Below are 133,749 nucleotides of genomic sequence, written 5' to 3'. Positions count from 1 at the left end.
TTGAGCTTACCTCGTGCCAGGCTTTTAGTTTCTACAGACACACATGGGCCCTCATTTATCAATCGAGTGTAAAATCTGCCACAGATTCGAGTGCAGGTTTCGTAGTACACCCCCCTCTCTCACACACACACACACACACACACACACACACACACACACACACACACACACACACACACACACACACACACACACACACACACACACACACACACACACACACACACACACACACACACACACACACACACACACACACACACACACACACACGCAACTTGCAAGCCCAACTAACTGGTGTCTTGTTAAATAAATAAAGAACGAACACCTGCATGAATTAAATAAAGTTGTAGGCCTACCCTGTCTGTTTCCCTCTCACCTCGCTTGCCTTGCTGTCATGTCCACGCATGCACGCACCTACATGACACATCGACATCGCATCGCCATGAATGGAATTAGTTTGTAGGCTGGCCTATATTAGTTTTACCCATTCGTGCGCAGTGCACGGCGAAGGCTGCACACTGCTGTGATATTAAAGTCCTGTGGGTGACTCAGTAGTCAGTGATGCCTGCATGAGAGATAGGCTATCATGTCGTCAAAGCAGTCATAATCAACGTTTATGTAGTGATTTGATCATTGATGAACGAATCATAAACATATGGAAGAAGGCTTGCCACTTGCATGTGTGCTGGTACAGTATGTGTTGGCGACGCACGCGGTCCCGTCCTCCCGACCCCCGAAAATGATCTCGCTTTTATCTGAACTGTCAAAGCACTTTTTTTTTTTAATTGTGCAATTTTAATTACTTGTAAAGTTGGAATCTCTCTTTTTTTTTACATACACATACCGTTTTATATTAACATTTATGAGTGAAAACTTATGTTTAGATGCCTGTGACAGCGTGTCAGCAGTTCAGACAATGCTGCTCCGCTTGTGTAGGCCTAGGACAGAAAAACAGCCAAGGACAAAGCGTACGACAGCTCCCGACCAGACGCGACTTTTTGTCCTACTCAAGTTCAATTTCAAGCTTTGCCGGAAATGGTAAATGTCGAAAATTTCGGTAATTTTGGCGTGCACCCATATTTTGGCGTACGCACGGTTGATAAATGAGGGCCATAGGAGCCGGTGGAGGAGTTGGTCCCTAAATAATTCGACACGGTCAAATTAAGTTAATAAAAACTTCATCGGACAAAGAAAAGTCCAGGGTAGACCGAAAGCTTTCTTACTATGATCTGCTGTGGTCAGTGACATGGGAGACTGAGGATATCATTACAAGAGACAGTACATTTTAAGCACAAACTCAATACAAAGACTGTTAACTGTGAGTGGACGTCCCAATTAAGCATTACACTTGTTTACAACAGGGTCCACATTGTTCAATTCATCAAAACATTTAGAGACATACAAATAGACACTTCTATGTAGCTAAAGAACAGAACAGGAATTCATCATATAGGAAGCAAAAAGGGAAAAGATACATATACAGTGAGGGGAAATGGGACGGGGGGGGGATTTAGATTTTACAGAGGCCAGTTTCGAATTGCAGCCATCCGTAGGTGCCCTTTGAGAGCGGTTTTGAAGGAGTCAAGGGATTCACATGTCTTAATGACTGTTGGTAGGGCGTTCCACATTTTGGTGGCATAGGAGCGAAAATAATTTAGTCCCTTGTTTGTGCCGAATCTGGGTTGTACATGGTTTGTTGCACTCCCTCTGGTGTTGTGGGTGTGGACTTCGTTTACATTAAGGAAGTATTTAGACAGGTACATGGGTATCTTGGTGGTGTATCGAATCTTGTGGACCAGACCCATTGCAAGATGCTGTACTCTGTCGTCGACCCTAAGCCATCCCAGCCTGTCAAAGTGGGCAGGGGTGAGGTGGGTTCGGGGGGTGAGGCCAAGTAGGAGCCTGACCAGTTTGTTTTGGGAGGTCTGTAGCCTTGTTTTAAGGGCCTTTGAGGTGCTGTGGTACCAAGAGGTGGATGCATAGTCAAATAAACCTTGTACGAGGGCTCCTGTTAAGGTCTTCAAGGTGTTTTTGCTGACCAGTGAGGAGATCCTGTAAAGGAATCTTGTTCTTTGATTGACTTTTTTGATTACGTTGGTGGCCATTTTATCACCGGAAAGATTGGCCTCCAGGATGGAACCTAGGTAGGTAATTTGATCTTTTCGTGTGATAATATTGTCACCCACTCTAACCAAGAAGCCATCTGCCTTGCTGAGATTACTATTTGATCCGAAGAGGATGGATTCAGTTTTTCCCAGGTGTAAGGATAGTTTGTTATCAGCGAGCCAGGTGCAGATTATACCGAGTTCAGAGCTGAGGGTCTTTTCAACCTGCAGTTTGTTCCTGTCCGAGACCAGCAGTGCTGAGTCATCTGCGAACAGGAACAAGTTGCAGTCACAAGCTGAAGTCATGTCGTTAACATATATTAGGAACAGTAAAGGCCCTAGTATGCTTCCTTGTGGGACGCCACAGCTCACTGGGAGGGGAGGGGACAGTGTTCCGTTCACCTCCACCATCTGTTCTCTCCCCTCCAGGTAGGATTGCATCCAGCTCACTGATGTGCTATCAAAACCAATAGCTTTAAGCTTGTTAACCAGTATGGAGTGGTTCACGGTGTCAAAAGCCTTTTGGAGGTCCAGCATGACCATGCCGCAGTATTTTCCAGCGTCCACCTCGTGTTTGATGTGGTCGCTCAAATAGAGGAGGCATGTGTCAGTGGAGTGGGATGTTCTGAAACCAGATTGGAACTCGTACAGCAATTTATTAGTGGCAAGATACTTTTCAACCTGTTCATAGACTATTTTTTCCATCACTTTCGAGATGGAGCTTTAATAGAATAGAAATAGGGCGGTAGTTGCCGGGTTCTAATTTACTCCCTTTTTTGTACAAGGTTACTTTGGCCAGTTTAAAATCTTGGGGGACCTGTCCCTGTTTGATGGAGAAAGTACTCTAATCTAATGTCTACTCTGCTCTGTGCTCTGCTCACACTGTTTCCAGACCTGAGCAGACAGGCGTGGCCGTTTTCCACTGTCTGCCAGCAACTCTACATCTGACCTCAAAACCCTTAGATCGCCATATATGGAGCTGACCTGTTCCGACCAGTGTTGGGCAATATTACCCAACACTGAGAGTAATATCTTTACTTTACTTATTACTCCTTAGAAATTACTTATTACTTGGAATCAAGAGTAATACTGTTACATATTACTTTAAATTACTTTTCAACCGGGCCCCTTCCACCCGCAAAAAGAACACAATTTAGCCAGCTCCTTTTACAACTGAATCCAATTCATTGGAATAGGTCTCCAATATAAAACCAAAATAGTCAACAGTCTCTCATCAGCCTTTTTATGCTGCATATTCCACATTTGGGATTCAACATCAACAATCTGAACTGCACACACATGGCTGCAGCATCTCGACTCAAAACGGACAGTATATATTAATATTAGTATACATAAATAACAAACAATAAAATTATAAAATTACTCACGTCCGATTTCAAGGAAAAAGAGGGCGCTGCTGTTCCTTTAATTGCCGATGGGTTACTTCTCAGATTGGGCAACCGCTCCGGACCATGATGGATCTAAATTAGGTCGAGTCAACTGTTCATGAGAGACGGGTTAACCTCTCGTCTACAACAATACACCCAGCGACGAGCCATTTCTTCAGATAGTCTCCATTTAATGTCCTGGCAGATCAAATCCAGTCTGTTTTGCCGCAGCTCTATAGTCTGTGTTTCTCGTGCGTCTTTAAAGAGATGCTTCAAGTTCAACACGTTTAGACAGAAGTGTTTTTTTGCACACGCAAAGTTTACAACGGACATTAATATACTTGGCATCTTTGACAGACAAGAATGCAAAATAATACCGATACATTTCTCTGTCATGCAGGTCTGTGTCTGTCTCTGTTTTCTTTTAGAAGTGAAGCGAGTGAGACATACCTGCCCCAGGCATACGCTACGTCATAACTGTGCGCAGGCTGTGCAGGCCAACAAAACAGATCTACAAGCTACAACGCACGTCTGTTTTGACCCGTTGATAGCTTGTAGATCTGTTCTATTTTTGCATGCCATGCAACATGACGAGTAAATATATACTCGTCATTTATAATAATAATAAAATAGTTACTATATTACTATTTCTGCAGAGTAATTCGTTATATTACTCGTTACTGGAAAAAGTAATAATATTACAGTAATATGTAATAGTAGCCTAACTCGTTACTGCCCAACACTGGTTCTGTCGACATTCCATTATATGTTGATCCTCCCCACCTGTCCTTCCTGTTCTGACATTCCATCAAACCCTGTACACGCATGACACGCTCCATATATGGCTATAGTAGCCTACAGAATTAATTCCTTATGTTGATCGACCCCCCAAAGCGCCAGCGCTCTCCCAGTAGCACTCGCCCAGTAGACCTCACCCCAAAGGGCAAGGCCGCTTCTCGACCTTAGGTCTTACTGGTAATGGTACCCCAACTTTCAACCCCTGAATGATCCACAATTGTTCATTACAAAAAATATATATATTTGGATGACCCTATAAGTATCATAAAAACCTTGAACGATTACTATTGCAAATTATTTTGTGTCAAACCTTAGATTGACTATAGCCTACTAGTATAGCCTATATACTGTTGGCCACATAAAATGAAACATGTATTGTATGCTGTGGTACACATAGGCAGGCTATACTGTAGGTGCAGCATGCAGTGAGATATCTTTCCGGGGTCCAATACAGGCGGCAGCAGGGAAACTGATGGTGTCTGTTGAGTGAATGTGATGCCTACATCTATCAAACAGGATTTTCACAGAGATTGTATACACGCACACACACGCACGCACGCACACACACAGACAGACATGTACACACACACTCACACACACACACACACACACACACACACACACACACACACACACACACACACACACACACACACACACACACACACACGCATGCTGTGCACATACGCAGCACACAATTTCAAATTCAAAGAATACAAAGTACAGATTCCAATTGCCAAGGTAGGTATCACATGGAACAATTAACATGGAATACATTTCTTCTCGTGTGCATGTGTGTGTGTGTGTGTGTGTGTGTGTGTGTGTGTGTGTGTGTGTGTGTGTGTGTGTGTGTGTGTGTGTGTGTGTGTGTGTGTGTGTGTGTGTGTGTGTGTGTGTGTGTGCGTGTGTGTGTGTGTGTGTGTGTGCGTGCGTGCGCGCACTCAAGTGCACCCTGCTTGCCTTAGTGCAGTAGCTTGTTGCCAGGGTAACCGGTCAGATAAATGCCACGGAAGCATCTGTTACTTAAAGGACTTTATTTTTTTTCAACCAAAGTTCATGTTTTAGGTTGTTATTACAGAAAGTAAAAGTTGAGTGTTAATTTTTTTTTTCATTTGCTGCTTTCTTTCGTTTTAGGGATTTTTGCTGTTTTTGATAGGGGCGGGGGCATTCGAGCATGGGGCTAAATATGTACTTTTTTACAAAATGTTATAGCTATTTATTTTCTTATTATATTTACTATAGTCCTACTAGACCCCAAGAAATTACATATGGCCACAAAAGATCACGGGATCTACTGATTGTGTCACATATTGAGCCTATGACACACAATGTGGCTTCCCCCCAGTAGGCTACCTTCACATTCAGTAGATCCTGGGATCTTTTGTGGCCAGATGTAATTTCTTGGGGTCTAGTAGGACTGATAAAAAAAGATATCGCTATAACATTTTGTAAAAAAATACATATTTAGCCACATGCTCGAAACATTTAACACTCATCTTTTACCTTTACCTAATAACGACCTAAAACACGAACCATGGTTGAAAAAAACTAAAGTTGTCCTTTAAGTCTTATGGTACTGGTTCTCAACGTGTGGTCCAGGGACCACCAGGGGGTCCAAATGGACCCTTATATGGATCTGTAACTAAAGTGTAAAGATCGACCCGTACTGGTCTGTAACTCTGAGAATGTAAAAATGGACCCGTACAGGTCTGTAAGTTAGGGCGAGGTTGAGGAAGGAGAGTGAGGGGGTGAAGGAAAGGCAAATAGAGAGCCTATTTCACCCACACAATGACCCGGCCAGTGCTTGATACAGAAACCTGAACATGGTCAGCGCAATAACCCAGCAATAATCCCAGCATTGGCACAGCAAGCTGATTTCCTGTTTGTGACTGAAGTTGCAAATTGGGTTAGGAACAAAATGTTAAATCCTGAGTTCTGGGCTGAGAAAAGTTTAAAACCCCCAACCTGACAGTTACATAAGAAAATATATTATACATGTATTTGTATCATGACATGGACATCTGTCTGTCTGTCTGTCTGTCTGTCTGTCTGTCTCAGGAATAATAATATCGGGTACTGTCCAACCAAAGGGGGTGCATACTTAGTTTAGACTAGTCATTGGTTAGACATGGGTTAAGGTTAGGTTTAGGTGTGCTGCCTGTTACAGGCCAGACGCTCAATTGCGCTATGTTGGAAGAATGTCAATGCCCCTACGGTCGGCTTTTGGCTGAGGAACTTAACAACCAGTTTGGCACATGAGAAACTAACATATGTAATTAGGAAGAAACCTGCGGTATTCTATAAGATATGGGAGAAGTTCTTGGACTTCATTAAGCGAGGTGATATTGAAGAGGCTTTGGATGTATAGTGGTTAATTGGAGTATAGTCAGCTGTGGGGTGGGGGTAGGGAACTGTGCATTTGTTTGTTTAACTGTATGTAATGTGTTTTGTTTAACTATGTAATGTGTTTTATTTTCGTTTTATTTTTGTTTTGTCATTATTATTTTTGTTCTGTATTTATTGTCAAATCATTTTGTGATAAGATTTTGTTTGTATTTGTGCTGCCATGGGGATGTGGGGGGGAAAATATATGTAAATTGTTTTGAAAATACTTCAATAAACATATGTTTAAAAAAAAAAAGGTTTAGGTGTGCTGCCCCGTGGGAGGTTAGGTTTAGGGTGAGGGTTTGACATAGGTTGTAGTTGTAGGACTAATGACTGGTCTAACCAATGACTAGTCTAAAACAAAGACTGTCTAAACTAAGTACTGCACCCGACCAAACTTCAAACTTGGTATATGTGTCCCAAATGACCCGGGGGTGTACGGAGTGATAATTCGATCGAGGTTCACGTAAATGCTGTGTTTTTAATACTGTCCAATTTACCCAGGATGCAGGGGCAAAAATAATAATAGAAGGGGGTAACAATAGGTAACAACAGACCAAGGGCCTATTTCACGAAACTTGGATTAGAGATTAAGCCGGGCTTTAACACATATCCTGGCTTAATATATCCTGGATCAGTGCTTAACCGGTTTCATGAAAGCTGGTTGATCTTGCCAGATTAACTTAACCAGTTAACCTGGATATGTTGAGGCTTGATTCGGTTTCATGAAAGTGATGCTACATAAGTTACCATGGAAACTAATGCTTTGGACTTAGCCTGCTCCGGACCAGGCTAACAGCCAGGTTTAACCTAATCCTGATGTCTTTACTGTTCATTAAGCAGTCAAACTGATCACAAACCAATGATGTTTTCCAGATTTATTCAATTATTATGGGTTTATGTTTATGTCGGTCTGCATTAAAGGACTAATTTAAGCACTATATAAAATCAAATAACCAAAATATATAGGCTGCACAACATCATGACAGCTTGTGAGCTTGTAGATCAGCTGCTTTTGGTGAATGTTCCCCATGAATAGGTTTGCTGTCGTGCAAGTGCACGGTTAAGAAGAATTATTATATTATATTATATTATTTTTTATTATTTTTGTAAAAGTGAAAACCACTAAATATTACCATTACTCATTGTTTTACAACATATTACCATTGTAACGTTTCACCAACTACTAGTCCTACATACTTACACCTAGAAACCCCATTCAAACCTATTTAGGTTCATCCTACGGTGGACATGTGTGCCTGAAAAGGAATCTTTGAAATGTTTCATAGTTTTAGAAATATAGTGCTTTCAAATTTGAGACATTTATAGGCAGATAGTGGCACTTCAAAAAATCTCTTTCACCTAGAAACTCCATTCACACTTTGTAAAATTCAGCTTACTGTGGAGACACATGCTGGAACTTTTTACTTTGAAATGTTTTGTAGTTTCTGAGTTATTTAACTTAAACGCCCAATGCATTCTCAATGGCAATAGCACAAACTTTGGCATGCTACATGAACCCATGACCCGGCCCTGTCTGGGCAACAACCCCCTTCCCCAAAGGTAGCTCCCTCAGAGGAGGGAGTTATGGCCAAATATCACAATGCGACAATATCATTATGCTTACAATATTAAGAATTCTGTTTTAAGTTAATAGTAGTGGTAAAATGTAAACTATATTTTTGGGCTAGTTAATCATTCAGTCTATCTACTATTGAGAGTATGTTCTCTCTTTAATTACAGCAGCAATATTTATTTTAGAAGCTTAAGTCCTTGTATCAGTAAGTCTTGAATAGATTAGTAAAGATAATGAGATATACAGAAGGGGGCTGTAATGCAACTATTAAGGATGCAAACTGCCTTAATACCCCATGAAGAAGAAGGATCAGTAAATCTGTGATCCACATAAGGGGTCTAGAGACAAAAAGCCAGACTGTCTATTAAGCCAGGCTTGCTGATCCCGGCTCGCCAAATCCACCAATAGGCCCTGCGGTAAGCCCCGCCCGCTCGCTCAGCTGCCTCGATACCGTTGTTAAGCAGGACAAACATCAGCGAACCTCCATTGAGGACCGTGTTATGTCGGCGTTTTTCCAAAGAGGAATAGAAGCATTCATATCAACAACATTCATACTATAATAACGCCATGGTGAAACGTTGCTGTTGGGCATCCTGCAACAGTGCTTCATAGGCACCCAGAACGTTTGGGGCATTTCTTTTTATTCCTTTCCTGTGGGTGCGCACAATGTTTACATTCTAGAGGAGGAAGCGGCGGTGGCGTCACTCGTTCACCCTCCCTGCTACTATCATACTAGTATTAACGTCAACCTTTACTAAACAATGGTTAAATCAATCGTCTAATAAACAACAAACAACTTACCTTGGAGCAAATGGTGTGCTTTGTAACTTTCTAGTTGCTTGTGTTGGACGGCAGCCACATAACTGTCTTCAACCACAGGCTCCAGTCACGTCCCCTTCCACTGCGGTTCAGAAAAAAAAAGAACGCTGCTTACCCCCTTCTGCATGCAAAAAGTGAAGGTCCGCTAATGGTCTAAACTATTTTATTTGCCGTTCCTAAATTCAAAATAGTTTAGACCATTAGCGGACCTTCACTTTTTGGATACAATGTGCAGAAAATGGTAAGCAGCGTTCTTTTTCTGAACTGCAGTGGGAGGGAACGTGACTGGAGGCTGGAGCCTGTGGCTGCCGTCCGTCCAACACAAGCAACTGAGCGTGGAGATTAGAAAGTTACAAAGCACACCATTTGCTCCAAGGTAAGTTGTTAGTCGTTTATTAGACGATTGATTTAAACATTGTTTAGTAAAAGTTGACGTTAATAGTATGATTTAGTAGCAGGGAGGGTGAATGAGTGACCGCCGCGTCCTCCACCTCCAGAATGTAAACATTGACATGTGCATGATGTGCGCACCCACGGGGAAAGGAATAAAAAGAAATGCCCCAAACGTTCTGGGTACTTAAGCACTGTTGCAGGACGCCCAACAGCAACGTTTCACCATGGCGTTATTATAGTATGAATGTTGTTGATATGAATGCTTCTATTCCTCTTCGGAAAAACGCCGACATAACACGGTCCTCAATGGAGGTTCGCTGATGTTTGTCCTGCTTAACAACGGTATCGAGGCAGCTGAGCGAGCGGGCGGGGCTTACCGCAGGGCCTATTCTGAGCCTCGCTTGGCTTTAGTGGAACGGAATAAACCAGGCTGTAAAGATCAGGATTTAAAAAGCCTGGCTTTGGCCTAAATCCTGGATTAGTTAATCCAAGTTTCGTGAAACAGGCCCCAAGTCAGACAAAAACAAATAAATACAAACATGAGCTTTTTTATTATGAGTTAAAATATGACTTTAACGTTGTTTATCACCCCAACAGTGTGATAGATTAAAACATAAATAAAAGCATTCTTACAAAAATGTGGCAATAAACAATCAGAAATCAAACAAGCAGTTCATTATTATATATTTTTTTACATTTGATTCTTTTTTTTCTTTGTTATTTTGTACATGAATCATATTTACATTTTTGCTTTTACCCTTTTGTTTGTACATTGCTCAGAATGAAAGAAGATGTACCCATTTCAAAGTGTTAGTCCTGAAGATCATCTATTTTAGTGCATTTTGGTGACACCTATTGGTGACTGATGGTCACATCAAGTGTGTTTTCATGAAACAAATTGCGGAGCACTACTAGTGCAGTATTGACTGCTAGGCCCCAAAACAAACCATCATGGTTAAACTGGGAGCACGTCAGTGTTTGATTTAAACCAACAGTCGCGTATCATTGAGAAAGAAGTCTATTATGATACGGCTACAGCAATGTTAGCCGGCTCTTCTCTTCCGCATTCGACCATGTATGCATGCATCAATTGACTCTGTCAGTACCAATGGAAACTAACATAGAATAGAGCACTTACAGGAAAAGCGATGACACCGTATGGCTGTTGATATTTGTAATATTGTAATTTAATGGTCTCAAGGATTAACACTATGGTCCAAACTTAACATTCAAAGGAGAGGTATAAAAAGCTAGACTATTCTTTTTTCCTCCCTTTGACTCTCTTTCTAGCCTTCTCCAAAACATACTGGGTTGTACTCTAGTGCTTTTCATGACTCATCCCTTGGGCATACTCAATGCCTTCTCTGACAGAAGTTCATTCACTTCAATTTGTTTTTTAAATAGCTACAAAAATAGCAAAAACACATTGTGACGTGTTGTGAGTTTGCACGACACCATACTAAGACGTATAGAGTAAGAGTAAAATAGGGCATGAGAATTCACGTTGAGTTCCTGTACTGCACATTTGCTGCCATGTAACTGCGTCACATTTATTCCATTTATGCAATGAACTTATCTTGTGAACTAAAACCCAGTGGCATCCATTACCCCATTTTCTATTGATGAAACCATTCAGTGCAACAATCAAAGTTGCATTCAAATCGACTTAGGCAACTGTAATCAATAGCAATACTTCACCAGTAACAACAGTATGTATTGAATTTACAAATAGTGAATGAGGAGTGTGTCGATCCTCGTTACTGTATAGGACTGCGGCACAAGCAGGAAGGTGTTGCTGTGTGAATTATGTGATAAAGGTTTAGCTGAAGGGTAAACAACAGCCTTCTATCACACACGGTTGAATCCCGAGTGTTCATTGAACTCTTTGAAAGTGCCAGTTGTATTAACCCTCACCATTTAACCGTCTACACAGGGGTGTGCATGCGGTTGTTAGACTTACTAACAGTCCAACAGTCTGTAGGACTGGGTTTTGGGTAGGGTGTCGGACTCATGACTGTAGGACTGTTAGTACGCCAGATCAAACACGCCCCAAAGTCATCATGTCCCTCCTTCACGTTCACTGGCAATCGGCTCGTCACATAACCCTTCCCATCAAGTTATCTTCCCAACCTCTCCCAGCCTTTCTCCTCTCCTCTCTGTTCCACTCCTCTCCTCTCCTCTCCCTCTCACCTCCCATCCTAACTCTACCTTGTCTGCCTTGTCTTCCTTATTGGTTTTCTTGTCTCATTCTGCCCGTTCAGACTGTCTCCACGTAGACGAGAGTTACAAATGACTGATCCAAGACCATTCCTGCTCGGTTGGTTCTCTTTAAAATCTATTCTCCCCATGAGCCAAAACCATTACCAACAGCCCTACCTTCTATTTAACAACCATTTACCACTCGATGTCAACGTACGCTGTGTTCTGTGAGCCAATTATAAATGCCTCCGGGTACGATGTGACAGCCCCCCCACTCCAACCCTATGTATCAAAAGCGAGCGGAGGGTTCCCTCTCCTCCTCCTCCGCGCTCCATCAGCGTTACATTATGTCTGCGTGCCAACCGTGTGATCTGCCTCAGGGACAACACGCCAAGAACTCCAACGGAACGACAAGAAATGAGAGGAAAAGGAACAGCTTTCATAGTTGATGCCTCTCTGTGTCTACTTGCATTGGTGTGTGAAAGTGTGTATTCAGTAGGCCTGTATAGTATGCAAACTATGCATGTGTGTATGAGTCTGTGTTCGTCTGTTTTTTGTTTGTGTGTATGTGCAACGGACGTAACTCAAGTCACTGGTTCGACGCCCCTAGCGGTCAAGACACTACAAACAAATAAAACGAATTTAAATAAATGAAAAGGGCTGCCACTTTTGTGTGTCTTTGACAGGATTACGCCACATGGCCGCAACAGAAAGACATCAAGCGGCTAATTGCCTGAGCCTCTGTAAGCTTCTTATATGCCAGCCATGGCAGAACAAACCAAAGCAGACATGAAACAGCAATCATGGACAGTGGAAAAAGCACACACACACACACACACACACACACACACACACACACACACACACACACACACACACACACACACACACACACACACACACACACACACACACACACACACACACACACACACACACACACACACACACACACACACACACACACACACACACACACAAACTATTTAACAAGCAGGATAAAAGAGATGTTGAGGACAGAGGCGTTCAGATAGCCAGCTCTGTACAGAAGCAGCCATTGTAGAAGACTTGTTTTTCTCTCTTTACACTTGTACACATGAAACTACTGCTGCTGCACTTTTGCTCTACCTCCTATTAGAAGAGCTGTTTGAGGGTAAAATTAAAGCAAAACCTGTTTTGATCTTTTTTAAGCCAGCGGAGATGGCAGAGATGCAGACATTAGAGTTTATTTGTTTTAGCACTTTTTAACCACTTGAACATAAAAAAAAAAAAAAGAAAGGCCGATCTACAATTAGAACTACTAGATTGGTAGTTGTGAGCTTGCAGAGAGAGGTCCAGTTGTAACTTTTTCCCCTAGTATTTGTTACATAGAATAGAGGGTTTAAGGGGTTAAATATACACATTTGGTTCTGTACTGTACTGATTTCGACAGGGGTCACCATTAGTACCCCAGTACTAATGCAGGCTAAATAAAGGGACTTGTTTTTCCCAGTGGCTCCTCTCCTCTGCACTTCACTGTTAGTCTCTCACATTAAAAAGCCTCTACCTGTCCAGCAGTTAGCAGACGTCAGAGATATGGACACCAAAACTGGGAGTATATCACACAAAAAAATTGCATAACATACATATATATTCACTAAACCCAAAACGTATAACAACATACATCATGTCAATGCTATTCATGAATGTTTCCGCTTGCGTTGAGAGAAGAATGCACCTTTTATCGGCACCTGCTTTGAATCCAGCTTGCAACTTATTTTACATACTGTTTGCTGCTTCTCTCTCTCTCTGCCTCGCTCTACTTCATTGTCTAACAAAGCCGAAATGCCTCACAATCTGGCTCCTTACTGTTTCATTAGCAGATGTGCTTTTTCCTTTATTTAACGGGTGCCCGGGAGCTTATTTGAATAGACATTCCGGTGAACATGAAGCGCTCCACGATTGTGATTGAAAACCGAAAAGTGAAATGCGCTCAAACGAGACAAGGAAAGTGCTTAAACAACTGGTAACCAATTAATTATACTGACATGCCTAAAAACAAGCCTGAAGCCATTGCAGCAGAAGCACAGTATTCTGAATTTCACATAGAGCCTCCTTGCCTGCAGGATGCATGGACAGAAAGCATGCTTTGTTTTGATAATATCCTGTATTTCTTTAATATGATTGAACAGCCCATTGCTGGTGTAATGATTAAGACCTTCAACTCCAGAAGGTAAAGGGGGTAACGTCACGTTCTCTCTGTCATCAACATGTCTCTAAAGGAGCTGATTCTGGAGTCCATCACCAGTGGAGGAAGTACTCAAATATTGTACTTAATTAAAAGTATCAATACTGCAATGTAGAAATATACCCAATTACAAGTAAAAGTCAGAATAAAAAAAATGACTTGAGTAAAAGTCCAAAAGTTTTGGTATCAAAATGTACTTCAAGTACCAACAGGTAGAAAGTGTCTCATTTCAAGTTATCAAATGTATAAACATATTTGGCCGAAATGTAGAAGTAGAAGTAAAAGTATTGGAAATAGGAAATATTTAGGTAAAGTACAAATACCTCAAAATTAGCCTACTTAAGTAAATGTACTTCCACCACTGCTGGAGTGTTTCTGGAGTCCATCACTACACCTGGATTGTAAGTGTTGCAGGAGTGCAAGGCCAAGGCCGGCATATGGGCTGTATGATTTAAAATGATTGCACTGCCGTGGATTTTAGAATCAATGGAAGTTCTGCGCTGACCCCTCAATTTGTTACACTCACTCCATTAAGGAAGCCTGACAGAGGCAAATTGAGCAAGAAAGAAATCCTTTCAAAGCAGAAGAACTCAGTTTGAAGAGACTGAATCAATTAGTGAGCTATGCTACCTGCAGCTAACACCAAATGCAGGGCCGCATCGATCTGATAAGAGGTATAAAAGCCTATTCAGTGGCACTCAACCGAGCTGGACGCAATCTGAATGGACCCGTGTGTACATTTATACAGACATGTCTGAATGATTGCTCTGCTTATAATACAGAGTGGACCCTGGAAAATTAGATGCGGCCATTTAAGGTAATCAAGGACGCTTAAATAATGGGGTGCATTGAGGATAAACTAATGCAAATGGGAACTTCTACAATGGCCACTCACTGTACAAAGTAGTAATGCGACAAATGCTTTTTTTACTTATTTTTTTGCAAACGGTTTTGCATTATTGAAAACTTGCCTTAAAAGAAATGCATTGGCTCCAGTTTTCCCTTCAGTTATCTCCTAAATGCCTCTCTTCTCTCTCTGGCTCTGTGAATGCTTCCCGAGAGAAATGGAGAAACTCACTCCTTCCACATAATATTATCTGTATCTCTGAGAGACATACTGTAAATTGACTATATAAGACTTTTGCGTCCAAGACAGTTCTGTAGTCCCATTGATTGTCGTCCAAATGTCATTCAGCTTCATTGGGAAGCACCATGAGCTATTTCTGCTATGAGTGTGTGTGTGTGTGTGTGTGTGTGTGTGTGTGTGTGTGTGTGTGTGTGTGTGTGTGCGTGCGTGCGTGCGTGCGTGTGCGCATCTGTGTACAACAAGAGTCACAGTGACAAAGGGATTGGAGCTAGCTGTAGGTAGCATTCTTGGGCACTTTGGGCAGCTTGGCAGCCCTCCACTGGGACCAGAGGTCTTGGGCCTCGGTGAGCCCTCACAGCAGAGCTGAAAAGTGAAACATGTCACTTGTGCGGTTTTCCGTCAACGTGTCAATGTGATGGACTGAAGAAATGAGCATGACCCTAATGAGCAATTTGCGATGAGATTACCGCACCTCCCGAAAATGTCTCAACGTGAACCAAGCTTCAGTGCCTGCCTGTCTCCGCTCTCAGCAGAAAAAGATCTCTCCATCCAGAGTGGCCCCTTCCAGGTGCAGGGAGTCTGTAGGGGGAGAGGAGACCATGCAGTCAGCGGTGGAAAAACTACTCCCATTTATCCATTTTTATTATTAAAATATTTGTATTTACTCACTCAAACGTATCAATACTGCAATGTAGAACTACTCCATTACTAATAAAACTCTAGTGCACTCCTAATGTGCCATAGTGTAGTAAATCAGTATCATACATATTCAGAAGAAAACGCCTGTATGGACATATTGATGACCCCTGTGTGTACAGTAAGTATGTTGAAACAATCTGCCTGAAGAAACATCTCCACTAAACTGTTATCTGAATCCTCTATACTCTATTTAGTCATAATCCTGTCGTAATTATATTATTTGCTGGACTGAAGATCTAATATGGTGCAAAGGAGCTGTATGTCTTAATGTCTTCCCACAAATCACTACGGGCCAGTAAGGGAATGACTGTAATATACCCCATACTATAGGGCTCTGGTTAAAAAAGCTCCATGCTCACTGGACAAAACAAAGGTTCTCCTACCCGTTGTTGTCGTCCCCTTCCCCTCCTTCTTCTTCTTCTTCTTCTTCTCCTTCCTGTCCTTATCCTTATCCTTGTCCTTGTTCTTACTGGCCAGCTGGAGCAGACGCCCGGGCATCTGGTGGACGGAGGAGGAGTTGGAGGAGGAGGAGGAGTTGGAGGAGGAGAAGGGGTTGAGGCTCCTCCCTCGGGGGAGGGACTGGGACTTGCGTGCGGCGGTGGGCTGCAGTCGGGGGGGAGGGGAAGAGGAGGTGAGGAGGAGCAGCTCGGGGAGGTCTCTGTCCGCGGGATGATGATGATGATGATGGAGGGAGTCTTCAAACACGGTGGAGGGAGTCGTCTCTATGGTCCTTCCCTGGAGGGCACAGGGGAGGATTGTAGTGTTGGTTTTGGCAGCAAATTTTGATTTAGTTTAGTAGTCTTTTGAATAAAATATCAATTGGTTTTAGTCACATATTAGTCTTCTGAAATGGTTTAGTGACAGTTTAGTTTTAGGTCACCACACCAGGATGCTTTATTGCGATGAAAACGAATCCTGCTGCGAAATGTCGGAAAGTGCACTTCGTTTGGGCAGGTGTGAATGCTCATTTTAATTCTGTTGCGGACACATCGGTATCGGCCGATTCTAGTTGTTTTTAGATTAATCGGCATCGGTTTGATTAATCAATCAGAAGAACGATTAATTAATAGGTCTGATTAATCGGTCTGTCTTTACAGATAAAAAAGCCCAAAGTAACAGCTTGAACAGATCTACCAGCTCACAATATTAAAGATAAAGTTATTTAAGTTAAAACTGACTTGCCTAAGCCTGCAGTACACACACCCTGTTACATGTATTTTTCAGAATGGACAAAATTATTATAATTTTTCAATACAGAATGAGATCATATCGACATCGGTAATATCGGTTATCGGCCATAACACATCCCTAATTTTAATTCACCAAAAAACGGGGGTTTCACACCAAAGGATGTGCCATTGTGGGATGAAGAAGTGAGGAAGGAGAAGGCATTATTACGCAGCGTAAAGATGTCCTGTGTACAGACGTATAGTCTAATCATCTAATGAAGACATAGAAGCCCTTATCACAATATGGCCAGACGATCATATACCAAATGCTGATAGTTACACACAAGAACAATGCAGTGTACAGGATATAGAGAGAAGGAAGGCGATTGGGTCCAGTCCCCAACATACTGCATCCATGTTACCCTCACTTTACGTCCTAACTATTACTCAAAGTATAATTTTAACAGATTTCACTGTGTAGTTTATGAATTGAACACATTGATAAAGTAGGGGGAGAGTGCCAGCATGCCACGGGTGTGTCTATGGGACGAGGCACACCAAATCTAATTCAAACCAAACTAAAATGGATTGATTTTGAGGAGAATAACTCGCACGAATCCATCCCTCTTACCTCGGCCAGCCGTATCTGTTCCAGACGGTCTCTTTCTCTCTGCAGCGTGTCTCTGTCTCTCTCCAGTCTCCTCTGGGCGTCCCTCAGTCTCTCCAGATCTCGCTGGTACTCCTCCTTCCTGCTCTGCAACTCCTCGCGCTCATGCTCCAGCTCCACACGCCTCCTCCCCGTCTCCTCGTCCTGGAATTCAGGACAATTGAATTCATAACTGATGCCAGATGCTATTAGTATAGGCATTATAAGGATGCCACAACCTATATAAGACAAAATTCTCAAAATGTAATTCTGCTTTAGGTTTAAAGTCAAATCCCATGTCAAATCCCCTTTTCTCAATGGGAGAAATGCGTTTTTGAATGATTTATTGAAAATTCTCTGTTGTGACTCTGCGACAATAGAAGACCTTCAGAGAAAGCTTGACAAGTTTGCTTCCAGGAAAAAAATGAATTGAGTTGATACAATGTTTAGTTTTTGTGTTGGAAGCCATTTAAAAAAGAATGCGCTTACACAATGTAGTGTTTTTAGCACATGGAAAAAAGATACAGGCGTTTTAAAGTTTATTTTGGTAACAAGTTTTTTTCTACAGGGAGCACATACCTATGACATATCTCATTTTAAAGGGTGAGTTGTCTAGTTCAATAATAAAAAAATAAAAAGTTTCCCACATCTACCACTGTAGATATTTTGCCATCTATAAATAGCAAGGTCAGTCAAGAGCAAACTGACCAACCCAGCTAAAACTGCCTACTGCGCCCTACTGGAACAAGATAGAAACTAAATGTTATTCTTTCCTGAAACTTGACATTTTAACGAAGATTTCGATATATAATATGTTTACATAGTCTTACCAGTACCCTAGTCTATTCATTCATGTATCTCAAAAACCTGTTATGAAGAAACACAGTTTTGATAAAAAACACATCCAATGACATAGTTTTCCGGACTTGGTGCCTATGATATGTATTAGAAATGTAGACTTGAATGTACTGTATTATATAAAAAAAAAATTGGGTTCTTACCATCTACCGTTACAGAGTAAATCACAGTTGAAACTCGCTTAGTCAGAACATAAACCTCAGAATAGTGTAAAAATAGACATGAGATGTATCTCGGATTTGAAAAGTGCAAGTTTTATTTCTTTTTCTTACAAACATAATTATAATGCAATAGGACACCCACTGCCCCCCCTCCTCCCCCCCTGAACCACCGGAGATCTGCTCCAGTACATCTGTGATGAGACTAACCGGCGACCGCTATGCAGCGCAGTCCATCGCAAACGTGTGTATTGTGTATATTCCACACGGATGTGTCTGTGATCGAGCTGAAAAACTTCTTCGGCCTCTATTTCCTTACTGGCATCGTGAAGAAGCCACCCCTCGTGTCCTACTGGTCTAGGTGTAAGGCTAATGAGACACCGCAGTTCAGGAGAACCATGAAACTGGCCCGGTTTCTGCTGCTCAAGCGGTTTCTTCATTTCAGTAACCAGGAGACTCCAGGTGTACTTTGCTACTGTCTTTGGGAACCCATGTATGTGGGACCATGAGGAAGAACAGGGAGATGAAGCGGCTTAGCAAACCAAATGACATGAAGCCGGGCGAGACTCTCATGCGCCACAACATGACGGGGTGATGCTGTTGGCTTGGCGGGACAAGAAGGTGGCGAAGATGTGCACCACCATCCACCCACACACGATGGTCAAAGTCATTGAGAGCCAAGGCCTGACGCAAACTGACGCCAGGCCAGCCAGTCAGGGAGGACAAAATGAAGCCACATTGTGTTGACCAGTACACCACAAGTATATGAATGGTGTGGACAAACTAGATCAACACATCTCGTATTACCCGTTTGCCCGTAAGTCATACAAGTGGCCTGTAAAGTTCTACCTGTTTCAGATGGCAATGTACAATGCGTTCAATTGTCCGTTCAATTGTACAATGTACAATGCGTTCTTGTTGCACAAGCAGGACAAAAAATCTCCTGGACTATCTAATGTTGGTGGTGGAGAAGTCGACATCACTGGGCAGAGGAGGAGGAGGAGGAGGAGACATCCGTCCATTTCTTCACTCTGGAGTGGGTCATGGATCTAGATAGATAGATAGACAGACAAGTTAGATTTATTTGCAGAAATTACAAGTGTTGATCCATTTCAGAGCCAACACATTGTAGCCAACACACATCAGTGTTGATCATCAATTTAATTATCACAACGAAATGTACGTCATTGTTCTTTACTTTGCCGCTGGTACTGTAATGCAGGCGGCTAAGCTAATTTATTATACTTTTTATTAGTATTAGTATTGCGCTTGCATGATGATCAAATTAACGTATTGTACCGTGGTTTATATGCTATATATTATGAGAAATGTTCCATTACTTCCCCTCCTCCCATATATATTCAGATCGCTATTTATGGTCGCTGTTTTGTTTTTTTTAATTTGCCGAGGAGTTGCTAGCAGCTAGCATTACAGGCTGCGGCCTGTGCTCGAGGCTCGGCAAAAAAAAACAAAAAACTGCAATCATCATAGCGATCTGAATATATGGAAGGGGGGGAAGTAATGGAACATTTCTCATAATATATAGCATATAAACCACGGTACAATACGTTCATTTGATCATGTAAGCTCAATACAGATCTATTTGAAAGCCCCAGTGGTTGCTAGCAGTAGCAGTAGCATGGATGGATGGAACATCCATCCATCCATTATACATTAGCTCAGCGGCGGATCAGACACACTGAATAGATATAGCATATAATGTTTCAGACAATAAGATTCTTACCATAGAAAAATCTGGTCACCCGTCCAGATCGGAGTACGATGACATCGCTCGAGCCAGGCGGTCGGAAAGCCCGCAACAGCTGGCTTGCTCAGCATAAAGAGGTTACGCGGCCGGTCCTTCAGGACGAAGATCGTACAGAGGTGTTCCTCCATTGTCATCTGACGCACCAGACAGACAACAGACTACTAACTAATACATCTAAACTAAATATAATCGCTAAATATACTCAATCACTTTCGACACGCCACCAACTGTCTGAGAGTGAGTCCCCATGCAGAACCGCAGGGGGCGGACACGTTTTTATAGCCAACGATGTGCGCATGTGTTACGTGACACGGGATTTCTGGGTATTGTAGTTGAAATTTCAACAAAGGGACTTCACACAGCGATGCGGAGGTTATTAATCTACCGATATTCATTAAAAAAAAAAAAAACGAAGAAATTCGTTTTCCCCCACACTCAGAACGTTATTGAATAACGCATTTATTAGTTATTGCCCTTCTAAGGGTTAAGTAGCTTTATGTGATGTGTCAAACTAGGGGGTTTTCATGATTCTGAATCCATTGCAAGCATTTGTTTTGCAAAAAAAACCCACTTCTTTGGCTAAAAATGGCCATGGTTATCACATTTGGGCAAAGTATAAAAAAGTATATTTTGAATTCCGGACTTTAACTTGTAAGTAGTAGTAGTTCTAACACAGTACTTTCCCACACTGCTCTGGTGTGTACAGTACCTGTACGTGCAACAGCACCTCCCTGTCCATGAGCTCCGTCTCCCTCCTCTCCCACTCCTTCTCCCTGCGCCTCCTCTCCTCGGCGTGGGCCGACTGCTGCCGCTGCAGGGAGGCCAGCTCCTGCCGGTGCTTCTCCAGACTCCTCTGCTTCTCCTGCTCGATCAGGGAGTTGGGCCGCGACGAGGGACGAGAGGAGGACAGCGCCGCCACGGAGGAGGTCGAGGATGAGGTGCTGCTGCTGTTGTTGTTGGAGGCGGAACTGTTGGACAACACCAGCACCTGACGCTGGTCCTCGATGACGCTGTCCTGTTGGACCACCACCGCCTGGCACAAACACGCACGCACGCACGCACAGGCACACGCACACACACACACACACACACACACACACACACACACACACACACACACACACACACACAGATGATATTGATTAGATACGATAATATAAGACCTGTATTGATCCGTGACTCCGGAAATGCAGTCGCCAAAGACAGTACAGCAGTTCAAAAGCGGGGGGGGGGGGAAATCACACTCGTGTGAAGTGATGGGTCATTACCGTCGGCAGGTATACACACAGTACGCACAGTACGCACTGTGCGTAGGGCAATACGCCAAGGGGGGGGGGGAAACACAATGCGGCAAGCCGATCCTCATAATAATACAATAATAAAAACATACGCGTAGGGCAAAGACATTGTCAGTGTCCCTGACTATGTCACGAAACATGTATATTGGCCATATTTAAAGCAGAACAACCCCTCTCCAGAGTGTGACTCCATAGTCTCTGACACTGCACTAAAAGCAGAACAACCCCTCTCCAGAGTAGCCTGGATCCAGCCCAAAGACCCCGTCCACTCTCTGAGTGGACTGCGTCTCTTGGTCTGGTGTTGCACTGTGAACCTATAATTTCTTCGGTACAAACATGTATTATCCAATGAGAATTTGTGGTGGGGGTGGGTCTAACGAACAACCAATTCTAATCCCCTCCCCCTTGAAATCGCTCAGACAGGAGACAATGTCAGACTGAAGCTTCAAGAAAGCTACAGTCTGATAATCAGGCTATCTCCAGAGCGCGACTCCATAGTCTTTGACACTGCACTAAAAGCAGAACAACCCCTCTCCAGAGCGCGACTCCATAGTCTCTCGAGACTCACGGATGCCAATGATGGACACCTCAGCAGTGCTAGCATAGTGCAAACATTTTAACACATTTTAATACAAATCGTGTATGGGCCTAGCACAACATATTTTCAGATGGGGGTCTGCGGCCAAATACGTATTAATTTGGGGTTCCTTGACATGAAAACGATTGAGAACCACTGCTGTGGGTAGATAGATAAGAAGTAAATGAAGACAGATGTTATTGATCTGATAATAATATAGAGATGTACGGATAGATCAATACAGATGCTCCTGCAGAACCAGAGACTGCCTGGAGCAGAAACAGATTAGATTAAACCAATCAATAGATAGACAGAGAAAGATGGTATGGATATAGATTATTACACTGTACAAAATAGACAGACAGATTGGAAGTTATAGTAAAGTGATTTGATGGCACAGACAGACAGACAGACAGACAGACAGACAGACAGACAGACAGACAGACAGACAGACAGACAGACAGACAGACAGACAGACAGACAGACAGACAGCCAGACAGACAGACAGTTAGTTTACCTGTAGTGCACTGAGCAGGTCATGGAGGTGAGACACACTGTGAAGAACCTGCTGTAAGAAAACAACAACACTTGAATACCGTGTGTGAACAATGTTGGCAGAGTAAAAAAGGGGGGAGTTCTGGGCACTCAGAGTTAACAACAGTGGGGGAAAAAATCTGATATCTCCATAATAATTTCTAGTTGTAGTCTTGTTAGGTTGTGTTTACATGTGCGCTGTGACACAGTTTCAATACGTCATCAGTCTCGCCTTGATCCCGCCTCTAGCTGCCGCTGATCGGTCCGAGATCCGCTGGTTTGGGGTACATCGTCTCTGCTCGAGAGAGTCCAGATGGAGGCAGGAGGAGAAACTCACTACTGCCACCATCTGGTGTCAGGTTACTGGTGAACACCTGTTAAGGCATAGTCTGGATTTTCAGTGGTGAGGTGACCACCGAACTACAACATGACGTCACGAGCCGCGGTGAAGAGCAAACCGCCACCGCCCCAGCCTTTCTCTCTGTTTTTACTCACCACCGCTCAACGTTATTTCAGCTCCGGTGGTCACCTCACCACCGGAGCAGTGGTCACCTCACCACCGGAGCGGTGGTCACCTCACCACCGGAGCGGTGGTCACCTCACCACCGGAGCGGTGGTCACCTCACCACCGAAAATCCAGACTATGAATGAGCCTTTAGGTCGAGATAATGTATGTTGGTTTAATAAAGTATTGTTCTCTCCCTGATGTTTTGTCCCGACTGACCCAGGAGCACCTTTTTACTATTTTAACATTATTGACTTATACGTCTAAACCTGGTTGTTTCTTTGTCTCTGCATTCAATGTTGGCAAAGTATTTATTTATTTACGCCAGCCACTGACTGTGGCCACTAACACCCGGTATTTAGAGCACTAATCCAGTCCAGTCCAAAACCTTTTTAGTTCCTTATATAATCTATTGTTCAAGGCTGTGTTAATTGGGAAACAGATTGATTTTGGAGAACAGACTGAAGTATTAAATGTGGCCTGCTGTGAAATGTTGGTTGTCAATAGTGGCGTGTGTGGCGGTCTGGCACAAGTGGGGCATGCCGCGTGCACGCACACACACATACACATAAAATACCATTGCATTTTGCAACAAATTCATCTGATCGTCATTGTCATTGCGAATCTTTAGAGGCTCGTAAAACCGGGCTTTTCACAGTAGTCAGTGTGCGCTCTCCGACTGCTCAATCTTACGTTTACTCCACTACATTTATTTAACTTACTAGTTAGTTTGTAGGTTTTGATTATAATTACACAACATACATTACCCACTTTAGTCCTATATACATTTTGGCCATTTGAAAATAGCCGATCTACAAGCTCACAATGATGAGCTTGTAGATCTGCTATTTTGAAAATATTTGTATACATTTGAAACTTGAAATGGGACCTTCTGCATAATGAGTACATTCTACTTTTGATACTTTAAGTACATTTTGATGCCAATACTTTTCTTCAAGTACATTTTGAATTCCGGACTTTTATTTGTAACAGAGTATTTCTACGTTGCAATATTGAAGTAAAAAAACAAAAAAAACATTACAGCTCCACTGTGTAATGTGGATCTGGCGTCACCCCAGGCCACGTCCCGGACACACCATTGGTTGCTAATCGACTGTGAGACACAGAACTCATACCTCGCTGTTCCTCCTCAGCAGCAACAGCAGGTTGGCATTCCCTCCCTGGAGAGAGAGAGAGAGAGAGAGAGAGAGAGAGAGAGAGAGAGGGAGAGAGAGAGAGAGGGAGAGAGAGAGGGAGAGAGACAGAGCTCACAAGCAGTCCATCTTGATTGGGATAATAGATGTCCTACAGTCTGTCTCCCTCTCAGCCTTCCTGCTGTCTGTCTAAGAGATGAACAATGACAACTGGACGGCTCTCCCTCCCACTGAGCGCCTCCCAGAAGCACACATTCGTTCTCATCAGCTTACGTAACAGTAACACACACACACAGCTTCCCCTCTAGCAACGAGACCTGTAGGACGTGATCAAGTGGCTTCACTGCATGAAGATAATAGAGAGAGAGAGAGAGAGAGAGAGAGAGAGAGAGAGAGAGAGAGAGAGAGAGAATGCCTGAATACTGTCTATCGTTGCTGTCAGGCAGAAACCTTGCATCTCCATATTCCACTTCCATTTATTTTTTTTTTGTAAATGAATGACGTTCAGGTGTCAGCAACCTTGCCATGAAGTGCCATGTTTTTATTTATTCATTGTCACTGTGTGCCATATCAACATTATTAATTATTAGAGCGGTTCCTTGGCCTACTTGGAACGATGCGAGTTGGAAATGCATGACCCACCCAATTATCATGTCCCCTTCATGCCCCATATTACGGACGGGAATTATCGATTAAGTCATTCATTGGTAATTGATACGTTTTGATAAGAATGAACGATTAACCGGTGCATTTCTCAACCGTTTCGGACGCGGGCGGAATATAAAAGGCCCACATGTGTGTTCCTCTGCCACACGCACACGCAGACAGCACAGAAAACCACCCAATGATAGAACCGCATTTTTGATTCATTATTAACTGTTAAGTTGAATTGATTAATTTCTTAACGGCGATGCATCGATTAACTATTAACATCCCTAGCCCTCGACTCTGAACCCAGAGTTCAGAGTTTGAATAAATGTAGAATTTGCATACAGATGTGAAAAACTAAATGAAATTGACTATAATATAGTCAATTAAATGAAGTTCCTCACATCTGTATCCTCACAAATTATGTTGTAAATATTTTTTATTTTAAACCAAAAAATCTTACACTTATGCCAGTAGTGAAATTAGCAGAACTTGTAGCTTGACTATTTTCACCGTTTTTAAACATTACAAATTATAATAAAAAAGGAACGGTTTTGGCCATACAAGGTTTCTAACCGACATCATCGCAATGTTGGAGGTCAAATGCATTAAGCTGAACAGTGAGTTGTGGCTCTCCACCCCCTCCACATATCCACTGTAGAACACTCCACCAACACGACCCTCAGCCCACAATATCTGACCTAGCGGCCTTAGCTTTGGTCCCAGCAGCACAGCCACTGACTCTCTGCAGATACGAGTTCAGTGTCTTGCTCGAAGGTCAATTGGCAACATTTCTGTTGTCGTGTTACCAGCGTATACCAGCCAGAGGTTGTACAGTATAGTCAGTGTAGCTGTTGCTTACCAACTTGTGCATCAGGCTCCTACCTTTTTCAGAACACTGTCAGACTCGGTCCTGCGCAGGTCTGCGGCCGTGTCCCCGCTCTCATCTCTGTCTCCACCTGAAATGATAGAAACACCTTCCTTTTCACCAGTCCAAATGACAATGTTATAGCCTGGAAAAGCTGTGTGTGTGTGTGTGTGTGTGCGTGCATGCGTGCGTGCGTTGTGAGACAAGGAGGAGAAAAAACAGACATAAGAGTGGAGAGGAGAGAGAGGAGTGCAGATTAAATTCTATCATGGTGTGTGATGTGATGCTCTGAATTATAAACCTGACTTATAATTCATGACCGCCAGACGACAAAACTTTGCAGAACGTCAATGGAAGATCCGACGAGGAGCCACTTGCTCCAAATCTATATTCAAACTTGGATAGTTCGAGCGGCGTGATTACATACAATATCAATGTGAACGCGGCGCGTTCGCATTAGACTTTTTATTTATGTTTTACCAACGCTGACCTGCACGACCAGTGAAGTGATTGAAGCGCCTGTAAACAAATATACATCTTCAGGTTTGAACGCACCTTTAGAGCTCATCTGGTGACTGTCGAATCCTCCAAACGTCTCGGCCCTCCGGGGCAAACACACCGGTCCCACAGCACCTCCTCCTGGACATCCTCCATCCTGCGGCACCACGCCCACCGCCATGGCACCTCCCAGACTGCCGTTCACCAGCGTCTGGAGCGTCTCCACTGTCACGCACAAATTCACACACACACACACACACACACACACACACACGCACACACACACACACACACACACACCCACAGACAGACAGACAGACACACACCCACAGACAGACAGACAGACATAAGTAAACTTCTTGGGACATTGCACACCCTGTTACAGTAACATTAAGGCCTATTCATAGTCCAGTTTTCGGTGAAGTGACCACGAAAACTACAACAAGACGTCACGCCGCGGTGGTGACTGCTCACACAAAACATCTCTCTGTTTTTACTAACCGGTGGTTACCTCTTCACCGGAAACTGGACTATGGGCCTTTAATCTCCCATAGACAGATTCAGAGCTCCGCAGCAGAATCTCTCCGCAGCTCCTGTTACAACAATTCCTGTAGAGTCAGGAATGTAAACAAAGACATGGACCAAGAGGATGGACTAAACGGGCCAACGTCCTGTTTATCCACATTCTATTGGGCGCCGCCCCTAGACTCAGTACAGGCAATTCGAAGGAAAAGAGGGCGCTGTTTTTCCTTTTTTGGTCGATGGGTTCCCAGATCGCTGTAACGCTAACCCAATCCCAATCAATTACTGGCCTACATCTGAAACACATGACCGCACACGCACAGATATTAATAAAAAAATGCTCAGTGTTCCTTCATAGATTTGTAACTCTGAGAGTGTACAAACGGAACCAAGGGTTCCATTTAACTCTCTGAGGTGAACCAACACTCAGGATTTTACCGTGTGTAACACAGGATGAGGTCACACACACACACACAAAATACACAAACCACAAAGCCCGGTCCACGGGGACAGGAGCAGAGACATACAGGAGAACACAGGTCACTAACTACATTACCTCTCGGTCTAACACTGTTAAGAGCCCACAGCCTACAGCCCTCATCTGCCACACTGCCTGCCGCAGTGTGTGTGCGTGTGTGTGCGCTTGTGCGTGTGTGTGTGGGGACAACAGTTATACTGCCTGCGGTGGCGTGTAGACATGGAACCAGTTTTCTGTTCTGTTCAGTTCCATTCAATTCTTTTTCATGCTGTTCTCCCTAGGCCTGTCACAATTATTACATAATCGTCTAATCGCAATCATTTGAGCTAATCACAATTATTCTTGCATAATCGTCAGTCGTTTCCATGTTGAAAAATGGCCGTACATCACGTTTTCCAAATGAATGTTGTAAGCACGACCACGCTTTACTTATGAGCCGTGAATAAAGCTCGTTTTGATCAAAAACGCGATCTGGGATCCAAGATAAAAGAGTTTTCGCGTTGAACACTGAAGTCAACGAGGGGAACGTTTTTACTGACAGACAGACCATTTCCTGTTTATCTCAACGGAGACGCTGATAGACGGTAGTGTAGAGCGATCTCAAACTGAATGAATAGAAATCAATAAATGACGAGAATCTCGTCTTTGGCACTGGGGACAAAGTACGTTGCTGCTGCAAAATATTCATACGCAATGTTATTATTAAAACAAACAAAAAAAGCTTTTAACTAGTAATGCAGCAATGGTCTTTTTTCATTTTATTTCTTTTCTGGGCGGCGCAGTGGGTTAAGACCTCCCCTTCCAGACTCATGGGTCGGGGACACATCCCGATCTGACTTCATTCGGCATTAAAAGTGGAGTATATGAATCGACCCTAAATGTCATCAATCATACCAGCCTCAAACACCTGACACTTGAATTTGACCATGAAACGTTCAATTACTAGAACATTTAAAAACTATTCTAAACAATATAGACAATGAAAAGTTCAATCATAGACTTCAATACAAACAAACAATCGCAAAAAAAATCAACTTTAATATGGTATAAAAATGGCGATATATTGATGAATCTGTATTTTTGCCAACCAGCACAGCCTCACCTTCCTGCAGGGCGTGCTTCATGATGGGTTCTCCGCGTGGCAACAGCGCCTCCTGGCTGCCCGACGCCGCCCTGAACAGAGACGCCTCGGCCTCGCGCTGCTGCCCCTCTGCCCCCTCTGCTCTGGAGGCTGCACCTCCTCCTCCTAACGCGTCTCCTCCTCCTCCGCACTCACACATCTCCCGGAACACTCTGGCCTTCTCCTCCAGGAGAGTCACGATCTGCTCGTCCTTCTGCCTCAACAGGTCTGACACGGCAGGGAGGAGGTGGAGGAGGGGAGAGGAGGAGGAGGAGGGGGGAGAGGAGGGGGTGGGGAGGGGAGGGGGAGGGGGGCGGAGTAGGAGGATGAGGAGGAGGGGGAGGAGATCAGAATGATGACACACTGTTCCACACACAGGAACAAAGCCGGCGACTCACTTTTGACTGCTCCAAAAATATATATATATTTATTTAGCGACACAATAGTCTTTATAAGTAACATACTGTACTCGATACAGAGTATGCAAGGGATAATGTCGAGGTGTTTTATCATCCTGAAGGGCAACGTTAAAAAATGAGGTACGCCTTTATTAAATTAAAAAGGCAACTGTCAACATGTTTCGACCAACAAGGTAACAAGGTTTTTCCTTGCTTACGGTAATGATTTGAGAGTATTCCATAAGTGTTGCGCTGGCCGGCGTCTGCCCAGCTGCAGCACAGTTGCCTCGTAAAACAAGGAGGTGAGTTGATCAAATAGAATCAATTCCTCGGGTAGGCTACTGCTTCGTCTATTTCTCGCTTCAAATATTTTCGAAACATTCTTGAGACCTCACGGTCGTAATGTATTTTTGCTGTTATGTCGCTAAATAAATAGATTTATTCAAAAGAACAGCATTCAAAAGTGAGTTGCACACACACACACACACACACACACACACACACACTCACACTCACACTCACACTCACACTCAGACACACTCACACTCTCTCACACACACACACACACACACACACACACACACACACACACACACACACACACCCCTACCTCTCATCTCCTTGGCCTTGGTCTCCAGCAGTCTCTTGTCCTCTTCCGTCTCACTGGGGATCCCCTCATCGTCATCCTTCTCTCTGTCCAAAACAACAGACGGCCAATCAGATACACTCTCCAACATCCACCAGCCAATCAGATACGGTCTCCGCCATCCACCAGCCAATCAGATGGAACAAATCAAACAACTAAAGAGCCAATCGGATAGCTAACGTTACAGAGCCAATTTGTTTATGGCAACTAATACTCTTATTCCTGCTGCATGGTTTGGGATCCAATCCCAGTCGGGATTGATGAATCCAAATAAAATGAGCTAATAGTGGTCAAGCAGGGGTCAAGGTCCTGCCCACAGATTCAGACCAGAGTCTCCGGCTTGGCAAGGCACTCCCAACAATCACAATGGGCTCTATGGACACAACATAACTTAATAATAAGGTGTTACCGAAGATACTAATTAAGGCTCTGTTCCATTTTGTGTACAGTGGAAAGTATAGTTGAAACTCCTCATTGTCAGGTGAAAAGACGCAGCCGGCAACCACGTGTGTATATGGACACCAGGGAATTGGCATAAAGACTGAAATAGTTGATTAAAAAAAGAAAAGAAAAAAAAAGCTAATTACACAGTTTCTGCCAGATGGCTACGTCAAAGTGAGAAAGAGACAGACAGCGAGAGAGATAATCTAGCCGAAGACATTTAGATAACATTTAGCTGCTCTCCTCTCATCATCATCATCTCTCTCTCTTTCTCACTCTCTGTCTGTCTGTCTCTCTGGCATAGTGTGCAGTAAATCCTCCTGGTCGTTCCTTAATACCATTTAGACCATGCTGTCAATATAAAGTCAGGTCTGCTCTAATCCCCCCTCCATCACAGTTTACACCACCACACTACTACAGCCTTAAAACCTGCGCTGTCAGACTCCCAGGTTACAAGGAAAACTCAGGTGAGATTTAACTCGGCAGGATTGGAATTTTAAACATGTAGCATAGTCCTTTTGGGGGGTCACACGGCAGGGAATGGAGGGGTAAGGTTTGTGGTTAAGGGGCTGATGGGGTGGAAGGGGACCTCTTCATAAAGTATACATTTTAAACCTAATACATGATACCGTAATCACTTCTGCATCTAAGTCCTGGGTTGCGAGGGCCATAGAGGTGAAGTTTCACACTCCCGGACAAATGTTAATCCTCGTGGAGGTGTAATGGGGAGCATTCGGGTCAGAACAGGAAATAAAGGCTGAGGAATTGAGTTGAGGGGTGAGGATTAGAGGTTATGGTTTGAATAAAGGGGTTATGCTAGGTTTTTATTAAGGGCCTATAGGACGCTAGTAGGACGGGTTAAGAGGTGAGTTTAAGTTAACCTATTAAGACCGGGAAGGCATCTACAAGCTCACGCAGGCTGCGAGCTTGTAGATCTGCTATTTTTGCACAAGTCTCTGAATATCTATATTTTTTCAAGCAAATATTTTTAACTCAAATCTTTGCTTCTGGGGGTTCCTTGGAACTAAATATTTTGCGATTGGCCAAATATATATATCATTTTGGGGGTCCTTGACATGAAAAGGTTTGAGCACCACTGATATAACAACTTAAACATTTCTGAAAACTGTTAGGATTTAGAAGACAATTGTAGAATCAGCCTTAGGTCTTAGTGGGTTATGGGTCAGGGTACCACACTGAGCCTTTACTTTAAGAGGTGAAGTTATGGAGAATTGGAAATGGCTTTCTGTATTGGTCTGTGGATTCAATCAACATTGTAAAGCACACAGCATTGTGCTGTGCAGAATCCCAGGCAGAGCAACTCTTTCATTTAATTGAAACAGACTGCAAACATCATTGGTTTACTGGGTTGACAGGACTCTAATCTCCTCCATCAATATCTAGTATTGGGTTAAAGGAAATGTTTGCCTATTCTGAACCTAAACATAAATACACAGAAGACATACTGTGATATGGACTACTGTCTGAAATAAAGATTATATATACTCTAGGCAGTGGTGCCCAAACCTTTCAGGACGAGACCCGAAAGCAGATCTACAAGCACACAACGCGTCGCTTGGCTATTTTCACTACCTCTTACCATTTATTTTCTAATTTCTGTGATTTCTCCATGAAATTACTGGGAAAAAAATCATTGAATTTGGTTTTAATTCAACTTTTGAAAATGTTTTGAAATAATAATAATTCAAAACAAAATGTATAGGAAACAAAAAAAGAGACCCATAAAATTGTGTCCGCAACCCACACATGACCCACTGTTTGGGAAACAGTGCTGTAGGGTATCTGTTTCCCATAGTATATTCACATCAGAACAACGAGAGTTATGTTCTCTTTAAGGAATAATTATAACCAAATGTCCTGGACCACGACTAATACCTGGATTACAGGACGTTATGTTTCACATATCAGGCTTTCTAGACCTCCAGGGGAAACATGGGGAGTAAAGATTACAGTACATTAAGGTGTGATGGATGGACTATTATATACAAAAAATCACACCCGTGTGAAGTGAGTGGTGCAACTCTGTGTGGGGGTCCCGGAACTTCCAGACCCCCAGGAACGCACCCAGGGGACCGTGTGTGTGTGTGTGTGTGTTAGGCTGCACAACAGTGACACTTGGTGATGAAAACCAACCAAATGCTATTTTCGTGCTCGGACACAGCCAGGGACACAGGTACACAGGCAGAGACACACAAAGCTCCGTATAGGAGTGGTTGCACCACTCAAAACAAAGCTGCTGCATTGTCTGAAGGAAGCCAAACAAAAATAAGTCTTACTCTTATGTACCTGTACACAAAATGTAACTATAAAGTACAACCTTGAACCTTGAAGAAGAAAGACATTTTTTAGTGGGGAAGGTATTTTAAGCATCCCAAACAAGATAGTCTACTGATGCACACTAATAGTTTATTATATTCTCATTCATGTCTTATCTCATGAATACAATATAAATCATTTACTTACTTACTTATTATGACTAAAACACGATGAATATGCTATGTTACGGTTCTCGGGTCATTTTTCCTCATCTCACACCTCACATATAGGGCTGTCACGATTACACATTTAAGTTGAACATGAATTGTGACACAAATAATTTTGATTTGTGTTTTTTTGCATTAATCATTGGATCGTTACAAGTTGTATTTCCGTTTGCCTTTTAGGCTTCATAATCACAAATTGCACAGGGCAGACAGATAACTTCAATAGCCAAAGAAATAAATGAATTTAATATATTTTCACACACACACACACACACACACACACACACACACACACACACACACACACACCATAGTGTGTGTTCTCATGCCACTCCACTCACATGCAGTGCATGGCGTCCTGGATGAGTTGGATCCAGGCGTTGCGCTCCTCTCGGCTGCTGGCCAGGACCTCCACCATCTCCGGCCGGTCGGAGCCCACCGTGATCAGGAAGAGACCCCGCTCCTCGTTCGCCACCTCCCTGACAATCAGCTTCTGCAGGGACAGCACAGTGGACCGATGGTCCTGGACCGAGAGAGAGAGAGAGAGAGAGAGAGAGAGAGAGAGAGAACAACATAATTAGACTATGACTGTAGGAGGAAGCGGCCCCCGCCTCCCAATGGCTATGATGAGCGAAGGGATGAGAGTATGACGGATGACGGCGAGGAGGAAGGGAAATGACGGATGACGGAGAGGAGGAAGGGAAGAGGAATGGAGGAGAAAGTGAGAAAAGGGTTATGCTTGTGAGAGAGAAGATGAACAGGCCTTCTGGAGGGAGAGAAGGATGGGGTGAAGGTAGGATAAGAATTAAGGAGGGAGAAAAAAGTATTGTAAGGAGGAAGGAGAGAGAACAGAATATCTTTAAAGTTTAGAATATCTACTAATTAGAAAGGTGCAATTCTGGGGAAATTGCAAGTGTGGTTGCACTGATGCGAGCCGCAAGGAGGGAATCTGCTGGGAAAATACACCTCTTCATTTATTCGTTCTTCTTCATGTGGGAAGCCGTTTACACACTTTAATGAACAAATTAATGGCTTTATATACTAGAATGTTCTGTTCTACATTAATGCAGTCTTGCCATTTAAATTACATATTGTGATGGCACTCCTTTCCAATTGGACATTATATTGTCCGATCAGAAAAGGGACAGAAAATTGACTTTTTGGTTTACAGAAAAGGTTACAAAAAACATCCATTGAACTCAATGAACAAAAAAAAAGGTTAACAAATAAACAGGTTTACTTAAGCTGCAGGCATAATATTTCTCTGACCTAGAACAAGAGTGTGTTGCCTACAGCAACCAACATCAATGGAGGGAGGGGGAGAAGGAGAGGAGAAGATCAGAAACAACATCAATGGAGGGAGGGGAAGAAGGAGGAGAAGATCAGAACCAACATCAATGGAGGGAGGGGAAGAAGGAGTGGAGAAGATCACAAAGGAAGAAGACACACTGATAGAGACGGACAGAATATTAAGCCCGATTTATACGTTTCTGCCTGTGATGCTGCCGCACGTTGGACCATATGTCAGGCATTAGTGGGACACACAGACACAGAACAGACAGGCAGGAAAGTGCTCATTAGTTAGCGTATAATGTAATGATAATTGAGCAGCTCTGTATTTAACTGGTCGACGTGCGCCACAACGAGACGCAATGACAGAGCTAATTTAATGTGTTTTTAATGCCGGAGAGCGTATTATATGAACAGCTTTTACGTTTCATATCATCAGCAGGAGATGAACTGGGTGGGGAAGGTCAGGTTCCTGCTGATTGGTCGGTGTAATTTATTCACAATATCTAAGAGAGAGAACATTCACAAGGGTCACAGGAATAGCTATTATTTAAACTAACCCTACATTACTTTTTCATGTAGATCTCCCTATATGTATGTGTGTGTGGGGGCGAGTTAAATGCACTGGTGGAAAAAGTACTCATTTGTTACTTTGGTAAAAGTATCAATACTGCAATGTAGAAATACTCTGTTACAGGTAAAAGTACAGAATTAAAAATTTACTTGAGTGAAAGTACATAAGTATTGGCAGCAAAATATACTTAAAGTACCAAAAGTCCCATTTCACAAGTTTTCCAAAATTAATATAGGGCTGAAGTGGGTGATGTATGTTTTCAAATATGTACTTAGTTACTTTCCACCACTGATTAAATTATCCCAGCCCAAAAAACTGCAAGTGATGTAAGCATAGAAAAAAACAAAAATAAACACGATTTCACCAGCACCTTATAAAAACCAGCTAGCTAACAGGGCTTGCTAGCTGCAGCCACGCTGTGTGCCGTGGACAGGATGCCGCTTAGCAGCCGCACAGCTGGAGAGGAAAATGTGACGACTGCATCTACTGCACACGCTCGGTAGGACCCTTGTTAGATAGTGTGGGGGGGGGGGGGGGGGGATGAGGTGGTGAGAGAAAAGGATGGTGTGGAGAGAGAGAGAGTGAGAGAGAGAGAGAGAGAGAGAGAGAGAGAGAGAGAGAGAGAGAGAGAGAGAGAGAGAGAGAGAGAGAGAGAGAGAGAGACTGAGGGCAGGGCAGGGAAGCGAAGCATCGAGGAGGGAAGGGGAGTTTATGAAGGAGGTGAAGGATAGATGAGGACGAAGAGGTTATTATTAAGGGAGGAAGGAGGTGGTACCGTGAAAGGAGGCGACGGCAGCAGTCGCAAATAAGATATATTTCCTTTCTTGATTCCCCGGAGGGATACTCAGGACTCATAGGAGCAACCGCAGTGTGGGTGTTCCACCAGCACAGAGAGAGAGGGAGGGAGGGAGGGAGGGACAGACAGACAGACAGACAGAAGTGGAAAGAGTAGGACTACTACTCTAAATGTTTTGCTTAAGTAAAAGTATCAATACTGCAATGTAGAAATACTCTGTAACAAGTAAAGTCCGGAAATCAAAATGTACTTGAGTAAAAAAGTACTAAAAGTACTCATTATGCAATATGCAGAATGTGCCATTTTAAGTTTTCAAATGTATAAAAAGGTGTTTGAAAATTGCCGACAAGCACATAATGCGTGGCCATGCGGCACATTGTGAGCTTGTAGATCGGCTATTTTCAAATGGCCAAAATGCATATAGGGCTGAAGTTAATATATGTTTTCATAATAATAAATAATCAAAATATACAAAGTAACTAAAGTTTTCAAATAGATGTAGTGGGGTAAAAGTAAAAAAATAAAATGGATGCGAGATGTAATGGAGTAGAAGTAAATTGGAAATTGGAAATACTTGGGTAAAGCACAAATACCTCAAAATTGTACTTATAAGTACAGTGCTTAAGTAAATGTACTTAGTTGTGTATGTACTATGTACTTGTAATGTACTTTTGATGACAATTCCATATCATACCAGAGAGGCGAAGACATATTTCTGGTCTTTCTCTTGAAGGAACACAAACACATCTGACAGCAACAGCGCATGGACATCTAGAGAGAGAGAGAGCGAGAGAGAGATATAAGGCTTGCATAGGCATGGTCCAAACCTGGCAGAGATTGGGGGATGTACATATTAATAGAGCACTGATTCTCAAACATGTGGGCCGGGGACCATTGGCGGCAAAATGTTTATGATAATTACATGAATATAAAGTGTACTCTGAAATATTGTTTATTATACAATGAGAATTAAATTGTAGAATTGAAACTGAAATGAGGTGAGAGAGACAGACAGACAGACAGACAGACAGACAGACAGACAGACAGACAGACAGACAGACAGACAGACAGACAGACAGATAATCACAATTATCTTTGTATAATCATCAATCATTTCCATGTTGAAAAAATGTCCATACATTATCATAGCAGAAATGGCAGATCTACAAGCTTAACACACAACTATTTTGTACATTTTTGGGAAATTAAATGTGTCAGTAGTGGTTATTTGTCATATCAGCCCTGTGCAATTTAAATGTTCGGTCTGTGTGCGACGTCTGATTGCTGTTTGATTGCTGCTCCAATTCATTTTCAATGGGAGTCACATGGTTTGACCAAACATTTTTGTTTGATGAGGTGGGAGCAATCAGCAATCAAACACAAATGTTTGATCAAACCATGTGACTCCCATTGGAAAAGCATTGTGGTGGCCCAAAGAAACGACCAAACATTGCTTGATTGGTGTTTGGTACGTGTGAATGAGGCCTAAAAGGCAAACAGAAATACAAATTGTAACGTTCCAAATGATTAATGCAAAAAACACAATTCAATCGTTAATTACTGTGTGACAAATGACAATTAATGGTCAACTTAAATGGTGACAGCCCTACCTCTGCCATCAGCCCAGAGAAGTATTGTGGGCCTAAATGGTGTTCCATTGCTCTATTGACAATGCTCTATTGACAATGCTCTATTGACAATGTGCAACTTTGATTAACGACCTTCCCTCTTATTTGGAGAACCACACAGACTGCTTACTAACAGAAATAAAATGGTGCAATAAAACACAATAAAAGCCAGTGTGTTTTGTGGTGGGCCGTTGTTCCTTTTCATTATAGGCCCATCTTTTTAGTCCGTTAGCATTAGCCCACTGCTGTGTCAACTTGTGAAACTATCGATTTCTCTGCTGATAGACATTAACGGGCACGTCCAAGTGCGAGAACGATGTGCAAGAACAGGAAAATGTTTGCATGTGAGACAGAGAGATAGATATGGTCACACCTCGTGACATCACGCCTCCATATATGGTCACGCCTCGTGACATCATGCCTCGTGACACGTCACGCCACCATATATGGCCATCTTCATATATGAAGATCACGACACTGACCTCATCTAACCCTGGATAACCAACCATACAGTACATGGAGAAGACTGGATCATTACCTAGATCTGCATATATGGAGCCGGCCAGCAACTCTACAACTGACTTCAAACCTCAAACCCTTAGATCTCCATATATGGAGCTGTCCTGTTCTGACATTCCATTATGTCGATCCTCCCCCCCGTCCTTCCTGTTCTGACAGTCCATATGTTGATCTGACCTCATCAAACCCTGTACACCCAAGACACGCTCCATATATGGCCAGTACAGAATTCATTCCATATGTTGATCTGACCCCCCCATGCCAAAGCGCCAGCGCTCGCCCAGGCGGATGTGTGCACGCGACCGCTTCTCGCCCTCAGGGCATCTTACTGGTTTTAATTAATGGAATTTCTTAGATTTGATTGGTTTAAATTTCAAGACCGATGGAAATTGGTCCGTGACCGCGACCCACGACCCACTGAAACAGTGGCTAAAATAGATCTATATTCCAATAGCAACCGTTTCCTTGGTTTGCTTTAGTTTTCAGTAACGGCTATCTCTGTCTCTCCAATTTCATGTTCAGGCCAGGAGACCAATTATAACCAATCAGGAGACAACTCATACAGAATACAGGATAAACAAGTGAAATTGAAGTAATGAAAAGTGAAAAGTGGAATTTATCTGTGTCGATGAATGAATGTCGATGAATGATCTTTGAGAGGTTCTCTCCTGATTAGATCAAATTGATATCCTGACCTGAACATTGTCTGTTCACTAAAGCTGAAGAGACAGGGAGACCCTTGTTACTGAACAAACATGTTATAGCAGTGACAGTGATTACACAATATACAATATAGAGCTTTAAAAGTACATGTCCTTCTGGTGCTTTAGTGGTGTTGCTGACAGTCTGACACCATCATCCTCCTCCTACACGAGGCATGAATGCATTGTGTTCATAATATGAAACAAAATTACTTACCAGTTGGATTTATATTGACCATTTGACGTCTTATGTCGTCATTTAGTGCACTAAACAAGTCCATAGACTTGGCTGGCAAACGTCTTTCAGTTAAAAGTTCTCTAAAAAAACATTAAAGTCCATAGACTTGTCTGCCACATGACATAATTTCGGTAAGCCATGAATTGGAGGGGCTAGCTAGAACCCCTCAAAGACAATACCTCTCAGAGTAACAAATGTATGAATGTCTTAAATGAACACAGTAAATATTTTTCCTGTGCATGTGTGCACTGTTCACAGTGTGTGTGTGTGTGTGTGTGTGTGTGTGTGTGTGTGTGTGTGTGTGTGTGTGTGTGTGTGTGTGTGTGTCCAACCTTTGAGCCGTCCCTGAGTGTTCTTCAGCTGCAGCGGTCCATCATGGATGTGCCGTCTTCCCCTCAGCAGGTCCTCTCTGGCGATAGATAGGGTTGTCACAATCATTACATAATCGTCTGATCGCAATTATTTGAGGTAATCGCAATTATTTTGTCATAATCATTTCCATGTTGAAAAATGAACACACATAAAAGAGCGGAAACAACGCGTCACTCCGTGGCGCATTGTACGTTTGTAGATCAGCTATTTCAGCTATATATATTTTTTAAGTTACTTTTTTTTTTTTTTTAAGATATTTTTTTGCGGCTTACGCCTTTATTGATTTTTTAAGGGATAGAAAGTAGGCTGACAGGAAACGGGAGAGAGATGGGGGGATGACATGCGGTAAAGGCCGTGTCGGGTCCGGGAGTCGAACCCGCGGCACACCGCGACTGGATCACCAGCCCGGTGCCCAGACCGTTACGCTACGGCCTGGGCCTTAAGTTACATTTTTGAGTGGTGCAACCACTCCTACAACCAGGAATGTCCGTGTACCTGTATCACTCATCATGAGCACGAGTGGTGTGCGCATGCGTGAAACCAGCAATGCCCAGCAATGTCCGTGTGTGTGTGTACTGTGTAGTGCCTAGCACGTAGCAACACAATGCTGCGTCGTAGCAACACACGTCAATGCTGCATGCGCTGCATGCGTGTGGTATCGCACGTGTCTGTGTGTAGTGCCTAGCACGTAGCAACACAATGCTGCGTCGTAGCAACACACATCAATGCTGCGTGCGCTGCGTGCGGTATCGCATGTGTGTGTGTGTATAGCACGTAGCAACACAATGCTGCCTCGTAGCAACACGCATCAATGCTGCGTGCGTGCATGAACGCGGTGCATGTGTGTGTGCATGCATGACCGCGGTATGTGCGCGCGTGCACGCACGCACGTGTGTGTGTGAGACCTTCAAGTGACACTGTTGAGAAACCTTGAAATTCATGCACAGACTAGAGTACTTAACCAAAAATGTAAAATGACACAGATGCTTTCCTGGTTCTAATGTTTTACAACCTGAGGCTAATTTTACAAATACCTTACAGTACAGTAACTATAACAATAAATGTGTAGTTGCACCACTCAGTTCACACGGGTGTGATTTTTTTTATTACGAAGCCTAAATGTCAAACAGAAATTTAATTTATATTCATAATGCTCCAATTTCCAATGCCAAAAAAACACAATTAAGTCGTTAATCACAATTATTTGTGTGACAATTAATCGCCATCTTATAAATGTGTTACACCTCATCTACACAGGCAAGGAGCGAGCTTTCCGACGGCGATATCATGCAAAAAACTGTCCTGACATGGAGTGTCGGCCATCAAATAACCAATAAATAGTAATGTGTAGATCTCAAACAATAAAAGTGTTTGGGGGCCGAGAAACCTCACTCAAATAGAGACTCTGCAAACGAATATAGGAGGGGTGGATGATGTCGCTGCACGGCGCGTCGTCGCTCGTGGTACCTCAGGACAGTCACAATGAAAAACAACAAACATGTATTCTAATGAGATTTCGTCGTTCGCCCGCTCGCATCGCTGGCAGTGCAGATGAGGTGTAACGGTGACAGGCGTACCTGGCGAACATCTGGCCGCTCCTCATCCTCATGATGGACTTGCTGTCGGTGCGAGCGTGGATGTCCTTCAGCCGCTGCCTCTTCTCGTGCTCGTTCACCTTGTCGTCCACCGCCGTGATCACCTCCTTCACCAGCCGCACGGCCTCCTTCAGGTCAGGGTAATCCTCCTCGCTCTCTGTGTGTGGGAGTAAGCATGTCATGAAAATACATTGCATACTTTAACCAAACCATACTTTGCAATACACTGTAGTTTTCACAAAGGCCACTCAAAGGCCATAAAGAATAATAAAAAAATAAGATTAAAAGATCTGTGTTGAGAGAAAAAACAGGAAAGTGTCATTTTAGATTTTAGCATTGGCTGTTCAAAATAGCAGCTAGACAAGTTAGCACTATTTGCTAAGTACTTTTTACTCAAGTACAATTTTGAGGTACTTTTACTTTACTGGAGTATTTCCAATTTTCAGTACTTTTACTTCTACTCCGCTACACCTCAGAGGAAAATATTGTACTTTTACTCCACTACAAGTAAAACTCGTTACGCAGAATGTCCATTTTCAAGTTTTCAAATGTATACAAATCTTTTGAAAATAGAATAGGCCATTTCCAAATGGCCGAAATGTATTAAAGGGATAAACGTGGTTAATGTATGTTTTGTAATAATAAACGAAATCTACAAAGTAACTAGTTACTATAAAGTTCAAATAATGTAGTGGAGTAAAAGTACAATATTTGATTCCGAGATGTAGTGGAGTAGAAGTAAAAGTATTACAAATACTTAGAAATAGTACTAGAGTAGTTAAGTAAATGTACTTTACACCACTGCCCGTAACCCAACACCAGCGTACTGTAGGTCCCACAATGAGGACACAAGTGGCTTGTTGTTTTGGTCGCAGTGTGTTTGGTGCAGACTCTCTGTGGATAATCATTGGATTACCCAAATTCTGGAGAATCACACGTACACATAATTCTTCGGATATGGAATACTAATCGAGGGCAAAGAAACATTTACTCTAAAGCTCCTTTAGGGATGTTTTTTTTGTTCACATGTACATTTGTTGAACAGAGATGACTTGTAGGATTTAGGCCGGGGGACATGTTGCAAGTAAGCCAGAATTTGAGTGAAATGGCCTCAGTGTTTGAAGAGCATATTTGCCCTTGAAGCAGCATATTTGTGGTACAAAACGAGAATCCAATATGCATAGCCTTCTACCAGATCAGCAAGGAATTAAAGTTGCTTTGTTTTAGAAATATGACTCGGCTTACATAGACACAAAGTGCATCTTCTTAAAATCACAACTAACGTGTTTGTTTCGTTTAATGGGAACCAACAAAGCACTGATTTTAAAGAGGATTGTGTGACTTAATCCAGTGTGGCTGAATGGTGTTTTTGAGAGTATTATTTTCTCCTTGCGTGTATTACATCACACACTAGTGTGTCTGCTTGGGAGAGCAGGGTGGCGTGTCTTTATTCAGTACATGTCAGAGTTGGCAGGAGAAAGTCTTCTCAGAGAACCTCGAGGATTAACTCACAGCCCCTCACTTCATATACAACTAGACGCACGTATGCACGCACGCACACATGCACGCACGCACGCACGCACGCACGCACGCACGCACGCACGCACGCACGCACGCACGCACGCACACACACACACACACACTCACTTCCCATTGAACTATAAAGCAGCTTTAATGGTAGTTTACACAGTCAGCGGCCACACCGTTAGACTTAGAGGTGTGTGTGATTTATCAGCCTAGACAGCCTGGCAGATTCCAACATCAATACATAATCAGAATCCTCGTAAGCCCACTGTAAAGAATGTCTCACAAAAGAAGCATATGTAATGAGTTCAGATGGGCATATTGGTTGACGGACGGCGGGCACCACTCTGCCTCGAGTCCTTGTCACTGTGCGCACCAAATCTGAAGTCATAAATGCCCATGACCATATAATCATGAGCATAGCGGTCGGATCTGTGGCCTGCCACCCTTAGATCTCCATATTATACTGTATGGAGCTGACCTGTTCTGACATTCCATACTGTATGTTGATCTGACCTCATCAAGCAGCGCCACCACCAGAGTCTTAGGGAGGACGCCACCGCCAGAGTCTTAGGGAGGACGCCACCGCCAGAGTCTTAGGGAGGCCGCCACCGCCAGTCTTACGGAGGACGCCACCGCCAGAGTCTTACGGAGGACGCCACCGCCAGAGTCTTACGGAGAACGCCACCGGCCAGCAACTCCACATCTGACCTCTCACCAGATTAATAGTTTAACTCCTGCTTCTCAACTGTGCCATATTAAGAAGCTCTGTTGTTTCAGCGCGACCTCAACCCTTTTCGCTTCTCACCCTCAGGGCGCCTTACTGGTAATATATTTTAAGCACAAGCTAGCAGGAAGATAGAGCAGCTAACAGCTACTACGGTCTTGTAACATGCCAGTGACACTAACCTTTGGTGTGCTGTAGCATCCTCAGGATCAGACCTGGGTACTTGGTTATTCTCTGGGTCACCAGCAGGATGCATTCTGGGATGCCGAGTCGTCGCACCAGGCTGCTGCTCATCTTTCTCTAGATGGAAATAACATACGGAGACGATATGGATGAATCAGAGCCGAGATACAGCTGACAACAAGCAGTCAGACAACAGAAGAAAAATTCTACTCTACTAAAGCTGTTGTTGCATTAAGTAGAGCCATGTGGTCCAATGTTAGGTTGCATCATGAACATTGCTGCAGTCAGACATTATGAGGATCAGACAGCTGAGAGACAATTTAGTTTCCCATTATAAAACGTTTGGTTGCACAGTGTAATATTCACTAGTGAAGAATGAAGAATGTAGAATAGATGCAGGACACCAAGCAAATGTCCGCGTGCGTGCGTACGTACACGCACACACACAGATACATATGCGCGTGCCAGTTTTGATTTTGTTGACTAAAACGATGACGAAAATTGTTCATCGACTACCTTTTTTCACTGACAAAAACTAAATAAAAACTACGCTACGATGACTAAAAACGAACCTAAAAAAAATCTAAACTGGTGCGTGCGTGCGTGCGGTGATGTGATGTGATGAAAGTCTTACTTTAATAAAAGCTTGGAAGCGTTTGTCTTTGGTCAGGAGTTCCTTGTACAAGTTGACCGCTTCATTGTGACGACTGCAGAACTTCCCGTACACCCGTTTCATGCACTCAGCACTGGACCCTGAGAACTGGTGCACACAATCAGCATGTCAATCAATCAATCAATCAATCAATCAATCTAAAAAAGACAATACTAGGCCACAATTATTACATAATGGTCTAATCGCAATTATAGAAAACGGCAGAGAAAAGTGACGCACCACTGCACTGATAATGTTTAGCAAAATACAAGTTGGCTCCCACTTCCTACCCTTTTTTTTTTGTCGAATGCGAATGGAAATAAAAGCCTGGGTATCGAGCAGGCCTGGAATTTCATCCTTTTAGGGGCAAGGCCTTTAGTGTGGTCAACTTTTTGAGGGCACAAAAAGAGGGGCAAAGAGAGGGGCAACGACGGCCATGGCCGCCGTGGCCGTCGTGAAATTCCTGGCCTGGTATCGAGGCCATTCACTGACCTGCTGGAGCAGCACATCTCCTATCCGATTGACGATGAAGCCTCCTCCTCCTCCTCCTCCTCCTCCTCCTCCTCCACCTCCTCCTCCTCCGTCGGGGGTGTCCTCCTCTCTCTCCGGGCTGTCTCTCCTCCTCTCCAGCAGACGGTGGAGGTGCTGGCTGTGGAGCTCCAGCAGCTCGTCCAGAGCAGGGAACAGCCGCTCCAGGGTCTGTGGCTCCAGGCCCACCTCCTTCTGCAGCCCTTTACTGTAGACCTCCGACATGATGCGCAGGGTACGGACGTGATGCATCTCCGTCTGCGTGAGCTCTGTCGGAGGGACAGAGAGAGAGACAACGTTATAAATAGTCTTGGATTTTTCATTATAGTTTAGTTTAGTTTTTTTCAGGTTCAGGATTTTAAAAAGAGTAAGAGTAAGTAGGCCTATAGGTATAATAAAAAAAAACTCAACAAAAGATACCATTTAAAAAAATATATTTATATTCAGTTAATGTTGGAAACTAAAACTAAGGGCATTTTGTCTATAATTGTCTCCACCAGGACGAAGGCATGGGGAGAGAGTATGTTTTGCACTCCGTCCGTCCGTTTGGGGACAGCTAATCTCTGGCACCGTTGGCTTGCTCGCAGCCAAACTCTGCACTAGAGCCCTGCGCCATTTATTGATCCCGTTGAATTTCAGATCAATCCTGCCCGCAATGATTTTAATTTTGACCGGCCGCGGTGACCGCCACACACTCCCTGGATGCCAAAGCTGAACCTCTGCCCCACATTTTCCACATGGGCCTATTATAGCGCCACCAGGAGGCCGACTATTGCAAAACATTACAGTACACCTACAGATTTTGTCCAAACATCATGCAAATTGGTCCATTAAATGAAACGGTTCTTTCAGGATTTTCATACTCCTTCCTGACACATAGTGTGATTTATGTGAAATCTTGCACGCACATTCCCACTAGGCTAAGGAAGAAATGCCACTTGAACATTTTCAACTCAGCCTCATGGTGGCACAATAACTGGCCTATTTGTGTTTTTACCTATAACTGCACCGATCTGTGTAAAACCCTGTATGCACACTCCCTAGATGCCAAGGAGAATCCTGTGCCCTGCATTTTTTACATATGCCCTTTATAGCGTCACCAGGAGGCCAACTTATGTAAAACATTACTCCTTCATATTTCACGCAAATCCGTACACATGATCTCTATAGTCACGTGAACAAGACAGGTCTGTTTGATTTATCATATTCCATCCTGATCGGCTAAGTACAAAATGCCACAACAAAACTGTGAAACTGTGCAAAGTGTGCATGCATATTCCAACTAGGCTGAGGAAGAAATGCCACTTGACATTTTCCTAAAAACACTCCTATCCTGGAGGAGACCTGTGCCCCGAGGGGCACTTTTTCTACTTTCAGTTCATTTAACAGACAGACAGACAATCCTATCCACACACCGTATATGACGTCCTGTCTCTTGATGAGCTCAGTGTCCAGTTGTTTGAGGAGGTCCTGTTCCACCGTCAGGTTCCAGGAATCATACTCCAAATCCTTCACCTCCGCTTCAAACTCCCCCATCAGCTGACCGTCCATCATCTCTGTACCTGGAATCACAACAGCACACATTTAGAACAATAATAATAAGCATTTATAATGTCTGTTATTGATTTAATTACGTCAGGCACGTCACTGGCCATAAGCCAGTTAAGGTCAAGTATCATATTACTTCATAGCTGCTGATTACTGTTATAATGCATTATTTATAGTGTGATTATAACTCATTATAAATGGCCATTGGGTGCTTTAAGTACTGGAAATACACCATTCAATCTACGCAAGATGTATGTCATTTTGTGAATGACATACTCTATGTCATAGATTTATGACATACGATAATGCAATACAAAGCATTAAGTGATTATAATGCATTATACATTTACTTTGATGGATTACAACTATGATAATTATAACACAAAACCACCTGTGAGTGTCAATGATGTATTTCTGTGTTTCTATGTTGCATGACCCTGTAAGTCATTATAAAAGGATAGGCTATGTATATGTATGTATATGTATATATATAGTTTACAATATTTCTAATGCCTCTATAGATACGGGTTTCACGGAAAGTGCTGCAAAGTTTCGTGAACCTTTTTTTTCTCTGTTTTTTCTGAGTACGATTTTTGTAAACCATTTATTTTCACCCAGTGTCAATTGTCTAGTGTAATCCTGTGCGCTTAACTCCCTCTGCCAACCCGGAGAGAGCAACGGAGGACAGACCTTGTGCTTCCTTCTATGCATGAGTAGTCCAAGCTGCTTCTTTTCACCTGACAGGAGGTGAGGTGATATAATCCAACCAGTTCCTTTCCCCTCCGTCAGGCGCCCCGGCTGGCCAGGGGGAGGCTAAATGTGAACTTAATGTGTTATGGTGACAGCTCTAGTTGTGTTGTGTTGTGTGTCCGTGCATGCCTGGCTGGGTTTCACTTCATTCATGTCTCTGGTTGAACAATAACACTTCACACTGAGACGCATGACTGTAAGGCCATGTTCCACAGAGGACAACAGATCCCATTAAAAGACCATGAAACTTTTTTCTGGGAAATAAGAGTCTCTTTTACACGCACGCACACACGCACGCATGCACACACACACACGCACACACACCAACTCAAAGCACAGCTGGTGCACAGCTGTTTTTTTTGGGAGACAGAGGATTGATCCATAGACAGTGTCCAAAGTGTGTGTGTGTGTGTGTGCTTGTGAATTTGCCACAGGAATGGCTGAATGCTAGCATGTTTGCATGTATTTATGCACGCACGCACACACACACACACACACACGCACGCACGCACGCACGCACGCACGCACGCACGCACGCACGCACGCACACACACACACACACACACACACACACACACACACACACACACACACACACACACACACACACACACACACACACACACACACACACACACACACACACACACACACACACACACACACACAATTTGCGTTAAGAAGAAGCCCACATGCATGTGTGTTCGTCGGAAGGTGCCTGTGTAAAGCATGTTCCTTTGTGAGTGAATGAGAGTGCATGTACATTAGTATCTGCTAGTGTGTATATGATGTATGCTTGATGTATGCGTGCGTGCGTGTGTGTGCAGACCTTCGTCAGTGAGTGACTCGGTGGATTCTGTGACATGGCTGTTTCTGTTGAGGGAGTCGGTTGACTGGGAGAGGTAGCGAAGACCTTTAATAGGCATCTCATCCAACACCGGCCTGGAGAGAGAGTAGCAACATTGTAATTTAATTACTTCATATAAACCGTTATCAGGCTAACATCGGGGAGCGATAAGTGAACGTTCGCGGAAAAGCTCCAAGCTCACAAGGCGTTGATCTGATGTGTAGATCTGCTATTTTCGGTGAAGAGAGTTGGTATAGATAGAGGGAATAAAGGGGGCGAGGACCAAGTATAGACCCGTGTGGGACCCCGGTCAATGAAGTTTTAGAAATGAATTTTTGGATTGGATTGGATTGGATTGGATTCAATTCAAGCGGTTAAACATCAAAATGAAAGCTACAGACAGCAAAATGGACCACAGACAGACAGACAGACAGACAGACAGACAGACAGACAGACAGACAGACAGACCCAGCGATGTTGCTGATAGAGATGCTCTTTGACAGGTTGCTGCCGTGGAACATCATGCTGGCGTGACGGCGTGATGACGCAACGGCCAATGAGGAGTGGTCGTCGGGCAACAAGATGGCCGACCAGGGCCGCTCCCTCGTCCCTGAGGCTGCTGCAACCATGAACACACGCACGCACACATGCACACACACACACACATACACACACACGCACACGTTTGTATTACTACAATTACAATTTATGCATTTAGCAGACGCTCTTAATCCAGAGCGATTTACATTAAGCAAGAACAAAAAGCATGGCAATACATCATACATACAAAGTAGTTTTCATGAATCATACGTAAACTAAGAACGTAACAGTGGAATATCTATATAATTAAACTATGCATTTATATATATATATATATATATATATATGCCTGTAGGTCGAGGCTAAAATGGAGTCTGAAGAGGTGTGTTTTCAGACTGCGGAGGAAGACTGGGAGTGAATCTGTAGTTCTGATTGCAGTGGGAAGTGCATTCCATAGTTGTGGAGCCAGAAGGGAGAAGAGTTTGGGACGTGTGGAGCGCTGTCCTGGTGTTTTTAGCGCACTTGCGGCACTTGCAGCTTCCCTGCGTCGGCTGATCTGAGCACTCGTTACTCGGGAGGGTTTGTAAGGTGCGATCAGACATGCAAAATATGACGGTGCCATACAAGCCCACAACGTGCCACGGTTGTGGGCTTGATCAGCTTGTTTGTGTGCAGCGTGCAGTGTAAATCAGGCACGACTCCATCTCTCCCTAACTAGCTCTTTGGCTGCTAACTCTGCTGCATGTATTTGACTGATATGAGATGTGGTTGCTGACTGTATGTGGACTTTTGTAAGAGATACTTTTACTTTCACACTCACATTTGTTCCTCATTGTGACTGCTGCTGCAATGGAGCTGGAGTCTGGAACAGCAAGCTGGTGTTTGGTGAACTATAAGGAAAGAATGAAAGATACACAGAGAGAGAGAGAGAGAGAGAGAGAGAGAGAGAGAGAGAGAGAGAGAGAGAGACAGAGAGAGACAGAGAGACAGAGAGAGAATAGACAGCGATTAACCACTTAAGAACTACATGCTATCCATAAATAGCCAATCTACAATTAAGCTCACAACATCTGCCATTTTGCTTACATTCTTTTAATCTTTTGAAAAGGTATAACAGTATATAAATTACATAATGAAACAAAGTGAAAACGAAAATCTTTTAAAATTGGTTAAGAAGAGGCAGTGATGTCACAGCAAATCAACATAGTCATAATGCTGTAGTGTAGCATATACTGTAGTATTGAAGTGCGTGTGGTTCTTACCTTCATCTTTACCTTGGCACACCCAGGCAGGCTCTCTCTGCAGCTCTTATGGACGTATGAGTGGCAGTCTGTGAGGAGACAGACAACAGGGGAACATAAATAAATACATACGCTATATAACCTACCAAGGGAAGAGTGCTAAAAATGGACATCCGTAAATGTACATCAACTAGACAGACTGAATGGCCTCCAATACTGGGCAGCACGCCACACACTGGTTGTAAATCCAGCAATAAAAGACAGACTGAAGCGGAAGAGGAGAGGAGAGGAGAGGAGAGGAGAGGAGAGGAGAGGAGAGGAGAGGAGAGGAGAGGAGAGGAGAGGAGAGGAGAGGAGAGGAGAGGAGAGGAGAGGAGAGGAGAGGAGAGGAGAGGAGAGGAGAGGAGAGGAGAGGAGAGGAGAGGAGAGGAGAGGAGAGGCACACCATGGAGCAGGGAGGGAGTGATGCAACTGAAGGGTAATAATGCAAACAAGGAGAAGGGAGACAATAAAGAAGACGGACTGTCACAAATGGACTCAGGCAGAAACACACAGGCAGAAACAGACACACTACATGCGCACGCACACACACACACACACACACACACACACACACACACGTCACACACACACACACAACACGTCACACACACACACACACACACACACACACACACACACACACACACACACACACACACACACACTGTGGCAGGAACAAGTGCTGCAGCAGATATAGCAGACGCTAAAACCTTTCTGATTGCATTTCAGGAACAATATGTGATGTGTCTATTACAAAATTGAAGAACCCAAATCCCCCCCCCCCCCCCACCCACCCACCCACCCACTCACAAGGGAACAGATCAATTCATGACCAACAGATGTTGAGACTTTGAAAGAGCAACATTTTTAGAAGTGTTGTGCATCTCATTACCTTTCCCTCCAGGGGTCGTATTGCTTCATTTTAGGCTTTTAGAGCCATTGTAATAGAGCACATTAAGAGGAGATTTGGATTTAACAGCTACATAATAAAACACTGATTTGATTAAAGACACTTGCTAATGAACAGCAGATTAAACAATTACTCATCTCCTCAATAAGTACCTTTTTCTATTTCTATTTTCCTCATCGACTCACTCTAATTGAATGTTGTCTCTTACTATTGGTCTCCTTGAAGCCCGTTCTATGGTTACATATACGCTGGATCACAGTTCAATCAGTGGCTCTCAAATATTTTCATGTCACAGAACTGATACGTATATATCAGGACAAGGACCTTGAGTTAAACTATGATCTTATTAGTGTCACTATTATTCATTGGCTATACCTTCAGTGGGGTGGAGAACCTTTTTAACATCGTCACTGTGCCTCAAAAAAACCTCTCAGTCACACTCAAACACTCCGCTGTGCCAATGTTGGCACCCATGCCTAAGGTTGCCTACCCTTTGAACCCCCTCAAAAAAGGGAACAAAAATATCTGGCACAGCAATCTGAGTGAGAACCCATCAGCAAAAAAGGGGGGAAAACAGCGCCCGCTTGCCAGTAGTCTCGGGAGACTACTGGCACAGTAACTTGAACTTCACATGCTGGAGAACAGGACCATTGTCTGGGCATTGTGGCTGTGCTCCTTCTCAAAGTAACTGTGGGATTAGCAGCAGAGTGAAGTACAAAGATAACTCTCCGACACAGGATGGCTATTATCTCTCTGGCGGTGTTGACAATAGCCCAAACATCTGCTACCACAATAGAGCTTGAAGGCTCTCAGATCCAAATCTCCAAAAATCCTCCCCCAGAGCGGGTGTTTGACGCCCTGCACACAATCTGAAACAGATTGACTCTGCGAAACAATGGAAACCATTTTACTCAACGTCTGGGTTCATGGCAATGAGTGACCAGCCAGGGGAGGAAGTGAGGAGAGACGCTATTTTTTCCCCTCTTCTTCCCTCTTTTCAAGTGTTTTTGTGGGGCGGTGAGAGAGAGCATTGAGCAATCAACTACATCCCCTTACTTCCTGCAGCAGCTGTTGTTGAAAAAAATCAGAGCTACTCTTGGGTTTGAAATTGTATGTAGACATTTATCTGACATTATTTGATAAGGTTCATTCATTGATTTGCGACTCATATAGGGGTTCACGTATATACCGGTAGCTATCTACCTCTATAATATCAACAAAATATTGTACAAGCCACAGTACACTTATAGGTCAAAATGTGAAGCAGGTTGTTATAGCGCCACCATGTGACCGACTTGAAAACGTTGGGGTGTTGGTTCTTCCTTGGCCTAGTAGTGTCCGTGCAAAGTGTTTTGCTCTTCTCGAGATCTGTTCTCGTTTTTAATCAATTAAATCGATTTTCTTGATTAACTGTTACACATTGCCAACTCCTAGGGTAATCTGTTGTGCCTGTTTGCTGTCTAACATAACAAATGGCTGATTTATGGCTGGCTAAATGCCTTGATATTACGGGAAGTCATTTGTATTCCAGAACATAGTGCACGGTGCATGCATTCCATCACTTCCCCATACATGGCTCTTTGTACAGTACAATCACTGGCCACTGTAACCTCTTACTGTTTGTTGCTTGTGTTGGTAATCTAAGAATTGAAATCATTGCAGGACAGGCTGGATAACTGTAGTTACAACATCTTAAATTAACCTTAAAACTCCACCCGGTGTTATTTTGAGTACTGTATGTTTTCTTCTGTCTTTCCGTCTTGAAAAATCAATACATTTTTAAGTTAAAAAAAAAAAAAACTCGCCTATATGTGTGTCTCAACTCTACTTGTCTTGTTTCGTTAATTAATCCCTTTGAACTTCTAATGATTAGATGCATAAAAGACAGCCACTGTACACATGTAGTCAACACATACTCAACCTTTAATGTAAATAAAATAAATAAAAAAGGTCCTATCACAACAACACAATTTGACCCTATGTTCTGATGTGTTGTTCTTACGTGTGCAGTTGAATGCATCCTTATTGTTGAAGGCTTTGCTGCAGTGGGTGCAGTGTGCTGCCTGTCCAGAGCTCACAGCTGTAAACAGGTGTCCATTCACTGTCTTCTTGTCCTTCGTCTCTCTGTCCTTCTCCTGTCCAGGGAGAGAAAGGAGAGTTATAGGCAGTGGTGGAGAAAGTACTAGCATTCCTCCTATGCCCAGCTTTGTGTGTTTGTGTGTACCCCATAGCGATGATTTGATTGGCTGAGCATTGAATGTGATGTATGATGATGATGTATGATGATGTATGATGATAAGAGCGCCCCTGACTTCAAACAAGTGTGATTTTTCACTTAGGTAAAAGTATCAATACTGCATTATAGAAATACCGGTACTCTGTTACAAGTAAAAGTCCGGAATTCTAAATTTACTTGAGTAAAAGAACAAATGTATTGGCATAAAAAATTACTTAAAAGTACCAAAAGTCTAATTAGTCATTGTGCAGAATGTCGCATATCCCAAGACCCATTTTTTCACCCAGTGCCAATTATCTAATGTAATCCTGGGCACCACACTTCCTCTGCCAACCTGGTTGGGCAGGGACTGACCTCATGCTTCCTTCTATGCAGGATTCCAAGCTGCTTCTTTTCCCCTGACAGGGGGGAGTTTCCCCGGTTGGACGTAGCGGGTGGAAGGAACATGTTATTCCGACCAGTTCCTTTCCCCTCCATCAGGCTAGGTAGTTTAGAGACCAGGATTATTGCATGTTTTTTGTGAGGGTACCTACCCTAGAGGACACGGTGAGAACATGCAAACTCCACACAGAAAGGCCCTTTTGCCAACCCCGCTGACACACATTGTGTCGCATTGCAATTTGCAACACATTGTGAGCTTGTAAACCGGCTATTTTCAAATGGTCCAAATATATAGGGCTGAAGTGGTCCATATGTTTTGTCATAACAGTCTAAATCTACAAAGTAACTAGTAAAGAAGTTTTCAAATAAATGCAGTGGAGTAAAAGTACAATATTTGCCTTGGCTCTGATATGTAGTGCAGTAGAAGTAAAAGTATTGGAAATTGAAAATACTCAAGTAAAGTACAAATACCTCACAATTCTACTTTCTACCACTGACTGTGTGTTGTAATTTACCATTAGGAACCCAACAGAATGAAGTGATATAACTTCTGCAGAATACTGCACTGCAGGAAGCATCATTTTATAAAGAGATGCCTCGTTTACTTCCTGTGATTTAATCGAGAGTTAATTGCTTGATGAGTGTCTAATGGCTGTAACTGGCGTTGTGTTCATTAAAACAAAATCCTCAATGGAAAAGACTTCTCGGAGCTTTGCTTAAGGAATGTATTAGCATCTGAGGTCTTCAATGAATAATGATAATGCAAAGAAATAATTGACACAAGTTGGATTTAACACATTCCCTGAGGCCAGTGCCAACAGAATGAACAATATTAGCAGAGAAAAATAAGCGTTATCCGGCTAACCCGGAATGCATTGTCCTCCATTGTCTTGCCAGGTCGCTCGTGGCTACGTGTTCTGCCGATCGGACTATTATTATGGTTAGCGTGACCTCAAATTATTTTTTTATTAACTAGGACAGTAAACTTCTCTTCACAATGACCTTTAGTTATGTGGAAGAATGTCATTAAACATCAGCCTTCTTTCATCTCAGAAATGTTGCCAAGCTGCAGTTATTTTTGAGGGGCGCTCCTTACTTCACACTAGCGTGATCACAGCAGGATGCTGAAAAACGGATTGATGCTGCTTTTAATTTCAAGTCTTGACTACTGCATTGCACTATTTACTGGCCAAAAGCTGTAAATAATTTAACATTCTCCTGCTAGACTACTTACTGACAAAAACTCAAAGGCGAGAGGCATAAGACTCCAGTCTTGGCGGCTTTGCAATGGCTCCCCGTGTCATTTAGAGTTGACTTCTATTAATGTTTACAGCACTAAATGGGCTGGGACCTGCCTACTTCACCCACCCACTGACATACAGTATGTCAGTGTTTATCACATGCCCCAGACAGAAATAAAGTTTAGGTAGCCAAAGAACGTGTATGAGAGAGAGAAAATGAGGAAGACAGAATATGACATAATCCAAATGATTAGGGAATGGCTCCTGGGGGAGATTTCCACTGTACTTTTCTAGTTTGAATGAAGAAACTCCGAAAAGCCCGCTCTCCTCCCGAGGGATTGATATCAAATGATTGCTTTGATCAGTAGTTAGATGATAGGTAGAAAAGTGACACTGATAATCGGGTAAACAAATTATGGAGGTTTAGCTATCTGTTGTCTCCACCAGGCCGAAGGCATGCGGAGAGAGTATGTTTTCCACACTGTCTGTGATCATCTCCGGTACCGTTGGCTTGATCGCAGCAAAACTGTGCACACACACACTCCCTGGAAGGCTCAGCAGAACCTCTGCTCCACATTTTTCACATGGGCCTGTTATAGCGGCAGAAATATAATCCAAAAGGATATAGCGCCCAAAAGGAGGCAAGACTTATTTTTTGACACTACACCTACAGATTTTGTCCAAACATCAGGAGTGGGCCGTTTTGAACAAAATGCCTCAAATAACGAACGCAGCGTCCGATAGCGGTGAAACTGTGCACGCATATTCCCCAATGCGTAAAACTTTTTATGCACACTCCCTAGAGGCCCTGGAAAAACCATATTTTTTCAAATCTGCCATTTTTTGCCACCAGGAGGCCAAATTATGTGAAATACATTATTTTATATTAGTCCTTCAGATTTTATCCAAATATCACATGCATGGTATTTATAGTCTTGTGATCTTTGATCTGTATAGTTATGTGATCAAGGTGGATCTCTCAGTTTGCAGGTGTGGCCCGTTTAAGAACAAAATGCCTGAAATCATGAATGCAGCGTCCTTCCTTGTACTGTTTTTCTTTGTGATCCTGTCATAACAAATCCTCTACCTACAACACACTACACGTAGCATCTACTGTAAGCCATTGTCTATTAACAGCTACTTCTATGCTCACTCAACAACAAACAATGCACGCCCACAACAACCGTTCCTGACCAGGTGGAGACCTGTGCTTTGAGTTTTCTCTCTCTCCCTGCACTAAGCTGTATCCAAGTTCAGCTAATTATAATAGATAACTGAGGTACTGTACTGTACTGTACTGTACTGTACTGTACTGTACTGTACTGTACTGTACTGTACTGTACTGTACTGTACTGTACTGTACTGTACTGTACTGTACTGTACTGTACTGCACTGTACTGTAAACAGAGTGCCTATTCTCACAGACGCGCTCCACCCAAACCCAGCGGAAATGAGGAAAATGTAGTTTCCATTTCATTTTTAATGGAGAGCCAGTCCTGGGCCTCTCAGCTTGACAGGGCTGCAGTGCTCAAACAAATTAGTGCTCATTTATTTTCTTTTCATTCAACAGCCTCCAGGTTACCACAAGGTACTGTATACTTCACCACAGGAAGACCCGCATATGATTATGCGAGCATTAAAACACTTAAGATTTATTCTCAAGAACTGGCAGTTACAGAACTCGGCGTATTTGTGAAGAGCAATGCAGAAACGGTAGAAACAATGAATACAAAGACAAATATCGCAGCACAGAAATAATGACATACATGAACCCTACAGTTCCAATATCGGGGCGAACATTTTGGCAAAGATAGCTGATCTACAAGCTTGTAGATGGGCTAGGAAATTTAAACGGTGCATATATGTATAGCGCATTTATCCAAAGCGCTTTACATAGATTACATTCACACACACACACACACACACACACACACACACACACACACACACACACACACACACACACACACACACACACACACACACACACAACGATGGCGGAGGAAACCATGTAATTAAGGCACCAACCTGCACATCGGGAGCAATTAGGGGTTCAGAGTCTTGCTCAAGGACGCTTCAACACTAATTCTGAGGGAGTCCGGGATCGAACTGGGAACCTTGTAGTTCCCATCCAGCTGTTCTAACGGCCACTCTACCCCTGAGACACTGCTGCCAAATGTGGTTTAGAGAGAATAAAGGAATCGGACAAAGTTTAGAGCCCCTGTGTTGCCTTCCAGGCTAGTGTTGGTGCAGGCTTTATTTTCTGTAGTATTAATGTGTGCCTATTAAGCAACCCTAGGTTAAAGTGACCCAAGCCTGCTTGATTGTACCTGATTGATTGTCACTTGTGCTGCATTGAGGGGTAATCAGTACAATGAGACTCCATGTGAGTGAGGGAGAGCAGGCAGAACAATGTTTGCTGTGAAGAGAGAGGTTAGCTGTGCTGTTTGACACTACAGAAAGAGCATTGTTTGTAAGTTTAATGTTTATTTCCATTTAATGCAAGGAATGTAACACGTATTTGGATTTAGACAGGATTGTTATGATTTTGGTTTGATTATTTAAATGCCAATTGTTTAACTGCTTTTTGATGACTAAGGTCAGATTCTCACCTAATACTTCGGTAGACTCAGATCCGTATGGGCAGGGAAATTGGATTCTTGCATATTTAATTGGCTGCGGTTTGCCTTCACACTGTCATTCGCAGCAATTGGAAACGCAGCAGGGGGGACCTTTATCAATGTGTTCCATTCATAAACTATAGCCTACACAGTGAAATCTATGGTGATAAAATTACACTCATAACGTGCATGTGTCGTGCCGTCTGGGACCCCCCCCCCCCTCTCTCTCTCTCTACGCACGCAGCCGCCACACACTGTTCTTTTGGGCATGCAGTACAGCGCTGCATGAGCGCACTGATATAACTCCCCAGTCCAACACAGTGACAGCACTCCATGTTTACGGCACGCACAGACAGACAGACAGAATATTATGTAGGCTATAATACACTGCAGTGTTTTTATGTGTTTTCTTAAGCAATTGATTAATGTACACGTCCTCATTTCGATCAGGGCTTCAGTCTCCTCATTCGACCACGTCTATCCACAGTAACGGGACATCTTTGCGCTGCGTAAAATATGCCTTCTCCGTCTCCAACTGTGTTCAGCTCCTCACCCGCCACATTTGTTTGCTTCATTTCCTTTATTTACTGCGGATTGCATTCACACCTGCACCGAATAGTCAAGTGCGATTCGAAGCGAAGCGAAACCCACGTTTTTGGGCGGAGTAAAATGCGGTTATTTGCTGCGCATTAGGATTCGAATGAGCCTTCACACCTGCCAAACGAAGCTCACTTTCTGACAATGCGCAGCAGGATTCGTTTTAATCGCAGCAAAGCTCTCTGGTATGAATGTGACCTTACATGCTGTAGAGTTTTGTAGCAGTTTGATAGACTATTTGCAAAGGTCTGTATTATTTCATGTGACTCTTAACAGTCAATTGTATTTGTACATTTTACTGTGTTACAGTTTCACTCCTGACAAAGATCAGTAAAAAGGGAGCAAGATGCCTCATTCCTGACTCCTGTCTCTTTTTTGAATGGAGTTTGGCTGGCTGCCTAATTGTCGTTACAACACCTCAGTGGGGGCAGTACAGCCCCAGTGAACCCCGGGCACCAAAGTATATAGGAGTTTAAGAGGTTAAAGGTATATTCAGTGATTTCACTTAATTCAAATATCACTTATTTTTTTGTTTTGTTGTGATAATCCTCTCTACTATAGAGTGTGCTGCCCATAAGGAGTTCCTCCCTGTCCCCAGTTAACCCCTGGGGGTCAAAAAACCTTAGGTTTCGTTTTTGGCTCTCTATCCTGATTGGATGAAAGGCTTAGGTCCCAGCCAAAAACGAAACCTAAGGTTTTTTGAGTGAAATCACTGAATATACCTTTAACTTCATGCGGAACCAAAACTCTTTTCATGTCTGTGATACTGTTATGCAATCTGGTTCAAGCTCTCATTTAAAGTTTTCTAACTATATTTGCCGGATCAATGGGTTCTCTGTGAAGGACATGAACAGCCTAAATGGTATTGTGAAAGTCAGCTCACACATAATTGGAGCCCAGATAAGAGATGAGTGCTCCCTCTGGGAGAAACAGGTGCCCTCGAAAGCTAAAAGAAGTATTAGCCAACCTGACCACGTTCTGTCTAGTGGAATTGCAAATGCAGATAAGAAGCTTGTACGATTTATGCAACTAGTAGTGTTCTGCTCACAACCAATTCGTACAGATTATACCCACTTGCTGCAGGCTTCTAAGAGTGGAAAAGTGTAAGCTTGCCAAAAACAAGCCCTTCAGCAAATACTTTACATGCTGTGTAGCTGCATCAAGTCCCATTTAAGATACTCACATCTAAGCAAGGCTTCCTGCAAAGATAACTTAATATAAAAGAGAAACTTTGAAGAAGACCCTTAGGGAAATGTTTCTGGATATCATGATAAAATTAATTGATGGACTATATGTGTAACTCATAAAATGGACTCTCACTTTCCGTAAAGAAAATAATGTTCTATGGATTCAACATTATTCTGTGTAGTTTATTCCAATTTACAGTAATGTGAGAAGACAACAATAGGCTTCTAAGCTACGAAAAAAAGCTTCTGTCTCACACACAAAAGATTGAAAAGAATGCATACAACTTAATATAACATAAAAGGAGTGATTGCATTTATTTCTCAATCTCACTTCCTGCGGCAGTAATGTTCTCAGCGAGGAACAGTGGGAAACCTCTACAGATTGAAAAGCTATACATACAGTATTATTATTATTCTGACATTTGTCAAAATACCTAAGAATGTTTGAACCACTTAGGCTTACTGGTACAGTATATACTGCAAGTGCATTTCTTACATTTTGTTCTTACAGTACCTCCTGCAGAAATGACAAAAACATAATTCAAAGCAATATTGAGTTACAGAATCAAGAGTACAGAAACATGTACCGCTTGTCTTCACACAAAGAATCACCTTTAAGAATCTTTTAAACATCTATAGCTCAGTTTCCTAGCTGGAACACCTGGTATAGAATCATATACTGATGTACAATCGTACAGTAAATGACTGTGAGTGTCTTCTGGCCTGCAGACATTAGACAAGACAAACTCACGCTGAGCACTGAGGAATACTTCAGTAGAAATACAGAGAGAATCTCAACACCTTAAGACTGGTTCAGAACTTCAGACCAAAGATTTACGACAGGACAAAACTGTCTTAATCCCGATTTAAGACTGAGGGGCACGTCGGTGTCGGTGTCCCCCCCCACCCCCCCCCCCCCCCCCCCACACACACACACGTCGTGGAGCTTGTAAATCTGCAAATTGCGACAGTCATTTGACGGAGCATATAGTTTAAGCATTAGGAAGTTGCAGTTACCTCTTGCCAGGCCTTCCACCTGAACGAGAAGCTGTGATTCTCCATGAAGCGTAACATTGTCCGTTTGTGTGTGTTTCTGACCTGCTGTGCTGTCTGTTTTTAAAAGAGCGGATTCTCAGTCAGAACTGAGAACAGATTACACAGGAAACCGTGATGAGGAAGGAACTGACAGTGCGAGAGGAGGTGTCTGCAATAACCTTTAGGCCTGGCATAAACCACATTACGAAATGACAGACGCTGACTCGCCTCCTTGCATGAGACACTTTGCAAATGCGCTTTAAATAAACATGACCCAGAAGTAAGTTGGTAAGTAAACTAACCCAAACTAGTGAAAATAGCAGATCTACAAGTGTGCACAGTGAGCCTGTAGATCGGCTATTTTCACTACTATTTTTTACGACTTGTAATTCATGGAATTAATTTGGTTTTTCTTTTAATTCTTCATGAAATTACTTAATAAGAAAAATAATTGGCAATGTTTTTTGAAAATATTATTAAATAATAATAATCAAAAAGTAAATGTATAAAGGGACCCATAAAAATGTGTCGACAACGCCCAAATGGGTCCTGACCCACTGTTTGGGAACCAGTGATATAGAGCCTAATAGGTATAATAATATAATATGTGCAAAAACACTGGGGACACATTTTTATTGGTCCTTTTATTTATTTTTGTTTCCCACATTTAGTTTTTAATCATTACAATGTTCTCAAATTCAATATATTTTTTTCTCATGAATTCAAAGTTTTTTTCTTTCAGTAATGTCATGACAGCTATAGATTTGCTATTTTCACTAGTTTGGCAAACGTTTTCGGGTCTTGATCTAAAACATTTGGGAACCACTGTACAAAGTGTGCACACAGTGTGTAGTGTGGTGAGACGTGAGAGTACGAAGCGATGGTTCACAGACGGCGGTGTGTCTGGTTGCTTACCCTGGGTTTCTTGTACATTTTACTCTTGAGGTAGCTGAATGTTCGGCCCACTTTGGTGCTGCTCTTCCCCTCAATGTCGGTTCTGAGAGGACCTGGCTCCTCCTCAGATATACTGCAACACACGCACGCACCCATGCACATACACACACAAGCGAGAGTAATGAACTCAGGAGCACACACATTATACAATATACATACATTATTGTATGTATATAGTACACCCCCACACCCCCACAAACCCCCCCCCACACACACACACACACACACACCCCTCAGTCGACTCACCTGTAGTCCAATGATCCTGTGGTGCTGGAGAGTGACCTCATACCTGGAAACCATCGGGAAAAGGAGACAGTGAGAAACGTCTGCAGACTAACTCTACTTTGAGTGCGTGCGGCTAATCTTGCTACTTCGTAAAAAAAACGCCTGCACGGTTAAGCCAGAACTGCTACTTTTGGATTAAGAAGAAGAAGAAGAAGAAGAAGAAAGGACTTGGTCCCTTAATTAAGATTTTGTATTGACCCGAATTACCTGAAATTATTTTGGTTTGATTAGTCTGGATTTTTTACTTGCAGCAATGCTAATTCCATGTAGCAATAAATAAATTCAGTGAAATTATCAAACCAAAACAAATCACTGGGGGAACTGCTGGGACATTTTCTTTTCAATATTCAGTGCAATATGTTTTGGGAAATTAAAATCAAAACAAAGTGTTTCCACAAAATGTGAAAATAGAGGAAGAGTTCCACTAAAGGCTGGGACAAAATGCAGTTCAGATGCATTATGGGTGAAATGAAATACCCCATTTAAGCCAAATCAAACATGTATTGCAAACAAAGACTCATTCCACCCGAAAAAAAACATTTCTATCAAATCCACAAAAATATGTAATTTGGCTCAGCTGCACTGATTTAGAACAGCACATTGGTATGCAACAACACATTCAGACACTTAATTCATCCTAGCTTCCCACCATGTCATTACATATTGGATATTGAAAGCAGCTGATATACAAGCTCAGAACACGCCACGATGCGTTTATTTAATATGGCTAAATAGAAAGTGAACATGAGGCTACAGCAGGGAGGAAGTGCACTGTGTTGTTTACAATACTCAAAAAGGATAATTAGTAGTTGGAGCTTTTTGTTTGTTTTATTTATAGAAGAAAGGTGCCTTACGAATGCAGTAAAATGCTCGTACAGAGAAGTGGTGGAAAAAGTACTCAAATGTTGTACTTGAGTAAATGTTGTATCAATACTGCAATGTGGAAATGCTCTGTTAAAAGTAAAAGTAACCCTAATACAGAATTCAAAATTTACTTCAGTAAAATTTGTATAAAAGTATTGGCATCAAAAAGTACGAAAAATAGAAAGAACTGATTGTACAGAATGTCTCATTTCAAGTTGTTCAAATGTATACAATTTACTTTGTAGATGTACAAAATGTAACCAGTAACTACAAGTTTTCAAATAATCGTAGTGGAGTAAAAGTACAATATTTGACTCTGAGATGCAGTGGAGTACAGTAGAAGTAAATCTATTATTAATATTACTCTAGTACAATTACTTTACTTATGTAAATGTACTTAGTTACTTTCCACCACTGGAACCGAGATCAGTATTGGATCCATGAAAGAGCTAAGAAGATCATGTTTTCTGTGTGTGTTTGAGTTGAGATAAGGGTACATCTGCATTTTAAGTGGTGTGTAGCCCCACAGGGAATGCTGCACTTATTGTTATTCCACCTCGCTGTTTTGTATAAAAAGGTACGGACACAGAATCGAGGGGTCATTGTGGCGCTGTCTTTGAGTCGAGGTAGGCACAGAGCCGAACCCACGCTTGTGTAAGAGGCACCGCCGACGGGGTGGCACAGGGTTGTGACATCTACTGTAACGTCGGTGCGCCGCTCTGCCTGATTCTCTTCCATTTCTCCTCCAACGTTGGAAAAGATTGCACAAACCGCATCCATTTGCAAGACCTACCTGACCCCTGCCGCCATAAAAGACAGACACAGTATTTTGGAATGGAAAGATGGAAGCTTTGGGCAAGACGCGAGTCAGACCCGATTTTACAGTGACCCAATGGTGTGTATGTCATACACACACACTTATTTTTCAATGGGCTCCCCTTCACTACAAATCATTTTAGTCACAAAGAGATCCTTTTCAATGGGCTACATACGATATTGATTCTGACCATTTTAAAAGGTTTCAAAACTCAGAATCAGCCACGCGTGAAAAGCTGTCTCCTCTTGTTGCTGCCATTGTGAAACACACACACACACACACACACACACACACACACACACACACACACACACACACACACACACGCGCACACGCACACGCAGCAGCCCAGCCTCGCTCGGCTCTTCAAGCTTGACTCGTCTCATCTACGTTATCGTCCGTGGGTTTTGTCACTGTGTCACAGTTTTCCAGTCTGGTCACGGTGTTGTACAGTATAGTTTTAAACTTGTTAACGTGTGCAGAGCCTCTGCAAATTAATGGTTCCGAGTGACAGATGGTGAGACATTCTGGACAAAGATTAAATGATTCCGCTCTCCTTACTCTCTCCTCTGTGTCATTTGGATGAACTTTTAAACAGCCCTTGAAGTACATTGGGTATTTGAGGTTAATTACAATTTACTCTTACTGTAATCCAGAGCGATTTACATTAAGCAATAACAAAAAGCATGAAGTAGTTATCATGAAACATGCGTAAGCTAAGAACGTAACAGTGGAGTATCCATATAATGAAATAAACTATGCATACTATACTATATTATACTATACATATACTTGTACTATAGAGTGCTATGACTACATAAAATGCAATTCTAGTGCTGTCAACGTATCATGCTATAAGTCTATATAAAATGCTGTCTAAGTCTACATAATGTGCTATCTAAGGGGCTAGGGCCCTACAGGCCTGAAAAGGTGGGTTTTCAGACTACTGCAGAAGATTGGGAGTGAGGCTGCAGTTCTGATTGTAATGGGAAGTGCATTCCATAGTTTTGGAGAAGAGTTCGGGACGAGTGGAGCGTTGTCCCGCCATTTTTACTGAAGGTACTTCCAGCTTCCCTGCGTTGGCTGATCTGAGTGCGTGGGAGGGTTTGTAGGGTTCGATCATACTTGTAAGATATGGGTATGGAATATGACACAGGCACAGGGCACACGCACACGCACTCTCTCTCTCTCTCTCTCTCTCTGCAGTCTAATAACAGAGTTGACAAGCAGTGGTGAAATGGTTTCCCCCTGGTGGTACGGTATGTTAATGAGGTCACGTGCACGCGCGCCTGCCCTACATTTGCACAGAACAGCTGATATATAATTTATGTATCTATGTAATGTAGTTTTAATTATAGTTTTATTGTCACTTTTACTTTTATTTTCTAGTTTTAGTTAATACAATAAAAAAAATATATATATATATAAATATATATATATGTTTTAGACACACAGACACAAGAGTAGTCAATTTGTGACTGTCACAACAACTCACGTCACCTCTGTAATTTAATTAATGAATCCAGGACCATTATCCATTCCATTCTCTTTTAGACTTCAGGATATTTGACAGTAGCCTATGCCTACATACAGATTACAGTACTTAACAGGTCACACATGGACCGTTCATATGCACGAGTCAGCAGCTTTTGCAGCTTGGTAAAAATGTGCGAATGGGGGCAGCCATTGTATCTATGTAATGTATCTGTCGGAGGAGCAGAATTTTTTTCGCCTCTGCATTTCAGCAGCTAGCCTCTATTGACTGGGCCATGGCCGAGGTGCCCAAGCAGACGCTACGCTTCTGCTTGGCGGGTCGTGTATATAGGGGACGTGTTCCAGCGCGCACCGTACCGTGCCGTACCTACGCGTGAAAAATGTACTGGCCACACGCTGTGGTAGCCCGTGCCATGACCAAAATACCACTGTTGACAACTAAGAAGCAGCTAGAGTTGTGATGTTGGGGCTGATCTGGTTCTCTATAGTTTAGGATGGCCGCTACCATTAGCTATACTTACTGCATCTTCTATCACTAGAAGGAGAGTGGACATTAGAGTGAGATTTAGCTTTGGTCAGGAGGACAGAGAAGGAGGAAACTCTCCTCTTACGATGCTGTTGTCCCGAGGCTGGAGCGATGCAAAGGAGGGTAGGAAAGAATCAGAGCATGAACTCATCGTTAACTCAATCTCACACAGTTGTAGTGAGGCAATTATCAACATGATTTCTCCATTTGACAGACGGAATACACTTCATTGAAAGTGAACACTCTTTTCCCCCAACTCCTGCAAAGTCATGGTTTTGGAGATACAAGACGCACGCACATTGCGTGCGTGCGTGCGTGTGTGCGTGCATGTCCATCCATGCTCTTACCTTCTATGTCTTTCTGGCTGATGGTGAGCATTGAGACAGACTTGGTGAGAGGTAGGGACAACGGAGGACAGCTGTGTCTCAGTGGACAGACATACTTGGAGAGAGGCAGGGACAATGGAGGACAGCTGTGTCTGAGTGGACGATACCTCCTGGCCCTCTGCAACAGGCAGACATGTCATGTTAGACGAATCATGTTCATCATTATGTTCAAATAAACTATAGTTTTCATATACAGTACATAACTATGAATAACTATTCCACATAAATGGGTTTTTGACAACGTCTCTAAACAGTAAATACACAGTATGGGTTTTAAACTAAATGTACCGCCATGAACCCCAGACCTAGCCAGTTGAGTGGTTAAACAGAACCCCAGACCTAGCCAGTTGAGTGGTTAAACAGAACCCCAGACCTAGCCAGTTGAGTGGTTAAACAGAACCCCAGACCTAGCGAGTGGTTAAACAGAAGTAGCAGGATTTTGGTGGGAGTAGCGTTCAAGGAAATGACGTTGACACGTTAGAAATCCGTGAATGTGTGTGTGTGTGTGTGTGTGTGTGTGTGTGATTGGTCGAAAAATATCGCATCCGGGGGAAATACATCTGACGGATGTTCCGGCCCAACACTTCCGGCTAGGCACTCTCTGCCTTAGGTCGTGACCAGGCTTTTCTCTTTGCAGATGAGTAAGGCTAGGAACGAGGCTACAGCATCCCTATTCGGGGCATGCTCACAGAGTTGCGACGCGTCGCAAGAGCTTGCAGATCGACTATTTTCGGCAGAGCGCCAGTTGGCATAGGTTCTAAGTGCTAAACGGAAAATAAAAAATCTGCTAGACAGTACAAACAAGCAGATCAAAAGTAATTGAAGACCGGAATGAAAGATTTAGAATGACAGCGTTGATGGAAATGATGCAGCGAGCAGCGTCTACGGGACACATTCAGTGTGCTCCGCAGGAAGCTGATCTGTGTGAGAAACTTTCTCATTAAATCTGATTTATTGCCGATCTGACAAACATTGTGTCTTCCCCCGAGTGCTAATAAGGTTGGATAAATAAATAAATAACTCTTCCTTTGACCTTCCAAAAGCCCTATTAGTTAATCTCAGATGTGTCTGTAATGAATTGAAATACATGCACATACTGTACAAGCATATGCAAACATACACAAATAACACAGTGTCCCTCAATATACAGCCACACACATGCCCTTGAGCACTAACTCTGCCCTCTGCGCCTGTGCACGCGCACACGCACACGCACACACACACACACACACACACACACACACACTTTTTATTTAAATAAATGGGTCTGTCCGTGGTTCTGAAGGACTGCAGCAACTCAATCTGCCTGCAGGCCAGCTGCATCAAATTATCAACAGATCAATATCAGCAAACTTTATGAGGCGTGCGTCTGTCTATGCCATGGTGTAGTGCTTAAGACTCATGGACACGCTCAAACGCTGCAGGTGGATTTGACGAGGGTCAAGTGGAGTCCCCGGTGTTGACACCCCACTATCATTTTGAGATGACAGTCCATAAGATATATCATAGATATATCATATCAAATAAGGTTATGTAAGATGGAAGCAAAAACTGCATAATCATTACACACGATCAATAGGCATATTTCCATGAATCCTGCCAACTCCAATTATAATCTTGTATCGACTGAGGCTGATCTCTCTGCTGACTAGAACTTATCTGCTCGCTGCTTTTTTGACATTTCAGTTTTATTTTTGATATGACAGTGGACAGACATGTAACTGAGATCAGGTCACATTGGAACTGGGGTCACGGATGACCAAAGGCTTGTTTTTACTTTTAGTTGATTTGGAATTTTGTTCATTAGCTTCTGTATTTTTGTTAGCTTGTTATTTTTAAACTCACTCAACTCAAACCTTAGATTTAAACCTTAAACTTATATTTGGCTGAACCTAATAAACCCAAACATATCTGCTACTTATCAACTAGATCAGTGGTTCTCAACCTTTTCAGGCCATGATCCCCAAAAATAATCATATTTGAACAGGGGACCCTGCAAAATAATCATATTTGAACAGGGGAACCCCGCAAAATAATCATATTTGAACAGGGGACCCCGCAAAATAATCATATTTGAAATGGGGACCCTGCAAAATAATTAGTTTGCCTCGACAGATACATCCTATATTCAATTTTGCTTAGTATTTTGAAAATAGCCGATCTACAACTCCACACAAGCGACACACGATCTACAAGTCCACAACGCAATGCGAGGCGTTGTGGGGACTTGTAGATTGTGTGTATAGATCGTGTGTGTCGGGCTCCCGACTGAACTAGATAACGTAACACACTGTGCACGTCGTACAGCATAATATGGCCAAACATCTTTCACAACGTGTTCGAGCCGAACCTGGTCCTCCGTGTCTCCATGCTCCCCCGTGTCCTCCTGCTCCTCGCTGAGAGACACCAGGGAGCCTCCTCCTCCTCCTCCTCCTCCTCCTCCCCTCTCCTCCTCCTCACTGTTCAGCCTGCTCCCCCGCTGGGAGGAGGCCGCCCGATGGGAGCACGATGCAGAGCCCTTCACACACTCACGCTCTCCACTGAGGCCTTCCAGGCTGTAACTACAGATAGAGAGAGAGAGAGAGAGAGAGAGAGAGAGAGAGAGAGAGTCAGAAAACAAAGAACAACAGTAGATATTAGAGGATAATTTATGAGGAGCTGGGTGTCAGTATCTAACTCTGTACTGTAACAACCATCACCATGTACACTAAGTAACTAGCAGGCGCACAAGCATGTCCACGCACGCATGCACGCACACACGCACACGCACGTCCTGATAAAAAAGGACTTGCATACACACAAGCATGTGTGGATTGTGCGCAGTGCACACACATACTGTATGCATTATGCATACCTTCCTACTCCATTCCTAGTTAAAATGTAATACACATGTTTCATGCTCACTTTTTTTTTTTTAATACAGTTTTTATTAGGCATTTTTTGTATATGACAACTTCAGAATATCCTTGACAATGATAATGAGTTATTCAGTTATATAAAATGAAAGATAATGACAGGTAATCTAAATTCCACATAATAAAAAAGATATATAAATGTGATAAACACAAAAAAACTAAAAACAGTTAAACAATGACAAATGTGAACAGACAAACAAAACAAAAACAACAGGACAGACACTCTTGCTCTCAAACTTTCCCAACACGTTGTTGTAAATTAACTGAATTACAGACATTTCTTTTTAAATGAGAAAAAATTAAATAAAGAAAAAATACTCAGTTCCTTTTTTTTCTTTTCTTTCCAATTTTCTAATATGTTATCTATTGTGTAGGAGGGGTTAGCGTGCACCTATTGAAATGGTCAATGAAGGGTTGCCATGTCTGGTAAAATCTATCTTCACTCCCTCTCAATTCAAACTTTATCTTTTCCAATTGCAAGTAGTGCATAACATCTTTCATAAGTGTAGTGTGAGTGGGACCATGTTATATTGGAAAGTAGACAGTTTGACCCCGGGCCCCCTGACCCCCAGAACTGCTGTCAGTGGATCCGGGTCAAAAGGTCTTCCAACAATGTCTGACAGTGATTTAAATATACTTTGCCAATATGATGTTAGTTTAGTGCAGTGCCAGAACATATGAGCTAGAGTGGCCGGCGACTGGCCACATCTGTCGCAGGCTGGATTCACATTTGGAAACATTCTGTTGAGTTTTTCCTTTGACAAATGTAACCTGTGTAATATTTTAAACTGTATAAGACCGTGCCTGGCACATACTGAAGAAGAGTGCACAAACTTTTGAGATGTAGACCATTGCTCGTCAGTGATAGATATTCCTAAGTCATTTTCCCAAGCAGTTTTTAAATACTCCAAGGAGGCATTATTATCTAAACATGAGAGAGAATTATAAATAATAGAAACACCTCCTTTGAGCAATGGGTCAGGTATATATATATATAGATTCCATTGATGAGTTGGGAGGTATGTTTGGAAATGAAGCAGTGTGTTGTGATAAAAAAATTTGTATCTGTAGAAATCTAAAGAAATGTGATTGGGGTAAATTGAATTTGCGTCGTATTTGTTCAAAGGTCGGAAATAACCCATCAATATAAAGATCTTTGAAGGAGTGAATACCATTTCTATGCCACACTTTAAACAATGAGTCAGAAAGGGACGGTAAAAAAGCATGGTTAGCGACCAGAGGTGCGTGCACAGAACCCGGATGCCAACCGAAATGCCTTCGTATTGAGAGCCAAATTTTGAGAGAATGCCAGACTATGGAATTCTTTGGCAACTTAGTATATCTTGAGGCCACTGGGGAAAATATTAAAGCTGACAATGATGTTGGGGGACAACATTGACCTTCAATAAATGCCCATGTAGGCAATTGATCTTGGAGCCAAAATGAGAGCGCACGTAAATTACACGCCCAGTAATAGAGTTTGAAGTTAGGTAATCCCATTCCGCCATCTGATTTAGGCCTTCCTTAATCGGGGGTGTTTCTTATCCCAAATGAACTTGGAGATAATTTTATCCAGATTCTTAAAAAAAGTGTTGTTAACAAAAATTGGAATACATTGGAATAGAAACAGATATTTAGGGAGGACATTCATTTTAATTATATTAATTCGGCCGGCAAGTGAGATAGGAAGGTTCGACCATTTCGTTAAGTCTTGTTCAGTACGTTCAAAAAGTTTTGTATGGTTTTGCTTGAACAAGTCATTAAAACTGTTTAAGTGCCAGGGACGTAATCCCGTAACCCCGACGTCTTTGCAATGGGTGCCAAGACGTAAAGACGTAATTAAAAAAAAATATACATATATATATTAAAACGTCCTCTCTTTTTTTATAATGGGAGAATTGGCACTCAGAGCCTAAACTGGTGACCACCAGGTGGAGCTGAACATTTTGACACGAATGTGTACTTTTACTCAACTTGTGAATTTTGAATCCCAGACTTCTACATTACAGTATTGATACTTTTAATGAAGTGATAAAATGTTTTAACTTTTTCCACCACAGTGTTTAAAACACTTTCCCTGCCATTCACGAGTTACACGAGTTAATTGATTGTAGAACAGTTTCCCACCCAATAACGAGTTACACGAGTTACGTTTTCATTGTTTTAAGACTTACAGAGTTTCCATCGGACAGTGAGGGATAGGTGACGCGTTCTAATAATAATAGGGAAACAGCTAGGCGAACCAAAGTGCAGCACATTCAACGGCGTGACAGGTGGGGCGTGGCAACACACACTTGGTATTTTTCGGACAGGAAATGGGCACCCATTGTTCATTAGAATGAACAATGGGTGCGTTCGGATATGCACACCGGGAGCGCACTCACATATATTAGTTTGCATTGCACAGTGAACTCAGCGCGCTATATTAGAAAGCACCCATATTGTCAGTGGGTGTGTTGCAGGTGCATTCAATCATGACCAATCAAATGGTCACTATTCATTACCTTTTTAAGAGGAATGTGCTGCGCTCAGCACAGCGGTAAGTTTAATATCGTCGTGGAAGAAAACCCTCAGAAACATAATTTATCCCAAGAGAAAACTGATATGGTGCAGAGTCATCAAAAAAGCTAATCTATGGCGCCTCAAGCAGACTGCCAAGATGTAAAATCATCTTGGAAGAAAATAACAGATGCAGTTAATATGTCTGCCACTGGTCCTATGAGAAGTGTTTCTCAGTATAAAGTCCAGTTTAAGAGCCCGACCTAACGCGGCCCACTTTGGGTCCACACGGCATGCACAAAGACGTACATAGTAGACCCTGAGCAGACAGTCTTTTTTCATGTTTGTGTGACCAGTCAATGCAAAATGTTGTCTTAAAAAATAAAAATGTGCCTGACATTGCAAATCGTGGTACTGACTGATGGCAAACTCTTGTCGGTTTGATTATGCTTTGTGCATTGTGTATCTATTCAAATATCTGTATGTGTTTGACCATCTGTCTGTATATGGTACTTAGCACAGCAATATACAGTATGTCACATGTGTCACACTCACCCATTCACTACACTGACAGCAGAGGCAGCCATGCAAGCACCCAATTTGCTAGCCAGGTGCAGTTGAAAGGTTCAATGTATTGCTCAATGACATGATGCCAGGAGGAGCAGGGACCGAGCGGGACAGACAACCACTCTACCTCCCGAGCCACGCATGCCCATTTCTCTATAGTCGGAATATTAGATATATTATACAAGTAAGACGCGCAAACGCGGGAAGCGAACGCAGCTCGTGTGTGTGTGGTTGTGTGTGTGTGTGTGTGTGTGTGTGTGTGTGTGTGTGTGTGTGTGTGTGCTACAGCTGCGCCCTGTGTGTGTGTGTGTGCTACAGCTGCGCCCTCTGGTGGCGGGCGGGTGGTGTCACAGCGGGACAGACACACACACACATACACAGACATGAGCAGCAGGGTCTCATAGTAAGTGGCTCACTGCGTTCGCAACAACAGGTAGTTTCAAGGAAGCAATCTGATTGGTTGAAACATCCATCTACCATGCTTAAACGAGCATGACGGCACACCTAATTAAAACATAAAAATCAGCTGTGCTGACGAAGTCTCGCAGAGCAAAGCCGGCTGAGTGGCTAGGCTAGCAGTTTGCATAGGGCATTTGCGGTCGTAGCGGCTAAACCCAGCATTAAAAATGTCTATTGAATATCTTAGTTACAATGAAATTGAGTTGTTTTGTTAAGGGTAACTGGATTATTGGCACTTCAGTGACGCTTGCGGAAGTTGGCTAAAGCCTCGTTCCTGTCCGCATAATTGGCGTGCCAAAAATCACGATAAAGCACACCGCTATACACTTATGTACTGTATGTGTGAGTGAGTGACAGAGGAGAGAGAGAACCTTCACACTTGAGCAAGACGCATACGTCGCATACCCTCAACGTCCCTGAGTGTCCTGAGCGTGCCAGCCAGCCGGCAGTGTGATTTACTAACACAATTACGCATATCCTATACTTCTGTAAATAACACAGCCTTGACTGTAGGCAGAACAGCAATTATGAGTGCAGACAGGACAGGTCTATTCACATTGAAGCGTGTGTGTGTGTGTGTGTGTGTGCGTGCGTGTGTGTGCGTGCGTGTGCGCGCGCACGCGTGCGCGCATGCACGTCTGGTATTAATGCTTTATGGACAGGCTTATGATGCATTATAGTACCACTCACACACGGCTGTTTGGACTGTTGTACAGTCACACACATGGATGCACACACACACACACACACACACACACACGCACACGCATGCACACACACACACACACACACACACAGATTTTCGACGATCAGAGCCCAACCTGTACATCTGTCCAGCGTGCTCAAACATCACTAAAACTAAAGTAATTGGCTGTTAGAGAGATTGATGTCTCATAATTGAAAAGTCCTGAGTTCAGTTCAGTAGTCTCCACGGCCAACATGTCCTTGAGGACGACACTGGACGTCCTAATGTACTGTACTGCTTACAGTGCTGGAAAAACTGCAATGTAGAAATACTCTGTGCAAGCAAAAGTCTGGAGTTCAAATTGTACTTAAATACAAAAGTATTGGCATCAAAATGTAGTACAAAAAGTAAAGTAAAGTACAAATTCCTCAAAATTGTACTTAATTAAGTAAATGCACACAGTTGCGTGCAATCCAATCACTTTTGACCGGCGTAAGGAGGGAGACCGTAAACAGAGTTTACTGTAGTTAAAAAAGAAAATCTGGCATAAACAAAACAGGACTCACCTGCCTGGGGGGGGAGTGAATATAGATGAGTGTATCTGTCATAGTATTATATCTGTGTGCTATGATGAAGGTCAGCACTAGCTCATGTATTCCATAGTACAATAATGAATTACCTGTCTGTCTGTCTGACTGACTGACTCCTGTAGAGGGCAATGATGAGAACGTATGAACAATGGAGGAGAACACAAGCGCGCGCACACACACACACACACACACACACACACACACACACACACACACACACACACACACACACACACACACACACACACACACACACACACACACACACACACACACACACACACACACACACACACACACACACACACACACACACACACACACACACACACACACACACACACACACACACACACACACACACGATGACAGAGAGATTCATGCAAACAAACAAACCCACAGACACACGCACACACACACACTTGCGCAACCATGCAAATCAGCGAGCACATGTAAATCTTTGAGTGGTATTCAAATGAGCTCTGGTGTCTTTTTTTTTTCACTTAATTTTTAGCTCTGGTGTCTTTTTAACAACAGGTCAAAGACATCTCAGACAGACATCTCAGTCAGACAGACAGACAGACAGACAGACAGACAGACAGACAGACAGACAGACAGACAGACACTATATATGCATTCTCAGTGATATCGATGACATTACATGTAATATCCTAGTCATGCTCTTATCCAGATGGACTTATGGAACACTAGTATTGCTGTGCATCATGTGATCAAATCAACTGTACAAAGACAAGGAGGGTCGTACTGTACAGTACATGCTTTTATCACTTTAGCATATTTTTTGTAGATATTTTGAAGATTTGGATAATTACGCTTAATAATTGTTAATTACTAATGTTCAAAATAATTTTATAGGCCTACATTAAGAGTATTTTCGACTTATGGTACTTTAAGTACATTTTGATACCAATACTTTTGTACTGTTACTCAAGTACATTTGGAATTCCAGCCTTTTCTTGAAGAGCTAGAACAGGGGTATTCAACTGGCGGACCGCGGTCCGCGACCGGACCGCGGACCACCTCTTTGCGGACCACCCAAAAAAAAAAAGAAAAAAAGTTTCTTTTTTTTTTAAAGTTAATAATATAAATAACATCAGATGGTATACATTTCTCATGTGAAATTGCTGCAAAGGCCCCCAAAATGTCCCCCAAGGGCCCCCAAAATTCTGGCGCGTGCTACGCGCGCACAGTGTGGCCTGCCAGGGCGTATAACTCCCGGCCTGATTTGGAGTTCCACTCCGGGCCTGCACTCTGCACCCCATTATTAGTTGGGTGGAAGGGGATCTGATTTGTATAAGCTTGGCTTGACCATACTAAACGGGCATAGAGCCCCGCTCTCCGATGGACGCCGCGCATGGGACCGGACCTCTGTCTTATTCAAAAAAATATTTGTGGACCTTCATCATTTCTAGTTGAGGACCCCTGAGCTAGAATATATCTACATTGCAGTATTGATACTTGTTGATACAAAATGTGAGTACTTTTTCCATCACTGACTGAAAGTCACTCTGGGTAAGAGCATGAATTTAGACTATTATTGATTCATCTTTGCAAGAAGTACTTAACTCTGTTTGTCTGCATGGGGGAAAACATGGTGTCTACAAGGCAACAATCAAGGAGGCACGGGGAAGCAGTCAGTAAAATGAGTTAGTAAAATGTCTTCTGGTTTGTTGTGTTAGTTAGTAACTTCGTACCAGTGTTGATTTCGTCGACTAATACTATGACAAAAGTTGTTCGTCGACTACCTTTTTTCACTGACGAAAACTAAATGGAAACTAATTGAAAACTAAGCTAGGCTGAAAAAACTGAGACTAAATAAATTGACAATTTTGTCAAGAAATAAAAACTAGACTAAAATGTTAGGAAGTGACTAATGGACAAGAGATCTAGTAAGTCATTTTACACTTGGTTGCATGCTGAAAATAGCAGATCTACAAGCTCACAGCGCGTCGCAGCGCTATTTTCAGCAAGTCATTTAATTACGACGGCATTAAGGCCCACCAAAATCGCCAAAATCAACGTAGATTTAGTCGACTAAAATCTTATGAAATGTAGTCGACTAAAACTAGACTAACAAACACTAAGACATTCCAGGTGACTAAATAAATGTGACTAAAACTAAAGGAAAACTATTCTGACACTGACACTAAAAAACTAAAATCTAAATTTGCTGTAAAAATCAACACTGTCTAGAAGGCAACGACAAGGCACGGGAAAGCAGCCAGTAAAATGAGTTAGTAAAATGCCTTCTAGTTTAGTTGTGTTAGTACCTTCTCCTGTGAAAGGTTGACTTTCCCTCTCCGGGACTCCGAAGGGTGCTGAGTAGGCAAGACAGGATGAGATGAGGTGATGAACTCAAAGATTAGTGTGACTGTATGTGTACTGCATGTACACATACAGTACAGTACAGGAAGTGATGAAACTGTGCAGTTCAGAGTGAAGGTCTGCAAGCGCTGATCAAAATACTACTTCTTCATTTCAAATGTATTGTTGAGGCACACATGTTGTGTGCCTGCAGTGCACGCGTGTGTGTTCTGTTTTATATTAGTATTTATTATTGTGGTTTTGTGTTGCTTGTTTTGTATGTGGACCACAATGGAAACAAGCTACATCTTTTTGGTCATTAATTCACTTTAGAGAGTGATACTGTGCTTTTAATTGTTGCCAATAAAGTATTATATTACATCATATGCCGTTTGCTGTATACTGTGTGTGTGTGTGTGTGTGTGTGTGTGTGTGTGTGTGTGTTTGTGTGTGTGTGTGTTTGTGTGTGTGTGTGTGTGTGTGCGTGTGCGTGTGCGTGTGCGTGCACGTACAGTATGCTTCTCTCCAGCACTAGACAGGCCAGGCCACTTGAAATATGAAGCAAACTTTATGTCCTGAATAAACCCATAACACAATGATGCTGACCATGCACAACCAACAGCTTCTGACTGTAAAACTGAGGCATTAAATCATTTTTTTTATAATCCAAAAAAACACCATCATAGTGCTACGTCACACTACTCCCGTTGGTCAAATGTTTATAGAACCTCCAATTAATCCACATTATGCTTATTTTAAACACATAGTTATAATACTGTAGCATAGCATAGAGGTGTACACTGTGAGTCAGCTGGAATTCAGGCCCAGACTGCATGGGTGCAGGACAGTTACGGGACATGCTCTTAACACATTGCTGTCATTGACGTAAAATTATGTCATCTCAAATCCAATGCTTGACCGCCACTGACGTAATTCAGTGATTGCACGAGAGGGCTCTCTTCGCCAACCTATGCCTTCCAGAGATCCAGCCCATTCGATTCAACCAAGCCCCCGAGAACCAAGAGGCAGAACTGAAGTGCAATGGACATGTAGGTGTTGAGTTAGTTCATTCAGCCATTCCAGTTGAACCGGTGCACTCGCATCGCGCACGTCTATATCAATACACCAATTTGTACCTTCTACTCTGCCATAGGTTTCTACAAAAGTACAACACAGCACAAGGGAAGATTACGTAAATCTGTACTGGTAGCTAACTGAAACACAAGTTGTGAATCTGTACTAATAAACAAATGTATCATGCTTTTGTTTGCTCGAAGGGACCGCCCTGGACCCTAAACTCACCTCCTTTGGTTCATGTCTGTGTCTCCTCCTCCTCCCGCTGTAGCGTTCTTGCCGGGGCCCCAGCTGTGTCGTCGCAGAGGGGACGAGGAGCGCAGGCCGGAGCGCAGCAGGAGAGCTGATCGTCGGGTAGGCAGTGGCACCACCTCCGTCACCCTGTCTTTGGCTTCCTCTTCTGTTTCTCCTGCACCTGCAGTCAAATACACTAGTGTAAACCAAATGAAGCTGTTTTAAAGGGGAATACCACTCATTTTCAACATTGAATTATGTCATAAATATAACAGTTGTTGTGTGCAAATAATAAAAAAGGTCAGGTCATCCAAACGCGTCACCTATCCCACTCTGTAACCCCCTTTAAGATGACAAATGCCATAAAAGCAATGTCACCCGAACTTTCGCAGATTTTTACCTCCAGCTTCGCCACCAAAGGCATTAAACCCGGTTGAAGTGCTCTCCTCTGTGGTCCAGGTGCCCTGGGCCTGGGTCTGTCCCTCCAGACAGCTGTCGGGGCTGGAGCTGGGAGGACCTACGCTGGCTGTGTCGTCTGTCGAGGAGCACGACACCGACACCTCACTGGTACTGTCTCCACACGTCACCACGTCATCACACTGGAGGGGTGGAAACACACAGCCAACACTTAGATGTCAATCATTGATTGATTGATTGATTGATTTAATGATCAGATGTACTGTACATACTGGACATTCACACTTCAGGAGTTTCCATACATACAGTATGACGCCAGTGGTCTCTATGAATCCCATAAAATCCCATGTGACCTGCAGAATCTTTCCAAATCCTAAGTATTATGCATATATGTATCTATTCATTCACTCTTACGTATAGTAACCTTGGTTGAGGTTCTGAGGAATATAATTGAAGCTGTGATTTCTTAGCTCTTTTAGTCCAGCGGTTTGCGAGATTATCTCTCCGAGATAGATACACACAAACACACACAGACTGACCCCCTTATAGACAGCTGGAGTCCTGGGGAGCCACGGCGTGAAAATACACTGCTGGCTGGCTGCCAGTGGTATTGCAGTTGTTCGTACTCCAAATAGACAAACAGACAGACAGACATACACACGCGGCCAGTCATTGGAGCGGCCAGGGCGGGCGGCACCGCTCAAAAAAAAACACTAGATCAAAAACAAGACCAAATTGTAATAAAGTAAAAATTTGTGACAAAGGTGAGCTGATATTGTCACCGTTCTTCAAGCTCTCTCTAATGTGTGTGCTCGGCTACACCTGACTGCTGTTGGAGGTCAATAAACAGGACACAGGTATGGTCAGGCTAATGGGGTCACCCGGACCATTAGCCCTCCTCCACAGAGGTCAATGATAAGGTCATGACACGTGGGGTTGTACACACTAAAATACTCAGTGTCAATTTATCCATTTGTCACTCAGACAGAGAGAGCACACATGTAACCAAATGGACACATGCATGTACACTCTCACAGTCACAGTGTGGTGTGTGTGGGTGAGGATTTGCACACACAGTGGTGGAGAAATTACTCAAATGTTTTACTTAAGTAAAAGTGTCCATACTGCAATGTAGATGTATTCAAAATGTACTTGAGTAAAAGTACTAAAGTACCAGCATCAAAATGTACTTAAAGTACTAAAAGTTAAAGTACTCAAATTGCAGAATGTCCCATTTCACAAGTTCAAAATGTGTAAATATCTTTTGAAAATAGCCGATCTACACATGTGTGAACTTGTAGATCTGTTATTTTCAAATGGTCGAAATGTACAGGTATATAGGGCTGATGTGGTTAATGCATGTTTTCTAATCTAAATCTAAAGTAACTAGTAATTAAAGTTTTCAAATAATTGCAGTGGAGTAAAAGTACAATATTTGGGATCCGAGATGTAGTGGAGTAGAAGCAAAAGCATTGGAAAACTCAATTGCAAGTGCAAATACCACAAAAATGTACACTTAACCCATTTTGGGCGGGAACCCCTTTTGGTGTTTTAAACATTATGTTAAAATTTAGCTATTGAAAAATAGCAGATGTACAAGCTCATAGCGCACCACTGAGTGGCGCGCTACAAGCTTGTAGGTCTGCTATTTTTTTAAATCGTTATAATGTAGCGCAAATCATTGAATATATATTTCAGAGCGAACATTTTTAACTAAAATATTTGCTTCTGGGGCGTCCCTGGAACTACATATTTTGAGATGGGGGTCCGTGGCCCAATAGAGATCATTCTGGGGGTCCTTGACATGAAAAAGGTTGAGCACCACTGACATAGGTTTTTCAGAAAAATGTTAGGATTTAGAAGCCTTTTTTTTATCGACAAAAATAAGCACAGTACTTAAATGCACTGTGCTTTCCACCACTGGGTGTGAGGGTGTGTAATGGTGTGCACATAAAGCAAGGTGTCACATCGAAAGTGAGTGTGCGTGACCGACCGGTCAACGTACTCCTGTTTAAATAAATGTGGAAAAAAACACAAGTGCAGCGCCGAGGTGACTCAACAGGACACTGTGCCGCCTCGCCCGCCTGGCAGTCAGTGGAATGGGCTGTAATCAAGACCAAATGGCAGCGTTTAGAGATAATGGACCAGGGGCTGCTTTATGGGCACGCTGACATTCAAAACATGCCGATAAACCTCCACAACCTCATCAAAACCAACATCTCTCAGGAAAGAAAATGTCCCATGAGTTATTTTGTGCTCCGCCATTTCACATTCATCCCACAGTCATCAGGTATATCGATGGCCCACACTGTTAACCCATTTAGACCCGAGGACGCATCTGTGTCACCGTATAACCACTTTAACTGTTATTTTATACTTTAGCTGTTGAAAAATAGTAGATCTACAAGCTTGTAGTGTGTCACTTGGTGGCACGCTATGAGCTTGTAGATCTGCTAATCTTCAACATTTTTGAAAAATGCTGAAAATGTGGCACAAATCTCTGAATATATATGCAATCACAAAGAATGTTTTTAACTCCTATCTTTGCTTCTGGCGGGTCCCTGGAACAACATTTTCAGATGGGGGTCGGCGGACAATTACGGGCAAATTTTGGGGTCCTTGACATGAAATAGTTTGAGCACCACTGATATAAAAACATAGGTTTTTCAGAAAACTGAGGATTTAGAAGCCTTTTTGTAGAATCAGTTATCAGTTCCTAAATGGGTTAAATGCTGGGGTGGGTCTGCCTGACAATAATGTCCCCCCCACCCCCCCCTGATTAGACAGAAGGATATAATTGTCGTCGAGCTATGACACTTGCATATAATGTAGTTTAATCATTCATAATGTTAAGTAGAGGTAGTGAGTGCTCAGAGGTGGCAAGTAACTAAGTACCTTTACTCAAGTACTGTACTTGATACAAATTGGAAATATTGTTTTTTACTTTACATTACTTCTACTCCACTATATCTCAGAGGAGGATATTGTATATTGTTTTATTCCATTACAATTATTTGGAGACTTTAGTTACTTTATAGGTTTTGATTATTATAGCAAAACACACATCACTTCAGCCCTATATACAGTACATTTCAGCCATTTGAAAATACATCACAATGTGACACATTGTGAGCTTGTAAATCTGCTATTTTCAGAGAGATTGTTTGTGCATTTGAAAACTTGTGAAATGGGACATTCTGCATGAGTACTTTTACTTTTTCACTTTAAGTATATTTCGATACCAATACTTTTGTACTTCTACTCAAGACATTTTTGATACCAATACAGTATCAGTGTTGATACTTTTACTTAAGTAAAACATGTGAGTACTCCATCTTAGCCCGTAGCACTTTCCCTAGCCTCAACGACCTTACATGCATATGCAAAAGCACTCTATAGTGTATACGCATAGCTTCATTATACAGATATTCCACGGTTAGGTTCTTAGCTTACGTATGATTCATGACTAGTTTGATGCATTTGATGTATTATCATGTTTTTGTTCTTTCTTACTGTAAATCGCTCTGGATTAAGAGCGTCTGCCAAATGCCTAAATTGTAAATTGTACTTTTTTCCACCACTGTGAATGCTAGAGTTTCCCACACTGGCATGACTCCAGGTGGGGCCGCATTTTCCACTTATACTGTTCATTGTGCTGTGCTATGAGACTCGACCCCTCCCCTCTGACACATAAGGCACGATAAAACAAACCCACAGACTCTGGAACAAGGCTGGTGGGAAGCACATAACACGCTAACACAAAAACATATACACACACCTTGAACCACCCCAATGGTTATACTCTCTCACCCTCTCATGCACTTTCTGTTCTCTCTCTCTCACACACGCACGCACGCACGCACCCGCCCGCACCCACACACGCACACGCACTAGCACCCGCACAGACCTTAGGGCGGTCACTTTAGAGCCAATTAGTAGGTGTGAGTTTGAACAGGATCCATTGTGTGCGGGGCAGCTGCAGAGTGTGAGAGCAGTGCAGAGAGAGTGTAAACACAGAGCCGCTCCTGTTGAGATGCTGCACAGAGTGAGTGGCTTCAAAGATCTCCTTTATGCTATAGACGGGATTTATACAGACCGACTGGGAGAATGCGAAAGTGTATGAGTGTGCGTCTGTGCGTTCATGTGTGCGTGCGTGTGTGTGTGTGCGTGTGCGTTTGTGTGTATGTGTGGGTGATTTTCATGAGGGTGGTGTGCATGCGTGTGTGTGAGTGTGAATGTGAGGGTGCGTGTGTGCGCATGTGTTTATTTATTTAAAGCGGGCTATAAGATCATGTTTTCACATGTTTAGCACAATAAATACTGGCAGCTAACAGCATTGCACCGTGAGCTAAAGGGTACAGCTGTAACACAGACACAGACCGTGGTTTCGACTTGCACAAGCAGCTGTTGAGCGGACTGCTCACTGAAAGAGCTCGCTGGCTACTGAAATACCTGCAGGGTGCCAATGAATAAATAAATTCAAAACTCAAGAGTCACAAAAATACTGGTTTCCAGGAGTCATCGCCATGCTGGCTTGTGGTGGACATAGCATGGTTAAATTAAGGGCGATTGCTTAGTGGAATAGTCATTGCTTATGTGAATTCCTGCTAGATATGAAATGTTTTATAGTGTACCCAGTAATTAATAGAAAACTATAATAGTATTAGTACATACTGTCATCTGTTGACTCCCACCTGCTATTTCATTTATTTGTCTGTGGATGTGTGCTGTCTTTCTAAGACTGTCAGAGTGACTGGTATCTGGGGCGCATTGACAGTATAGCACCCTCCCTCAAGTCTGCATCCTTTCAAATATTGAAAGGATGTTTTGCTGCCTTTATAGCTTCACTAGTTAACGTTAGATAGACTGGAAACAACATTCACTCAAAGGCTACCGACAGACACTGTGCATAATTACTCAGCGCATGGGTTGGCGCTGTGAATCACTCGGGACACTTTAAATGTAAATGTGACAACTTTGACTATTTCATAAATTAGGCGCAATACAGGCTCTCTGCATCATGACACACACTTTGGTGATGATTGGCTCTTCAAGGTTCGATTACCTGCATGTCTCAAATCATAGTCTTTTGAATAGTTTTCATTTAGTTTTAGTCACATTTTAGTCACCTGGATTGTTTTAGCGTTAGTTTAGTTTTAGTCTAAATTCAGCATGCAACCAAGCGTAAAAAATGACTTATACTGGATCTCTTGTCCACTAGTCCCTTCCTAACATTTTAGTGTATACATGTCATCAAGCAGCACATTCACAGGAATAATTAAAATGGCTTTTAAGGGGGCTTTTCATATAAACAAATACCCCAAAATGGAAATGTTCCCATTGTTTTGGCATCTACCTTTCTGAAGACGTCGTCTCCGGGCTCTGCACTGAGTTGGCTCTCTGAGTCACTGCCCGAGTCTCTGTGGCCTGTTGACCCAGCGCTGCTGCTGAGACTACGACTGTGGGCTGTGGACCCAACACTGCTGCTCAGACTGTGGGCTGTGGACCCAACACTGCTGCTCAGACTGTGGGCTGTGGACCCAACACTGCTGCTCAGACTGAGACTGGGGAACACTGCAGACCGGGACGAACCTGTGGAACACACACACACACGCACACACGCACACGCACACACACACACACACACACACACACACACACACACACACACACACACACACACACTTAATTTAAATGTGCTATTCTAGTGAGCTTTTCTAATGAGATCAATCAGATGAACACGGGCTCAGGCAAGAACTTGGTTTACAAAAACCCACTGACAGACTTACAGTAATCACTTCCAAACTGGTGTCCCTATTTTGGACAATATGTACTGTATATGTTGGATAAATATATATAAAGCGCTTTGAGCACTTGGAAAAGCGCTATAAAAATGCAATTCATTATGCATTATAAGTGAAATAAAATACAACTGTTTAAATAGCGACGGGTTGTGAGCTTATAGATCGACACCATCATACCATGACGTGTAAAATAGAGCATTCATTAAAGGACCACTTCACCACTTTTCAACCTATCTTCATAATAGGTCCTCACAAATAATCATGAAAAAAAATGGCGCAATTTTTTTCTACTCAGTCTGTGTCTCATAGGAAGGCTGTGGCCAGTTCAGAACCGTCTTCCATGGGGAATACAAGCTAATAGAAACTGCAGGCTTTCTAGTCCTGAAAAGTTGCAATGCGAAAATGGAAGCCACGATAATGAAAATCTAAACATTTTTGTAAAAAAATCTTGTTTAAAAAAAAATCTGCCTAATGATGATGTCACTGGAAGACAGTTTCTAAACTGCCCACAGCCATCCTATGAGACACAGACTGAGTAGAAAACAATCATGCCATTTCTTCATGATTATTAGTGAGGACTATTATATGAAGATAGGTTGAAAAGTGGTGAAGTGGTCCTTTAATGAATACAAAATTATAATAAAATACAAATAGAAAGATTAAACATGAAGACGCAAGGTGTCTGCCCGACAGCGATGACGATAACGCACACATGTGCCAACACACCGTTGGCCGGTTGAAATGTTTCCCGCTCTATAGCTCCTCTGCACATCTGCCCATCAGTCAGTGCAGGGAGCCAGTGTGTAGGACTGGGCAGTACAACATCACTGCTACCACATCAAACACCCTGCACGCACCTACACAATTACACGCATGTGCTAGCAGTCAAATTGTAGTATTTGCCTGTTTGTTATTTTGTTTTAGCGAGCCTGTCTGTCATTTAGTTCCCTCTATGCAGTTCTTTGTTATTGTGGTGCCCCCAACCCCCAAACTAACCCCACCCACTGGCCTCACCTCACTGGACCCCCACCCACATCCTTCATTTGATGTTTCCAGAGTGACATCTTTGTACTACAATCCTGCCGTGGAGTTGATGCAGAACAGTTCACAGTGGGTGTGTGTGCGGTTAGGGGTTCAGTCAGATACACGACACGTGGCTGCATTGACAGTCACAGAACCACTCCATTACTGCAGTCCAAAGCTGCACCTCCAGAACATATTTTTATGAATGTTATTTTCTGGATGGTAGAGAATGTTAATGCAATATAACTACTCTAACCAAACTGCAGTGGGTGGGAGGAGGTCTCTCTACTCTAATGAGACATTAGATCCATTTAGATGGTTGGTCAGTACCACTAATGGTTGATGAGAGCCATGAAGCTCAAAATATTGTAATATCTCGTCTTCCCAAATAGGATCACTCACTCAGACCAGATTCATGTCCCGGTTATATAGGTCATCAATCTTACCATTGCAGCTTTAATCCATTTTGACCTGAGATCAGATTAAAAAAATGTCTTCTACTGTACATCCTGACAGTTTTCTGAAAAAGCTATGTTTCTATGTCAGTCGTTCTTCGATTTTTCAAAAATAGCAGACCTACAAGCTCGTAGCGCGCCACTCGGTGGCGCGCTATGAGCTTGTAGATCTGCTATTTTTTAGTTTTTAATTAATTTTTTTAATAGCTAAAGCATAACATAATGCTCCCACCAAAAGGGGTTCCCGCCCCAAAATGGATTAACACAGGGTGCATTGCAGCATTCAAAATATATATATATATTTCAATTTGGCTGTATGAAAACAAACTCCAACCCTGGAGCTGTTAGAGCCTCGCTACACACAGTCAAATCCACAATGTTCTTTTAATGTCACTGTTTTAGCCTAATTTGAGCTACACAGGGATGGAACACCTAAACCTGAATACCTACATACACAGATACACACAGGTGCATGCACGCACACACGCGCACGCACACGCACACGCACACGCACACACACACACACACACACACACACACACACACACACACACACACACACACACACACACACACACACACACACACACACACACACACACACACACAGGGTCACATGAGAGTTAGTGCGTGTGCGGTGAAAAATGTTCCAGCACCACAGAGGTTAACTTCCGTTTTTCCCAAGCATTAAAAATAGACGTCCAAAAAAGATGACGCAAAATAACTTCAGTTGGACGGTGATCTCATCTGGTCTCTCTGTCCTGCTCAGTGAAATAAAGCTGTGTGTCTGAGAAAACAGCTCCCCGTTCAGCCTCCACTCTACATGGCCTTAAAAGTCCACTGTGGTAACAATAATAATAAAAAGCACTATTTAAAAACTATTTAACACAATGTGCATCCACTGGGCAGCTCCCAGTGTCCAGAACACGCAGACATGGGTTGCACGCAGGGACATAGCTGACCATTTGGTTGCCCTACTCGGATATATTTGTGCTGCCCACCGTCCCCCCCCACCGACGAGAGTGCTGCATTTTCTCATGCTGATCGGCTACCGCTCAGCCCCCAACAGGTGTGAATAAATATGTATAGCTGTACACTGCATGAATGTGAAGCTACTGTAGCTGCTTCTCAGAAAGAAAATTCATTCTTTCTTTGGGTAAATAAACATGTTTAAAATGAACCAAAACGAAAAGACAGAAGCACCTGACAGCTGGTGTGTGTGTATGTGTGTATGTGTGTATGTGTGTGTGAGTGTGTGAGTGTGTGAGTGTGTGAGTGTGTGAGTGTGTGAGTGTGAGAGAGAGAGAGAGAGAGAGAGAGAGAGAGAGAGAGAGAGAGAGAGAGAGAGAGAGACAGAGACAGAGACAGAGACAGAGACAGAGACTGTAGAAGACAGGTCAGTCCATTGTCTCAGAAGGTGTTGAACTCATTTTCACACCAACTCACAGGTCTGGGAGAGTCTCTCTCTCGCATGCACGCACGCACGCAAGCGCGCGCACACAAAAGAGCTCCCTGTTGGAGTCCGATTCTCATACAGTGACATAAGGAGAACAACAGTTCCTGCAGTAGAAAGATTTTCCAGGCTTGGCACAGCGGCGCACACACGCACACCTGTGCTGCCTTAAATCTGCTTTCACATATGTGTGGTGTGTGTGTGGTGCTTTCCGCTTAACACAATGCATGCAGGGGACAGTTGCGCCATGTCACGTTTTGAGAATGTTGCTAGGCAACCAGAATAAGCAGAGACAGGTAGTGTTTTTATTAGGTAGATAAGGAAGTGCCGTTGGTAGCCTTACTGTGTTTTTGAGTGGTGCAGCCACTCCTACAACCAGCTTGCAATGTCCTCGTACGTGTTTGTGTGTGTGTCTGTGTGTGTGTCTGTCTCGTACTTGTTTGTGTGTCCGTGTGAGCATGAGTATGTGACTTAAAAATAGCAGTAGGGGGCGCCAGAAACAGTGAGAGGGGTAGTGACTCTAATGAGAGAGAGTGAGAGAGGTAGTGACTCTAATGAGAGAGAGAGATAGAGAGAGAGAGAGAGGGGGGGGGGGGATTGCACCACTCAGTTCACACGTGTGTGATTTTTTAACTGTTAACTGTTTTAAACTTTTCTATGCCATACGTACATACTCAAAGCGCTTTACAATGGTTCCTTCATTCATACATTGAGAGGTGAAGCGGCAAACAGTCGACGCCAGCGTCCTCGCTTCCCACATTCACACACCAATGGTGGCAAGCTACTGTAGCATGCAAGGCACCGACCGACTCATTGGAGGCAACGTAGGGTTCAGTGTCTTGCCCTTGGACAGAAGGAGCCCATGGGATCGAACTGGAAACCTCGCGGACGGTTCATCTGGTGTCTCTACCAGCCACTCTACTGCTGAGCCACTGCCGTGAGTAGAGCACGCACCTTTGGACATCGAGGTTATGGGTTTGATCCCTGGCACGGCAACTCAGCATGAGCAGCACGGCTTGGGTAACTAAGTCATGCGGTATAAGTACTGGGAGATGATGGTAGGTGTTCCGCTCCACCTGAGCAATCCATCTCCCCAGAGTCTAGCTCATTGTGAAACGCTCGATAACCAACAATAAGCCTCTCCGACATATACTCACTTAAAGATGGAGTGGTGTGATTCTTTTACTTTTTCTGTTTTGTATGTGTCTATGGAGTTAACATTACTCTAATAGACCCTCAGGTGTGGTTAGAATATTCAAATAGGTATTCCCTGTGTATTTTTGGTTTCTTCCTGAAAGCTGAAATCCTTTGAGTCAAAGGCCCAATCGAAAATACACCTTTTTTGTGACATCATAACCCTAACACTCCCCTAACCCCTCCCCCATTATCATACAACACACAGCTGTGGGCGAGGCTTAAGTTCAGGTGGGTGGTGCTAAGGTGAAAACCACATATACTTGATGAACTGATTGGTGCATGTGGCCACATTAAAACATAATTTTAACACTTTCTGTACACTTCACACACAAATCTTCCTCCTATAGTATAATCATAGTACCTGATGATCATGTTCTATGGGGGAAAAGAATCACGGCACTCCCATCTTTAACTGTGGCTAAAACATTTCAACCAGTTTGGGCGTCAGCTAATTTCCCCCGATGTCTATTCCTGTGCAGTGCAAAACACAGGCCACAATGGGCTCCAGGGAGCACAGCGGTGGCCTTTTTTGTGTCCCTTAATAAACTTCTAACTCATGGCGTCCCTATTTGTCATTCGTTACGTCTTCTGTAATGACTAGTACTACCATGGTTCTACTATGGTCTTAATAGGACGCAGAACAGTCGTGTCTGTCAGACAAGCAGACGGACCGGCAGAATGTCTGCTGCTTTCTGTAAGCGACTGAATGTTCCTCTTTCTGCTGGAAAGAGATGATGTCACCATAGAGATGCCTCTGCAGTTGTCTCGCTAATGCTTTGTTCACACAGTCTACCATTCATGTTCAATGGAAGCCAGCGACATGAAGAAGATACAAATACAGTCTACCATTCATGTTCAATGGAAGCCAGGGACAAGAAGATACAAATACAGTCTACCATTCATGTTCAATGGAAGCTAGTCGACATGAAGAAGATACAAATACAGTCTACCATTCATGTTCAATGGAAGCCAGGGACAAGAAGATACAAATACAGTCTACCATTCATGTTCAATGGAAGCTAGTCGACATGAAGAAGATACAAATACAGTCTACCATTCATGTTCAATTGAAGCCAGGGACAAGAAGATACAAATACAGTCTACCATTCATGTTCAATGGAAGCTAGTCGACATGAAGAAGATACAAATACAGTCTACCATTCATGTTCAATGGAAGCCAGGGACAAGAAGATACAAAGATACATCCGACGTGTTGCAGTTTGTAACAGCTACAAAAACGCAGCATAAGACTACAGCAAGGCAACAGATAAGACATGTAATCCCCGTTTCCCTGGATATCTACATTATAGGCACATTCCGAACACTTGGACAGAATAATATAAACATCAGTTACATTTTTAAGTCAATAACACACTGAACTGACCAAGGCCTGGGTTCTATGAGAGCATTCCCTACATTGTCTCATCACCATCTGCATGTATATAATGATATATAAATCAAATTAAATATTTTGTTTTTATTTGCAGCACTTTTCATAGACGGAATACAGCTCAAAGTGCTTTAACTCATTAACACCTGGAACGCATCGTTACCTTTTAACCACTTTTACCCAGTATTTGATACTATATTTTATATAGCAGATCTATACTGAAAAATGTAGATCTGCTATTTTTTTCAACTTGAAAATGTGTGCAATTTTTTTTAAATAATTATATAGTCTTTCACAACAAACATTTTAACTCAAATCATTGCTTCTGGGGGGGTCCCTGAAACAACATATTTTATTATTTTCAGATGGGGGTCCGGTGGCGAAATACATAATAAAATGTGTTGTCCTTCACGTGATAAAGTTTGAGCACCACTGATTATAGAAACATACTGTAGGGTTTTCTTTTTCAGAAAACTGTGAGGATTTAGAAGACATTTGTAGAATCAGGTCCTCAGGCATTAATGGTTTAAATGAGAGAATGCAGGAATAGACAGACACATGAATGATCAGAACGGACATAGAAAGAAGACGTACAGTACCTGTGCGTTGAGACGTGTGTGGTGGTGGACAGGCACTGAGAGACAGTGGGTAGGATGTGTCTTTGTCTCTGTGGATCTGTGGAAGGAGACAGGAAGAGGAGGGACAGACAGATGAGAGTGTGACACTCACACACTGTACTCACTGCATGTGACTGTCACTCACACAGCGAGACAAATACTCTGGGAAAACAACAACGTTTGAGTGGCTTTGTAAGGCAGCCAGGACAGTCTATTCTGACTGACACACGCACACGCACATGGTGCAGTGGTGTGACCGTGCGTTCAGCCATGTGGCCTGCATGACCCCGATGTGTGTGCAGGTGTTGCAGACCCATGCATCCACCTTGCACAAATGTTACAGTTCACAAACTATTCCTCCTGCAGAAATGCAATGACACTGCCAACAAATGGAGCTTCTATAAGCGTGCCTGCCTTCCTGCCGCTGTCTGTCCTTCTGCGCAGGACAAATGTCCATCACAGTCCATCTTCTGTGCAGCCAAACATTAATGTTGATATTTGATATGGAGGCTTGATTTAGACTTGTTAAGTGTTTAGTGGTACAACTTTTATGTAGAGGAGGAACTTGCAACACCTGTAAGTAGCTCTAGCAGATTCTGCTTGTAGCAAAGCATCTTCAATGTTTACTTCACCTGTACATGAAAATGAAACATTAATTCAAATTTTGGCAGCCACATGTCATTGTAGGATAGCCTTTGGTGGTGGTACCCAGTGTAAAAGTGCATGAAATAAGATGTAAAAACTTAAATGGAGGTCGGGTTTCACTGCAGCAGTGAAAATCAGGCGGTGAAAACACTCAACAAAAAGTAAACCAAATGGACCCTTATGGGTCATGTGATGTTACTGTGTATACTGTATGCAGACAAGGGCAGTGCCGGACGGACAAGACATAAAGACACAGACAATGCTAGTTTTGACACTAACAATGAAGAGCGACGAAACGAAAGAGATGACCTTGCAAACATGTATATGTTTTCTCACTGAGTGACTAGGTATTTTCTTACATATACATACATGTAATGTACTGTACTGTACAATTATTTTTACACTTTGAAACACATTATTTTACCATTTAAGCAACTAGCCAACTAACCACCTTAAAGTACCTGCCGGATAACCAGTCATCCACTCAGTCAGTCAGCCACTCAGTCAGTCAGTCAGTCAGTCAGTCAGTCAGTCAGTCAGTCAGTCAGTCATCCAGAACAATGTATGCTTGCTTGCTGGGACAGCATTCAGCTCGTCTAATGATGCAGGATTGTGTTTGTGCTCCCAGTGGAGTACGTCGATACTGAACACATCATAGTGTGGTCCCTCTGGGGCCCACACTGTCTGTGTACTGAATATATGTGTGACGATGTATGTTAACAGTTCTATTCTCACTAGACACAGGTGACGCACACACACACAGACACAGACACAGACACACACACACACACACACACACACACACACACACACACACACACACACACACACACACACACACACACACAAGCTGGCAGGTGGTTCTGTCTTTTCGATTTGGTTCATTTTAACTGTGTTTATTTACCAAAGAAAGAATGAATATTCTTTCTGAGAAGCAGCTACAGTAGCTTCACATTCATACAGTATACAGTTATAGTAATTATTCACACCTGTTGGGAGCTGAACCGTGCAACCACAGTCTGTGTGTTCTGGCCACTAGTGGGAGCGACCCAGTGGATGCACATTTTGTTCGAGTGGGAACTCCTTGACCATGTTTAAATAGTATACAGTTTAAATACTGTTCGGGACCGTCTAATATGTTTTTAAAGCAGATGTGTTTTTATTGGGTACAGTTTAGAATGTTGTGTATTTAGGAAGTTGCTCTCCATCTGTCTCCAATTAATCCTGAGCCAGGAGTCCCTCCACTCGGATTAACTTTACATTTCGGTCATTTGATGCTTTTAACCGCAGCGAGTGACGTACAGTGTCTACAGCGCCATTTCCTGAATGAGTCGGTGATGATTACATGCTACTTCCCCATGTTGCAACACAATGTGCTCATTTAGTGTAACATTGGAATAAGCCATTAACAACTTATTCATGCCGTGTTGACTGGGGGACCCCGAGGGATCTGTACTTGGTGCCTTTCTTTTATCCCCATCTCTTTGGCGAGCCACAAGCTCATTCTGCCATCCTTTGGGCTGACTGTTTGCCTGTACATGCCCAGAGGAGGACTCCAAGGTTACAGTAGTTCTTGTGGTCAAGGCATTAGGACTCGGAACGCATCTGTGTCACCTTATAGCTTTTAATCACTTTATCCATTATTTTAAACTTTAGCTGTTAAAATATAGCAGATCTACAAGCTCATAGCGAGGCACCGAGTGCCACGCTATGAGCTTGTAGATCTGCTATTTTGAAAGATTGTGAAAACGTGTGCAAATCTTTCAATATTAAGTGCTCTCACGGCAAACGTTTTTTAACTCAAACATTTGCTTCTTTTCAGATGGGAGTCCGCGGGCAAATATAGATAATTCTGGGGGTCCTTGACATGGAATTAATAGTTTGAGAACTGACATAGAAACATAGGTTTTTCAGAAAACTGTCAGGATTTAGAAGACATTTGTAGAATTGGTTTAATGCATGGCTGCGTGCATTCAGGGGACACAGCTGCCACTTTGACTAAAACGCGCAGCTGAGATTCTAATGAGCTGTGCGTGATTAGTCAGCTAGCTAGAGCAGTGAGCAGGATGATGTGACCTCAAGTACAAGTTCAACTCTAGACGTTCCAGCTATGCTGTATAGCGTAGTGTAAAGAGTGCTCCATACGGCAGCTTGAAACTACTCAGACAGCTACCATCCAACTGCCTTGGCTTCATACGTCATGTTCCCAATTCTCCCTTAGTGCCCACCACCAGAGTGATGAACGGGTTAGAGTGGAGAGAGCACAGGATGAACCAGTAAATGGCAGTGGTGGAAAAAGTACTTGCAAGTACAAGACCGGAATTAAATAATTTTAAAATGGCCAAAATGAAGTGTCTAATGTTTTGTTATATATATATATATATAAAAAAATCTAAGTAACATATTTTGTAGTGGAGTAAAAATACAATATTTGGATCTGAGATGTAGTGGAGTAGAAGTAAAAGTATTGAAAAATTGAAATACTCCAGTAAAGTAAAAGTACCTCAAAATGTTACTTACTGTAAGTACAGTACTTGAGTAAATGCACTTAGTTACTTTACATCACTGGTAAATGGTGCATTTATATAGCACCTTTATTGTCTCCACCAGGCACTATTGTTTTGCACTCCGTCCGTCCGTCCGTGTGTGACAGTGTGTGTGTGTCCGTCTGTGTACAGCTAATCTCCGGCACCGTTAACCCGGTCGATGCCAAATTTTGCACACACACTCCCTGGATGCCAACGATGAACCTCTGAATTTTACAGAACGGCCTGTTATAGCGCCACCAGGAGGCCGACTTTTGAAAAACATTTTTTTTAATATTACTCCTCCAGATTCTGTCCAAAGATCCCGCAAATCGTTACACACTATCTCTATAGTCATATGTTCAAGACGGATCTGTCCAATATTTAATATTCCATCCAAATTGGCTAACATTGGCTTTCAAAGTTTGCAGGATTTGCCGTGCACTTTACGTGAAATCTTTCACAGACTTTCCTACTAGGCTGAGGAATATATCCCACCCTTTTCACATTGGCCTGTTATAGCTGTGTGTTTTGCAAAACACATTTTTGGAACATAATGCCTCAAATCCTCCAATTGCCAACCAAGGCGTAAGAAGAAATGGCACCCTTTTCACATTGGCCTATTTCACAGGAGGCCACAACCTGACCTGCCCTGGTGGAGACCTGTGCCCAGAGGGACACTTTTTGAGTGGTGCAACCACTCCTACAACCAGCTTGCAATGTCCGTGTACTTGTGTACCTGTGTACCTGTAACTATGAGCACCAGTAGTGTGCGCATGCGTGCATCAGTGGTGTGCGCACGTACGTGTGTGTGTAGTGCCGTGCATGAACGTGCGCACGCACGTGTGTGTGTAGTGCCGTGCATGAACGCGGTATGCTGCGTCGTAGCCCGGTTCCATTGTTTTTTTATGAACGGTTCCGCAAACGGATCTCATCAGTCATAATTTAGCTCCGCTGTGTCTGTGCAAGTGTGCATGCATACAAGCGGCTGTGGTGACGTCACGTCACCTACACGAGTCAGTGGGAGAGGGGGATCTGGGAGAAATGAGGAAGCGGCACGCCCACATGAAGCAAGGAGCAAGCGTGTGTAACCGGAGCGAGCGAGGCAACTAGAGGGGGAAAGGCAACTAGAGGGGGAAAAATGTCTAAAAGACCGCAAAAAAGTAAAGTATGGTTACACTTCCACAGAGAGGCAAATGCTTTCAATGCAAAGTGCATAAAATCCATCCATCGTGTCATGTAAAGGTGGTTGCACGTCCGCAATGAGAAAGCATCTCAAGTCGATGCACGGCATTAGTCTAGGCACATGCAAAGTGTTTGATAGCCTTCGGAAAAAAGCCGTGCCCGGCCCCGCAGCAACACAGCCTTCGGGGGGAGAGGCTGATGATGAAGACGCCGCCGACAAAGAGGCTGCTGGTTCACTTTCCCCAGGCTAGTAACATTAGATATTACTAATTTCTACTGAGCTTTTTATTATACTTTATTGTTTAACTGTTTATGGTGTTAATTTAGAACACGTCTGTCTGTGACAGTCTGTCTGATATTTTATGAATCACGTTAACAGTAACTAGAGCCATGAATAAAACAATCATTTTTCTCTGCACTTATTTACAAATTACTAGCAGTAGCAAATCAACTGCTTTTAAATTGGCTCTAAATTAATCGTTCATGAATATAATGTTATATTTAACCAAAAATGTACAATGACACAGATGTAAAATAAAACAAAATATCAGACATGGTTCTAATGTTTTACAACCTGAGGCTAATTTTACAAATACCTAGTAGTTCTCAAAGTAGTTCATAATTTCCAAGCACTTCAAGATGTTTAAAAAAATAGTCTACAGTACAGTAACTATAACAATAAATGTGTAGTTGCACCACTCAGTTCACACGGGTGTGATTTTTCTAGTTAGAATGTGCATTACATTTAAACACACATTCACACACCGATGGTGGAGGAAACCATGCAATGCACCAACCTGCTCATCGGGGGTTTAGACCACTCTACCCATGAGCCACTGCTGCCCTGCCCTGAATATTTGGTGAGTTCACCATTATACGCCGAGGACATATTTATGCGCATTATGAACCAACTCTATTGACATGCCTATCAATTAACCAGACACACAGCATAGAACAGCCAGTAAGTTAACCAGTCACTCCACTTAACCACAGTAACCCTATGGCGATCCTATTCAGGGCATGTCATGAGGTGGACATTCACCAGAATGTTGTGAACTCGTAAATCAGTGATTTCCAGTGAAGAGATTTGGTGTAGAGGGAAATAATTAGGGGACCACGTATACCTGGGGGACATCAGTCAAAAAAGTATACAGTGTATGTCTGTCTGTCTGTCTGTAACTGACCAGACAGTCAACCAGTCATTGGTCAGCTAATTTGCTAGTCCAAGAAATACATTTTCAAAAATAAACTAGCCAGTTAGCCAACCAGTCAACCAGTAAGCGGAACAAGCCAATCCTTCAGGCAGCCAGAAGACCAACTGGGCCAGCCTGAGTGATCAGCAGACCAGCTGGGCCAGCCTGAGTGACCAGCAGACCAGCTGGGCCAGCCTGAGTGACCAGCAGACCAGCTGGGCCAGCCTGAGTGACCAGCAGACCAACTGGGCCAGTCTGAGTGACCAGCAGACCAACTGGGCCAGTCTGAGTGATCAGCAGACCAGCTGGGCCAGCCTGAGTGACCAGCAGCAGACCAGCTGGGCCAGCCTGAGTGACCAGCAGCAGACCAGCAGGGCCAGCCTGAGTGACCAGCAGACCAGCTGAGTGATCAGCCAAATCCAGAGAGCAGTCACCCTGATTGCTGGCAGGCCAGACGTTCCCATGAAGCACATATTTGTTGAGGCTGGAAAAGGGAAGGAATGCCAGTGGGTTTGGGTCGGAAGCACGGCATTCTAAACTGTACCCAATAAAAACACATCTGCTTTAAAAATATAAGACTGCCCAGAACACACAGCCTCACGGAGCAGTGTGTGTGTGTGTGTGTGTGTGTGTGTGTGTGTGTGTGTGTGTGTGTGTGTCTACAGTTGAGACGAGGATATATTAATTTAAGCACATTAACCCTATTCTTGGGTCGATCAGTCGGTGAAAATGTCAGATCAACAAACTTTTGGCTTAGGGATCTTGTATAGGACAAAAAAAGGAGAGGTCCAAGTATGAAGCCCTGGGGGACCCTGGTCAAATAGGCTCAGTATTAAAGGTTTAAGTGGTTAATTTAAAAAACAAACTAAAACAAACCTTCTATTTTGGCTCTATTCTGGTACTGGCCCTTCCTCCAATACGTGAGGATCACTTGGGTATTATCATGGTAACAAGACAACTCACCCCTTTTCTGTTTTCCTCCCGGAATCTTCCCCAGTGAGGGGTGGGAGAGAATGGACGGCAGACAGCTGGACTTTGAATATCTCCAACTATAAACTTTCACGACAGCAGACAGCCTAAGTACAAATATCATTTATGAAAAGGCTACTACAGTGAAGTCGGTTCACGGAAGTTGTTGAAGGCTATGTGGGGTTTATCTGACGAGGTACCATTTGAATGGGCAAAACCTTACATTAATCGCCTATACTATTAAACTATTGTTTATAGGTACAATACAATATAAGTACAATGATAAAGCCTTTCCATAGGAGTATATTTTTCCATACAATACAAACAGCAATTAGCAGTTGTAGCAGTTATCCCCCTCACTGGGGAAATTTCCGGGAGGAAAAACGGGCAAGCACCGGGGTGAGTTGTCCAGTATTCATTATCATGGCCACGCTGATCCGTTGGCTGCCTGTAAGATCACTATTGATGGAATTGAAGCCTATTCAATGGTCGTCCTCATTCAAAATCTCTCTAGCAAAGAGCTTAAATCTCTCTGGTAGGCTATATGAAAGAAAGAAGCACAGTGTGTATGTGTGTGTGTGTGTGTGTGTGTGTGTGTGTGACTGTGTGACTGTGTGTGTGTGTGTGTGTGTGTGTGTGTGTGTGTGTGTGTGTGTGTGTGTGTGTGTGTGTGTGTGTGTGTGTGTGTGTGTGTGCGCGTGTGCATGCGTGCGTGTGTGCGTGTGTGTGTGTGTGTGTGTGTGTGTGACTGTGTGTGTGTGTGTGTGTGTGTGCGCGCTTGTGTGTGTGCATGTGTGCGTGCGTGTGTCATCAGTTCATAGCCAGTTCAACTGTATCAAAGACAGAGCCTATGAATCCTATGAATGAAAACCCAGTCGTGAAAACCCACTTAAAATCAGGACTTACTAGGTATGATGACCTAAATAAGCTAAAACATGAATCATCTCATATAACTGAGACAGGTATAGGTATAGGGTGGCAGTGGCTCAGGGGGTCGAGCGGCCATTGAGCTCCTGTTACTTCTAGCGTTAAGAAGTGTCCTTGAGCAAGACATTGAACCCCCAAGTGATTCTGATGAGCAGGTCCATCGGTGCCTTGTATGGTGGCCTCTGCCATCGGTGTGTGAATGTGTGTTCATATGGTTGGACAGTATGGACACATTTGTCTGTGTATGGACATATCGATGACCCCTGTGTGATGCACATTGTAAAGCTCTTTGGGTAAAAGGTGCTACAGAAATCATAGGGACGGTAGTGTTCATTATGTCCTGGAGTGTTCATTCTAAACAGCACAAGCGATCCCAGTCAGATCACTTCCTGTTGTAGACTGTAATAGAGCTTTGATAACACACACTCTGAAAAGACGGAATACTGTTTAGATATTTTGTCACAATATACAAAACATGACAGGAGTCAAACCAGCAGTCAAAACTTTAGTTTTGTATATTGTGAATGTGAAATAATATACTCTAATATACCTATCTTTACTCTAGGTCTAGGTAGTAAGTGGTGAAGAGCTGGGATTTTGAAAGTCACTGAGCCTGTTCCCATCAGAGAGACAGACAAACAGTCACACGCACATACACACGCACACATACACACGCACGCACGCACGCACGCACGCACGCACGCACACACATAGACACAGACACAGGCAGACAGACTGGGCTATCGGCCAAAGGAAACCGTTGGGAGAGACGAGAGCTGTGATTTTTCCCAGACAATCACCAGAATCAAACTGCTCGTTCAGTTCTCACTCTGTATTTCTGTCATCTCTCTCTCTCTCTCTCTCTCTCTCTCAACGGTCTCCATTGCATTTTATCTTTTGAACCATGCACCTTATTATTTCTACTCTGCTCATAATTAGTTGCATCTATCCATTCTATTCTATCTATCTGCATTTCCACCTTTCTTGAAAACGGCAAATGACGGGAGCTTTTGTGTGATGAAGAATTGCACCCACTTTGTTTAGATCTGTAAACCTGTGGTGTGATAGTAAAGTCTCTCTCTCTCTCTCTGACGATGAGTTGCCACTACCAACTTGATAGAAAGTACACCAGCCTGCTTTGCAGCTGGTAAAAAAACAATCAAACAATACGTTCAAAATCACTGTTCTATCTAGAGGACATGGTGGCAGATTATTTCGGTTTTTTTCCCCTCTCACCATGGACCTCGTTTTTTGGACATGACGTCATACAACCCAGAGGGTTGTGGTTGGGGGGGACCCAGCCGGGTCGGTTGTGCTGCTGTCACCAGCCAGGGCCCTCGGCCTTGTCTATTAGCTGATACACAACCCAACCAGAGGGGTGTGGTTGGAGGGACCCAGCCGGGTCGGTTGTGCTGCTGTCACCAGCCAGGGCCCTCGGCCTTGTCTATTAGCTGATACACAACCCAACCAGAGGGGTGTGGTTGGAGGGACCCAGCCGGGTCGGTTGTGCTGCTGTCACCAGCCAGGGCCCTCGGCCTTGTCTATTAGCTGATACACAACCCAACCAGAGGGGTGTGGTTGGAGGGACCCAGCCGGGTCGGTTGTGCTGCTGTCACCAGCCAGGGCCCTCGGCCTCGTCTGTTAGCTGATACACAACCCAGACAGAGACACTTCATGCTATATCTTTACTCAACAATACTTGGCATTCCAGGAACTTAACCCATTTAGGCCTGACGTCGAAATTTAAAAATAAATCTTCTAAATTCATAACTATCACTATCATAACTATTTCCAATACTTGTATTTCTACTCCACTACATCACATTTTTTAATTATTTTATTATTATTACAAAAAATAAATTAAATACTTCAAAATATACATATTGGCCATTTAAAAATAGCCCATCTACAAGTTCACAATGCGTCGCTATTTTCAAAAGATTTTTATATATGAAAAGGTACATTCTGCAAAATGAGTACTTTTACTTGTGGTATACTGATGCAATACTTTTGTACTTTAAATTACAAAATGACAGACCGAGTATTTCTATATTGCAGTATTTATACTTGTACTTAAGTAAAACATGTTGAGTACTACCTACATAGTACCAACTACTAAGCCTATCGGAGTTCTTTCTGGAGATGAGCCTCATGATGCAGTCACACTGGACAGGATAAAACGAATCATGTCAGGTGTGAATTTCCCTGAAGTGAAATGACAGCCACAGTGTTTGTGATGTGCATTTACTCAAACAGGTGTCGATGGTAAACATTGCATCCCTCTAGGCAGCGTTTACTTTCATTTGCATTCTCACTTACCGTCACCCCTCTGAACGGGAAGTGTCAGGTAAATTTCCAAAAACGTCAAACATAAAAAGGTGTTTTTCATGCTTTGCATCTTTTCAGCAGAAGGTATTTAACTCAACACTCAGAGAAGCATCCAAAATACTGGAGCTTAAAGTGTGGTTTATCACACTTTAGGCTCCGCTATCCTCCCACTCTGCTATTTTTCAACAGCTAAAGTTTAAAATAATGGTTAAAGTGGTTGAAAGCTAAGGTGACACAGATGCGTTCCAGGTCATAATGGGTTAAGGGCTAAGGCCATTTATTTAGAGTCTGACTGATCTGATCGGTTTGGTCGATACAGTGTGCAATTTTCAACCATGGCGTTGCTATTTTGGGCATGTCATTCTAGGCAAATCTGTAGATAAAATAGCAGATATACAAGTTTTAAACGCATCGCAGTTCTGTGTCTGTAAACTGGCTATTGTTGAAAAATGTGGAATGGGGCTTAAGTCTTGGTCAAGACATTGGCAATCAGTTCGCTCCATCGTAGACCATCTCTGCACCCAACATATTTCATATGTATGGGCGGAGAGATACAGATAGTCTCTTCACTCAGAGAACAAAGGTTACTGTCATAACCAAATTATATAAGACTCTGGCATGGGTTGGGATCTATACTGTGTATATTCCCTAAATGTAACCCATTTTGGGCGGGAACCCCTTTTGGTGTTAGCAATAGCATTATGTTATGCTTTAGCTATTGAAAAATAGCAGATCTACAAGTTCATAGCACACCACCGAGTGGCGCGCTACGAGCTTGTAGGTCTGCTTATTTTTGAAAAATCGAAGAACGACTGACATAGAAACATAGCTTTTTCAGAAAACTGTCAGGATGTAGAGACCTTTTTAGAATCTGATCTCATATTTATTTAGGATTACAGTAATATGGTCTGGTACAGGAATTTAAGCTTATTCTTTGGACTTTGGGACAAGCTGCAAATCAGTCTGATGTGTCAGAATAAAGTCAACCTGCATTCCTTTAGCGATACAATGTGGCTTCCATGGAGGGATTTGCCTCCTTCATGCTGCTTGCAAGTCTTCATATGCACACACGCACACACGCACACACACACACACACACACACACACACACACACACATGTCACACACACACACACACACACACACACACACACACATACTCCACCCAAGGTAATTATCGCTCTCCATTCTGTGTGTGTGTGTGTGTGTGTGTGTGTGTGTGTGTGTGTGTGTGTGTGTGTGTGTGTGTGACCATCAACAACCGTGCAATCATCTCCCAGGGTGAAACGCACCAACTACATCCCTGCTCTATAGGAAAAGCCCCAAATTTACAGAAAAATCGTCACAACAACCACCTAGACACACACTTAAAAACCTTTTTTCCCCCTTCTAAAAGCAGCTTGGAGCTGTGGCCGCTTCAGGAAGAAACTTCAGTCTCAAGTTACATTCACAACTTGCTTCAGTCAGCGTGTTTGTGTTTTCACAGTAGGGAATGAAGCTTTAGGATATTGAGTTCACTAATGCAAAGAGAAAATGGAGACGTCCCACAAGGCAACATTTTTCTTTTTAAACAATGTGTCAGTCTACACTGCCTTAAAAAGACTAACAAACTTTTTCCTCTGCATGTTTACATGACATTCTTCTAAACCATGAGATTACAGGCCATGACTATATGGTCTATAATTCATATACAGAAGAAGAATACTCAGAACTGCAACTAAATATTCTGCAACAGAGATTCTTATGGCAGGACTATAATAAAGAAGTGATTTTCTTCCAGTTTCACCCACCCAGTCCCCACACACATTTCCAACTCTTTGTAGGGCAGGTTAGCCCAAACATGACACCTCTGCAAGCATGTAAGCTTAACCACATGGACCCTACATGGTTCCTATTCTCAGCACACAAGCTCACTATGTGTCACTACGATGCATTGCTTGTAGATAAGCTCTTATCCAAGACATTTGGTGTAGTGGGGAGAAAAGAAAACCACACTCTGTCTGTCTAAAGTGCTCTAAACAAACATTAAAAGTCCATAGACTTTGGCTGCCACTCTGGGTTTGTTAAAAGTGCACTGGACAAAGTCCATAGACTTGGCTGCCATACAACGTCATTTTCAAAAGCCAGATGTTGGCACCTTGATGTTTGAGGGTGCTAGCTAGCTAGCATCCTCAAACATCAAGGTGCCAACCACACAGCCCTCTGGGACCACAGTCAGCAACAGCAACGTATACGTATACAGGTTAACTAGTTAAAAAGCTAATGTGTGCAGTACAAAATGACATGCTTTACTCCAAACAAAAAACTGGAACTGTTCTACATAGAATGACAACAGGTGATAATAAACCAGGAACAGAAGTCCTACATGGTACAGCAGCAGCAGTGGAAGACATGCAGTCAGTCCAAACCATCGCATACCTTGATCAGGACCACATCCACAGGCCTCTCTCCCTTTGCACACAGACTGTACCTCCGCTTGTGTCTCTCGTACATCGTACCAAAAACGTCCAAAATCCACACCGGCGCAGAATGTCAAAACCTGTACCCCTCACACAGCGTGGCGATTATAAGACCCGTGCCTCTGGGCCCTGTGTGTGTGTGTACTGTATACACTGCACCCCCAGAGTTAGAGTCGAGTCACGGCCGGCAAGCACTTTCCTAAACCCCCCTACCGTACCTACACTGTCTCCCTGTTCAGCGTTCCAGACTGTACTGTCTCAACGAAGATACAAATTTAGGAAGGGGGACTCTGGGTTCCCACTCCTTTTTTGGGGGGAAAGGGTAAAAATCCAACGTGAGAAAGTCCTGATGAATCATAGGGTCCAAGACAGCCTGAAGCTTTGGGCTGAAGCTTTAGGAAAAACTGTAGGACTGTTAATGTTTCACATCTGTGTGGGGAACCAACCCCTCTCTGTCTCTCTCTCTCTCTCTCTCTGGCTCAGCCTCTCTTCTCGCCTGTCCCTCCCTCTCCTCCGTTCCTCCCTCCTTCTCTTCTGAACACTAGTTCCTTCCATGCCTTCTGCCTCTCTCTGATTCTCCGTTGTTAACCTTTTTACCTTTTCTGTAAATCTCTCTAATACGTTTTCTTGTATTTCTCTTTCTTTTGTGTTTCTCCACTAGTTCCCTTCATTGTTCTTCTTCTCCTCCCAGTGAATCAGTGCTGTGAACTAACTGGTTCCTGTACAGGAGGAGAGGATACAAGGAGGTCCCTCTGAGCCTGGCTGATAAGCAATGGTGGAAAAAGTATATGCATTGTTTTACTTAAGTAAAAGTGTCAATGTTGTGTAGAAATATTACTAGATAAAGTCCAGAATTCAGAATTTACACAAGTAAAAGTAAAAATGTATTGGTAGATTGTCTATTTTCAAAATCAGCTATTAGATCGGCTATTTTCAAATGTATATAGGGCTGAAGTGGTAGTGTGTTTTGGAATAATAATCCACATTTAACAAATAATTTGTAACTAAAGCTGCCAAATAAATCTGTCAAATAAATGTAGTGGAGTAAAAGTACAATATTTGCAACTGTGAGGTAGTGGAGTAGAAGTAATATTATTGGAAATTGGAAATACTCAAGTAAAGTACAAATACCTCAACACTGTACTTAAGTACAGTACCAGCATAAATATAGTCACTTTCCACCACTGCTGATAAGGCCAGCTAGGCGGGTTGACAGGCACTCTTTGTAACAGACTGCAGGCTGTAATCTATTACCACACTTCCTCTTTTTGGTCTGTCGGTGACAGTTATGAGGCCAATAAGACCAGTGTCATAAACTCCTCCTAAAAATACTGTATGGCGTAGGTGCCCTAAAGTAAAGGTTATGAATTTTCTTGTCTGAAGGAATGAAATCAGGACTTTGCCCTAGTCCTGTTGCATCGTTTAAAAAATATCAAGAATGCAAGATATTTATCTATCACATATCTTCCTGTATAGACAGTGATTTTGCCTTTGTGAAACTAAAAATGAAGCTAAAATAACACATTTTACTGTGTTACTTTGAGCTCCAGACCACAACTTTCTCATCTTTCATTCTTCAGTACTTTTCTCACCTCTCATCTCGTCACTGCCAAATTCTCTTACCTCCTGGAATTTGTAGAAAACATTATTCGTCTTCTCTGGGTGTACGTTTAGTTTGTCTTCCTCACCTTTCCTCATTCTCTCCACACTTAAACCTTGCACATCCTCATAGGGATGCAGAGAAGTCTTGTTTAGTGAGCCTTTCTGTTCTGCCCCCCTGGTCGACTTTAAGCCAGGCAAGAGTTTGCTCACATGTGTATGCATACATCCAGCAGCTGACGTGACAGTTGTGTGTGAGGCTGAGCCCGAGTGGCCTGAGTAGCACATGGCCCACCAAAGACAACACTGAAGGACCCCCTCCCCCTCCCACACACACCCACCCTTAAACCCACACACCCACCCTTAAACACACACACACACACACACACACACACACACACACACACACACACACACACACACACACACACACACACACACACACACAATCCACCACCCCTGACCACCAGGCGTAATACATAACCATGTCACATGCATACATACAAGCATGCATATGTAGTGTGCACATGTGCGTGCGTGTAATACCTCAGTCTGTACTCAGAGAGGAAGGCAGGAGAAACGTGCCCTTAACATTTTCTACCAAACATATGTGACAGTCTATGGGATTGTTTGTCTAGAGCACTTCTGTCGTCAACGCAAGACGTAATGTGGCCCATATAAATACATCTTGTAACAAATGTTGTTTCATACAAGAAACAAGCCATGATGGATAAAGGAAAGAAACAGTACAACTGGAACCAATGTGGAAAAGGCTTCACAAGAAACAGTACATTGAAACAGAGAAGTTTGATTGTGATTTGAATTCAACAGTTACTTGGGCAGAGCGAGCTGACAGGGCATGGATGAACTTGCTTCACACCCCTACCCTACGGTGACTCATATTCACACTTGGCAGCTGCCTTTTCCCATCGGCCAATGAGCAAGCGGCTTCACTGGAGCACAAGAGGCTTTGGCCGGTGTTTCTCTGAAGGGCACCTCAACAGGAGCCGCTGCAACGTTCCCTCAACCACAGGGACCCAAGAAAAGTGTCTCTGTTGTGTGGGCGTGCCAAAACAGACGCTCTGCAAAAAGCTTGCCGATCTACAAGCTCATAACTCACAACGCAAGGAGCCATGGATAGAACACTGGTGGAGACCAAGTTAAGTGGTTAACTCACAACTGCACTTCTCTAACCAATGGCCAATAGGCTAACGATGGAAAACAAAGGAATCTAAGGCATAGAAGAGAAGAAATTTGCTGTATTTTGAGCCACCTTCCCTCCCCGCCAAAGGACATGACATGTCCACATTATTAAAATAGGAATGGCTGAAGATCTGACGAGTGCCAGTGCCTTGTCCATGTGTCCCGAAGTGCTGACAGACACGACCCCGCCCTGAACCCTCTACCTCCAACGCTCTGTCTAAACCTTTCTCTCTCCTTACTACTCGATTTCATTTCAGCACGGCATCATTTTCCCATTCTAATTTATTCAGTTTCTCAGGCTTTATTCAATGTCTTTCCCATTTGTGTAGTTCTTTCTCTCTCTCCCCTGTCTCCTCTTGATTAAAACACATATTTTGTGCTTGATTTGACGAGGAACTGGATTGGTGTGTTAAAAGTAGCTGTAAGTCATTTATGTCATATTTGTTAAAATTAGTGTGATCCCAATAGTAGCCATGGAGTTGACCCCTTAGGTCAGGAGAGAGAACCCATACACCAGTGGTTTTCAACCCTCTTCATATCAAGGTCCATTATTCATTTAGCATTTGAGTCACAGATCACCATTTGACATGATTTACTCCAAACAAAAAACTGGAACAGTTCTACATAGAATGATAACAAGCGATAAACCAGGAACAACATTCCTACATGGTACAGCTTTAACAGTCAGTTCAAACCATCCCTACCTTGATCAAGCCTCTCTCCCTTTGCACACAGACTGTAACTCCGTTTGTGTCTCTCGTACTTCGTTCCAACAACGTCCAAAATCCACACCGGCGCAGAATGTCAAACCTGACAAAACCTGGTGATTACAAGAACTGTGCCTCTGGACCCCGTTCAACTTCTCCTTTCTCCTTTATTTTCTACTCACAGAGCAGGCATATTGGACCTACTGTCCTCTGTCTAGAACCTACTGTCCCTCAAGTCTAACCACTCTGTTAATGCCCCTTTATGTCTCTGACCAGTGACCACCACTATGCAAACTTCTCCATCTCTCTCCGCCCCTTGGGAGTGACTCCCACATACCAGGCAAACATTGGGGTGCGTGATGATGATGCAATCTTCTCAAACAAGATTACTAGCGCTCACTTTTTAGGATCTCTTATTCGTTGAAAAAAGCCAGCAGCAGGATGGCTGATGAGCGCAATTCACACTACAAGTTGTTCTCTAGTTAAACTCTTCACTCTGATCAAGCACTGATCAAATCAAACCTGTGGGGAAACAATTAGATCTTTCGGGTGGTCCTTCTTATTGGGCCTTTGACAGGATTACATTAACTTCCAAAGCAGTGTGTAAATTGTATTTAGATGTCACCACATGTGGTACTGAATGTACCTTACGGGGGGGGGGGGGGCAAAATAACCCTAATAAAACTAAATATATAATAACTAAACACAAATCTCAACTGAATTGGATTGCAATACTCATCCTAAATCCAAAACCTAATCTTTGGTTCAATGCACTACTGTATTTCCCTACTGGTGCGAATCATTATGAATAAATGTGTCCAGTGTATCTCTGGATGAAATATTGCATTCATGTTATGATACCATTTGTCTTTTATCAGTCAGAGTCTCCTCTCCTCCTCCACTGGCTGACTCTTGTGGGTAAAGATCCGCATTTGGCCTCCTTTGAAGTGCCACCACTTTTTCTTTCTTTCTCAGTGTTGCTCGGAGCCAACGCTATAGCGTGAATGCTGCTCAGAATAATTCCGGCGACTCTCTTATTCGTTGATATGCGACTACTACTACCCCCGCAGAATAATATTGTAAATTGCTTTGACATTGTGCATACATGAATTTAGCCTGGGAAATTGGGTTTTAAAAACCATTTAGGCATAAAGATGGAGTGGATGTGCCCATACTTTCGTGTGGATAAATCTATAAGGGTTACCAAGCTGGGGAGTTTTACATGCATGAGTTGTCTCTGTATGCTTATGCAGGTCATACATGTAAGTGCATAAGCAATGTTATGTTAATTTCTTTATTTTGAAGACCAACCTAGAACATTTTAGACTTTTTGGACTAGGTGCCTGCCTGGCACCATGTAAAAGTGCCCTCTCACTTAACACCAATAAGACCAAAGAAATCATTGTAGACTTTAGGAAGTCCAAAGGTATCCACACCCCCATTTCCATGAAAGGGTCATCTGTCGACATAGTTGATAACTTTAAATTCCTGGGCATACACATCACAGACACATTCACATGGTCACTCAACAACGAGTACATCCTCAAGAAGGCGCAGCAGCGACTGTACTTTCTGAGGCGCCTTAAAAAATGTGGCTTAAGTACAAAAGGACTAGTGAACTTTTATCGCTGTATAATTGAAAGTGTCTTAACTGGCTGCATCACAGTGTGGTACGGTAACACGACCGCTCAGGACTGCAACAGGTTGCAGAGGATCGTTAAAACAGCAGCTAAAATCATCGGCAGCACAGAATTACCCAGTCTCCATAACATCTACACCACTCGTTGTATGAAAAAAGCCCACAACCTCATGGAAGACACCAGCCATCCCGCAAATACCCTGTTCAAACTACTCCCTTCCAAAAAACGTTACCAGAGCATCAAATCTCATACCACCCATCTCAGTAACAGTTTCTACCCCCAGGCAGTCAGGCTGCTGAACAGCTGACCTTGTACTGTATTGCACTGTTTTGTCACTTCACTTGCACTTTTTTTTGTTTTTTTGTCTTTTCCTTGCACTATAATAGATGTTTGTTTATGTCCTGTGTATGTAAGACTGAGAGTGCTCTGAGCAAAATAATTTTCATTGTATTGTATTTATACTCTGTGTCTATACACATGACAAATAAACCTGAACCTTGAGGAAGATAATGAACCACTAACCTGTACCCATTGGCACTGTTCAATACTTGCACATTGCTCCTAATACGGTGAAATGCAGAGGGAAAATCCCAGGTATATTATGCAAATGTACTTGGCCAGTGAAACATTCCCTTTCCTTTCCTTCAGCACTTGACTCAGAAGTGCAGAAATGACTAAAAGGTTTCTATACCATGACAACAGTGTTTCACACACTGTTTGATCAGACCTCGCTTTACAATTACAGTACACTGTTGCACTTGGACTTGTTGACAGTTCCAAATATAAAACCACACCACAGACATTAGGACCTATCACAAGCAACCATGGTGAAAGCTATAGGAAAATTGTTGAACAACATTATAGAATAATTAGAGCCTGACCAATATTGTCCAATATTCCACCTTTTTGACATCATCAGTGTTGGTGATTTCTGACCACTTTCAACTGGTCATTAGTGAAATATTCTAGTTTTCAAAAAAGGAAAAAAGGTGATTGGCAATATTGTTAATAACATACTGTGTCTATTTTGTCTATACACAATATTTGCCAAGGTCTCGGTAACGATTATCGATTCTGGTTCTTAACGGTTCCCTATTTCGGTTCCAAAATGGTATAAAATAACTTAAATAAGAGGTCAAATGTTTATTTAACAAAAAAGCTCAATGTCAATTTAAGACATGTATAATGAATAGTGTAACATCCTCTCCTATAGTGATTATTTTAAATAATAGTATTTACCCAGGGCAGTGTTGCAGGCTACTTCTCTTACTACTAACTACTGACAATAACAAATAAAAGCATCTCTGAGATTTGAGAGCAACACTCACTCACTTACTCACACTCACTCACACACACAAATTAGCATCGCGAATGGGGGGGGGGGGGGACAGCGCATCTCCGGCCGATAGGTGAGAACGGGTTTGCCAACGTGCGAATGGAGGGATCATTGAAAACAAAGGCGGCTTGCATGCTGTGGTTTGCATGCACATGGGCTGCCATAGTAGGCTATCATTTGTTGTTTTTTCGCCACCTCTCTTCGAAGTTAGACTGCAAGCTCTAAACTGACTGGGCCTCTGGACCCTACGCCGTGATATCACTCTCTCTCTCTCTCTCTCACACTCACACTCACACACACACACACACACACACACACACACACACACACACACACACACACACACACACACACACTACGTTTAAGAAACTTTAAGAATTATGTTGCTTCAATGCTTCTCTACACAGCGTGTCTCTCTGTCTCTACACTCCTCGACAACTCCATGCAGAGAAATAACTCCGCCTCTGCAAGCCACAAGCACACAACGCGTAAAAGGCTAGAAAATAAATAAATAGCTTGTGACAGCGTGTCTGTGGGAACCGATAGAGAACCGAAATTGAATTATTGTAATGGGTACCCGGTACCCAAGCACGTTCGGTTCGGTACATACTTGGTCCCGAGGTTCGGGACCCACCCCTAATCGATAGAGAACCGAAATTGAATTATTGTAATGGGTACCCGGTACCCAAGCACGTTCGGTTCGGTACATACTTGGTCCCGAGGTTCGGGACCCACGCCTAATCAGTACCAGACCTCAAATACATGTGGTCTTATCATGAGGGGTGGAACAGGTAAGTATGTGCTGGTATGAACGTTTTATAAGACAAGGTGTAACATTATGTAAAGCAAAATGGGGGTTAGAATAAATACATTCAGAATATACAAATATACGTTTTATGTATTGACTAACAACTCCCTACAACCATTGGTTTTATTATAAAACCCATAGATGAAGGGAGTTGTAGTATCGTACATAATTCTTGCAATCATAGTCTCTGTGAAGAAACCACCTTGATAGTGTGAAGCAGAATGTACATATTTACACGTTTTGTTTATTTAAAGCAAGCTTCATAACAAGTTTAGATTTACAGCATATCCCCATGGTGCTTTTTCAAAGTACATTTATCCTGACTAATCATAAACTAAAGTGCTGTATCCAAGTGTGCCACAGTCCCTCTAGCACACACAAACACGCTGCTCTTATCAGATTTGCATTACCCCAAAATACTGGATTTATTCCTTTTGTTTTGTTATTGGGACTGGGATTCTCGGCTAGACTCTTTCATATAAGCCCATCTATAGGGAAGCACATGGTTGTGGAATGGGGGCAGAAACCCTCCATCAGAGTCCAGTTGCCACATGGAGTGTGAGACCCACATGGAGCAACACCGCAACACTTGTACGAGGGCTCCAAGCTAGGGTTCATGAGGTTAATCAATGGGCAAACCTGGTGTGAACAGCTTTGAGCAAAGGTTTCCATTCCCTGTTTGGATCAACAGACATAACTTCTGCATTGCAGCCTAGGAGCCCGGACGGCTACACCATCGGCCCGGGAAACTAGGCTGCTGACAGCAGGTTCCAATCCCAATCCCAATCCCAAAGACCTTTGCTGCGTGCCACTCCCCATTTCCTGTCAGCCTACTGTCCTATCAATAAAGGCATAAAAAAGGCCCATAAATAAATCTAATAATTCTAATCTAAATAAATGAATTCTAAAATAAATTCTAAATTCTAAAACTAATTCTAGACACAGCCGGATCAGAGATCGTTCAATGCCAGTTGTATAAGAGCCAGGAAAAGCTGAATGTGTTGCATTCAATTTCTTAAACTATCTTTATTCACATGAGCAAGGCACTGGAGCCTTGCTCTGGATAAGAACATCAACTAAAATAGCTCAAATGAAAATATTCATTCATTATCACCATGCAGGCTGTCTTAAGCGCTAGCTGCTCTGCATCTTCTAGACAAGGGCTCTCTGCGTGAGCCTGCTGTTTTCTCTGTGTTTGCAGTAGAGAATCGAAAGTCCTAACAGATCACTTTAGTGTAGCGTTTATTGTAGCACGGCGGTGATAACGGTACGCCTGTTAACTGTCCCTCCACTGGACACAGTGGACAGACGTCAGGGTTCATTCCCTTTCAAGTTTGTGTGTGTGTGTGTGTGTGTGTGTGTGTGTGTGGCGCTGTGCCAAGCCTGGAAAATCTTTTTACTGCAGGAACTGTTGTTCTCCTTACGTCACTGTATGAGAATCAGACTCAAACAGGGAGCTTTGGTGTGTGTATGTGTGTGTGTGTGTGTGTGTGTGTATGTGTGTGTGTGTGTGGCTTCAGAGTGCTTTGCATGTGCATGCTTACATCTGTGCGTGTGTGTATGCATCTCTGTATGCGCACATGGCATTTAGGGGAAATGTGGAAATGTTTACTCAGTAAGAGGTCAAGACAGAGAAGGGAGGGGCATCAGAACAGGACGTTGTGTGTGTGTGTGTGTGTGTGTATGTGTGTGTGTGTGTGTGTGTGTGTGTGTGTGCGCGTGCGTGCGTGCATGCTTGCCTGCGTGCGTGCGTGCACCATGTGTTTCTAATGTTTGCATGTGTGAATCTTTGTTCATTCATGTCAGAGAAAGTCAGGGAGAGAAAATGAGAAAATAAACGTAGACTAAGGAGAGACTAGGAGACAAAGGAAAGTGACAATGTAAGAAGGGAGAGGCTAAGGCGCGATTCATACAAAAAAGTGGGTTCGGCGCGTCATTTGGCTCTGTAGAGCCTACAATGTGACGTCATTTGGCTCTGTAGAGCCTACAATGTGACGTCATTTGGCTCTGTAGAGCCTACAATGTGACGTCATTTGAGGTTCGGGGGGGCGGGTACCGTCCTAAAGTCGGCTCTTCGGTGCTACTGAAAATTTCTGACAAGCCGAAATCATTTCGGCACTACAGCGGTAAAATAGGAGTATGAATCAAGACATGAAGACACAGACGAAAACAAGACACTGGGGAAAAGCCCAAGAGATGGAGAGAACAAAAATAGTGTGAATATACTGTTGGAGAGACAGAGAGAGAGAGAGAGAGAGAGATGGGGGTGGGGGGGTAAGGTGCCAGTGTAGTACAGGGAGCCCTGCAGTCTGATGTATCACTCTACACACTCTGCACTGCATGGACTGCACCACACAAACTGCCACTGTGTGCAATGCATGCAGCATCACCCAGATAATGTGGACTCGAGGTTTGAGACTCAAACTTGCGTGCGGAGGCGAATTTGAGACTCAAACACTCGCCCCTCAAAGACTTCAGATTGGACTCGGACTCGAGCTCACAAAGTCTTGTGAACATTCTTGATTTTATAGTTTTATTCAGTGTAACGAAAAGGCCTTGTGCACTCCTACAAGGACAGGTGCGTCGGAGCTGGCAACCAAATGTGAATCATGAGAACAAAAGGGTCAGGTATCAGAGATACCTGATGAAGGTCGTTTAGACCGAAACGTTGTCATCTAATAAAACTACTGCTCTATAAGTGAAAGACAGTGTGTGGGACCCTTTTCTTCTCATAGTTTTATTCAGTGCATTAACTCACTCTGCGCCAAGTGCGCCTTTTGACGCCTATTTTCGTATGTACCTCCCAAGTATGTACCTCCCGTATGTACCTATCAATTGATTACGGCGATCAACTGCGTCCAGTATCCCCTCATAACACTAATAAAATAAAATAAAAAGGATATTTGTGGCTTTTGCTGTCTTTTTAGACCAAAAACAAGCTTGGTTTGCGTCATATTTTTGCTTACAAAAATTATGTTTTGGGTCGATTAAATGGCAATCGCGAGACGTTGTTAAATAGCAGATTTTTACTTCCTGACTCAGCGGTTTCTGGGCAAAACAGCTTTCAATTTGAGATATAATGTATGGTGGCCTGCGCAACTCTAAGCCACCACTAGATGGCGGTCAATGAATGAAATGCACAACATGAAAGCACCATTGTTGCTAATCAGCACATCTGACCTACTGGGGTCTGCTGGACAGTCGGTAATCCTGTAATCCTAATCTTAATCGATCGATTTAAATCGATTAAAAAAAATCCATTCATCCATTCAAAAATCCATCCATTGATACAGTACATGGAAAGGGGTAGAAAAAAGCTTGCTTCTAGCTTATTATAGGAAGAGAATGTGAAATTGGCTATTTCTTCCCAAAATGTAAAAAGAAGATGAAAAAGAATTTGGGATAATGTAATGTAAAGTACACATACTGTAGTTTGGACATGCACAGTACAACATTGTCAGACTTAAACCTTCAACTTCTTGTTAACAAAATGCACAAAGTCACTGGATATATCGGTTTTGTAAAAAAATATATTAGGTCTTAAATGTTGAATGTTCAAGCATGTTCTAATCATGTATACTTTACATTATTTAACAGTTAAGAGCATTTTACACTCTCAAGAGTTAACTTGTTAAACATCTGCATTACTTAGTTTACAAGTAAGACGCGCAAACGCGGGAAGCGAACGCAGCTCGTGTGTGTGTGTGGTTGTGTGTGTGTGTGTGTGTGCTACAGCTGCGCCCTGTGTGTGTGTGGGTGTGTGTGCTACAGCTGCGCCCTCTGGTGGCGGGCGGGTGGTGTCACAGCGGGACAGACACACAGACACACACACAGACATGATCTGCAGGGTCTCATAGTTAGTGCTCAGTGCGTTCGCAATCACTGCGTTCGCAACAAGAAGTCTACACAATTTGAGAATGTAGAAGAATTGTTAAGTTTGCCTGTTGTCGCTCCTATGGTACCAACATCAATCACAGCATGGAATTGTGGACAAAATCTTATCCAATGACAACCATTTCTAAGTCTTGGCTCTGAGAGGCTAAATCTCATCAAATGGACCTTGACGTGAAACGGGTTGAAAACCTCTGATCTAAAACATCAAGAGAATCTTAACTTCCACACACACACACACACACACACACACACACACACACACACACACACACACACACACACACACACACACACACACACACACACACACACACACACACACACACACACACACACAGCTTCCCTATTCTGGGTTAAAATAAAATAGCAGATCTACAAGCTCACAATGCTTTGTGAGCTTGTTTGTGTGCAGGTTTCACGCGGTTAGGCTGTATACACCCAACATGTCACAAACGAGGAAGTACGGCAAAAGATCAGCCAAGCCATCGGCCCACATGATGACCACTGTCATAAAGTGTAAACTGAGATGGTATGGATGGACACATCACCAGATCCTCAGGCCTTGCAAAGACCATACCGCAAGGCACCGTACGAGGTGACAGGAGAAGAGGGAGACAAAAGAAAAGATTGGAAGATAACATCCGAGAATGGACACACTTGAAACTCAGCGAGGCAATGAGAGCTGCCGAGGACAGAGAGGGATGGAGAGAGCTGGTCAACAGATCGTCTGTGGGTTACGGGATAGAAGGAGAAGGAGGAGGCTGTATATAGTGTCTGTATGTGTCTGGTTGATGATGATGATAAAATGTTCATACAAAGAATATAACTCAAGCAGCTGGATGATGATTCATACTGACAATATACAAACAAAATGTATACTGACAAATCAAGCTGACAAATTAAACAAGTAGAGGCAGAAGTTCTACAGCAGCTTACAACATGGACAACAGTAACAGAGAAGCTCCAAACCTCCTCGCCATCCTACATGCAGTAGGATATTTTCAACCAGCTCAAATGACAGGCAATTAAGTTCCGCTTTTGAGGAGTAACAGGGGGAGGAGGACTAAAATTAGAGGTGCAAGGCTATACTGCACTCTGTTGGTGCGTCAGGGGTACTGCAGGTGTGTGTGTGTGTGTGTGTGTGTGTGTGTGTGCATTGATGCAGTCCAACATAGCATTCAGAGCATAGTGGGGGACTGCTAGACCACAGTTTAGAGAGAGCTCAGGCTGCTCAGCCCTGTCTGCCTGCCTGCCTGGTGTGAAGGAATGATGTTTGCCTGGTGTTAAGGACAGCTATAGGAATCTTTAAGATATATTTTTGTGGCTTTCGCCTTTTTTATTTTGTGTGTGTGTGTGTGTGTGTGTGTGTGTGTGTGTGTGTGTGTGTGTGTGTGTGTGAGTGCACGCGCAAGTCAATTTACATCCACACTGAAGAGAGAACAGAAGAGAAGGTGTACTGTAATGTGCAGAAGGTTGAGCAGTGCCTACGGACATCCCAAATAATGCAGAACAGACAGAGTAGGGTCATTATGGTGCTCATGCAGGTCCCTCTCTGTTCAAACATATATGTCACCAAGTTAAGCTCACAAACACATGTTGACGTGCTTCCCAATCCCTCCAGAGGACTGCTAATCATTTCCTTGACCAGCATCTGACCTCCCTGCCTACTCTGCTACCCCTGTGGTTCAGTCTTACTGGCTCAGTGCAGGATGTGTTTGAACTTTTAAGGAGGGTGAACATTGTCTCTAGGGTTCAATTTGCTGGGGAGGATTGGCGAGGATCGCCTCTGCGTTTGAGTTCCCAACTTCTGGTTATTATTGTATTATGTGGCCGGTGGGGGTATGTTTGCCCATTTACTTTGGTGAATCTATCTATCTATCTATCTATCTATCTATCTATCTATCTATCTATCTATCTATCTATCTATCTATCTATCTATATAGCTATCTACGTTTGATATCACATTTGAACAATTTAATGAAAAAGTATATTAACCACATTAATTTGTGGTAATTTGTCGAACATTTTCGACAAATAGTTATAGTTATAGTTTATTTCATTACATAGTTTTTCTTCATTTTCTTTTGCTTTTGGCGCTAGCCCCTCCTATGCCCAGCGTTGTGTGTTTGTGTGTATCCCTAAGCAAAGATTTGATTGGCTGAGCACCCCATAGCGATGATTTGATTGGCTGAGCAATGTACGTATTGAGGATAAAAAGTGAGGACAGAAAATTGAGGATGCAGAAGAAGCAGCTTGGACTCCTCATGCATAGAAGGAAGCATTAGGTCAAAAAATTGTGGGCTAAAAAAAAAGAAAAGGGAGGACGCCAATTGTGATTGGCTGCTGAGAAGTGAGGACGCCGATCGTGATGAGCCGGAATGTGATGATGTATGATGATAAGAGCACCTCACTTTACACGGGAGTGATTCTTTTTGTTTTATAAATAATAAATGGAACCCTGGTTGTCTCTCATACCAGCTGTTTCATGCTACCTGTCACTGGACTTCACCGAACTGGTTTGACTCCTAAACGTGAGGTCTCCCTTTATCAAACAACACTAACTGGTACTGGGACTCAGCAGCAGTGAGCCATGGCTCTACAGCAAACACCAGTTTGTGTGCAACATGAGAAAGGTCATGACGGAGTGGTTCCACAGGCCTACGACAAACATCAGCTTATCTTAAATGACGAATGATTAGCGGAGCTTGGAAACAGCAAAGCCAGTATGCCACAGTGACCCGGATTTGTAGTTCAATAGCATGTCTTCATAGTGTGTTGTGTGCTGCAATAGTTAATTGATTATTAACTTCACACTTATAATTAGTATAAGTTATATACAATCTACAAGTCTAAAAATCTAATGGAAACCCCAAATGTTGGTAGGCAAAATAAGCTTGGGCTTCAGCCCATACATTTTTGGCCAAATGGTCACCTTGCTGTACTGTATGTTCAACTCTCTCTCTCTCTCTCTCTCTCGCTCTCTCAACTAGAAATACGAGGAAATGTTAGAGGAAGAACAGTGACCAACTCAATGAACTTTAACGGCTGTATGACAGTCATGTGATACACGGTAAGGCTACGGTGATTAGTATTATTGTAATCGCCGTAGTCACCTGGGTGGGTCAGTCGTGTAACTTCCCTGACGTTAAAGCGCAAATAACATGCATTTTAAAATTGCTTTTAATATTTAATATCATATTGTCTATGTCCCTCAAACTTATTTATAATGGTTTGAGCCTCAATCACCACTCTGATATAACCAGTCCTTGTCAATTCTTTCTGGACTTTGAAAGCAGTTTTAGCTGCAGTACCACAATGTCCTGAGGTGGTGGGGTGCTGATATGCAGATTATTTAATATTTGAGTCATTATAATACTAGCCTCGATACCCAGGCTTTCATTTCGTCTGCGCGAAAGATGAAAGCCTGGAAAAAGCCGTGGGCTGAACCAGTCTAAAAGTGGGAGTCAACCCTTCCGGGTGGGCGTCGCTCTAAATGATGTGACGTAGCGCTGCACTAGGGGGGAGAGGAGGGGCCGGGGGTGACGGACAGATCGATGAGATCCAATCAGGGTGCGCGCATTTCTGAGGCGCGACCCGCCCCTCTAGACCAGAAATGTCTCTGCTTAGGTCAGGCTATTATAATACTGATGCTAGATAAACCCAGGCTTGTTTCCATTCCATGCCAGCTTGGAAAATCAACAATAGTGGACATTGTAAACAAAGTGGAAATGCAAATTTGGAACTGAAGACTGAAGAAGAGGAGGAATTATATAAGTAGGGTGACATTGATGACATCACGATGAGGCCAAAATCAGTTGAGCTGTTCCTGAGAGCAATTTCCATTAAAACACCCATATGATATGAAAGCCCGATTGTTCAAAATTGGTTATTTGTGGGGATAGAAAACACATATGGGAGCCCCAAAAACACAAAATAAATTGAAAAAGTAGAATTTTATGTTATAGGTCCTTTAAGCTGTGTAATGTGTATCTGTTCAACAACATAGCCATACAAAATAACATTGACAGCTACGAGGTGATGGAAGCTTGCCCAGCTTAGCAACGGATGCTAAACTATTCGGATGGGCAGTGACTGGACAGCACTGTTCATGGTGTGGTGCATTACCGTGTTCATGCGTCCATCTGGTGCTCCTGACTCCAAGGCATCCATATCTGGAAACACATTACAGGACATTTTCACATCTTAGAACATATATATACTTCATTGATAGTATAGTACTGTACCCCAGTCCCCATTGATACTTGGCATGGCCTCACATTCTCCCTGTATCAAATCTCTTTGCCGGAAATAACTGATCTACAAGATCACATGTGCTGCATTTCATAGATTGGCTATATTAGGCAAATGTTTACCTATTTTCTTCCCCGCATAATGTTCTGTTCTTTGTTCTTTCCACTGGGAAAGAGAGAGAATGAACATAGCATAAAACATAAAATAATTCCCCTGCCCAGGACAACAACAAAGATTGACAGTGTAGCTGTATACTTATTCAGTGTTATTTGCAGTTTTATCAACAAATAACACTGAGCTCAACGTGAGCAGTCCAGTACGGCTATATGTAACCCTGCCTCCGTATCTGTGAGAGATTAAAATAATAAAGCTTATGTAACCGACCATGAACTGATGGATGGAAGACAGGGGGAAGGAAGAAGCAAATTACTTTCTATGAAAACAGCTGCAGGGAACATTCTGAAATTTATTACTATTATAACTAGGGATGGGTATCGTTAGGATTTTTGTGAGTCCGGTACCGATTCTGGTTCTGATTATTGATTCCGGTTCTTAACGGTTCCCTATTTCGGTTCCAAAATGGTATAAAATAACTTAAATAAGAGGTCAAATGTTTATTTAACAATAGTGTTGCAGGCTACTTCTCTTACTACGAACTACTGACAATGACAAATAAAAGCATGTCTGAGATCTGAGAGCAACACACACACACACACACACACACACACACACACACACACACACACACACACACACACACACACACACACACACACACACACACACACACACACACACACACACACACACACACACACACACACACACAGGCGTGCATTCGAGGTGGGTTGATGTTGAGTCAATGCTGTGCACATGCATGATCTTGCAGTGAGGCAACTCAGGCAGCAGGGCGCAATATTCCTGTCCCCTCTCTTAAATTTATCCTCCCATAAACTTCACTTGAAAATTACGTGTAAGAAACTTTAATAATTATGTTGCTTCAATGCTTCTCTACACAGAGTCTCTACACTCCTCGACAACTCCATGCAGAGAAATAGCTCCGCCTCCGCAAGCCACAAGCCCACAATGTGTCTCTTGTAGATCAGCTCTGTTCCCTGCGCTTCTATTAAAAGGGTAGAAAATAAATAAATAGCGTGTGACCACGTGTCTGTGGGAACCAACAGAGAACCGAAATTGAATTATTGTAATGGTTACCCGGTTACCCCAAGCACATACCTAATTATAACTGCTTTTGCTTTTTGATTTATCACAGAAATGTATATTGAAGGTTAAAAACAATCTTTACCTTAATAATCGCAAGACAAAATGGACAAGACAGAAAGAAAGAAAGAAAGAAAGAAAGAAAGAAAGAAAGAAAGAAAGAAAGAAAGAAAGAAAGAAAGAAAGACTGTCCCACCCATGTATTCTGTACAGTTAGGGCTTGTTTGGACTCAAGCACTGAGACACGTGATGTTTCGAGTGCGTAGTATATCAGAAGCAACTGAAAATATTTGTGCCCTTGATAATGTATTTTATAAATGTGGACTCAAATAAAGAAATCGAAATGTGTGTGTGTGTGTGTGTGTGTGTGTGTGTGTGTGTGTGTGTGTGTATATGTTACAATAAGTTGTTGAAATCTTTTGGCTTTCTAGGATATTTTCCTTACATTTACATTTTAGGAGGCAACTAGCTGACACTCATATTCAGAACATATACGTAACTCCATGAGCAGCATGGCATACCGCACAAACTTGCAACGAGTGTGTGTGTGTGTGTGTGTGTGTTTGTGTGTGTGTGTTTATGGACGTGTCACTCTGAATCAGCTAATGGGCTCTATGCAAAGTTGCAAACAGAATAACCTTCCCTAATTCCTTCAAAGGTGTTACCAATGATACTAATTAAGGCTCTGTTCCATTTAGTGTACTGTGGTTCTCAAACTTTACCCCATTACTCATTAATGTACAAACCATTACGGGTCCATTTGGTTCCATTTTGTACACTCTGAATTATAGACCCGTACAAGTCCATTTGGAACACACTCAAGGACACTTTGAGACGCACTGGTGTAGAAGAGTGGTTCCAGTGAGCCAACACGCACAATGGCTGAGTTTCAATGAGTTCAATGAGAAACTCAATAAGTTGCGTGGCGAGTGGGCGTGTGGTTCCGCTAGCTTTCTGCACTGTGTTACATCTGTCCCTGATGCTATGCGATCATCTTTTGTTTTCGAAGTCAAATTAAGCTCTAATCAAGCCTTGAATATCGCATTTTACGCAGCTATATGCACATAAAGACTGCACGTGCGCGACCGCGCACTCAAGGATTTCGGCCGGTTTTAGGTGAAACATCATCATCGGAAACACATAAAAACACTGCAGTGTACAGAATATTATGTCTGTCTGTAAACATGGAGGGCTGTCACTGTGTGTGGGGATCTGAGTGGAGACTTTCTTCATCTTGTTTAAATATAAATACTTCAAAATTAAACTAAAATTAAAGCATGATCTAATCCAAAAGAACAGTACGTGCGGAAGGAAAGAGAGAGAGAGCGAGAGAGAGGGTGAAAGAGAGAGAGAGAGAGAGAGAGAGAGAGAGAGAGAGAGAGAGGGAGAGGAGAATATATGAAATTAAACTAAGATTCGGGTGGTTCATGTTTGCGTAATGTGGCGTGCCTTTCCAAAACAATAGACATACACATGTCTATTTCTATGTTATCATGTTTGACGGTGTTTCCCAAAAAAGGACATAGTGTCTGATTGGCTGCCATGCAGCCAATTAGGCAGCACACGAGCTTTTGTGTGCAGCCTAGAAGGCATGTGTGCATGCGCCGCACTCCTGTTCAAGCTACGTGCGACCCAAAATCTCTTTGAGAAACCCAGCCATTAGCAGCACCCTCACTCTGTTAGACCAGAATGGAACAGAGCCTTCATTAGTACCATCTGTATTAAACACCTGTGACGGAAGTAGGGAAAGTTCTTTCCAAAATGGCGTGTATGCATAGAGCCCATTTGCCTAAAATGTTATATAAAATGTTCTTAAAAGCATGAACCATGTGTCTGTCTACAGTACCTTCTAAAGGCCTGGTTTGGCACCCTGAGTCTCCACCTGTTGCGTGGAGTTTGTCTGGAAACAATCCTGTCACATTCTCCAAGGCAGGACTTTCCCAGGACTCTCTACTCATAGCAGCAGTAGCGGGGTCTGACCCGTCACCTTGTGAGGAGACATATTCAACATACAAAGGCATTTGCACTTCGGGAGAGACATCGTTAACCACATCGCCATCCGCACTGATCGCAGAGGACCGCTCATTGGTCTTGCAGTCTGAAATGTCCTCTCTGACGTTCTGTATAATGCACCACAGGTTTGTCTCTGCGCTCTCCTCTCCTGAAGCTAGCTGAGAGCTGACACGCTTCTCTGAGTGGTCAACGTCAACCAGACTGGTGTAGCTCTCTTCTCTGCCTCCAGCCAGTAGGGACCGGTCAGGTTTCACTATGGCCCCGTCAGTGACCTCTGACCCCAAAGGACCTCGCTCGTTCTCTACATTCATGTCAGTACCGTTATCCCCCTGGGTTACATTCATGTCAGTACTGTTATCCCCCTGGTTTACATTCATGTCAGTACTGTTATGCTCCTCTATTACATACTGACACTCAGGGATTGTTTGAATGTCCTTGTTGTCAGGCAACGTCGGTTCTACTGACGGTTCTCCTATAAAACGTTCCGAAATGAACTGCTCTTCTGCGACCTCAGGGATCAATGGCTCTTTTGTCTCCGGGCCCCGTGACGCTTGTGACACGGGCACTGAGCCAGCGGAGTTCATGAAGGTCCGTCGGCTGTCTATAACTATTAGTTTGCTGCTGTCGCTACGGTCCAAGGGTTGCCGTGAGTCACTGGGTCGTGAATTCTCATCAAGTTCATTAGGCACTGCAGTGTCACATTGTCCCTCTGTCCCCGTGCCAGTGGATCGCTGGGAATCGGGCACAGAGCCAGGTGAAATGGGGCCTGCTTCCTCACAGTTCATATCGCTGCTATCCTCCTGCTCTGGTAGTGCATCCCTATTCTGTTCTAAGTGTGAGGCCGTTTCCTTGGACTGCGAGAAGCATTCAATGCACACATTCAGCTCTTTAGGAGTCTGTTCGACTACTTCCTGTTGAGCCGGGGCCGGGTTCTCCAGTTCGGTCGGTGTGCTGGAGCTTGATTCCTGCTCATTTGTGTCGGACCCACTGGCGTCCTGAGCTGGGAGGAACAGGTCCGTAGTAGAGCTGCTCAGTGCGGATCGGAAGCTGCCCTCTTCGTCACTGCTGGACAGCCCGGGGCTTGTACCCGGATCCGTGTCGGCGTGCACCGCACCTGAGCTGGGCATGATCGCTTGAGAGGATGCCACGCAACGGGTCGGATCCTCAGTCTCTAAATTGTCCGCAGAGTCACTACAAAGAGTTTCAAAGTCTCTCGTGTCTTCTATCGAAGCTTCGTTCAAAGACCGACCGCTTGCTGTACAAACACCATGTACCGCAATCTGTCCGTCTCGAAGACAAACCGCTGCGATAATGTCTCCGTCTGCACGTCCTGTGTCCTCCTCCTGGCTCCCAGTACGATCCCCAGAATGGCCGTTTGCAGTTTCCAGGGCCGAGCCGCCGGAGCCATCAGCAGCAGTGCAACGTGTCTGCTGTTGTTCCTCTGTCGCGTAATCCCCACCAGCTGTTTCCTGGGTTTGTTCCAGGCTCGTGTTTGTGTCTGCTGGGAGAGCAGGAGGAGGAGGAGGAGGAGGAGGGGGTGGTGGTTCCCCTTCGTGGAGGCCCTCCATCACAGGAGCCTCTGACGTAACCTCTCGCCTTACATCACTGCTGTTAAAGGGAGTACTGGAGGAGGAGAGAGGCCCCGTTAACCCTTTGCCCCCCGGCCTCTCCTCATCTAGGGAGAGGCCATCATAATCGCTGAGATCACTGAGCCTCTTCTGGCTGCACTCCTCCTCCGTCTCCTCCTCTTCACTTCTAAGGTTCCCCTCTCCCCACGAGTTCTCCTTGTCGTCAGAGTCCGAGCTGTCTGACAAACCGGAGGAGTACTCCAGCGACGGCGTAATTCCCATCGTGTCTGAAGGTGTCCCGCCGCTGCCAAGTGTTGTCGACTCTTCTCTGTTGCAGCTCTCTCTCTCCTCTCCTCCCTGCTTGTTGGCTCCCTCCCTCCCTTCGCTGGCCTCTCTCTGTCCTTCCCTGTGCGCGGCCTCCGCCTCCTCCCCTTCTCCACTATCGCCCTCCTCTCTATCAGTGGAACCCGTCTGTTTTCCACAGGAGGAGGTGTGAGGTGATAGGGCTCCTAGAGCAGGATTCTCCCTGTGAACTCTCTCGTCACTCAGCAAACTCTGGTCGTCAACGACACTGGCAACCGGCTCCCTCTCGTCCTCCTCCCCTCGTCTCCGTTCCTCCTCCGTTCGGTGGTAATCTCTCTCAGTGTTTGCACGGAGACACACCCCATCCTTGGAGGATCGCGGCCCATTGTCCAGGGAGCATTCTTGCGTTGGAGGGCCGAGAGGAGACTCCTCGTCTCTCGTGGCGTTGCCACCGCAACCACTTGTGCCACCGCTAATATCACTGTCTTCTTTGGTGTCAGTGTGTTTTCCCAGGGCCAGTTTGTCCAGCAGGCTCCCCGATTGTTGCTGTTGTGATCGTCCCAAACAGGCCAGCCGGGTTTCTAAACCATCGGAGCACTCGGCGGCGGTGTGAAGTGACTCAGACTGCAGCTCCAGGGATCGGACACCCTGGAAGGGAACAGAGAGAGATTAAACATGACATACACTTCTCCTCATGTGTGTAATGCACTGTATGTACGGTACGGACAGTACTAGGGATGCAGTGTATAGTGTACTGTAATTCTGTAATAATGCAATAACCATTCTCACACAAGTGAGAAGTAGTATTCAGGAGCGGATATTCGCGGCACTTAAACTCAATATAATAGTCGATCTACAAGCTCACATACACTATGCTTGTCGAATATGTGTCTATTTTTGCCAGATGTTGGTCTATTTCCGCCCGTTATGACATGCTCAAAAAAGGGACTCAAGGGCTCTTGTGGTTAAAGTGTCCCCAACATTGAAACCAGCAGATAAATCACACTCCCCAGCCAACCAAACAGAACGAATAACAAAAGGAAACCAAAAACATCTACTGTAGAATGAAAGAAAACAACACATTGACCAGCCTTCATGTGGCCCACAGAAACAGCACTGTAATAAAAATATATCAGCTTTAATTCCCATTACAGCTTCTTCTAAGAAACAACAGTAAACCTCTACCTGGCTCACTGGTTGTAAATTCTCTGTGGATAAGAGTGTTAGCTAAATGCTTGAGGTATAAAGTAGCTCTTATCAAATGTCGACCTCAGTGGAGGGATAAGGTTGTTCCACCGTTTTTCCAAGTCACACAAAACACTTCACACGTGAAGGTTAATGGAGGGCGGAAGGAAAGCAAACACTCAGCTGTTGTTACATCACATTAAAAAGACAGTAAGGACCATGCATGGCAATGTCTATTGCCAGGTGACTACAGTGAATAAATCCAATTCAGTCCCACGTGTCAAGTAAGAATATAGGATGTCTTAACCTTTTGTTAAAGCCGTATCAAACAAAAAAAATTGGCAAGGTCTTAGCTACGACCCGACCCCAATGAACTCCATTATCAAATAAAAGTTACATCTTTCAGAAAATATAAAGCATCATGTGAAGGAAAATTAAACTTCTACTAGTACTGTGCACTAGTGAGTTTTGGCATTGATTGGTCCAGTGGTTTGGGAGATTAGCACACAGACGTAAACTGTGTGACAGGTCACACAGTTCCGTAATCAATAATGAACCTATTGTCTTCCATTCTTTACAAGTCAGTCATATTCTGGATGACCATTGAGAGCGAAACAAACAGTAGAAAGCAGAGAGAGAGACAAAAGATGGAAAGCTGAGAGTGAGACAGTGTAAGGGCGACATGAAGAAGGAAAGCTGAGAGTGAGAGGTGTAAGGGAGACATGAAGAAGGAAAGCTGAGAGTGAGAGGTGTAAGGGCGACATGAAGAAGGAAAGCTGAGAGTGAGAGGTGTAAGGGAGACATGAAGAAGGAAAGCTGAGAGTGAGAGGTGTAAGGGAGACATGAAGAAGGAAAGCTGAGAGTGAGACAGTGGCTACGTTTACATGAAGGGTGATCATTCCGAATAAATACTTCAGAATAAAATACATCCGATGTAATGTTTTTTGCCGCGAGTTTACATGGGAAATGGTCATTCCGAATGAGTGTTTATATGGAGAAGTGATAGAAGACATGATACATGTTAATTCACGTGAAACTACGCCATCTGTTGGACACATAAAATATAGGCAGTTAATTCATTGTGACTGTCTCAACAATACAAACATATTATTACAGACGAAAGACGATACTTTGAAATCCCATCATTTCATTCCGCAGTAGCTTTGAGGCTGCTGCATGGTTGGATTAACCTGACGCTGCCAGATCCAAGAAGCTTGCTACACAAATTTGTTTCACAGCTTATTGGGATCTGGGATCGCGGAAGCTGTTGAGCTGACAAAAATCCGTTCCGTACCGGACCAATCAGCGTGAGCTAAGGGCGGGACATTGGCGAAACCGGATGTGAAGCTATATACACACGTCAATATGATTGGTTGTGTTTGCACGCCCACACGGTGATAGACAGACGGTCCCATCCAATCATCTACCAAGTATCTTGAAAAAAAGGAACAGCCCCGTCATCGAATTTGCATCCGCGATCCCAGATCCCAATAAGCTGTGAAACAAATTTGTGTAGCAAGCTTCTTGGATCTGGCAGCGTCAGGTTATGGTTGGATAGGGACGGGCAAATATGTTTACCGTCTTTTTTTCCCCACATCATCTCGTTTTTATTTGTACTTTATTATCTACAGCACGGCCAGGGCACGGCGACACGCAACACTGATTATTATTGTATCGGGTCGCTCGTTATTTTTGAGAGAGAGAGAGAGAGAGAGACCGTTGAACACACACACACACACACACACACATTATCGTCATCTGCTGCTGCTCCACGTTTTTTTGTGGATTTCGGATCTGAAAAAAGGAACGAAATAACGCGCTCTATGTGCAAACTCCTCGGCGCGCCTTGGATATGAGCGCCTTGGAGCATGCTCAGAAAGACCAGAATGAACTTACATCCGAATTAGTGTATACATGAGTCCAATTTTCTTTCAATCGCATTGAACATCGGAGTAATCCGGCCAGTGACATCGGAATGGTTTAGATCGCATCGAGCGTTTTCATTCGGATGTACGTTTTTGTAAGTGTTTACATAACAACGTTTAATAGGATTGAAATTCTATTCGGAATGAAAAGGGGATTTAACTGCTCATGTAAACGTAGCCAGTGTAAGGAAGACACAAAGTGGGAAAGTGAGAGTGAGACAGTGTAGGTCTGTAAGAGAGTCAGATAGTAGCAGAACTGAGAGTGAGACAGTGTAGGTCTGTAAGAGAGTCAGATAGTAGCAGAACTCAGAGGGAGAACAGTGTATGTATGGGGAGACAGACTGCAGGCTGGGAAAGAGGAGGGTCTGCTAAAGCGATTTAACAGTTTGTACAGTAGCCGTTTTATGTGTGACAATGTAATAAAAAACTATAAAACTATTGTTCCAAAGAGCTTTATACCAAATTATACCTACATATAGTAGTTTTCTAGTTTTCACTCAGAAAAGTGTACATTACCAAACATGTTGTAAGTTATCAACAGTACTTGAGGCACAGTCTTACCTTAGCCTGCAGGTGGCAGATTAGGTGGCGCAGATGTTCCACACTTCTCTGGAAGGTTGGCGGTTCAATTCCCTGCCACGGACCCACTGTCAGGGTGTAGGTGTTCAGCTTAGGGAGGTGACACACCAATCTGACGTCTGAATGAGTCGACTGCTCAGTTGTCTCCGTCCCGCTGTCTCTCTCTGGCTCTCTCCCCTGCTCAGCCCTGTGGCAAAAAAAACATTCATATTATGACATCATCGTTGAGTTAAATTCATTGCTCTTTTTTTAGGTATTTAAAAGCATGAGATAGTATAACAGGGCTTAATTCCCCAATATGACAGGTATGACAATATGAAGTGAAACTGATGAGGCTAAACCTATTTTAAAAATGTCAAACTTAAGAAACAAAGAAACAAAGGATTCCAGGCTCACTTGGAGCAATAGTAAGAACATTCTTAGTGATTTTAATAAATCAACTTCGTTCTAGTGCTGCAAGTGCTGCTGTGGAAATAGTGTGGCAATAGTGTAACAATCAGTCACCAAAATAATTTCAACTTTTCTTTATTTAGAAAGAGGGTGCTACAATTGGTCTGCTATTTTTTCCACCTCTACACTAAATCATTTTTGTTTGTTAAAACACAGTTGTGTTGTGAGCTTGTAGATCTGCTATTTTCCCAGGAATGTTTACCCCCAAAATAGGGACACTGACACTACCATGTGGTTAAGTTGTATGGCCTTGCTCTAAAAGCCACAGTGCAAGCATTAAAGTGTGAGTTGTAGGTTGCATAATGCTGGGTGTGGTTGGTTCAACAGTGAGGTCACCCAGCCACGGCATGACACTGACTTCACTTTTCATGAGAGGCACACAAGTGTAATTAGGAGCATATGAAGAGATAGCGGCCCTAAAGTAGCTTCTAAATACATGGCATGGGGAAATGAGCCGGTTAGCTAAGTGGTACTTGTGTTTTTGGCTTGCCGCTATCTTCATTCCAAGTTCAAAAGGCCATGTCACACAGAAAAACAGCAAATGTGTACACACAGTGGGTACGCGCGCACACACACGCACGCACACACGCACAGTTTCAATCCATTGGTCTGAGTCAATTAGCTTGCAGTTATTGCTTCCAGTGATGGCATCAGGAGGTTATGCACTAGAGTATAGTGTTAAATACAGTCTTACTAATGTTATCTTCAGGCCCGCTTTTTTGTTCCCCAATACTTTAAGCAAGACAATCTTGCTAAAAAAACAACGTTAGGACATATCGGCATTTTATTTTATTTTGAATTTGGCTTTTAGAAATATTTCACTTTTTTAAATGTATTTATTTTTTAAATGTTCCCATCGTGAAGTGTTTTCAGATTATATATCTCTTTTCACTATGAATAGGCTACTGGTGTGCCTTGAGACAATAACGACCCAGTGTCTGAGAAGGATTGTTGTCTGCAGTTATATTATCTTTTTTCCAAGTCAAGTGAATACTATGTTGATAAGGGGAGTGCTAAAAAGGGATAAATTTTCACTCAACTTTGTGTCTTCTCTCAGTCAATTTACCCTAAAAAGAGGAGGGGTATTTTCCCCCTCCTCTCAGCTAATGTTTAACTGTGGAGACACAAAAGGAATGTAGAGTCTCTTCAGACTCAAGACCCCTTGGTTTCATGTGGAGGAACCGGGTTTCAATCACAAGTAGGCAGTGTTGGAAAGTATAATTTACCAAGGTTCCAACTAAGGTATTTGTATTTTACTTGAATATTTCCAATTTCCCGGAAATTTCTACTCCACTACATTTCAGATACAAATATTTTACTTTTGCTCCACTACACTTGACAACTTTAGTTACTAATTACTTTGCAGGTTTTGATTATTATTACAAAACCACCACTTCAACCCTATAGAGTAAATGTACTAAGTTACTTAAAAGTTTACACCACTGACGTAGAGTAGCAGTGTTGCACATCCAACCTGTATTTAGAACTGCAAGGGATACAGGTACAAGGAAATGGATGTGTGTACTGTGTAGATATACTGCACTCTGTATTAAAGGCAGCTCCCAATGCTTTATTGACTAGCAGTAGCAATGATTCAACCAGCAGGGTCTTCATCAGGCCAGATGAAGTCTGTTTGATGTTGCTAGTCAATCCAGTGAGTGGATGTCTAATTGTCTATCACCTTCAATTATTGTTCTTCAACATGTGTCTACTGTATGTTACCAGTAATGTTCTCAAAGAATCTGTACCAACACATCTATCCATCCATCCATCCTTCTATCCATCTATCCTTCCATCCATCCATCCATGTACCTACCTTCACAGAAATATACATTATAGGCGTTATTTAACCATTGGTTATGGTTTGAAGTGAATGGTTAGCACCGCTCAAAAATCACACTTGTATGAAGTGAGCGGTGCCTTTAATCATGATGATGATGTATGTTGATAATGTATAGTGGTCCACATGACGTCAAGGCATTTATTTTGGCATTCACTTGAATGGGAATTGTGGGCAAAATAATAATGCATAGACAGACACACAAAGCCACACGTTGCAGTGCTCAAAAATGTGAACACACAGCTACTGTACAGTACATAAAACAGCCTGTATAATGTAATAACTATCTCAGACAGACGCCAATTTACTGAGGGTAAAGGAGAGAGAGAGTGGGGGGGGGGGGGGGGGAGTGAGAGAGAGAAATAAATATATACACGACTTATGGAGTCCCCTAGGGGCCAGTAATCTGCAGCAGAAACCTACTGAGCTGAACACGGTTGTGTCTCTTGTGAGAAATTGTGTTATTATTTACTTTGTTGATTTCCCAAAGTGATAAAACACCAACGCACCGTGGTAAAGAAAAGGAAAAAGGGGAATTGAAGCTCATTCAATTGGGTTGAACTTGTTCTACGTTGCCCTGTATTCAGATCAAGATCATTAGATACAATGGCACATGTAAATATTACAACAGGGATCAAAAGATTAAAACTTAACAGAACGCTGAGAGAACAAACTATTGCTTACAGGAGAGATTTAAAACACCAAAGCGGCTTTTGATAACAAACAAGAAACTGTTGTTAATAATATTAAGTAGTACCAGTGGTGGATAAAGTACTCGGTTACAAGTAAAAGTCTGGAATTCTACATTTACTTGCGTAAAAGTACAAAAGTGTTAGCATCAAAATCTACTTTAGTATACATTGTATACAATGTATTTGCCGAAATGTGTGTGTGTATATATATATATATATATATATATATATATATATATAATAGGGCTGACGTAGTTAATGTATGTTTTGTAATAACTAAAGTTTTCAAATAGATGTAGTGGAGTGCATGTATTTGGATCCGAGATGTAGTGGCGTAGTAGTAAAACTATGGGAAATTGGAACTACTCAGGCAAAGTAGCCTACAAATACACCAAAATTGTACTTAAGTACAATACTTGAGTAAATGTACTTAGTTACTTTACATCACTGAGTAGTACATACGTAAATGTTTTCAGCATAGCATAGTAGCCTATAGTACATACGTAAATGTTTTCAGCATAGCATAGCATAGTAGCCTATAGTAGCTATGCTATAGTATAGTAGCCTATACTATAGCATAGCATAGTAGTAACTACACTATAGTATAGTAGCCTATAGTTACTTACTGAGAAAGGAGCTGCTGTAGCTGTTCGTATCCTCGGAATCCTGCGATGTCGAAGGGGGTGTGACCTTGTCTGTTGGCCAATCGGAGGGCCTGCCCGGCCCCAGGCTGGCAGAGCAGGAAGTCGGCGACTCGCCTCAGACCTCGGCGGGCCGCAAAGTGAAGCAGCGTCTCCTGAGGAACGGGCTCTGATAGGAGGAGTGAAGAGGAACGAGCGAGAGAGTTAGAGAGGGAGAGAGAGAGACAAAGAGAGTGATAGAGAGGGGGAGAGAGAGAGTGAGAGAGAGAGTGATAGAGAGGGGGGAGAGAGACAAAGAGACATAGAGAGAGATAAAGAGGGGGAGAGAGACAGAGAGAGAGAGATAGAGAGACGGAGAGAGAGAGAAAGAGACAGAGAGTGATAGAGAGGGGGAGAGAGAGAGAAAGAGACAAAGAGAGTGATAGAGAGGGGGAGGAAGAGAGAGACAAAGAGACAGAGAGAGTGATAGCGAGGGGGAGGAAGAGAGAGAGAGAGAGAGACAAAGAGACAGAGAGAGTGATAGAGAGGGGGAGGAAGAGAGAGAGAGACAAAGAGACAGAGAGAGTGATAGAGAGGGGGAGGAAGAGAGAGAGAGACAAAGAGACAGAGAGAGTGATAGAGAGGGGGAGGAAGAGAGAGAGAGTCAAAGAGACAGAGAGTGATAGAGAGGGGGAGGAAGAGAGAGAGAGACAAAGAGACAGAGAGTGATAGAGAGGGGGAGGAAGAGAGAGAGAGACAAAGAGACAGAGAGAGTGATAGAGGGGGAGGAAGAGAGAGAGAGAGACAAAGAGACAGAGATAGTGATAGAGAGGGGGAGGAAGAGAGAGAGAGAGAGACAAAGAGACAGAGAGTGATAGAGAGGGGGAGGAAGAGAGAGAGAGACAAAGAGACAGAGAGAGTGATAGAGAGGGGGAGGAAGAGAGAGAGAGACAAAGAGACAGAGAGTGATAGAGAGGGGGAGAGAGGGAGAGAGCGTGATAGAGAGGGAAACCAGGAGGGAGAGAGAAAGAGTAATAAAGATTGATTGAATACTTTATTAACAGTTTGCATGGACAAGCACAGGAGGGAAGTACAATTCAAGGCCTGATAAAAGGATGAATCCAATAAAGCTGGTTGGCTTGTTTCCCGTCAATTCATGGAACAAGTGTGACAGACAGACATGTTAGGATTGTCTGTTACTGTGTGTGTGTGTGTGTGTGTGTGTGCATGCATGTACAGTTCAGCAGTGGACATACCAGAGTGCCCTGCAGCATAGCAACACAACAGGCCTCCCCATTAAACCAGTACAGTTGCTGCCCAACAACTCACACTCGCACAACACAAACTGCATTGTCAGACCGTCAAACCTGGAAAAGTGACTGCACCCCCCCCCCCCCACACACACACACACACACACACACAGTAAAATCCTGATTGTTGAAATTATTATTATTATTGAGGATTTTGTGTGTATTGTGGCCATACCAGAAGTCCTAGAAGTCGGCATGATCAGTGATCAATGCACATCATAGTGGGTTTTACCAACATGTTTTCATTGCATGGAGCTCTGCAGGCACTCCTTCCTTCTCTTGTGCAACATTGCGCAAGGGAAGGAAAGGACAACATTTGTTGGGCATGGCAATCATTAATGCGTGAAATAAAGTCTTTGAGCTTGTGTCCTAGTGTCAAGTGAGGGCCAAGTCCGAGTCGAGTCTAGAGTCCCCATCTCTGGCACACACACAGCGTGCGCACACGCGCACAGACACACACACACACACACACACACACACACACACACACACACACACACACACACACACACACACACACACACACACACAGTGTGTCTGAGAGAGTGGCTGAGTGTGTTATTCAGCTTGGAGCTGTTTTTAACTCTGTTCAGCCACAGTCTAATTAGGCCTGTGTGTAATTAAACCTTTAACAGCCTCCTTCCCCCTCTCCTTTTGCTATGAAATAGATTATCACCGGATTCTTGGATGCCTTAAGGTGCTGCCTCAGTGGTGGAAAGTAACTAAGTAAATTTACTCAAGTACTGTACTTAAGTACAATTTTGAGGTACTTTACTTGAGTAGGTTATATTTTCAATACTTTTACTTCTAATCCATCTACTTTAGTTACCAACAGGTGTTCCCTCTACACCCGTACATAAAGCTTTACACCAAATATGAAATGGTTTCGCCGAAAATCTACTTTTAACATTGGCCCGGTTGCTAGGCAACGCTATCTTCACCCCTAACACCAGGATTTTCGCACACAGCCCCATAGAGCTCCATTCAAAAGTAGGATCTTCTTTGGCTATTATCTTTGAAACTACGAGCACTGTCCACGGTGGTGATGATCCATCCGAGGTTCAGATGTGATTTTGTATCGCATCGCTTACCTACCCTCTGCTGCCACCTAACAAACAAGGTTGCAACTGTATGCATTAACCATTAGCAAAGTATGCAAAATCAGTTGCATTGTATCAGTCAAACAATTATTTTGAGGGGATTCTGCCTAGAGTTATGCAACACTGCAGGATTCCAGAAGGTCAGAGTTTAATTTACTTACCACGTTCTCAATCATTGTGTAACGTTGTAAAGGGTTCAGTGTCACTGTCTCCCTCCCAGCTACTTGTCTTCCATATACTTATTTCAATAAAGAATAATGTTAAGAAATAAAAACATAACAACCATTTACTGCAAACTAACTCTTAAAAGTGTACTTCTTATCCCAGGCCTCCGCTGTGTATGAAAAATCACTTGTTAGCGGTACAATAATCCATAACTCATTACTCATTTGCAGCAACATTTCACAGCAGAGAGAGACGTGGCTGGAAATTGTGCTGAGCAACAACAGAGTGATATTTCACTCCATTTTGCGCTCTCTCCCTCTCCCTCCCTCCCTCTCTCCCTCTCTCCCTCTCTCCCTCTCTCTGAGAACTCTAGACTGAGCTGATGCTAATTGCTTCAAATTAACTGCTCCAGTTAAGCAGAGCAAAGCAGAGCTCACTGCTGGCTAACTAACTGCCAGTCTGGACGCATTACTGATATACATGAACCATAGGGAAGTACTAGGCGGTGTAGTGATCTGAGACCGTCCTGTACCGCGGTGTAGAAGGAGTTTAAGTATCTTGGGGTCTTGTTCACGAGTGAGGGGAGGACGGAGAAGGAGATCAGCCGGAGATTCGGAGTGGCAGGGGCGGTATTGCAGTCGCTGTACCGCACTGTTGTGATGAAAAGAGAGTTGAGCCAGAAGGCAGAGCTTTGTCTACCAAGCAATCTTCGTTCCTACTCTCACCTATGGTCATGAAGTGTGGGTCATGACCGAAAGAGAAAGGTTGCGAATACAAGCGGGCAAAATGAGTTTTCTCAGACAGGTGGCCGGCATCTCCCTTAGAGAGAGGGTGAGAAGTTCAGTCACGCGAGAGAGACTCGGAGTAGAGCTGCTTCTTCGCCTGGAAAGGCTTCTTCTGGTTAGGATGCCTCTCGGGCGTCTCCCTAGGGAAGTCCTCGAGGCACGTCCCATTGTCACATCGACTCATTGGCCTTTGAACGTCTCGGGATCCCCCAGGAGGAAGTCACTAATGTTGCTATGGAGAGGGAAGTCTGGAGCACTCTGGTGGAGCTGTTGCCCCCGCGACCCAACTACGAAAGAGCGGTTGAAGATGGATGGATGGAACATTAAGTCACTCACCAGGGGAAGGGGAGGCGGGAACATAGGTTGGTGAACCAATAAGGAGCCGGCGTTGTTTCCAGCGCTCGTTTGATCCGCCCCTCTACTCCAAGAAAAGGGCCATGTGCAATAACCCAACCAATGTGGGTACAGAAACATGAACACGCTCATCAACGTGTCGTGAAGCAACATGTTGTCAGAGACAACTGTATTTCCAGCTTGGGTTTCAGAATTTTTCTTAACCTTAGGGCAAAATGTTCCTTTTTCTATACAAAGTTTGTGCATTTATTTCTTGGTTCTTACATTGCGTGCAATGTCGGGCAAGGCCGGTGAGCAACCAACCAAGTTACATCCCTTCTTGCACTGTGTGTGCAAAGTAAGGTATTCTACCAAAGAAATATTTTGGACTCTGATTGCGATTTACAAGACAGCTGGGCAAGCTGCTTTGAATAGGAGCTTCAGCTGAATGCATTCAACAGCAATATTACCCAATAAGTCAAATTACCTGCTTCAGTAAAGCAGAACCGAGAACAGTTGCTAGCTAAGTAAATAAATGCCGATCTGGGCTCTAACCACAGCGTTAGTGGTCAGTTGGCAAGAGAGAGAGGAAATACCAATGGTGTTTTCTGGGGTTGCCATGGTTGCTGCCTGGCACACTAGAAGAATTTCATTTCTCCATGGTGAGAGAAAAGTGTGTGCCTGTCAGAGAGTCATACTGTAATGACCTAACAGCTGTGATATCTGTACAGGAACTGTCTTGGAGATATTGATAGAAGGGATATACATGGTATCTACCCTCAAGTCTTGACACAGGTAAAATAGTAATAGTCAGTCACACAAGATAAATAGTCACGCCTGTACATGGACAGCTGTGTGAATATATGCTGAGTCCAACATAGTCTGTCTGAATGTATATTCTGCCTGAACATTCCACTACCTCAAAGAATGTCCTGCAATATCCTGTTGCACATGATATGTTCAACCATTTAATATTGGGTTGCCACTGCATCCCGTGCCATGGGAAATTCATATTGTGGAACATCAGATTTGGTCAAAAAGTGTCTGATTGTTAAAAATAAAAATAATTCTTAATGCCAAGCAAGCACAATGTGCTCGGATATGAACGTGTGTTTCTACATGAATGTGAATGTTGGTGACATTTTTAATTAAAGGTATTGTCACACAGGCATGGATAAGGAATTTTAGTGGATCATAGTCCTGTGTGTGTGTGTGTGTGTGTGTGTGTGTGTGTGTGTGTGTGTGTGTGCGCGCATGAGTTTGTTTGTTTTCCTTTGAAGCACATGTACCTATCTGTATTTTTATAGTGGAATTAATGCAGACCAGACTGCAGTGTCACTCAACACAGCAAGAGACGGAGACGCTACTTAAACAACATGACAGCTAACTAACTGTGCGTGTGTGTGTGTGTGTGTGTGTGTGTGTGTGTAATGTGCCACTGTTCAGTACTGTGATTCCATTAGCCAATTGTTTAAGCTCTGAGCCAGCATGCCATCTCCCCCTCTCTCTCTCTCTCTCTCTCTCTCTCTCAATCAGGAGGTTCATACTGTACATGCATAGTGACGGACAGACACACACACACACACACACACACACACACACACACACAGCTGTTAGTTGGAGCTGTTAGGCACCGCTCATAAATGTAAGCTATTGGAAGGTGCGGAACACAGTTAAACAACAATGTAGTATTGGAACAAAGATTCAAATCAAATTGAATCCCCCTCCATGCAAAAAAAGGACTATTGGTATAGAGGCGTTATGAGTCCTCAAAAAATGACCCTAAACTTCCACTTAGCTATCGAGGCATAAGTCTAATTAGTAATGTATACAAATTATACTCGTCACTCCTAAATAATAGACTTACAGATCATTTTGAACGGTCAGGATTTCTTGTTGACGAACAGAACGGTTTCCGTAAAGTAAGATCTTGTATTGACCATATTTACTCAGTCACTACCATTGTTAGAGCGAGACTTCAAGCAAATG

The 133,749-nt window shown here is 43.1% G+C and overlaps 1 protein-coding gene across 1 annotated transcript; it reads right to left on the bottom strand.

The window, feature by feature from the left end:
• Positions 1-13,093: 13,093 nt before the first annotated feature.
• LOC310854835 (A-kinase anchor protein 13-like) lies at positions 13,094-100,632 on the bottom strand. Its single transcript, XM_083759542.1, has 33 exons — positions 100,193-100,632; positions 87,985-88,060; positions 81,420-81,655; positions 76,047-76,245; positions 75,641-75,842; positions 66,649-66,859; positions 64,260-64,416; positions 60,173-60,215; positions 59,888-59,999; positions 51,677-51,809; positions 48,744-48,811; positions 48,302-48,371; positions 47,410-47,560; positions 46,924-47,036; positions 45,212-45,358; positions 43,838-44,065; positions 43,761-43,807; positions 43,251-43,376; positions 42,616-42,733; positions 40,165-40,339; positions 38,548-38,624; positions 35,824-35,900; positions 32,811-32,992; positions 29,489-29,571; positions 28,463-28,708; positions 26,418-26,585; positions 25,880-25,953; positions 24,329-24,373; positions 22,671-22,721; positions 20,988-21,311; positions 17,480-17,659; positions 16,063-16,414; positions 13,094-15,559 (listed from the first exon to the last, which is right to left on the bottom strand). Exons 1-33 carry the CDS (start codon positions 100,265-100,267, stop codon positions 15,507-15,509), a joined length of 4,599 nt encoding a protein of 1,532 aa, XP_083615668.1. The 5' UTR covers positions 100,268-100,632; the 3' UTR covers positions 13,094-15,506.
• Between the last annotated feature and the right edge of the window lie 33,117 nt (positions 100,633-133,749).

The sequence above is a fragment of the Protomyctophum parallelum genome (genome assembly GCF_964188405.1).
Source record: "Protomyctophum parallelum genome assembly, chromosome: 2".
In the NCBI taxonomy this organism is placed as follows: Eukaryota; Metazoa; Chordata; class Actinopteri; order Myctophiformes; family Myctophidae; genus Protomyctophum; species Protomyctophum parallelum.
The sequence above is the reverse complement of the archived record's forward strand: the minus strand, read 5'-3'. Positions and strand labels throughout refer to the sequence as shown.

Coding starts and splice junctions, on each gene's coding strand:
- LOC310854835 (XM_083759542.1), bottom strand. CDS start 100,267: ATGTACGAGAGACACAAGCGGAGGTACAGTCTGTGTGCAAAGGGAGAG. Junction 47,561..48,301: donor AGTCACAATGAGGAACAAAT/GTGAGTGTGAAA, acceptor TCATGGTTGCAG/CAGCCTCAGGGACGAGGGAG. Junction 28,709..29,488: donor CAAGGCCAAGGAGATGAGAG/GTAGGGGTGTGT, acceptor CTGCCGTGTCAG/ACCTGTTGAGGCAGAAGGAC.